The sequence below is a fragment of the Hippocampus guttulatus genome, chromosome 16, assembly GCF_054856545.1.
Source record: "Hippocampus guttulatus isolate MCC_2025c chromosome 16, RoL_Hgut_1.0, whole genome shotgun sequence".
Taxonomy (NCBI): domain Eukaryota; kingdom Metazoa; phylum Chordata; class Actinopteri; order Syngnathiformes; family Syngnathidae; genus Hippocampus; species Hippocampus guttulatus.
Window position 1 is genome coordinate 3,120,244 of NC_141276.1, and position 121,896 is coordinate 3,242,139.

The window sequence follows — 121,896 nt, forward strand, 5'->3', positions numbered from 1 at the left end:
TGTGAGAAGCAAAGGAGAGCTCGAGATGATATCGCTGCAATGTTTCAGCTTCTACCCCCATGCAACATAGAGCCCTTTCAATGACGCAAAGAGTATCCCTTTCTTTCTTTATGCGGCATAATAGTAAAAGTCAACATCAAACGAAAATAACACCCATGTTAGCCGGAAACTTGAGGGGGTCAACTTTGACCCTTTCGAAATCTTTCTTAAATGTGATTTATAATGATATGAAATAGAAGTGTCTTCCCTGAACCTTACACTGGGCGGCTCTATAAAAGCTTCTGCACGGGCGTCCGAGAGAGGCTTTTACAGAGTACCGATAATGCATCGAGCTGAATATTTAACCGTCTCTCCTGAGAGGTCTGAAAAACTGCAGCTTCTCTGCTACTCTTGCGCTCCGCAGCACGTGTCCCCGCTTTGTCTACAAAATCGGGCCGACCTGCGCGGGAGTGAGCGAGTGAGTGCGTGCGGGCGAGAGATGCAGTTTCGGGTTTGCCGATTTGTGCAAAATGGAGCAAAGAAGTACGACTCGGGGCATGACTGCAGAGTGGCTATCGGCGGTGAAGGAGCGTGTCAGGTGAATTTCAAAGCCAAATCACTCAAGTAACTTTGAACGCCGTTCGTGTGTGTGTGTGTGTGTGTGTGTGTGTGTGTGTGAGAGTGAGTGTGGGCGAGAGAGGTAGAGGGAGAACTCTCGGCCAGTTGCTTCATCCTGGCTCGGCAAAGATGCTGGACTGGAAAGTCGACCTGGTTTCTAGGCAACGGAATAGCACTGCTGCCCGCACGTTGCTCCAAAGTGGTGGTGGGAGCTTATCCAGAATGTGTGTCACCATGAGTAAACATATTTATTCTTTATCGCATCCTCAACCGCTGCAAGTGTGACTCAAGTGCGAACCAATAAAGTGTTCCCCTCGCGCGTGATCCATTGGAGTCCGGATCGAGCTTGTCATTGTTTATGTCGACACGATCGTGCTCGCGGACGAGTGAGTCGATGTGAATAGAGATTCTCTCCTGCAGTGCACAGAGACATACATTCGCTTTTGTCCATGACATCTGTTTCTTGGTTGTTGCAACATGTGTGTGTGTGTGTGTGTGTGTGTGTGTGTGTGTGTGTGTGTGTGTGTGTGTGTATCCAACTCCTGTTAAATGTCACTTAGGCTTTAATGAAGAAACGCTGCTCTCAGCGGCCCCCCGTCTGTTCTCTAATGGACCTCTATTATCACAGTTCAAAACACACACACACACACACAGATTGAGACACAGCGCTTTTCCCTGACACACAAATATTCGCTTGAGCGACATTAAAGAGTGTCACGAAGCAGCTGACCCAGCTCGAGTGTGTGTGTGTGTGGGGGGGGGGGGGTGCATGTGTTTGAAAAGCCTGACTTAAGCTGAAGTGGCTGCGTATTGCCATTCCTAAATTGTTTGTGTTGAGAGTCCGCTCCACAGAACAAAAAGCCTGCAAAAAACGCCGATCGAGCCAGCGGCGCAAGAACAATGCTGAAAATCGCATTATGCAATGAGCGTTTTTTGTGTTTTTGTTTTTCAAATACGGATTTTATTGAAGTGATGGCAACCTTCAATATCAATCATCATCAACGCAAATTGCTGGCAATGTCCATAAAAAGGCATTTGGCGTACTCATTTTTGCACTGTTCTCTGTTGAATTATTGTCTCTGACTCGGTGGTTCCCGACAGTTGATTTTGATTTGTTTGCTCATGGGCAGAAATGGAGCTGGCTCGTGAAACTTTTCCGTTAGGCGGATTGGACCTCTGTCGAGATTTATCTTGAATTTTAGGTGAAATAATCCCTTTAGCAACTTTCCTTCCTTAGAAGTCTCTCTTTATTCTGGACCCTCCATAAAAACAAGTCACCAAAATAAATTTATAACCTCGGCACAGTTTTACTGGGCGCCATATTTTCCAACAAGAAAAGAAGGCCTATTAATAAATACAGGAAATATATCTAAAGATGCCAGGTTCCCTCTTCAGGTGAAGGGATGAACCCGCAGCCGGCCGCTTTGTGATAAATTGCAGTATACAGGATGTGGGAGGGGTTTGGAGCTCATCCAATTTCGGAATGCGATGCCTTGATGAGCTTTGTGCTCCAGTGAGTGCCATTATTATTTGTATCGTCATCATTCTAGTATCGGCGTCCCAATCACCAGTTGAGCTAAATTTGCTCTTGATTCATGCCAGCACTTAAACTTGGTACTCCCTCCTACTTGAATTTATCGCCTACTTGAAGAGTTTATGCACGGATTATGGAACCATAACAACAATAGCAGTGTAATCTTTTTTTTTTTTTTTTTTTAATTCACTGTTTTGTGATGAATGAGCGTGGTCCAAAGTGGCGTGAAAATGTGCAATAGCGTCAGCAATAAAGCACTGCTGGGAGCCTACGGGAAATGAAGCTGTCAAAAAGCAGCGGCACAGCATGTTGGGCATTGTTTGAAGTTCTTTCTTCATACTACAGACAATGGTGTCAAACATGCGGCCTGCGAGCCGGAACAGGTTCAATCTGGCCCGCAGGATAATTTAAAAGTGAAAAATGCATTAAAGACACAGAATGAGTATTTTTAATAAAATGCAATTCATGGATTGCCGTTTTGATCAGAGAAGAAAGCGGCAGTCTCAATCTGTCACTGAGACAGATCCAACACAGCAGACGGTATCAATGCGCCAATCCTTCTTTATACCGAAACAAAGAAAAGACATGATATTTTGGTTATTTATAGCAGAGTATGGTATAATGTTACTGGTCCGGCCCACTTGACATCTACCGAGTCCGTATGTGGCCCAAAATGCGAAATGAGTTTGAATTTTCTATATTCACAATTTTCCTGTCCAGATTTGTGTGCGTGTTAAAAATATACGGTACACAGGAATTCCAGCGTTGTCGAAATGCTGAAATCGAAAACACATAATGTACCCAGTTGAGAGCTCACAAAGCACGTCATCCATTTTTTGGGTGGTGTTTTGTGCCAGAATTTAACCCTTTCAGGGACAGCGGTTACTACAGTGGGCAGCTTGTCATGTTATCCGGTTACAGGGTGCATGAAAGGGTTAACGTAGTCGTACTAATTGTGTTAGCGCGCGCATGTTGCAATCGCTCGAGACAGCACGTGGGCTCCTCAAAACAAGTCCAGTTGAAACGTAAAAGTATGTTCATCACATTTTCATTCTCCCAGACTTGTGTGTGTCTGCGAGTATGTGAGGTAGCTTCTCTGCCAGCAGGGGCGCGACAACACGCGTGTGAGTGACGGACCTCCTTCGCGCTAAACTCTGATCCGGTTTGCTTTGGTTCAAGGTCTCGAGTCGGAAATTGGACAGGCGTTCCTTTCGATGAGGCAGATCAGAACGCATTGGGCTAGCTTGCGCGTGCGCGCGCGCTCTCGAGTGTTAGCGGAGTCAAATGGGGTGGGAAAAAAATCAGCGCCTCCAGCCTCAGATGTGATGCAAAGAAAGCATGTAAAAGTGATGAAAAGATAAGATTTTCACGCTGATAATTTCACACATTTGGGCTCACGGCTTTAGCACATCACCCTACAGCCTGGGGAGTCAATTCGGGTCTCTAGCTTCATGCTATATTGGCACACGTGGTTTCCTCATCTTGAATAATTGCCAGACTCTGCGAGCTCACGCCATGACATTTTCACGCTACGTGTAGCATGGAAGCTTCAGTTCCCTTTTTAAAGGATACCTTTTGTGCATGGTCTGCCTTTCTTGACAGGATCTCATTTCAGTGGCCACTTGTTGCGAGGCAGAATGCCCCCCCCCACCCCAAAAAAACCCCTGGCAGTCACGCTCACAATCACATATAATGCAGAAAGTACTCCATAAAGATAATAGACAACTCTAATCACGAATCATTTTACAAGTCCTGTTAAATGTTTGGCATACTGGCGGATGAGTGATGAGCACGTTTGCCAGACAGTTCTGCGGCCTGGGGTTGGAATCTCAGATCCGAGCATCCTGCGTGCTCTTTGCCTGATTCGTGGGCGTATTTTAACCGTCTAGTTCAGCTTCCTCATCCGTTTCAAAAACATCGTACGTGTTCGCTTCCCAGAAGAGTCTGACTTTCTATAAAAATATGTATTTCACTTCAATGCATCATTTCTTGTGTGAGCAATTTGAAGTCTTGAGTTGGCTGGGCCTTCACTCGCTCGATCCTGGTTCGAGCAGACGAGCAGACCAGATGTGCAATATTTGTATTCTCGCCAGCTTTCCTGCACTGCATAGGAATATTGATTTTATTTGTATTTCTTTTGTATTACAAATGCGGCAATGCAGCACACCGCCTTGTCTGCTGTACTGGAAGCTCTTGTAGTTGTGTCAAAGTGTGTGTGTGTGTGTGAGCTTTTCTGAACTAAGCACATCTTGATGTTTGGGAGACCTTGCATATTATTTCCTAATTTGGTAACTGGCAAGCCAAGCGCGTGTGTGTGTGTGTGTGTGTGTGTGCGCGTGTGTGTTTCCCTGCTGCTGTGTGAAAAAGAATGTGTGTGTTTGCTTTATCGTATCTTGTATTGCTCTGAAAGATTCATATCAGGTGGAATGTGTGTGCGTGTGCGTGCGTGTGCATGTGCATGCTGAGGTATTTAAAATGATGCGAGGCTGGTTGTAGTCTTCCTGTTTTACAGCGGAGAAGAAGAGATATGAAGAGATATGGAAGAGTATAAAGCCGAGACACAGAAGAGTTTGTGAGTCGCGCAAGGAACAATGCAGAAATAAATAACGCGTAAGGCTGGCGAGAGCCGTCGCATTACTTTTCAAAGGCGGTTTGCCAGACGGAAATGAACTCGGCTCACTTTGATGATGACGGCTCGACCACAGTTGCACGTTCCAGCGGATCCTTCTCTTTTAAACAAACCGGCACTTAGTCAAGAATGCCGCGTCGGCCTGCACAATCGCTACCGTGGTCCACTGCATCTCGTAGAACAAAATCTACGGGGTGAGATTCCTCTCAAATGTCACTCGTGTTGCCTGAGACGAACATAGTGTGCTGCGATGCACCGTTTAAATTTCACTTTCAGAAAATGTTGATGATCCAAAAAATGGAAAGCATTTCGTTATTCATTCTAAAAACATGCGTGGCGGGTTAGTAGAAGACTCGAAATTGGCCTGAAGTGTTAGCGCGGATGGTTGTTGGTCTCTGCGTGCCCTGCGATTGGCTGGCAACCGGTTCAGGGTGTTCACCTCCGCTTGCACCCGCAACGGCATGTTTATACCACGAGAGACCAATTGACTGTATTTTTTTTTTTTCCAACTTTGGGACATTAAGTGCACGAGGCTGTCAAGTTTTCTGTTTGGTTTCCTCAAGCACGTGGCAGCCCCCAAGACATGAGGAAAGAGAAAAGGAGGAAGATGCGAAAAGGAATGCCAAGAGCAAGGCGATAGGGATGGAGACAAGCGAGGCGCGGGGGAGCCTGCCTCAGAGCCAAAGCGAAAGAGACGAGAGAGCGGACAAAGAGCTGAAAAGACTCAGGAGACGAGTTTGAAGAAGGCATCAGCGGAAGGGCAGGTTTTTTTTTTTTTTTTTTTTTTTACAAAACGACTTGGAAACAAAACAGTGTTCACGGGGATGATGAAAATGGTGGAGCTTTTTCTTATTCGGCCCAACCGCAACCACGGCTGTTGTCGTACGCTCATTTTTATTTTTATTTTTCTACAGTTAGGAAACTGAAACTTTGAGTTAAAAAAAAAAAAAAAACTCAAAGAGAGGCTACGTGTGAACACGATTGTCGCAATTTCCTGCGCTTCTGCCATGACGTGGTGTCACTACAGATGACTGATCCGACGAGCAGCCCGGTCGCGTCAGCTTGCGGCACGTCCAACTGGATCCGAGGCTGTTTGCTACGAACGGCGAGAGAGTGACTGCTGTATCTGTTTCTATGGAAACCTGACTTGAGACGCACTTGTGTATCAAATCATTTGACTCTCGGGCTTTAAAGCGCACAAGTCGACAAATGACAGACACATGCATATGTAAACGACGCATAAGGCTGGCGAAAGCCGTCTGATTACTTTTCAAAAGTAGACGTATACGTCACGAAATGATACCCACGCTTCTTCCGGTTCTGATTTTATCGGGTCGTCGAGGCAATAATGTCATGTTTCCCCAGCTAAATATTAACCCCTCGCCCTTCCCGTGCAGCTGCTCTCATTGCCACGCGAAGCCCTTTTGTTTACTGACCACTTATTGATCAGTGCGCAACGAGACTTGATCTGATGCGAAGCGTTTCCGTGTGATCGTTTTGAAATCAGAAGGCGATGTAAACGGCGGACAATGGTTGTAATGGTGACCAGCTTAAATATGTTGAAAATAATACGGAGCATAATAAAGAATTGAATGTTCTTTCAAATGCAAAAGAAAAATAATAATAAATCAGGAGGACAGACACGTGGTCACCCTTTCTCTGAAATGAAATATATACGATAAGTCGGAGTGAAAAAAGTCTCTCATCATGAAGATGGTTTATTTTATAAATGTTATAATGTTTGTTATAATTGAAAAAAATGCAATCCCAGAATCATAAAACAGGCTGAATTATTTTTTTTTCTTTTTCACGATATAAGTTGAGCTCTTTCTTGTCAGGGCATCTTCCCTCCAATTGTTGGAACTAAACAGACAGTTGAACCCTGGACGCCGTTGTCAATGTGTCTTTAATTGAGATATTTCCATGTGTCATAATTAATGACAATTACTACCCTAGTTGTAATATCCTCCTCGGATGCAGATTGTAATCAACACCTGCTGGTCTGAGAGGGAAACCAAAGGGGGGTGGGGGGGTGGGGGACGAGAGAGAGAATGCAGCGTAATGTTCTGCAAATGTGTGGTTTCTATGGTAACGCAACCTGAAAATATGTACAAATTCAATTATCCCCTTTTGTGGAGACATCGTGTGCCCTTGACTGTAGCAGATTGCAAATGCTTGCTTTTCATGCTGCTCTCCGTCACGTTTTCCCCGTGTGGAGCTGCGTTGTATGGAGGTGTTTGGCAAAACACAAAGTTGTGTCTTTGTACCGCACATTTGAGGCCTCCAGTGAAAGAAGGGGCAACATTTTCACTCGTCGTGTCAGATATCCGATTTTTGGCCACCCGTGTGTATGTCGGTGCATCGGCCGCCTGGGCGAGGGGAATGGGTGCGATGAAGAGGAGGTGTTTTACAGCTTGGAGGAAATAAGATGGACATTTTGTGGGGTGGGGGGGTGTTGTGATTGTGTGGCGCGGCATTGCAAGAGCCTGCAAGCGTCAAGCGCAGTTGTTAAAAAAAAAAAAAAACCTCTCTGGGTTTCCAGTCTTGCCGTCTCCTTTTGCAATCTTTTTCTTTGAGCACCTATCGATTTTTTTTTCTTCCCCTCCATCATTTTATTCAACCTGAGCACAACTTATATTAAAGTCAGATGTCCACGTGCAAATGTAAACTCCCATGCCACATCCTGTAATGGGATCAGTGTTTACATCTTGTTTAATGGTCTGACACGCCGGCGTGTTGCGCAAAGTGTGATATATTCCCTTTAATGGCAGCGCACTTAAAACAAAAAACAAAACACGGAACCGACAAATGATTTACAGTCATTAGCGTTTTACTCAGTGCCTTCGAAGTCCATGCGGCTATGTCAGTCAGGCGCTTTTCGCGAGCCTTTTATAGACCGCTTGTTTCCATCATGTACTTTGATTTTCATTTGATGTCATGAAATCTGAACACTTGCCAAAGTCATAAAAACTTCAGCTTTGGATATGAAGAACTAAATGGCTCATTTGGAATGTGTGGACTTCCAAACGATTGCCTTTCGGATTGATGACGGACGACGGTGACGTGTATTTATTGCGCAACTTGGATACCAAGACACAGCAAAGTGTCAACATGTAGCCGAGTCTCCATGCAAAAGCCCAATCGGTGCCGGGCGGGGCAGGGCGGGGCTTATGGCTGCAAGACGGTCTGATGTGGTTCTTGTCATACAAGATGTGGCGGCTGAAATGCTCTTAAGGTCTGACTGAAGTCCACATTTGGGTTTGTTCTTTTTCAATTCCTCCACCCTGTGGTCTGTCAGTTAACTCCGATATGTGTGCGCTTTCCATCGGAAAGCAAAGGTTTGAGGTTCAAACCGGGCCGAAGAGAAGTAGGCAAAAGCTTTAGTGTTGGGCTGACGTGCGACGGGAAACCTGAGATTCAATTAGATATGATCATGCAATGTCTAGACGGAAAATATAATAAAAGCCAGGAAGCATTTCAGATTAAACGCTGATGTCAAGTTTTTTTTTTCTTCTGCTTGCAGGATAGGAAATACCCACAAAGCTAAAAAAAAAAAAAAAAATCCTTCTGCTGCAATGATTCAATGAGATCAGTTGCATTGATTAGCGGTTGCCTGGTCGACAATAGGTAAACATTTTTCATTGTGTTTGTGTACGCCAGAGTTTTGAAGTTTGGAATATTTGGTTGAGTTTTTTTTTTAGGGCATTCGGAAAGAAAAGCAAGCGTGTTTATCATTGAAAAAGGCGCAAATTGAAATGCATATTTATGCACATTTATTCATCCCCTTTTCTGTTTTCCTTCTTTTCCGCCCCCAAACCTCATCACTCAGTGGGAATGTTTGGGATCTCACATTATGTGCTGATTAATCTCTCTTGTAATGAAGCCTGCGTGTGCGCGTGTGTGTGTGTGCGCGTGTGTTATTGTAGTCAGCGTGAGCCATCGTTTCCTCTTTTCCAAAGCAACTCTTCAACCGTTGTTGCTCAGCCTGCTTCCCCGGAATTCTGCTCAAAGTTTGTCGCAACGCAGCAACGCGCTACGATGATATCGGCATATAAAATATAGTCATCGTATACTTTTGTTTGCTGTGCTATGTTATTAATTATTGATTTGAAAATAAGATGCGCCAAACCCTCATCCCAAGGCAGGCAACGTGGCTTCTCGTCCCGCTCAGTAACGCTGTAAAAATTTGTCTTGTGCCCTGTAATTGACGGGTGACCGGTCCAGGGCGAAAACAGCCTTTCATCAAGTTAGATGGGATTGGCTCCAACTCCACATGACCCTGAACAGGATAAGTGCTATTTAAAAAAAAAAAAAGTGGCTGGCTGGATGATATTTCAGTGACAATAAGTTTAAAATAGTTGTCAATATTTTCTCTCATTTTCCTTTCGTCTTCAATCAGCCACGTGAGCGAATAGCCGAGCCAGCATGAAGGGGGGGGGGGGGGGGCGGTCAGTGTCATCAAATAAATATGAAACCCATAAAAGTGGTCAAAATATTTGGTGGTCAGCACTATCGTGCCGCAGCGTGGCTCCCGAGCGCCGGTGGAAATTCATTTGCCCAATTGCGCTGAAACAACCCACGGGGGTCACGTGAGATATGACCGTTTTACAGCATGAAAAGAAATATCGAGAAGCCATCTTGGTATTCACACGTGCACGCCGAGGGGAGGTTATCTTGCAAATGTCATGTTGAGAGCACATTGCAATTGTACGCACGGTGCGAATACGGCTCATAAAATCGAAGGGATGGACGGGATACAAATCGATGGGAAATGGGAGGGATGTGATCTTTTTTTTCCCCCCCACCCTCTCCCTTGACAATGGTGGGTGAGAAATTAGTTGAGAGAAAGGAAGAATAAGAATAAGGGCAGGGATGGCAACATTGGAGGAGAAGAAGAAAATGAAGCATAAAAAACGTATGACAGTATATGCAGCCGCTGCTATGCAGGAAAAAAAAAGCGCCACAAAACTCTTCAACAAGGCCGCAAAAACTCCCTGCGTTCCCGTCCTCGACTCTTTCTCTCTCTCTCCCCAAGTGTGGACAGTTTGGACTGCGGCTGGTTACTTAGCAACCGGAATCCTGTCGAAACTGTCAGACGCAGAGAGAACACATACCACAGTCAAAGTGGCCTTCCTCATCGCTACAATCACGCAGCGTGTTTATGTCTGACAGTCTCCTTTGGCCGTCACGTTGTCACCACGACACGGCATGATCGTCATTGTCGTCATTTGCACGTACGACCAGCAAATCCGTGCATGTGCGCCCGCTGATTATATAGTTGACAGAGAACGAGAGGCGCCGCTTCCATTGGCCGGGAAATAAATCGGCTGCGCTCACTCCCACAACGGCATTTCGCCCATACAAAAATAACCAAAAGAAAGAAAACTCCGCCCTTGTGCCCAGCTAGATCACGCTTTGCCACGAGACTTGCGATAGGTGTGACAATATGCCCCCCCCCCCCCGAGTCTTTTACTCATTCAGGACCAGCCAATTCTAGACCAAGTCTGAAAAGACGTTTAAAAACGTCTTTGGGAGTGAATGAGTTAATTGTACTCTTCCATCTTAAACCCAGATTGGTCCTCGGTCTAACATGCAGTTCAAGGTCACGCTGGACGTGTGTGTGAGGTGTGTTCTGTGTTGGCGTACGTGTGCGCGCGCCACAGGATGAGGCCAAGCCCCACCAGATGCATGGCTTCTATTTTGGGCTTCCTCTATCTGCCCCCCGTCTCACTCCCTTTTATCCTCTTTGACACCTGCAACACCCACGGATACGCACCCGCACATCCCCAATTTGCGCCTGATCCGACTTGTGCCACAGCGCACAGAATTCGCATTGAGATGTGTCATTTCGCGGTGAAAGCGACAGAGCGAGCGCGCGAGAGGAACAAGACACAGAAAGGGAATCCTGGCCTAAGTGCGTCACGCCTGCCTCGGCCTTCTCTCCGGGGTGTCGGAGGCGAGGCGGGGAGGTGTGGGGAGAGAGAGAGAGAGAGAGAGAGATGAAAAGAGCGAGGGAGGTGATGAGGGAGAGAGGAGCGAGTTCAGGGACAGGGCTGATTTATGAGCTTCTGTTTCTTGCCATCTTTGGGGACTTCTGCTCTGAGATGAGCCGATATGAAGCTCACGCGTTCCTACACATGCGGGCGACGCGCGAGCCGCACGCGGCGCTGCAAAACCGTCGGCGAAATCCTTCAAATAGGTCTGTTTTTGCGGTGTAGTCTTCTCTAATGCAGATTCGAAATAAACGATGATCCAATCAATCCGTCCGGACTGGAAAACAGTCGCATTATTCACGGACAGAGTGGAACAGAAGCAGAGAAAAAGAGCGCAGGACCTTGTTGATGTTAGTCAAGAAGGGAAATGAAACAATGGAGGGGGAGAAAAAGGATTCCCAAGAGAGGAGGAGAGCATGGGAGGGAAGTCAGGATAGCAGAAAGGGAACACGGCTCATTAGCGGGAGAAGGAGGACGCGCGGCCTCACGCGGTCCGATGCCAGCTGCTGCTTGTCGGATGAATCACCGATGTACTCTCCCCTGAGATGGAGCTCATCAACAAATTAGCGATGGGCTGCTCGAGTGCTGTGTTGAACGGACGACGGCGCAACACATTGCGCAACTGTTTTCAACTTTAAAAAAAATAAAAAATAATACAAAATGGTGTCGACAGCTCAAGGCAGCCCATTGTTAGCGGCTCGTGAAGAGCGCCCGGAACGGGTTGGGGTTCTTGCGCTCATGGATGTTTGGAATGTGTTTAGACGGGAGACATATTGGTACAGGAACTTTGTATTGTATTGTATTGAATGTATAATTGGTACTTATGTGCTGTGTTGGATTATTTTGTCATTTTATGTGAAGTGTTCTTTTGATGGCATCGCGGGCACCCGCAGCGGCTCCTCTCTTGTTGCCTTGTTGTCGGGTTGAGAGGGAAGAAATTTCATCGATGCTGTATGTTGCACATACAGCGAGCGCATTTGACAATCGAGTTGGACTTGACTTGAAATCCACGAGCACCCCGTCATGTTTACATGCTGGACCGAGCTTTAATTGTTTCAAACGTCCTTAAAAAGTACAGTTGTGCTCAGAAATTTGTTGAAATAGTCCCCTTTTTTTTTTTGGGACTGCTGACCGGATTAGAACAATCCATTTCAGGATTCATCGTATCATTTGAATCCCATTCGACTACCACGACAATGTTGGCTGTGAGCAATTTCCTCTCTTCTCTGCACCGGCGCTGACCGGACAGCTCAGCTGGAGCGGGCTTAGCATTTGCTTGCGCGTGCGCACTCGCGTGAACTCTTCGAGACCTTTCCGGTGTGTCATTCATGTTAGTTTGTTTGTATGCGCGAGATGCTTCGCAAAGGCATCGTTCCATAGTTCTCTCATCGCTTGCGTGTTGGCGATTTTTGGTCAATCTCTGACACTTCCGTCTTTGAAGGCGGGCATTGTTATGATTTGACGTTCGGCGAGCGTTTGCGTTTTCTACAGTGACTCATCCATTTCAGATATTTTTATCGATAAATAAACATCCAGTTGAAGGTTAAGAAGCACCTTTCCATACTCCTTCCGGAATATGAGTTGTCATAAAACAATATTTTAATTGCCCTCGACATAAGACTAAGTACTACTCGGTGCTCTTTGGCACAGAACTAATTTGTTGAGATTCTCCGAGACATAAATTGACTTTAACAAGCCAGAAAAGGAGCGCTTGACTGTCCATGTGAGGCTGGCCTTCGAGCTCCCACTCTGCCTTCACGCCAGCGGTGGTATCATTCTGTTCTATTAGTCGTGTATCGGACGCGGATGGCTAAAATGTTGATCTTTTGTCTCACGGCGGTGTTTTGATGTCACCCCCAAAACCTTTTCAGGTTCCAGCAGGAAGTAAAGGAACCGGCCTCCGTGTTCTAAAAATACAAATGAACCTTCACCTTAACGATCATTTAAAGGGGAGTGATGGCTCATTTTTGTGAACAAGCGGTCGGTCGACCTTCCATTGATGACATATTTTTTTTCTTTTCCCGGCTCACGCCTCAATCCTGACAAGCAACGCGTTGTTAACGAACACACCGCGATCAAGATTATATCGATTCTCCCCACGCCGCGTCTCACCTTGACATTCGTCGGTCCAATGGGTAAAACTAAAGTATCAATTACGACAGGGTGGCAATTTTTTGTTGATGTTGTTGTTATTTTTTGCAAGATTAAGTGGCAGCAAGAGTTGCACATTTGACTTCTAACTACGTCTGATCTCCCGCTCTGTATTAGTGAAGATTTTGAAATGGATGACCAAAGTTTGAACCTTAACCGTCTCCCGTACGTGGTTCGAGCACGTGTCCATGTTGGTGATCCTCCTCAACTGCGTCACCCTGGGGATGTTCCAGCCGTGTGAAGATGTCACCTGCCTGTCAGAGTGGTGTCGCATACTCCAGGTTAGTCATCTCGACGATTCCAACCCCCCTCCGTATCGTTTTCATGTTGCTTTTAACACGTCGGATACAATCTATAGAAAATCATGACAATCGAACAAGACCCGAGACCAAAATTGTTTCCACAAAGCCAGAAGCAAAAAAAATAAAAATAAATAATAATAATATTCGCCATAAAAAGAGAAGTAGTGCTAATATATTAAACAACCAGCGAAAAGGCAAGACAAAAAAAAAACGGTGTGCCTTTTCATGCGCTTTGAGCTGAGCATGGCTGATAGCTCCTTTTTTTTTTCCCCTGCAGCAGCAAGTTTCCATTTCATCAAAACACTGATAAGATGACAAAAATCAGCCCGTGATGTTCCAAACTGATAGATTCTTCACCTTATCTTTTATCAGTGTGGTTGGAAGTCAAGCAAGTTCCTCTTTGGGCGCTTAAAAAAAATGGTTTCTTCTCTGTCTGCATTCCCTTCAGGTTTTGGACGACTGTATATTTGCTTTCTTTGCGGTGGAAATGATCATCAAGATGGTGGCCCTGGGGATTTTTGGCAGCAACTGTTACCTTGGCGACAAGTGGAACCAGCTGGACTTTGTCATCGTGATGGCGGGGTGGGTGTCCCGCAATGCTCGTCTCTTCTGCCCGCACAAATTTTTTCGACTGTACGAGTGAATAACAAACACTCTGCGCTCCCTTCTTTGCCGTGTCCGTTTTATCCACACAAAAGATGACATTAGAAAAACAAACAACATTCGATGTGCTTATATCGAGTTTTCCAGCCCCGTGTGTCTAAATCTTACCTCCGCAACGACACGTCAGTTCTGTTTGAAATGTATGAACTCATTCCTGCGTCTGTGACCTTAGTGTGTTGGAGTACTCTCTGGATGGACAGAATGCCAGTTTCTCAGCCATTCGTACCGTACGGGTACTGAGACCTCTACGGGCCATCAACAGAGTACCAAGTAAGTCCATCCGGAACATTTGCCCAAAGCGCGTCACAAAAAACTTTGACCTACAACTACCCTGAGAGATGTCTTTGGTGCCGCAGCTGATGGACTTCAGAAATGCGAAATGGCGTCGTGAAGCATGACGGGTCATCTATTTCTTTCTGCTGTCATCTTTCTCATGCACAGGAACACACGCCTGCGTTTGCTTTTCCGTCTGTAGGGAGCGAACGTTCAACCCGCAAGCTTATCACGCAGCTTCGGGACAATCTTTAGAGCAACCAATGGTTTGTGCGAAGCAAAAATGGGATTGTGGCAGCACGGTTGGCTACGGTGGCTCCCTGAAGGGGGCGGGCTTGTTTCTGGTGGATGAGGGGTGACCGAAAGACCCAAATGCTCATTTCCCCAAAGGTCTTAACCTCCTGCCTGCTTCCTCTCTATTTTTTTCACAGTCTCCCCCATTTTTCATTCGTCTCCTTCAAACGTCATCAACGGATCGAGCATTTCCAGCCCTTAGCCATCCTCTCGCTTGCCCTCGCACACATTTAGCGTCTTTGTTTGCCACCAACCATTTTGCTTCCATTCTGTCTCTGTTTGCCTTTCTGCCGAAGGGCGTGACAACTGAGCATTGTTAGACCGATTTTTCAATGTGTTCCCTCTGTAGCTTAGTTACAGTGAGCAGTGCAGATCGCGTTTGTCAGGCTTCTGCTGATTCTCTGGCCGAATCTCATTTCTCCATTTGCGACCTCCTCGGCGCTCGCCGCCGCGTTTACACGTTAGCTCCTCTCACCTGAGATCTTATTGATCGCGTCCATGTTTTGCGTCTCGATGTCAGCTGATCAGTCCACGCTGATCAGCAATTCAAGAATGAGGATGGTGCCCACGGACTTGGGCCGCTTACATGGGAAGGGCGGTCGTTTTGACTGACGTTGACTTCGCGTGACAGATGAATGCTTGACAGATGCGCTTCGGTAACACCAGCCGCAGGGACTGTGGATTCAAATCCCCGAGGACGGAATGATGTCAGACTGTCACATTCCATCTTGTCATCGGTTGTAATTATTTTGGCCAAAGTAACGAAGTTGTGAAGTAAAAATCACACGATCGATATCTGTCGTCAAGGTAGAACACTCATGTCAAGATCAGGCTGATGTGTTGAAATGCAATTCATGCATATCGGTTGATAGGATTGATGTTTTGTTTCCCCGCCACGTAGGTATGCGGATCTTGGTGACGCTCCTGCTGGACACCCTTCCGATGTTGGGAAATGTCCTCCTCCTCTGCTTCTTTGTCTTTTTCATCTTCGGGATTGTTGGGGTCCAGCTGTGGGCGGGGCTTCTGCGAAACCGCTGCTTTCTGGGAGCCGACATCAGGACGTAAGTCGTGCAGTCTCGCGACAGGTCCTTGTCAAACGTCTCGCTCCTTCGAGGCCGAGAGTAACAGTAGGAATGGACACGGGACATTTTAGAACGAGCCTTTTTGTTCTGAAGATGGAGCAAATCGTCTGCACACGCCGTGACCCGCGCAAACAAACTGTTCCCGAGGAAGACAACCATCACATGTCAAGAGTCCCTTGCATGTTCCGCAAACTTGATCATCCTGTTCCTTTCTCTCGTACTCTTTCTTGATTCTCTCTCAGTCATCATGTTTAGTTTAGTTCAAGCGTTTTCTTTATTGAGCCAACAGTCGAAAAAGCTTTTCCAGTAGACCGCAGACGGGACGTTAACCCTGCGTCTCCACCTGTTGATGTCCGCTCAACAGACTAAGTCAGGACTTCCTGCGAGTACGTCAGCTTTGTGCTCCATTTATCAAGCCCGGATTTCCCAGCGAGAGTCAGTAAATTTACAAATAAATTGAGACAATAGCATCATTATATCGACGTTAATCATTTTGGTGACATTTTTGTTTGGGCTTTAAGAATTCGAAACGGGCACCGTGCCTCAATAAAGGTTGGGAAACAAAGGCTGCAATGAAGGATTAGAAGATAAACAAAATGATGAGCGCCTCAAATTTATTGTTACATCCTTGGCAATGGTTTTGGGCTATTAGAATTTTTCCCATTACTTTGTCACAATGATCTTCCTTCAGTTGTTTTTCTAAACCCGGAGAAGGAGACTGGATACTTTGTTTCGGAACGTTGATCACATTGCTATTGTTGTCAGCATTTTAAAAACCTCTCTGTTTTCTTGTCTAGAAAATACAACTTGTCAATCAGTCCTTACTACATGTCGGAGGATGGCGAAGACAGCCCGTTCATCTGCTCGGCGCCCCGTGAGAACGGTATGCTGCGCTGCCATGACATCCCGGCCTACGCCGAGGCCAAGACTGAGTGCCACTTAGCGGCGCCTCACCAAAGTTCAGATGTGATTGGAGCAGCCCCGACAGTGGGAGGCGCCAGTGTCAATGGATGTGTTAATTGGAACCTGTACTACAACGTGTGTCGCCCTGGGGAGCGCAACCCTCATAAGGGAGCTGTCAACTTTGACAACATCGGCTACGCGTGGATTGCTATTTTCCAGGTAAGACGCGATAGTTGTTTCATTTATATATACCGTATATACCCTTAAGTCCCGTAGCTTTGCTGCTGGAGGATGTTTATGAGTCATTGTTTTCTGTCACGTTAACAAGCAATGACAAGGCAGCACAGTTTAGCCGTTGTCAAGAGTTCCCATGCTGTGCCCAGCGGCCATTTGCGAATGGCTCACTCGTCTGATCCGCGCGCCACTTGCACATTTGTGGCAGGACCCAATGGACGAATGCTTTGCTGGCTTCGGTATTTATGACCTTTAAAGGAGTTCAAAAGTAGACACTGCGTGATCAGTGCCAACTTTCATCGTCTTTCCTTCTTACATGTACAATATCACGATATACTTCGGACCATTACCAAACACGCATGTGCGCTCAAGTAAGTGCAAGATTAAATCTTGGTTTCTGTAGCGTGGCATTTTGCAGCCCGTGGACCAAAAACAACATATATGTATATTGGGGGTCATTTACTTCAACGGATGCGCTCCAAATTAATTGGAATGTTTTACCGATTATATACAAATTTGAATCCCTCAAGGCTCTCTGTCAATGAACTGAAATGAATGAAGTATTTTTGGTGTGACTTTTGGGAGTGTCCAGCGGACACGTTCAAATTAAAAATGTACCAGCCCTCAAATTAGAAAATGTCACCTTTAACGAGACAATGTAATAGCAGCCAGGGCAGCTTTGACTGTCATGTGCTCTGCAAGCTGAGGTGCAAAGGATGAGCTGTGAGTTTATTAGTGGCTTGGCTGAGCTCAGCCGTTGGTTTCAGGTGTCAGCATCCCAAGTACTCATTAGTACGCCGACTCCACCCAGGAGCCGTGTCAGTCCTTTTGATGCATGCACACAAATGGACACACACACACACACACACACACACACATTTAAGTGAAGCGAATATAACTGTGAAGTTCTGAATATTCACTCGAGTGACGGCTCCTTCTCCACCTCTCCCTTTGTCAACCAGGTCATCACGCTGGAAGGATGGGTGGATATCATGTACTATGTCATGGATGCTCATTCATTCTACAATTTTATATATTTTATACTTCTAATTATTGTAAGTATCCGCTTTTTATTTTGTCATGATGCACACACCTACTTGTGAATGTTAGCAATCAGATAACAAATGCATGACCTGCTGGTGTGATTCAAGTTGCACTCAAAATTATTCAGCCCCCCATTTTTCCAGTTTCACTCGTTTCATCGCTCCACAGCAGAGCAGCCCAAAAAGCTTTTGTTTCGTCATAATGTTGCCATATTAGAGATGACTGAATTATTTTTGTGTATCAGTAATTCTGTATTTGTTGGTGTTATGCATCAGATTTACAGCAGATCATATTAACTTTAAGGGTGTCTTAATCTATGCAGGGGCAGGCTAGACTAGGTGTCGGTATTTTTGGCAAACCTTTGCCAGCGGTCGCAGCCTGGCCGATTTCTAAAAGTTTTACGCCGTTGTAGGCATGAGGACAGCCGACTTGAGTGGCTCCCATTCGAAGTGACCCCTCACATTGCCTCGAAATGTCGCGTGCGAGAGGCGCATTGATAGTCCTTGACACGGCAAAAGAAGACAACGCTTTGCTCGAGTCCTGCGGCAGATCGCGTTGCGCAAGTGCGTTTATGACGAACTGCAGGCGCGTGCTCGAACAAAGCAGACACAAACACTGAACTCAGCACTTAAAGAAGTACGCCCGCGTTTCTTTAATACCATTCATTTGACTTGACTCTGTATAGTCTGCACTATTGGGGTTTGATTTCTCATCCAATTTGCATCTGTTTAACATGTTGCTCCTGGAAGATGTGTTTGTGTACTTGCAGTTCACTTCTTCTCTCTGTAACCCAGAATAACCTTTCTAAGCTGGGCTTTGAGCGCAGCCCCCCTTCTGCTGTTCCGTGTCGTTTTCTATCCTGTCTAATTTCCCTTATCATGCTTTTGTGTAGGTTTTCAAAGATCCCAGCTGAAGCCATATTTTTGCGATGCTCGATGAGCTCGCCGTCTGTCTCTCGTTTGATGTAAAAATGCGTATTATGCATCTGGAGGACAGTTGAGAAAATATGAATTGTACAAAACAAAGACGATCAGAGAAAATAATAACACCTCAGTACATGCATCTCACATCTTTGTCAAATAAGCATGTTGATCGATGACTTCACTTCCTGTTCAAGACGTGGCTTCATATTTCCGAGGCTACGTTTGAGTGATTCGCCATCTGTTTTATTATCGTCGTCGTTTATCTAAGCTCTCTGAATCGTAATTAAATCGAGGCCATAATAATAAACCGGTATCAGTTCCTTCCTTGTAAAAGGTTAATAAGTTGATTTCATTATCCCGAGGTGGTGACAGATGTCTTTATCTGCTTTGTTATCAAGATGCGTCTTTTTTTTCTCCCCCCCTCCCCAACTAGGTGGGATCTTTCTTCATGATCAACTTGTGCCTCGTGGTCATCGCCACCCAATTCTCAGAGACAAAGCAACGGGAGAATGCGCTGATGCGGGAGCAGCGCGCTCGCTACATGTCCAATGATTCCACGCTTGCCAGTTACAGTGAACCTGGCTCATGCTATGAGGAGATGCTGCGCTACATCAGTCACCTTTATCGCAAGTTCACGCGCAGGCTGCAGAGGATATACTCTGCATGGCACAGGTCAGATATTAGACAGAGTGGATATTTTGAAAAAAAAAAAAAAAAGAGGGACATTAGTTTTGAGCTGACCTCATAACTGGAAGCTTTTTGCGGTAAACGGAATACATGCTAGCATAACCAGAAACAATGGAAGGTGCTCAGTTGGATGTCTTTTCTTTTCCTCGCCAGCAAACGGCGTAAAAAGGTGAATCCCAACGGCAGCGGTGCGGGCAGTAATGGCGGAGGGAACGGACATGGCCACGGCTCCAGCAGGGGCTCGGGCCCAGGTAGCGCTTTGTGGTTGAGGCCAATACACAGCCTGCTGCAGCACCATCAGCACCAGCACTGTCGGCTCCCCAACGGTGGGCAGCACGTGAGCGGCGCGGCGAGCACTGAACATTTGGCCGGAGAAGGCGGCGTCGCGGGAGCCGTGGAACTGGAGATGAAGTCACTTCCTGTTAGTAAAGGAAGTCGGAATGGAAATAGCAGCGGCGGCGGCAGTCAGTCGGTTGTCAGCCAAGGCATGGGGTCCTTGCTCAGGAGGCTCAACGGAGGGATGAACTACCCGACCATTCTGCCATCGTTTGTGTGCAGCTACAGCAGCAAGACGCCACCGCCTCACTCCCAGCAAGGCGCTTGCGCTCCGGATCAGCATCCGCCCAACCACTCCGCATCCGAACAGGCAGAAAAACTGAACAAGCTCTACCAGCTCGTGGGACAGCACAGTAAGAAGACACGCACGCAAACGTAGAAAGTCGCGCGGCACGTGTAGAATATCGGATGCGGTTCTCCATCTTCCGTCCATCGACTTTTGGCTAATGGGACACGCCAGCATGGAGACCTTCGACGGGCGGATAAACGGGAGCATTGGTGCAATCGGTTGTTGTTTGTAACCGAGATACATCACGCTAATAATGCGTCATAAGTCTGATAAGATCGTGAAGTGGGTTGGCGGGGATGGAAGGTTAACTGCAGAAAATGGCTGAGGAATCCGGATGACGTGACAAAGGCTGTTGGATGCGCTTTCGGTCATCTGCCTCACAGTTGAAAGCGTATTGCAGAGCCTCCTCTTATGGATCTGCTATTTGACGGAAGCTCTTTGTAACAGACTTGTACTTTGATGACCACCCCGAGAACCCCCCCCCCCCCTCACCCAAGAAAAAAAAAGCAACCCCAGACTTCTATCAGTGCACGTCTCCACGCGGTGATTCGACTCATTTTGGGGTCGACATATCATCCTTTTCTAAACTACATTTTCGAAGAAAGGAACAAACCTCTTAGCATCGCACCAATTACTCCTCGACGGAGACAGTTTAGACGCGACTAAATGCCATTCTTATCTTCCACCGCCCGCCGCGAGACCGGTCTGCGGCTCCAGACAGCAATTTCCTTTCCGGCGGGGTCAAGCGATCATTGTCGTGCGACACCTGCGTCTCCACGGCTGGCGCGCGCTGCATTTATTCAGACCCACATACTCGCCTTAATCTTTACCCTTTGGCACTTTTCGGCTCCCTGCCGGCATATTAATCAAAGCTCCTGTGCTTGGAAGTCGTTAAGACGCCGGCTTTGGCCATTACACTTAAGCTTTGAACGACAGATCAGATCTCACGGTGACCGCTCTGAAAATATTTGTCTTTTAAAAGTTCCATTTTTTTCCGCGTGTGTGTGTCGCGACGTCTGCAACCGAAGGAACTTATGCGAAAATGAAATCCGAACAGTGAATCATGACACCATGTCCCTCCCGCACGTGACCACCAATGGGCGCAACCCTTACGTAACGTGTGACCCTCTCCCATCATGCCTCTGGCAGGTCACCAGAGTGTGCTGTACCAGCTGGCGGGCGTGGTACCAAGTCCACTGCTCCTGGAACTACTGAGCTGCCCTCTGTGTGCCCGCAGCTTGGAGACCTTGGAGCTGGAGTTGGGCGACACGGAGTGTTGCAAGGGAGAAGGCGACGGACTGCATGACTTCCCCCAGGTCACTGCGGATGGCAAAAACACTCGTAGTGCCGAACAGAGCGGATGAAAGTGTCTTTGACAATTAGAGTTGACAATTGAATACGGCACGGATATTAAGTAACCAGATTCATACGTGACATGGAAACGTTGTCCCGCACTTGGTTCGGGTGTGTGATGGTTCCTCTGTTTGAACTTTTAGGGAGGAGATCTGAGGGGCGGGAGAGGTCGGGGCAGGCGACATGGGCCTCCGGAGTACAAGAACGGAGCGCTTCGGGCATGGATGAAGTTCAGGGAGAAACTGAAGAGAATCGTGGAGAGCAAATACTTTAACCGGGGGATCATGATCGCCATCCTCGTCAACACTCTCAGCATGGGGATCGAGTACCACGAGCAGGTAAGATTAAGAATGACGAGGACGCCGTCAACTTATTGCACACACGTAGACGGCCAAAGATGTTGCCTCAAGTGTCCTCCTCGTTCCGTATTCCTTTTATGAGCGCGGAGGTGTAGGTGACGAGACTATGTTTGCACGTGAGCGAGGACGAGAAGAGACCCGAGCAAAGATCGTGACGGGATGTTTATTCTCATGTTTGGTCACTTTAAAAGTACGTCGATCATGCGCGTGTTGAGCTCACAATTTCGTTTTCCTACAATCTTCTACACAGAAACGTTCTCTTACGAGTCGCTTGAGTTGATGACATCATCATAACCTACATTCTTCGGTTAGTCAGCCTCTTCACAACACGTCTCAGTGCCGTTGAATTCCTTTTCTGTACGTTGGACCGCTCCAATGTGTTCTTTCATGTTGTCGTTGTGGAGCGTAGGTAATCAACGCCCACACTCGAGCGAGCGCACCGTTTGTTCTTAACAAAACATGAAGATTGAAAGCCTCCTGTTACGGCAATTAAAGACCGCGTGTACGCGCGAGCCTGCGACGCGCCTTCGAAGCTCAACCTCGGTTTCAGCAATCTACCAATTGTCAATCCTTATTCATTTAACAGACCAAACTTTAATCATACGTGCGAGGGGGAATGTTAACTGTCGACAAATGTTTTGATTTTAGCATTGCATCATCAATAGAAAAAAAAAGAAGCACACCCAAAGTAGCTTTTTTTTTTTTCTTGTTTTACAAAAAACACTTAGGCAACTATAATGTTAAGATGGAAAGTAAACAATGTTTGGTTCTGTCATAAAGTGTCATCAAGACAGCGGGTGTCTAGTTCTAGCACGTTCCCCGAATGCTACCGGATCACCGACTCCGCGGTGGGATCAGTACTGATAAATGTGAACTTTTCTGCTCCGTTTGATGGATTGGGCCAGACCGCCGCCCGGGAACTCGAGTGATACTCGCTTGATTTAGGGCGCACACCCCAAAGGGCTTCCCGCCTTTCGCGTCCTAGAGTGGAAAGATGAAGCCACTTCTTCTTTTGCGGTCTCGGTGTTTTCGTCTCACCTTTTATCCTTAACCTACTTTTTTATTTTCTCAAGCCAGAGGAGTTGACGGATGTGCTCGAGATCAGCAACATCGTCTTCACGAGCATGTTTGTTTTGGAGATGGGATTCATGCTGCTGGCTTTCGGCCTGTTTGGTTACATCAGGAATCCGTACAACATATTCGACAGCATCATTGTTATCATCAGGTAATCCGCCTGCTTCTTGTCCTGGGTGCATAAATCCCCCCCCCCCCCCCCCCCCCCAGGTCACCGCCGAAAGCATTTCTTCTCCCGTCGCCCGTTGGCTGTCACGCGTTGCTCTATCCGTCTTTCTAATGTGCCGACCGACTCATAATGAAGCCATGAATCAGTCCGGAACTGTTGCATAATGCATGAAATCACCCACCATAATAACGTCATATAATAACGGCGATAGAACGTATTACGACGACGCATACGGATACGTACTCGACATCAAGCGAACGCGTGATCACGTTCATGGCTGTATTTCCCTGATTCTGGAATCGAATGGGGCCTTTAGCGACCCGTCACACGCGCCATTTGGACGAAAACATTGGAACTCGATTCCGAGGCGCAGTCATTCTGGAAAAGAAGTATAAAATTTGCCCCAAATCTCTTGATAAATGGCCCTGATCGAAATTTTTCCTCCTACATACTCTCTTGTCCATTCAGTGTTTGGCGTCATCACCGAATTTAAAAGACACCGACAACTTTTGAAGTCCAAACGTAACATTCAAACTATTTAAATGTCATCTCCTTCTCAGCGTGTGGGAGATAATTGGTCAGGCCGACGGCGGGTTGTCGGTCCTGCGTACGTTCCGCCTACTTCGAGTTCTCAAGTTGGTTCGCTTCCTTCCTGCGCTGAGGAGACAACTTGTAGTCCTGATGAAGACAATGGATAATGTGGCTACCTTCTGCATGCTTCTGATGCTCTTCATCTTCACCTTTAGGTGCGTATAAATTCTAAATGACCAAAAAAAAAAAAAAAAAACCTTCAGTGCTGATGATAGCGTGTTTTTTGATTGTGTCTCTGCAGCATCTTGGGTATGCATTTGTTTGGTTGCAAATTCAGCCTTCAGACGGATGACGGAGACACCATTCCCGACCGCAAGAACTTTGACACTCTATTGTGGGCAATCGTCACCGTATTTCAGGTAAGTTGCACTTAAGTGCGAATAAAAATAATCATTTCCTTTCTGTGTAAATTATAAGGAGGAAAATGACAAAATGCAGTGTATACTCGCCGCAGTTGCGCGGAAGATGCACACTCGCTACACAAACGCGCGCAAGGATGCCGCCAAACTAACAGCGCGGTGAAATACCTCCCTGCCACGGGCTTCGAGTGGGCCGAGAGCTTTCATGCTGCATCGTGAAACAGTGTCCTAGTTTTAAATGCTTTCATCTCCGGCATTGGTTTCAAAGCGAGCGCGCATAAAACCACACGCGCACATTTTCGCGCTGCACGCGCACACTCACGTGGACCTTGCGTGTCATTTTAATGTAATCCCTGGTGGAAAAAAGTTGAAGCGGCGCTCCATGATGGCGGTGAAAGTCGCTCCTCTCAGCATGAAGCATTCTTAAGTCCTGCAATGGTAGAAACGTTGCTAGTCTCCCCCCCCCCCCAAAAAAGTCACATTGTCATGATGGTCTTTTTATTTCCCAAGTTGCTGTTTTTTCGCGCCATACATAATCGGTGCGCTTTCTTGAATGTGCAGATTTTAACCCAGGAGGATTGGAACGTGGTGTTGTACAACGGGATGGCCTCCACCTCCCCCTGGGCGGCCCTCTACTTTGTTGCCCTGATGACATTTGGAAACTACGTGCTTTTCAACTTACTGGTGGCCATCTTGGTCGAGGGCTTTCAGGCTGAGGTGAGTAGCATCGTTTGAAGCGCGGGTACTTTCGCTCGGGTGCTATTTTGTGTTCTATACGTTTGAACGACATCTTCAATATCGACGAGGCTGACTTTTGGCTAACGCCGTCCCACAAATGTTGATGCATTTTTATGTTTAACGTGGCGGCTGTAATTCGCAGTGATGAATCGCACGGCATCATTGGGTGAGGTGGTTCTGGTATTTCGTCCAGCTTATATTGAAAGCGCGCTACATCGATTCTGACGGAACGGACAATTGTCCAGCCAAGGCGGGTTTATTGCGCTAATATTGCCAGGACAACAGAGAACAGATTTATATTTACTTGTGAACAACAACTCTCGTTCACCGCAGCGTGCAGCGTAATGGCCTTGTCTTGCCGTTAATAAACTCCCGGTTGAGCCATTCCGGGGCCACAGGTGCAGCCTTTCAATTCCGGAAATGTCACTTCAAGTTGAGGCATCACCGTTTTTAAAAGGGGGCAAAAGGATGAAGATTACGGTCAACCGCTACCGCAAACTCCAATCAATTGGATGATCAATCTTTCGTCTTCCAACCCGGTTACGGCGGGCCGCCCGTGGAGCGCAGCCCACTTCCAGGCATGCGACTGGCTACCGTGATTCATTCCCCGGCCTCAGACGTTTTGAATCCGACACACTTCATTTGGCCTTCTGACACGAAGGAGCAGTTTGGTGGTTTCAAAAAAAACAAGACAAAAAAGTCCTGGGCACCAAAAATGCATTTGTCCACACACAAACTGCCCTTCAGGTCTCCAAAAACTGAATTTGCTCCAGTATTTGCTGATTGCTGAACAACTCAAACGCTTTGGCCGACCTGACAATTTGTCCTTTGGAATATCAATGCAATGTGTGTGTGTCTTAGGGCGACGCAAATCGCTCCGAGTCAGACGACGAGAAAAAGTCTGATAACTTTGAGGAGGACGAAAAAGTAGAGCAGCTCAGAGACACGGGTAGGTGAATTGTTGCTTCATGCATTCGTGTCCCATCTCGGCGAATGCCTCATGACAAACAGCCGCGCTATTGCATCTGGAGGAAAAAAAAAGAAAGAAAAGTGTCACCTATCTCCTCCACAGAGCTAAAGATGTACACGCTGATGATGACAGCCAATGGTCACGTCGACCCTCGCGGTTCCGTGGCTCCTCCCATAATCATGCGAACAGCAGCCACACCCATGCCCACCCCAAAGAGCTCCTTAGGTCCAGAGTCCTACCTGGAGGATGATGTCATGGCCAGAGAGGGAGTTCTGCAGTACGGAGAGGTCGGCGCTCCCGAAGCCGGGACCGCCCGCCACGAGTCTCGCCGTGGAAGCTCCACCTCCATGGACGCCTTAACGTGTGATCAGAGATCTTTGGTAAGCTTTCAAAGTCAGTCTCGCGTTCCATCTTGCGGCACTGAGTCCATGTCGTTCCCGTTCCCTGGCAGAGCCACTCCAGTCCGGCACGCCGCTCCCCTCTCCTTCCTCGCGGGTCCAGCTCGTGGGGAAGCCGTCGTTCCAGCTGGAATAGCCTGGGAAGAGCGCCCAGCCTCAAAAGGCGAGACACCAGCGGCGAAAGAGAGAGTCTGTTGTCCGGAGAGAGAGCAGAGGACGAAGACGGCGTGGACGACGACGCCGACGCCGGCGGCTATGACAACCGAATCCAGCCGGAGCCCTTGGAGCTGCTGCAGGCCGCCGCTCTCTGCCCTGCCATGGCGGCCCAATACGGAGACTGCAACGGGGGGAGCATGACTTACGCTTCCAATGTGAACACTGACTCCAAAGACGACTCCTTGCCGGAAGATGACATTGATGATGATGTAAGTCTTCAATCTCATGTATGTCTTGGGGAAATCTACCAGTAGATGGGAAGGAATCTCCATGATGGGATTGGACAGAGGAAGTGGGCCTTGGGCCTCTTTGAGCGAAAAATCCACGAGTGAGTGAGGCCTCCCTCGAAAGAATTAGAATTGTTTCCGGATGCCGCAAAATGGCTGGTATCAATAAATTTTTTTTACACGGGGTGAAATCCGGATCTCTCTAATTGAACACAAAAGCTATTATTCTGCGCTATCAATTGCAACAGGTTCGCTTGTTCCATTGAGAGCAACAACATTTAATTGTTCCGCCGGTCACGAGCATAGATCAATGATGTAATCAATAAAATAATCATTTTGGGACCCATTTAGTGATATCGGATCGTTTTTCCGTGGCGCCCCCCGATGACTGTCCCGACACATTTTGGTTTTGCGTTAGCTCGGTTGGGAGGCACCGATTTAGATCATGAGCGAAGGTGTTCTCTCAGTTCATTTTTTTTGTTCAGCGACATGAAGAAAATGTATTGACAGAATGTCTGTCGTATCGTACGCTGACGCTGACGTGTATCGCGTGACTCATGCAGAGTTCTCTCTGCTACGTGATCAAGAAAGAGCTCGCCAACTTGAAACCTCGCTGGTGCAAAGAACACGAAGAATGGACGTTGTACTTGTTTTCCCCGGAGAACCCGTGAGTCTCTTTTGCTTTCCCTGCCGCTCCGTGTTTCCCAATTTTCCTCGCCCCGAAATGACGATGAAAATTGATGGATCGGATTGATTTTGTGTTTCCCCGTTTAGATTCCGTGCGTGGTGCCAAAGTGTGAGCTCTCACAAACTGTTTGACCACGTGGTTCTGGTTTTCATCTTCCTCAACTGCATCACGATCGCTCTGGAAAGACCCAACATCCAGCCTCACAGCACGGTAAGACGCGGCGATCGAAGCCGTTTCGAGTTCATCGGAAAAATCGCCCAATCTTAAATAGGAATGATGTCACTGTCTAATGAAAAGCATGTAGCTGTGCGTCTTTAAAATTGCTGAAGCTTTTTTGAATTTTCCAATACAAGACAAAATGATCGCTCATCTATTCCCCAATTCGTCACCTCTTGATGTCTTCGCCCGTAGGAACGAATATTCCTCGGCGTGTCCAACTACGTTTTCACTGTGATCTTTCTCGCAGAGATGGCCATCAAGGTAATTACCGCCGTTTGTCCCGGCGAAAAAGTAACTTTGTTGCTTTTACCGATTCATTGCCGAATTAACGAAATGCTCTGCAGTTACGAAATGCGACTTTTCAAAGTGGCTGTCGCCTGATTACTTCACCGAGAGAAGTAGATTGGTCATTACTGTAAAAAAAAAAAAAAAAAAAAAAAGAGATTTTTAAAGTAATGCATTACTTTCGTACGCGTTACCGGCATCGCTGTCGAAGAATACGGTTCATCGCATGAAGTGAGTTCCAGTTGTGTTGATGTCATCGTTTGTGTGCTTCCATGTCAGGTGGTAGCGCTCGGATTCTGTTTTGGGAAGCAGAGCTACCTTCAGTCCAGCTGGAACGTTCTGGATGGCGTCTTGGTGTTTGTGTCTCTGGTGGACATCCTGGTCTCGCTGGCATATTCCGGAGGGAACCGGATCCTGGGCATCCTCCGAGTTTTACGCTTGCTGCGCACATTGCGCCCGCTCAGGTACAGAGGGAGGTTGTACATTTGGAATATCTAATGCGCCCTTAAATAAAGGGAACACAAGCATGCGGCCATTATTACTGTTGCTCATAAAGTTTGAAATAGTGGTACAACTGAGTCCTCAATATTTAATACAGACACTGACCTCGTGAAGGTGCCATTACTTTCCATCGGCAATGTAATTCTATGACATATTGTACGTTCCTGAAATTAAATCGTATGAAACCGGCAAGGACATGGCGTATTGTTTTGTGTCCTCCAGGGTGATCAGTCGGGCGCCGGGATTAAAATTAGTGGTGGAGACACTCATCACTTCCCTTCGGCCTATCGGCAACATTGTCCTCATCTGCTGTGCTTTTTTCATCGTGTTTGGCATCTTGGGAGTGCAGGTAGTTCTCCATGAACACTTTCGATATGATCAGCAACAGAACCAATGTGTGGGACTTCCTCATGCTTTTCAAATGAATAGTTGGATGGGAAAATGAATGCCGTCTTGGTTCTTGTTTCTCTCTAGCTATTCAAAGGGAAATTCTACCACTGTGAAGGTCCTAACACCAAAAATATCACCAACAAGTCAGACTGTCTCCTCGCCAACTACAGCTGGATACGAAGGAAGTACAACTTTGACAACCTGATTCAGGTATGGGGAAAAAAAAAAAAAAAAAAAGTACAGGAATGTAAGAGGATGAATGTCTGCAAGTGGTTCCAAAGGGCAATCCACAGATGTGCTGACCTTCCATTTGTGTTTTTCCAATCCAGGCTCTCATGTCCTTGTTTGTCCTGTCATGTAAGGACGGCTGGGTCAATATCATGTACGACGGCCTGGACGCAGTGGGAGTGGACCAACAGGTAAAGTGCTTTTGCTCCATTTTGAATCATAATGAAGAGAATCGAATGGGACTGTCATCTACAAAGTCACTCACTGGTAGAAATTTCCTAAAATATTCTTTTGTCTTTTTTTTTTTTTTTGTAATGCAAGCACACCCGATTGGAATCAAACGATGACATTGCAGTGGCCTGACAGACCGAAAGGTGTCAGCTAACACAACTTGGTCTTCTCTTTTTCAGCCTGTGAGGAACCACAACCCGTGGATGCTGCTCTACTTCATTTCCTTTCTGCTCATCGTCAGCTTTTTTGTCCTCAACATGTTTGTCGGCGTTGTGGTGGAGAATTTCCACAAGTGCCGACAGGACCAGGAAGAGGAGGAGGCCCGTTTACGGGAAGAGAAGAGGCTCAAAATCATAGAAAAAAAGCGCAGGAGTAAGGAGAATGGAGGGGCTGGTCGGTAGTCTATTTTTCTGAGCACTGCCTGCTTTCAGAGCCTGAACAAAAAAAAAAAAAAATTCAGACGTCCAGTGAATAAAATAGGGAGAGATTCACAGACTGGCGAGCTCACACTGACAAGGCGTGGGCTACACCACTCTGTCGCATGAAATTGCATGACTGTTACCCAACCTTCCCTTAACACTGCATGCTAAATCACAAGAAATCAAATCTTGCATTCCAATCATCCATGATGGGAACACGTGTGCATGCTACACCTTTTTTCAACGATAAAACAAAAAAAAACAAACAACCCCCCCCCCCCCCCAAAAAAAGCCAGTACAAATTGTTTCTTGGAAACGTTAAAGAGCAAATGACCAAATTACCATTTTTCTTTCTTGCAAAACAAGAATAAAAAAAAAAAAACAGCTTTCAGTGCATGTTATAACGAATTAGGCTCTACTTTGCTCATGAGAGTGTTAGGAATTTCTGTTTGGTCAAAAGCCAATGTCCCCTCGTCCGTTGTGCGAGCCGGAGGCATGTCATCATCACACGGGTCGGACATTTCCTGGTAACACGCTTTGACTGGCAGACTCAGAAACATAGCAGATTCTCTTACTGCTAAATCGTCGCCTAGCCTGTATGTTGACTTCAGCAGACCGTATATGAATGTGCAAATGAAGAAAACGCTTCTTGCTGGCAGAAACACACCACCGAGCGCAAAAAAAAAAAAAAAAAAAGCACATTTGAAAATACACGTTCTGGACAATTTGAGTGTCAGCAATTCAGCTTCTGATTGAAAATTTCACGTGGCTGCTGGGTGTTCAACTTCACAGTGCGGATCCGAAACTTGATGACATTTACTCATGACACGATTGGAAGTGCAAATACTGCGTTCATGACCGAGAAAGAGAAAAAAAGGTGTGTTGTTGAACAAACCCTCTCAGTGAAATTTGTTTGAGCGCAAAAGGCATGCGAGCACGTTGGAGACCTGCCGTCATGCATACATCCCATCTCATTCGTATGGACACGGGAATCGTGCAAGTCAAAACAACGTCCATGTTACCTAGTTTGAACAGCCTAGAAGGCAATCGCCATTTGTATCGCCTAGAATAGCATCGTGATTGCCTTCAATCACAACTCTCTGAAGATTTAGAGTCAGAGATGATGTACCGGAATGGACTCTAGCCGTAAAGAGGAAAGTGAGGCATACCGCCCTCACTTACACATATGTTAGTATATTTAATCACCAAAATAAAATCACATTTGATGGTTTAGATTCATAGTTGAAGAGCACGTTATCATCCACGGTATGCTAATGAATCACATTTGGTCACAAATGATCCAAGCCATCATTACGTGTACTCCAGTCGCTTCATGCAGATGGCTCATGTCTCACTTTACGTGGGTGTCTTGCGAAAGCAGTGGTGTGCACTAACTGTTTTTAGGGGACGGGTGAAAATTAGTGGCACGCGCCTAAAAGAAAAAAAAAAAAAAGTACTTCATTGTACCTTTGTCACTGGGGCGTTCGCATCCCCTTTATTTTTACAGCTTTGCAACTCTTTCTGGCTTTGGAAGATGTTTGAAGTGGAAAAATGCGCCCCACGGGTCCCCATTAGTGTAGAATGGAACTTGAAGGACTGAAGTGGACTCCTGTATTGCAGAACTTCAGAAACACATAAGTGTGGTGCTTGCCGTCCTCTTTCCCTAAAGCGCTCAGTGCACACCACTGGGCCCTTTGACACACACATTTGATTCTCTCTCACACTCCTCTTTGTGTGTGTGTGTGTGTGTCACTTTTTGTGTCTTTCTCTCTTGGTTTTCACCTGCCTGTTCTCCAGAAGCTAAACAGAGGCCCTACTATGCTGATTACTCCACCCCGCGTTTGACCATCCACACGCTGTGCACCAGTCACTACCTGGACCTCTTTATCACCTTCATCATATGCATCAATGTGTTCACCATGAGCATCGAGCACTACAATCAACCCCTGGTAAGGCCTCCGCCCGTGCACAGAAGCATTACAGCCGATATGCGAAATGTCCTCAAATAGCCAATTTAAATTCATAGTTTCCTGTTCCGTTGCCTTCAGAGGGGAACATTTGCATTGAGTACTTGTGGCAACGTGACAGGGCTGCTCTGAGTTGAGATGATTGTTTGCCTTTGTGTGTGTGTGTGTGTCCAGTATTTGGAGGAGGTTTTGAAGTACTGTAACTACGTGTTTACCTTCATCTTCGTCATTGAGGCCCTCCTTAAACTTGTGGCATTTGGGATTCACCGTTTTTTCAAAGACAGGTAACAACCTTTCAGCGTATAGCAGCATTTTTGCTAAATTTGCCAATCCACGCCAAAGCCATTCAAAAAAAAAACTCGATCTGAGAGTCCTGATGTCTTTTTTGTTCTGTTGTTTTTTTCGCTTAGGTGGAACCAGCTGGATATAGCTATTGTGGCTTTGTCCATCATGGGCATCATCCTGGAGGAGCTGAAAATGAGTGCAGCTCTTCCGATAAATCCGACCATCATCCGAATTATGAGAGTACTCAGGATAGCACGAGGTAGACGCACACATGCCGCCACGCATGCGCACGTTCCCACGACCCCAATTGGGGTTATGTGCTCCCTATGACGAGCTCCAGTTAGGAGACGACCGGCAGCAATTTGGAGCAACTGGAGACGCTTGCGGGAGTATTGTCTGACTCCAAAATAAAGTGCATTCCAGCAATCGAGCCGAAATGTAAGCAAGTGCTGCTGAGGAAGGAAGGGCTTTGTCTTCGCCAGCTGCGCAAGATGAAAGAAGTTAATAATTGAATGTTATTAATTTCATTTCATGATAGCATTGTGTTGGGCTGTCCACTGTTGCGATGGCTGTCCCTGAAAGGGTTAATCTAAATCGGTCTTGCTTTTTCGGGGATGATGAAGTGCTCACAGTTTGACAGCCACTGAGAAGCAAATTGGCCAAAAGACATCAGAGACCTCATTGTGTGTAAAGTGCATCGCTGAAGGCATCGTCACTGTCTCTTCTGCAGTACTTAAACTCCTCAAGATGGCCACAGGCATGAGATCTCTGCTGGACACTGTCATGCAAGCGCTGCCACAGGTAGGAGATTTGTTTTTGTTTTTTTTGGATTCTATTTATGGAGCATTTCGTGCCATGGTTCACGTAGCAGCTCAACGTGTTTGTTAGCGACTCGATTGCTGAGCTATTTTCGAAATGTCACGTGCAGATGAGGGCAGAAAATGTCTCAAGCTCGAAAGAACATAAAATACCAGGACGCCTTGTGAGATTGCAATCAGGAAAGATCAATTTGCTTCACTTCAAAATTTGTGCGAGCAATTTTGGGGCTGGGCTGTAAAAGATGCAGGAAACAAACTATCATGTCGCTTCTTGTTCATTATGTGTGAAGCAAGGCCAATAAAAGCATGGCGGTATGTGTGAACAGCAGCAAATGCACAATCGACGGGCTGTATGACTGTGATCGTGCTAATGGTTTTCGGGTTTGCTGGGGAATATCTAAAAATAATAAGTGGGAAGGGTATTGGCATAGTCATAAAACAGGGAAGGTTCATTTGAATATATTTCATCATATTCTGGTTTCTCATTAGAACGGAGATAAAGAGCAAAAAATGGCGAGTACGTTAATTAAAGACAGATCGACTAAAACCCTTCCTTCTCCGTGACAGTCGATCCCAGTTCACACTGGCACGTTCCCATTGTTGGAAAGGGAACTAATATCTCTTTTTTTTTTACCTGCAGGTGGGGAATCTTGGTCTCCTGTTCATGCTGCTTTTCTTTATCTACGCCGCCCTGGGAGTGGAGCTCTTTGGCAAGCTCGGTACGTCAAAACACATCACTCGACTCCCATCTGCTTCTTTGCCACGAAAATATAAGGGAGCCCTTTCGCGCCGGAACAAAATGTAATTGGCATCGTCCCATTTATTTACAAATTGCTTCCTCGGTTAGACCATCTCCCCCAAACGCATTTGTTGTCAGACAAAAACGCACAACTGCGCATTGATTTTCATGTCCCAAAACATGATTTTCCTACACTTTGGGCCATTTGACCTTCGTGTGTCCACTGTTTTGTAACTGTGTCCATCTTCGTGGCCCCTCAATAAATGAGACTGTCCTTGTGTGTTTATTAGAGTGCAATGACAGCAATCCCTGCGAGGGTCTCAGCCGTCACGCTACCTTTGAAAATTTTGGGATGGCCTTCCTGACACTTTTTCGAGTGTCCACCGGAGACAACTGGAATGGCATTATGAAAGTATGAACACACACAGCTTTGCACACGCTTGCACACTCGCATGATAGAAATGACCTCCAAAAGCAATTATGGAATAATAAAGAACTGAGCAGTCTAAGTACTTTCACATCTTGACTTTTACTTCTCCCCAAAAAAAAAAAAAAAAAAGTGATTCATGATGTTATCCCAGACGATGTGAATCATATTAGGGAGACAATGTTATTCAAGACAAGGACAATCTGGCCAACTTCAAGATGGTGCTGAAATGCAATATAATCCAAGCGGCAGTAGATTAGGAAGCCGCCTTCAAGAACCAATGCCGAGATGACGCTCCCGCTTGAGTGAGGTTAGACGGTAAGATTCATGAAGGTGCACTTAAGTCTTAGTGCGTCATGAAAGTTTGAAGATATATATTTTTTGAATGTGGTGAATCAAGTCGGTAACAAACTCGTTGAGCTGCGACGTGAAACTTGGCGCGAAATGCTCCATAAATACAATCACACACAAAAAAACAAAACAAATTTCAGTTGTAAATGTAGGCCAGTGGTTGGGATTGTGCATGGGCCAGCAGCGAAGACGTTCCTGACCGGGAGATAACACTAAAAAACAGTCCTGTGAGAGTAGAAAATTGGAGAATTTTCTTGCCAACATTAAGCAAACGAAACTTGTCCTCAATCTGATTGAGCACCTGCCTGCAATGTCATTTTTGTCTTCCGTCTCGCTTTGGAATAAATAAAAATAAACACCATCTGTGCAGCGACTTAACATTACTTCGAGGCTCATATGCTACTCAATAGTATGACTTTTTTTTTTTTTTTTGCTTGTTTGTGTGAAAATGTGCCTTAGCTTCTTTTTCTTGTCTTGGCTTCCTATCGGAACTCGACTTTCCTCAGGACACGTTGCGAGAATGCCATCCAGAGGAGCGTCATTGTCTCGCCTACCTGCCGTGGGTCTCCCCCATCTACTTTGTCACCTTTGTGCTCATGGCCCAGTTCGTGCTGGTCAACGTGGTGGTGGCTGTGCTGATGAAGCACCTGGAAGAGAGCAACAAGGTACACCTTCCAACGTCCCTTTCCACTCACCTTGCGTCATGACGGCCCCTGTTTAGCAGTCTCATATTATTAAGGATGGACCTCCAAAATTTCCAAGCACATGGAGGTACCGTATGTTTATGCTCGTAGGAAGCGAAAGAGGATGCGGAAATGGATGCGGAGATCGCCATGGAAATGGCTATGGAGCAGCAACGCAGATTGAGCATGACTTCCAGCAACAGCTCAGGAGCAGGGACCTTTGTTGGGCCGTGTCCACAGTCGCCCGGCCAGGTAGCTGCCACCTTTCATCCGTCACACCCTGTCAAGCAATTAACAAAATCCATCCATCCATCCATTTTTGAATCCGCTAAACCTCAGGAGGGTCGCGGACGTGCTGGAGCCGATTCCAGCTGTCTTCGGGCAGTCGTCGGTGTACACCCTGAACCGGTTGCCGGCTAATTGCAGGGCACGCAGAAACGGAATAACCGTTTTGGGCTCACACTCACAAGTAGGGACAATTTAGAGTGTTCATTCAGCCTCCCATGCATGATTTTTGGAATGTGGGAGGGAACCGGAGCACCCGGAGAAAACCCACGCGGGCACGGGGAGAACATGCAAATTCGATGAACAAGTCATGACATTCAATTGAAGCTAAAGAGGCTCACTTCATGCCAACTCGTAAAAACTCTTGGGTTCCTTTTATGTCACGAGTGTGCAAAACAGGCGTGGGTCTGATGAGGTGGATCAGGACTTCAATCCTGTGAAAGTCAATCGAATGCGTTGATGAGTGTGCGGTTGCTTTTCGATTTTAGCGTGTGGTCTGTGTCTCCCCCTAAAGGAGGAAGAGGTGAAGTGCGGCGATGAGGATGCACAGCAAGTCTCCGAGAAGATGTCCGTATCCAGGATGCACTCGCTGCCCAATGACAGCTACATGTTCCGACCTGTGAGACCTGCGAGCGCTCCTTCCCCTCTGGAGGAGGTGGACGGCAGTGCTCAGGACCAGCATTCGGGTAACAGAATTATTCTGGGACTTCAGAAAATAATGTCTGGAGCAGTACCCGACTGATGCGCCTTTTCATATCATTGGGATGCCCCAAGCCAAAATGTAAAAAAAAAAAAATGCAATTTTGTGATAAAACTGCGCTCAGATGGACTTTTTTTTACGAGTTGGTGTACGGAATTCCAAACCTGCTTTTTGTCTCCTCCTTCAGGCTCGCTGACCTCGGTCCGTTCGCAGCCGTGCGAGAGTCGAACTCTGCTGCGGGTTCCCGATCTTTCCCCCGCTCATCCCCGGCTGCTCCAAGCCGTCAACCCGCCTCGCATCGCCCCGCCCGTGTCCCACCCGTCTCCTCGGGCCCTGCGCCGACAGGTGAGAGGTCACATCAAATGACTCCCCCCTTTTTGAGGAATCTGTCGTTTGGAGTTGTGATCACTGACAGCGCATCGACCCGGATTTGATTTTGCAGGCGGCAGTTAAAGTGGATTCTGCGCAAGTCCAAACTTGTGAGCAACAGGAGAGGTCGGACTCCATCCGTCTTCCTCTGCCGTCCCCTTCATCGCCTTCTCCCCTTAACCCCGCCCCTTCTCCCCTGCCCCCTCCCCCTCCTTCCTCCCCCTCGTCTCTTTCCCTCCCGCCCTGCTCCCCTTACCCATTTCCTCTCCCTTCCCCGTCTCCGTCCCCTCTCCCGCCTTTGCCGTCCTCGCCATCCTCCCTCCCTCCTCCACCGTCGTCCCCCTCGCTTCTTCTCCCTCCGCCTCGCTCGCCGCGCTTCCCGTCGCGCAGCGCCAGCCTCTACCGTCCCAGACCGCCTTCCGCCGCCTCCCTCTTCGACCCGGCCGACGAGGAGGTGCGTCACATCATCAGCTTGGCCCGCCACAGACAGATCGCTGAACTGGGAGGCGGGCGGGAGAGCGGATTGAAAGCGGGGCGAAGCCACTCCCTCTCCCCGTACACCGACTCGACCTCGTCGACTCCTCCCCCCTCATTGCCGCGGCCGTCGTCCAGGAGCCCGCTCGGAGCGGAATCGAAGGAGCCGGACTTCAGGAAGGGCTTCGGCGTCGATCCACAGGGGTTCCCGCACAAGTCGTCGTTATTATCCGCCGGTTACCTTGACGACCATCGGCGCCACTCCATCGAGGTGTGCCTCCCGCAAGACGGCATCGCCAGCGATGACCGACACTTGAAGGCGGCGCTCCACAAAGGGAAGGGCAATTTCCCCATGAGGGTGCAGTCAGTCGGGGGCGGACACCGGAAGAAGAAGACCAGCCCCCCGTGCATTTCCATCCACCCGCCTTCAGAGAGGGAGCACCCGCCCTCACCCCCGAAACTGGCCGACTGCAGCATGATGCTAAGACGAAGGACGCCGTCTTACGACTTGACTGCACACGGGCAGTCAAACAAACAAGACGCCTTTATGGACACGCAGGCGCACTCGCCGACGCGTCGGGCGCTCACGCCCGCCCACGTGCCGCTACAAACGCGCTCGCCGACGCGCACGCTCACGCCCTCGCCCGCCCCGACGCCCGCACACGCGTACACTCCGCCGCCCCCGCCCACCCCGACGCACCCGCCCATCCCGATCAGCCCCAACGTCTTCATCCAGCCTCACGCGGCTCTCGTCCCGAGGCCTTTCGCGCAGACACGCCCCCTTTCGCCCGCCGCCAGGCACGCCGCCCTCACGAGGGACTGCATCCCGTTGCCCCAATTCACCTTCGAGCGCCCGCAGTCGACGTGCTTGTCGGACGCGGATCCGGCACCGTGCGCTTCACCTTTCGACAACAAACTGGGAACCGGTGCGGGATTCGCCGCCAAGAACCAGAGGACCGCCCAATGAACATCAGGAAGAGGAAGTGAATTCGCCGGGCCCGAATCTCCCGAGCTGGAGAACATGCTGACCTCAGGAGTATTGGAAAGAGTTTTTCGAGAGATGGATTCTTTGGTTCTTGTGAATTTGGAAGATGGCGCGAGCCATCGGAGAATCACAGACAATGGATCTATCCAACTCCACTTCGGCGGCACCGAACAATTCAGGACGAAAGCCACCTAACTCTGTAGCCAAAGTTTTTGTTTTTGACGGTCTGTCTACTACACCCACGTGAGCCAATCAGGAAGCAGCGTCTGGCTGACAACCTCTGACCTTTTGCGGGAAGCGGTTTATGAAGTGCAAGCGTGGGGCGGGATTGTGGGATATGCAAGTTCAGGTTTTCTGCAGAAGTTCTGCTTGCCCCTCCTCTGCTCGTTGATCACATTGATCAGAGCAGGCGCGTGTGGTTTTTTTTTCTTTTGTACGTGTGTGTGTGTATCTGTGCGTTGTTCGAACGAGTGTTTGTATGTTTTCGTACGTCTCTTGTTGTCGTGTCGCCATGTTTTTTTTCTTGACGCTTCTTTCTTGACAAGAGAGGGGGAGCAGGACGCAGCTGTCGTGTACGTTTATCCGTGTCTCTGTGCGGTGTAAATAAAGAAAAGACTTTATTTGCTGAGATTAAAATAGCTCTATCCATATGCACATATTTTTATAGGGATCTAAAGTGTTTTTGCACACGAGTTTGAATTTCAAGTTGCTTCTTTTTCCTCGGTTATGCTCTCGTGAATGTACGTTTCCTTTCGAAAGGCGGAAGAGTGAAGGAGGCAAATTCTCCTCAACGGGATGAGGATTGGATTTTATTTTTCTATTTTGAAGAATAACAAGAAGAAAATATGCGTGCAATGATGTTTCGGTCGTCGTGTCTCAACTTGGTATGTGTTTGGTGTCTTTGTTCCGGCCTTCAGGGGTGGGCTCAGTGATACGGATATGACATTCGACATTGGACAGATTTTGATTGAAATGATCATTGATTTAAATTGTACGTTAGAATCAAGAGGTTAGTCGACACCTGTCGGAGATTTATTTTCTCTCCTAAAAGTTCTGATTTGTTCAGAGTATTTACGCTTTTACAATCAGATTTACCAGTGATTGAATAAAAACCTTCCCCTCTCCCCAAAAAAACCCCTTTACATGCTCACTCAGATGTTGAAAATCTTGCAAGATTTTACGAGGTCTGTCTTCAGAGGAATACTTTTCCCTGAAGATGGTCGAGGTTCCTTTCTATGATGTCATCCACTAATCGTTAATGAGCCTGAAACTTCACAAGCTTGGCGAGAATTTGCCCTCCGCTGGTTGCATAAACACATTTAATCGACAGTATTACCGTGCAGTGATGTAACAAAAAATGCAAATCATCAAATGAACCACTGTAAGTTCGTCCCGAGCCGTTCACCCTTTGCTGTCCCAAGTAGTCGATGTACCGACGCCGCCTAATCGGTTTCAACTTGTCCATTGCATCGCTGAGCCTTCCCGCTGAATCGGCCGCCGAGCCCATCAAGTGTTTCTGTACATCGAAGGACAACCAAACGAACTTACTTAGTAGATAAGTGTAGCCAGAGTGCAATAACCTCGAACAACCACAGTCTTACGTTCACACGATACGTCAGAACTATACGATCCGTTTTTACATGAGGATTAGCGTTCTGCGATACTTTTGTCCTTCTGCACGGGGGCTGGCAGCAGCTCCGACGTACTGTATATTTCTCCCAACGCTCAGGCTTAACCACCAATTGTTTTATTGTAAGCGGAGAGAGCGACGGAGAAATGTCACCTTTCGATTCAGCCTCAACACGAACGCGAATGATTTGATGGGAATGATGAGGAATGGAACTTGAATCCGTAGTTCATCGGATATCGTTTGCTTACTTGAAAATGCTTTATTTCTTGATGGAACTCAAATGGACTGTGAAATGTTTGGCTTTTTTTTTTTTTTTTTTGGGTGGTGGCAAAATACAGCATTTTCAATGCAGCACGTTTGTGGAGTGTGTTCGAGCGGAGCTCACGCAGCCGCCGTGATGCTCGTGTTGCGATGAAATGGTCCAACTTGAACATCCTCATCATCGTCGCTAACTGTTTTGTTCAGTGTTCTACTTAATTTCCTGTGGGAACACATTGCACCAAATTTTGGATGTAATGCCCCCCCCCCTACCCCCGCCCCCACCTCCCCAAAAAACTAAACTGGCAGTCAAAAGGTGTGGATGACAAAATATGACAAACACAATCCTAAGCCATACAGTACATGGCAAAGCACAATATGTACATACTGTATAATATTGCATTTTGTCCATAGTCACATAAGAATAGAATATTTATAAAGGTAATTTGTTGGGGTTTTTTTTTAAGTGAATTTGATTTTTAAAAAAAATAATAATTTAAAAAGCAAAGTTGTAACACAAGCTTTTGCAAACAATTAATTGTTAGGTTTATTTCTAATTGTGTTGGCAAGGATGACCAATACAAGCGTCATACAGTATGTCTGGATTTTGTCATTTGGACCCACACGGGTTCATTTCGAAAACAACAATTTCAAATACTGCCTTAAAATTTACAATTCAACTGGGCTCATCTTTGGGAAGGTTTTCAGTGTGCTGGATGATGATTAAATCTGCACACGCCTTCCGCTATTCCTTTGATGTTCTCCTGTCGTGTTGTGAACGTGAAACATGATGTGGGCTCAGACAAGAATAAGTCATATTTGTTGGTCTTGCAGGTCAATGGATGTAGCCGCGGCTTATTTGTTCTTGGAGGAACCGTTGTTTGTTGAGTTCATGTCAAAAAAAAACAAAACTGGCTCATGGACGATTGAAATACGATATCAAGAAGATATTGTAGCTAAATGAGGGATTCGGACGTGTTGCTCAAACACTTTCTGCCAAATGTTGTGTACTGTTTCCATGTCTTCTTGCACAGATTGCGTGGCTCATGCGAGGTCTTCAGTCTTTCGTTGGACCTAATGCAGTCCAGTCTAAGCTCCGTTTTTGCCATAAGCAAGTTCTTAGTTTGGTCGAGTGACTGCATCTTTTTTTTTTTAATATGTTATTTTTTAATTTTTTTTTTACAATTTACAGATCTTTGGATCTCGGTATTTAACTCCTGTTTTTGAGGAAGCAGTTTAGGACTATTGCATGTTCTAATTTAGATAAAAATAACCTTTGGGAAAGAATTACCTGGATGTTTTAGAGCTTTTAATATTTGCATTTTCAACTGTTTCCATTTGTAGACGGACTACCTACTAATCTAATTAATTGGTATCTGATACAGTGCTAATATATATATATATAAAAAAAAAGAGCCCGTTCATTATTGTTCAATGCAATACCGGGTGGTTGCTGTACGAGGACACCTCCTTGTCATTAGTTTTATATCCAGACATGTATGGATACCTGTTGGTCCCGTTGTTCCGAACCAACATTCTTTAATTGTTAAGGTGAGCCTTTTTTTTTTTTTTTCCACTTGAGCATTTCCTCATCATACTCTCACCATATTAGAACTTTGCAAAGTATTGACTTGATAAGATATATATTTGACGTAGGAATAGTCTCAGCCCTCACGCTCCGTAAAAGCCTCTCGATAGGTTCCGGCACATTGCTCTGGCTTGACAGTGACCCGGCCTCAAGGTGAAGCCGACAATCCTCAATCCAACCATGTTTCAGATGCTCAGAAGTTCTGGAAAGCCGAATAGGACAAACCAGAAGTCTTGTTGTCTCTCCCCTCCCCATTGAATGCCTCGAGTGGCTGACTCAGGCACCTCGAAACCCCTAGGCCTTATAATGAGGGGAGTCGGTGTCGTGAGGAACTCTGCAATAAAATTATTTCCACCCCTGAAAGAGTGAGAGAGGAAAGGAAAGGGGGAGGCACGTTGTATCCTTGATGATTATTGTGTGACGGCCTCATTGTCCTGGAGGATGTTCCCTGTCAATTAAAGAAGAAAAAAAAAACATGGGGTTTTTTTCCATTTAAATCAAGCGCTTTGTCTGCTTTATTTTTCTGCCTGAATTTATTTATGGACGATTCACTTCCGTTGGCGTATATCAGGGGTGTCAAACAAATTTTTGCCGTGGGTCACATTTTAGTTACAAACTCCTGTTTAAGTTCCTATCATGAGGAGTTTGGTGACAAGTAAATGCTTAGAATATCTCTCTTATTTCTAACATATGAGAGTTTGAATTTTTGGCTGACATTTTAGAAAGCATCACGGAAGTTGACATGCTTGATCTGCTTTTGCGGGCCACATAAGATTATGTGGCGGGCCAGATCTGGCCCCCGGGCCTTGAGTTGGACACCTGTAGCGTACAGTATATGCAGACCACGTCATAAGAAATTAGAGAATGCACAACCGCACTCATTTCCACGAAAAATGATGTGAAATGTAGCTGTGAAATATGAGAGCCTCAAATCGGTGGAGTGGAAACAAAGTATTATGACAAAAAATACATAAATTGGCTTTGAGGTCACCTGACACACGATGACATCACACAATCACTGCCAAGTAGAAAATGATGTTCGGTTAAAAGAAGACGCCTTTGAAACGTCATTTGCTATTTTGACGGACAGCCACAGCGAGTTTACAGTCAACCTAAAGTTTAAATTATACACGTTGGAATTGCGTCTCATTATGATGCTGTCTCGCTTTAACGAAATCATGACAATGAAAAGTGAAAATGTGGCTGGGACAACAGGACAAAAGGTAATAACGATGACTGGAACAATAAACTAACCATGATGGGACATATCAGAGAACCCCCGCCCCCGATAAAAATGTTGAAAATATTTGAAATTAAATTCAGTTATTACTAGCAGCCGTCGTAGTAGTGGTGGTGTGACAGCATTTGTGATGCTGGTTAATTTATTTTCTACTGCAGATAAGTTCTTGAACGCTAGGTGGCATAATCGTCAAATAAGGAAACCAACATGTCAGGATGGCACCGAATTCACTTTGAACAAGCTGGCGTGGATGATGACCTGTCGAAACGATGTGGCACTTTTCATCTTTGCTTCATACAAGGTGTGTGCGCGTGTGGCATTATGCCGTTAATCATTCCATTGAGACATCTTATTCCCGCGGGGGTCTAAAACCATAGTTGAATATTATGCTTTATTAAATTCTGACGACTCAATGGAGCCGTGTCAAATTTAGGTTAACAAAAGAGGTAATCAATTTGAAATTCATCATTCCTGTTCACAATGCAGTAAAGCCCTCAGAGCTCACTGAAAATGAAACATTGGAAGGTCTGTGGGATAAAAGGTGCTAGTGCATGGTCTAATTGAGGTTTGAAGTGCTTGCACACACCCGGGGGTGCACTGGCTCTGGAGGTATCCAGCAGCTCACCCAGTAACCAAAAAGTTGGCCGTTCCATTCCTGCTCTGTCATTTCACCCACATTGCCTCCAGCGTCACTCACACTGGTATAGTTCATGTTTTCAAAGTCCAAAATGCGGGCTCAGACAAAAATATTTATTTAAAAAAACTGCTGGTCACAAGATGCAAGGAGAAACAATGCATGAAACCAAAAGCGCTTGCAAAGGCAAGGTTCAATAGAACACCGCGAATACGCAAACGAAATGTCCAGAAGTTCAATAACACCCAAAACAAAGAGCAATACTAGAATAACAAAAGTAGTTAGAAACAAGGATCTCTGTGTAAAACGAGAGCGACTATGAATGGTATCGAGAGGTCTGGAAAAACTTTTGCACAACAGCAAGCAAGGCCAATAAGCCGACAAGGCGTAGCAGAAGTCTGAGTCCCGAAATGCAAAACCAGGCTTGAAGAGTAAATGAGGCACAGGTGCACCTGCTGGAGGGAAACTCCCTTCACTGCAACTGCAGCTGGGACGCAATCAAGCCACAACATGGCGTGTCCGACTGGGTTTGAATTTGTTTGGTACCGGTTTGAGGTTCCATAGGCACATGGCAGCCGCACTTCCATCAGCCTGCCTGTGAATGCGCCGCTGTGACTACAGAACGCGGTTTGCCACCTCCACAACAGGAATGTGTAAGTACATGAATAATGGATCCACTGCGAAGGGTCTTTGAGTGTCCAAAAAAAACCCAAAGATCTGTATAAATCTGGGGCGGCTCAGTGATTGACTGGTTTGCAGCGGCGCAGGGTTCGATTCTGTTGTTCGTCTCTGTGTGCCCTGCGATTGGCTGGCGACCGGTTCAGGGTGTATCCCGCTTAGTGACCAAAGACAGCTGGGTTAGGCTCCAGCATGCTCGCGACCCTTGTGAGTATAATGCGGATCAGAAAGTGGATGGATGGATAAATCTGATTCTTTTTTTTTTAATTTTCATTATTATTATTACTTAACATTGGTTCCCATGGCTGAGCAAACGCTGGAACAATAATTAGTGATATGGGGTGGAATGAATATTGAGGGATTCGGGAAGGAAAAAAAAAGGCAACTTCAAATGCTAACACAAAATAATATTCGCGTCTTGCCATTGTACTTAATTTATATTGCCCTCCATGCCCACTTCTCATGGCTCAAGATGGAGTAGATGCCTTTCATCCCGCATTGATCCCTTATATGCACCATTGCTTCTTTGCACCATTTATCAGCTCTGCTGCATGCGCTCCACTTTCCAGCTGAATTTTCTCTCGAAAAATTCCCCCAAAGACGCGGCGTCTATTCCCCCCCCCCCCCCCCACCCCTTACCGAAAAAGACAGAATCCCAAAAGTGGTTGTGCGCGGAACAGAGGATAAATGTTGTGAAATTTGCTCAACTCTCCTCGCCCTGAAAGGAGCTTCATCGAGGGTCCAGCTGCCCTCGGATCTGCAGTGAGAGCGCATGGAGGAATTGACTCACGCACCAGAGCACATTCAGTGCACACATCACATAAACACAAACGTGCACGGCGGGGTAGTGAGTGAGGGAGGGAGGGAGCGAGAGCGCGAGACGGCAAGAGAAAGCGGGTCCCGCGCATGCAACGCTTTGCGGGCTGCAGGAGCTCTCTTGCTGGTCCATGAATGCGCGCGTCCAGCCTGCCTCTTCCTTCACCTCAGCCCCGGGACGGCAATGACAGGATACCGAGAGCTGCATGATCTCATAGAGGCTGCTTGAGCCCCCCCCCCCCCCCCCCCCCACCATGCGCGGGGCCGGCAGAGATTGCAGTGGAGAATCAGCAGCCGCAGGCGCACGCACAATGAAAATTGGATTACTACAACATTGATGCTCTTTGCAGCGGCGCCGTCACAAAGTGACAAGAGCGTGGAATTTCACTCAATTCTTGTCATTTTGGGGGCACGCGCGGTGGAAATTATTGCTCTCCAGATATCGGGTGGTTTGTTCCCCCCACCCCCCTGCTGTGCAGTGTTTGAGAGTGAGCACCATCCGAGGCTGCAGGCTTTCGCGGAGGCAAGAGGGGACTGTTGCAATGTCATCTCGCGCTACTATTTTGGAGCTCTGTGGAAGGGAGATGTTGTAAGTAGTTGTCTTTTTTTGTCCCCCCCCCCCCCTTTCCCCCGAATGTTGCATGGTGGAGCTCCAACACCTTCTCCAGCCGTTGCTGATGCGCTCTGCGGGTAACCCCACAGGCGTCCCCAAGCCAAAGTGCGGCATCGACACCGCACCGCATAAACCCGATTTGAATCCTACCGAAAGGAAAACTAATCAACGATGCGAATGAAAATTAAAGTAAATCCCCGCATGGCGCAGATATAGACTCCTAATTGGCTCATATGTCATCCAGTTGCGCAGTGAGGGGAGCGCAGGCTGCTTTGAGGCGACATCAATGTAACAGCACTCCCCTTGTCGCCTATTTCGACACCTATCGTCTCCTAAAATCAACCTTTTACCTGACAGAAAAGGAGAAATCAAACGCGCAGATCTCTCGTACGATCGTGCAAATTCATCCTCGTGTATTCCTCATACGCGAGGCGTCCAATTTGGTAGAACGCGTTGTATATTCATGAACAAACGAGATAAACCATGACCAGGATGGAGTTCTCCAGTTTCCATCTAAATTAGTTGATTTCATCTTGCTGGGACAACTTTTACTTCGTGCACGTCCCATCCCAACAATCGTTGTCAGTGATGTCATTCGTAAGCCCTTCCTTTCGATTCTATAAGTACATCGTGAGTTGTGATATTTTGTCGAACTCTATCGGAACGTGATGTAATCCTAGTATGAGGCTGGGAAAAAAATTATATTTTAAGACCACAGACGAGTCTTCGTCGCGGATGCGGGAGGCAGTCCCTTTATTAACCAGTAGGGGTCGACATTGTATTGTGTTGGCTTCGTTGAACCGACTTGAACCTCCCTCCCTGTTCTCGGGCTCGAGTCACGTTGTTGGAGCGCAGTTCTCTCCTCCTCCCTCTCGGTAAAAGGCGTCAGCTGCAGCCCATGGAGGGCCAATCCATATTTCTTTGACAGAAAAAGGAAATAAAGTATTAAACCACACACCGCCCCTCCCCCCCCACGCAGACTGAGGCCAACGAGGAAGCATTTTTTTGCCTTCTGGTTTTGCTACCTACCTGAGAAAAAGTAGAGAAGTTTCTATGTGATGGGATTCTAACATTATTCAACGAGAAGCCCAGCGGAAGTCTTTGGGCACTAGGCGGGGACACCCTGAACCGGTCGCCAGCCAATCACAGAGACAAACAACCATCCGCGGTCACACACACGCCTAGGGACAATTTCGAGTGGTCAATCAGCCTGTCATGCATGTTTTTGGATTGTGGGAGGAAACCGGAGTACCCGGAAAAAAACCCACGCAAGCAGTCAGAATGAGCCTTTGAGGTGTCATTGCGGTTTGTCTTTCTGGAATACAAGTGGTAGATCCTGGAAGGAAAATACGCGATGATCTGTTTGAGTCCCTTCGTGCGATGCTTTTGATGTTTGTTTATTTCAAAGCAATATAATCTTTCTTCGGGATGTTAAAACTGTGTTCGAATGTGCGGTTAAGATGAGGACAGATGCTGCTCCGTCATGCTATGAGGTGTCAGCCGATGATTCAGGTGAAGCCCTCGGGCGCTTCTCGTTGGAGGTGTTCCAGGCGCGCAGAGCAAAGACGGACAAATTACAACTGATCTGACCTGGGAGCTTTTTGAGTCTCACCTCGGACAAAGTGTAGAACAAAAAAACGTGAAGAGAAGGAAGTTGTCAGAAGATGTGGGAAAAAAACCAAAAACATTCCAGGCAATCTTCTGCTACCTCCAACATATCTTCATAAATGCACACAACTAAGTCTTCTGGCCTCAGTAAAACATGCGCTGAGCATCATCTGTATCAAGCATCCTGGCCCAGACTTTGTAAATAAATCATACGCATTGATGTATAGAGTACATGAATGTAATTTTAATGCCAGTTAGAAGATACAAGGAAGAACGATCGCGGCGGTAAATGCAGTCCTATTAATCATCATGTAAAGAGATATTGCAAGCTGAATTATTGATGCAAATCTAAGATGGTTATGTGTGAACCAGAAAAGAGGATTTGTGGAGGTGAAGCCACACGGTTGCAATGGCAGCCTGCAGGAGGAGACGCTTGGCTTATTATTTTATTATCTTTTTTTTTTTTTTTTTTGGTACAGTTGTGTACAAGGGCAATCATACAGCGCCTTGCTTTTTGGTAGCCGTCGAGTGTGTGTGCGTGTGTGTGTGTGTGTGTGTGTGTGTATTGTGTTTGCGTGACTGGTATCCATGATTACGGCTGCGCTTGCCAAACATTGTTCACTGTTGTGGTGCCAAAAGCGGGGAGCCTTTGTGTGACGCCATACTGCTTCAATTGCATTTGGCTGGGGATGCTCGCATGCTCGGTTCACTCGACCACTTTCTTCCTTCTTCCTTGCATGTGAGCGATCCCCCCCGCCCCTTTTTTTTAAAAATTGCATTTACTCTAGTTTTACTAGTATGTGCCCGTTTTTTTTTCTTCAACTTTTTCCGTTCATCCCCTCCACCCCATAAATGTTTGGAAGTTGTCTGGATTGGAATTTGATCCACCCATATTTTTAATAGATCGCCAGCGCCTTCTTACAGTGTTTTGCCCACCTCAGCGGCCTGGCATGGCAGCGCTGTTCTCCTCGGCGGCCGCTTGGATTGCCGCATTTATTCCACCAGCCTGAAGGAACTCGCTTTTCAATGAAGATATCAGAAGCTAAAGAGGCCAATAAATATGCACGTTGCAATGTACTATAGCATCGTAAAGATAGATAAAGTATGAATAAATCAGGCATGAGAAAAATATGAACCTCGTCTTAAAATGTTGCTCATTACTGCGGTATGGCGGCGAGTGACGGGAAATTAGAGAACTGCCGGCGAGAGGATGGCACCAAACAAATAGATGAAAGGGAAGTGCAACTGGGAGGTGATAAACGAAGGCAAATTCAGCCACAATAAATGATCACATTTATTCTAAGTGTTGACATCTGTTTTATTTGCCCAATACAGCCCGATTTCTGCCAGCTTTCCTTTTTATCTTCAGTCCCGTGCATATGCTGGAATTGCTTTCCACCCCCCCCCCCCCCCTCTCCTTTTGAACGCACTCAAGCCTTTCCACGGCGAGGAGAACAGAGAGCTGAAATGGATTGGGTCGGATGAACAGCAATTATTATTCACGTGGCGTGGTTGACCTGCTGCTTTTATTCCACAGAGTGTTACATTTTTTTTTTTCAAATGCAGAAAAAGACGGGCCTCTTTCATTTTCCTGCGGTTCAGAGTCGAGTTCTTGTAGGCTAAAATGCTAATCGTTATAGGCAGACGCATGTGAAAGTGCATGACATGACAGTTTTTTTTTTTTTACATAGTTGAGCCATCGATTTCTGATACCGCTTATATTCACGTGAGTCGTCGATGTCAATTTCTGCCCTGTTTCATGTCAATGGGTCACTTTGAAAACTTTGTGCAGCGCCATGGACACTGTGTGTGTGTGTGGTCATGTGACTGCCCAGCTTTATTTGATTGGTGAAAAAGAGTCGCTCGTAGTTCATTGGATTGGTGAAACAGTCATGTGACGCAAACCTAAACGGATCACGCGCGTAAAAATAAATGCCCGTCGATGCAAACACTCGCACGTTTCTTTTGAAACGCTGCGACTAACACCACTGCTTTCATCGCATGAGGAAAAGTAATCTTGTCAATGACTGATTCACTTGTCACGGGGGCTTATGGTGGTCCTGAATATAATCACAGTATCATTTGAGCTAGACTGTGGGCATAGTAGTAAAATATATGATAATTCACAGGGGTCAAACTGATTCATTGACGAGAGCAAAACTAGATGGGAGCTCCCATGACTTTTCGGTAAGAGGAGATGAATGTCAGGAAGCCGTTTGGAATTGCCGCAGTCTCTCCTGTGAAGAGACCTAGATTTGGATGATTCATCCTCGGGTCTGCTTTAACGATATATAATGCTCAGCTAGGCACCGGGGACATGGATTCCGCTGCTTCTTTTACAAAACACCCAATGACCAAAAAAAAAAAAAAAAGCGCCCTTGTATTATTCAGCTCACAAAACGGCACGAAAATCCGAAGCGATGACGGCCCTTTTCGAAAAGAAAATAACCTTATGTGATGTGGAGAACGCAACCAGAATGCCATTGTACCTTCAAGGTTATTAAACTGAAATATGACTTGTTTCTTGATCCGTAAACTTCATTTAAAAATAGATTTTTGGGAATGGACCTTGCAAACCTGCTCTATACGCTTTCCTTCAGTTGGTATTAAATCTATCGAGGGACGCCTGCCTCCACAAAAAAAATCATAGCAACATAAATAGTGGTGGTTTTTTTTTCTCCAACCCATGATCCCCTCTTTAATCTGTTCAGATGTGAACAGAGAAAAAAGGACGACTAACTTCTCACCCAAGACGGCTCTGCAATGACACCAAAATATGTCGGGTTGTCATCTGTCACCGCATCCTGAAATTGTCAGCAGTGCACAACAATCTGGCCATATGTTTCATGTCCTTCTGTCATGCCCCCCCCCCCCCCCCCCTCATCTCTTTCTTTCATGCTCTTTGAGCATTGGGTGTCCAGCGAGTCTCTCTCTCGAGAGATGAGGGTGTAAATTGTAGAGCATGTGAGACAATGATGTCGATGTACTTTTTTTGCCCCGGTTGGTGCAGAGGGGCTGATGTCATCCTTCCATGTCTTACCTGGCTGGCACCGTCACGCTGATTCACGCACTGTCTCATCACACGATCATACAGCCATCTGTACCACCTCAGGAAGCGTTTTTCATGAGCGTTTAATTGGATTTGGTTGGGATAATTAATTAGTAGATGCTTTAATTGTAAAGGGGGAAAACCTTCAAACTGGATGTGTCGGAACCGTAAACGATAAATGAGATCTCAAAACGGAGCAAAAATGGCATCCTATTAATCTATTATTTTTTCTCATGCATGCTGTGTCATGACGTAATTTGATTTGGACTTCAGTAAAGATCGCAAATCAGTTTTGACAGCAATTTTTAGGCTAAACGGAGGATTCCCAAATGGAAGGAATGTTGGTTTTCTATTTGCAGTAAATGGCAACCTTGTCCTTTATTTTTGTAAACATTTTGGAAATGAAGCCTCATTTCTACTGCTCGGTACATACTTTCAATGCAACGCTACGATGCAATTGACTCTTTTTCCAATGGCAAACTCGAGTGCAAAGAGGTTGTGCTGGTCAACAATCGAAATAAATTTTCATTCGAGTGGCTGTGCCAAAGGCTAGCTGTGGGTTGAGAGTAAAGCCTTCCGGTTCTCGATGAGTAGGAGTTACACCGCTTGCTAATTTGTGTCGCGTAAAATAGCTAGCTGTAATAGCTGTTGTTGTTTTTGCCAAGCGGAGAGTAAACTGTTGACTCAGTTTCATCTTCGACTCAATCACAACAATTTCACAATGTCCCACTTCTACTCGTTGGTCAGCTGGGACTGGTGCCAATCCGATATCACATATGTGACCCTAAACCACTGCTGGTTGCTAACGTAGCGAGCGGATTCCTAATCACCATGCAACTGTAACACTGAGGACAGCGGAGGGCGTTTGAAATCAACTGTGTAAACGGCAGTTCACACACCTGTAGGTTAAATACCGTGTAAATAGCCTACCCAAGCCGCCTCTACGTGAATAATCCGAGCCGAGTAGTTATGACTGGAAATTTTACACTTGTGAGTCATCTCGTATGCCTCCCGACCATCTGCAACCTCCAGCGCATTCCCCCAGCTCGTATGCGTCTGACACAATTCCTCAAAGAATTGCACTCTGACAAAGCCTCTTTTCTCTTACGCAGGGGCTGAAGTGGTTCGGAAGTATGTCCCTCAGCAGCAGAAGCAAGAGGAGGAGCAGAAGGAGCAGCGGTTGGGGCCGTGGCGGTGGCAGCGGCAGTCATGCTGCGCTGCTTTCCTTCGCTCTGCTGGTGGTGGTGACCTACATCACCAACCCTGCGGTAGCTCAAAAGCAGCGAAGTGGAGGTGCCGCTGAGAAAGTGCCGGTCCTAAATATCGCGGTGATCCTGGGGCGCACGCGTTACATCTCCGACCGAGACATCCGGGCGCTGTGGAGCAAGGAGGAGCCCATTGACGTCAACGTGGTCAGTCTGCTCGTGAACGAGACCGACCCGAAAAGCATCATCACCCACATGTGTGACCTGATGTCCGGGACAAAGATCCACGGCGTGGTGTTTGGGGATGGCACGGACCAGGAGGCCATCGCCCAGATATTGGATTTTATTTCCTCGCAGACGCTCATACCCATCCTGGGCATTCACGGGGGCTCATCCATGATCATGGCGGATAAGGTATGGAGCAATGCTTGAATATTACATACGATTGATGGAAGTATGCTTGGTTTGTCGCTGTTGATGCATTTATGCTTGATACGTTTGTGCGCGGACTGCTGTGTTGTGAAGCGTCAATGGGGGCACCAATAGATTTTTGTTTCGCTATACCTTAGTCGCTAGCATTTCTGCTGCCAGAATTGGAGTGAAGTATTCTGCATCTTTTGTGAGTTGTTTCCTGACGGGAAGAATTGGCACTTGCATCTTTCAAGTGCCAGTCAAGCTTGTATCTGTGCACCGCCAAGAGTGTAGATAAACAGAGTAAAGTTGTGCAGCCCCCCCCCCCCCCCCCCAGAAAGATTTTTTTTAAGTGTATGAAGTGCACCCAAAGCCTGTTCAATAGGCGTGAATTTCACTTGAGAAAAAGGTATTACAGTTTCCTTTGAATGAATGCACACGGGTTCAGACAGAGTCGTGCATTCAAAAGCAGACGTGAAAGGGCGAGAAAACATGGCTGAAGCTTAGTGAAAATGTTATGCCAGAGTACACAAACACCTGCCTCTGCTGCAAAACCCAGCTGGTAGTTGGACCATTACTTTGTCATGTGCAGTCATGTGAAGGTTGTTTTTTTTTCTGGGGAGGGGGGGGGGGGGGGTTGGCGCACACCTCCTAATATATAAACCAGTCAATTAATTTCACCCTAACTCCATCAAACACCAGCTCACTCATTCCGCTCTTCTCATTCACCCAGTCGTTCACTCTAGACTGCATACTGTACATCACATCATTTACTATTGCGATGGTCGTACATTTTTGTTTCATAGAAGTTCGTCGTTTAGTTGGAAGCTCATCACATTCTGTTGATGAGCTTCCGATGAAAATTTCCTCTTCCATATGGCCAGCATATCCCGCACTCGCCCACATTCATCCCCCTTTTGCTTTTCAGGTTAAGCTTCTATTTGTGTTCCCGGTATGGTCATGTGAAACGCCCATGAGCCACAATGGCGTTTCTGACGATTTCATCAGATGTGCGAAATCAACTTTTCAGTGATCTCCTGAGACGCACTGTGAAAAGTATTGTGCGAAGTGCTTCTTGGTTTTGCAAACGTGTCTCTGGAGATTTTTAGTCATGTAAGCTGAACTCGAAATCATTCATAATGTTTGACAAGCGTGATGAAATCTCTTCAATATCATCAGTAAATAACTTGCGCAGGGGCGGCTGGGGATAGAGTGCGGGTGTTTCTTGGCCACATCAAGTACTCCATAAAAAAAATTTATAATAAATAATATACACTGAATCAAATCTTCTCAATGTTTATTAATAGTTCCGAAGACGAGCAGTTCTTCAGGACATGAACAAGATTGGTAACGGAGTCCCTGCTCTCATCTCCCTGGTACTTGAGTACTGACGGTTGATTTCTTGAGCGCCGCAACTTCCTACTATGCGTTCAGGACATGTTGTGCCCCAGGGTGTTCAGCAAAAAAAAAAAAAAAGTCTCCTCACCAACCTTTCACTTCATAGCAGATTTGGAAAAAAAAAAAAAAGACAGGACTGGGACTGCGTGACAGCATATCTTTAGCCTCCACTGGATGTCACTTCAGTTACGTTTTGCTGAAAGCTGTTACGAGCACGAGCTATGGTAGCCCAGAAGTGATTGAAAGAAGATAAAAACCCACAGAGGGCAATGAGACAGCAAAGAAAAAAAAACTAACATTAAGCTTTGGTGTCAAGGAGGGGGGCCGCAAAATATGGTCTTGAGGACCACAAATGGACCGAGGACCACGAGTTTGACAAGTTACGCTTTAGATTCGCCGCAACAGATTTGTACTATTTTGAATCCGCGCCTGCATGAATCTTTGCCTTTTCTGCTTTTCACCTGTCTCGTGGCCTTCGACTTTCAGTGCCAATACGTTGGGGGTGGGGTTGAATGTTGATGCGTTTTTCCCCTCTGAAGTGTAAGTATAGCGGAGTCTTTTCCCCGCCTTGTTCCATCCAGATTTTGCCTAATCCTCATGTGAAATATGAAGAGAGGCTCGCCTCCGCTGATTACGCCTTGTAAGAGCCTCACGATGTTTGTCTCGTCGTGATTACGCCTTCACACTGTGTGTGAAATGTCCCCGTGTGCGCTCCGTGTACGCATCTGAGAGTGGAGTGTTTCCTCTTCCCGTCACGTGGAGTTTAACTCGCTTTTGTACGGATGACTCCCGGTCAAAGCCGCGGGAAGGGCTTGAGAATTTGATTTGAAAGCACTTCCCTTCAAGAAAGCGAGACAAATGTTGCCACAACTTTGTGTTAGTCCCTTTCAACCGTCTAGTAAACTTTTTTTATTTTTTGGTCGAACAATGGATCATTTTCCTGTATTATTGATTACGGAGAAAAATGTTTTTCCCTTTCTGTGTTTGTAGTCACTGCGCTTCATTGTTAGGCGGGAGGGGGGGGGGAATCAATCAATCAATCGTACTCTCTTTTTCTTGCTTTCTTGCATCAACGCTTTCATTTTTGCACGCCCTCATTCCTTCAGCGCTTTAATTGTGTGGGTAGATGTCTGGCTCTGACTTGTTCATGGGCCTCGTGCAATTCTCGCACTCTCTCAGAAGGCTGTAATGCCGACTGGATCGCATTTTTCACGAACGCTCTTCATTCTGCATCTTATAAGACTTGGCGCGGCGTGACTCACATCTACTTACCTGACGTGCCTCCACCCTTCATTTGCCTGTTGTCTTCCGTCGCTACAGTTGCTTTCTCCCGATGTTTTGGTGAGATATGTCATGATGGCGAAGCATCGCGAGCCGCTGAATGAAGCGGTTGAGAGACATTTCCTTGCCAACAAAATTTCATGAGGTCATCATGCTGTATAAGTCATCCGTGTGCGGCCGCTTGCTTCTCGACTTCTCCCCGTGGTCACAAACGCTAGAATACGGCTAATCTTCACAATACAGCCGTCATCAAAATGTGCGATCCCGCCATTTCCAAGGTGTCGCTTCACGCCGTTAAGATTCGAGCACACGAGTGACACCATCCTTGCCGTCATACCTTTTGGCTACCTTGGCAAATGTGTCGAGGTGGAAAAAACTCCGAGAACACAGAAACGTGAGAATATTGTTTCATCACATAACCTCGTAACAAATGCATAACCTCAATCGAGGGCGGACGTCCGATTTTTTGACAAGTCAGTTGGTTGCTAATTTGCATAATCTGAGACGCATAGATGGACAAGCGTTTTATAGTAGCCAAAAATGACTCCGCCCAGGAAGGGCGGAGCCAGAATCGAACCCTGCATCTGTGCGCTGTGAGGCGAAATTGTGCTGCCCGACAATACAGTTCATTGAATATATTCCGACAGTAAAAGAAGTCAAATGCCTCTAAAACTGGTCACATTTCAAAAACATGAACCAAATTACCCAATTGTTAGAAAATATGCTTTTTTTTTTCCTGGCACATCATTGAATGATTTCATGAAGTGTGAATAAACTGACATTTTCCATACATTTTTTTCACTGCGTTTTTCCTTCCACAAAAGGATTACCTTCAATAAATAAAGAAATGGTGCAAGCCAAGGACAGTCTGAATACGTGCTAAGTGTATTCGATAAGAACGCCGTAAATATTATGAACACAATGTTTCATACGACCATGAAGCCTTGCCGTACATTTCATTTGTCGAGGCCGGCACGCACGCGTGCGCCTCGTCGTCGCCGTGATGAGACTCTTGAGGCTGAAAGGCAAGTTTTTGCGGCAGCGTCGACGCCGACCGTAATAAACGCGTGTGCGAGCGCGTGCGGCCTCGTGTGCCCGTTGTGTGTTGTACTGTGATCAAAGAACATTACTTACCCATTTCAGTTGCTGTCTCCCCTCAGGCGGTATAATTACACACGTGTGCACGAAAACAGATGCACGATGATGCCTGGCTGTTTTGTTGTGTGTCAAATAAATAGCAAAGAGACTGAGGAGAGAGTGAATGCAGCGTGATTTATGTCCAATTACTGTTTTGGGGACGTTTGTTTTCATTTGGCTCAACTCCCACTGTCATGCTGCTTGAACATCTTCCCGATGCTAAACCAGAGCTCCCCTTGCTCCCTCGCACAAAGACAAATACACACACACACACCTCTGCGGATGATCATCAGGAGTGCGCGTGCTGCGTTTGCGTCGACATACTCATCAATATTCGCGTCTATAATTGGCCGCGCGTGTTTGCGTCGAGGCTAATAACGGCGCCGCGGCGCTCTCGCGTCGCCCATTGCCTCGCTAAGACGTCTCTCACCGAACAATTACCATTGCTTCGCTCCAGGTTTTGAATTTACCATGAGTGTGTGTCACGAATAAACATCTTTGAGTGTGTGTGTGCGCATGCAACTACGGAATACGGGCATTGCCGGAAGAGGCTGTTAGAGTCGATCCAATTTCAGGAAATCGAACCGCTTGCTGCTTCGGCGAGCATGTTTGCGAAGCACCGCCCATTCGCGTACCTGAAAGTCGCCCTTTCATTTTGCCTTTCTGGGACATTCCTCCCTAATGGCAAAAGTTGACGTTTATGTCCCATTACTGCGTTGCGCTGTCCCTTTCATCTCTCTTTCGCTGCATTTGAGGCTGTTAGCGCAGTCGGGTCAGCAGCTGTAAAAGCTCCCTCTCCTGTCATGAAGTCAACGCAATGGCTTGACCCGACATGGTGAGAATTAAAAGTTACGACCGATTTCGATCAAATCCATCTTATCCAGTGTCGTTTTGTAATAATTGGCAACGGCTCAAGATGGAGGTGCCAACCGGGTTAGCCGGGACGGGCGACACGGAGGATATCGCTTTTCATGTTGTCCTTTCCATCGCGACAGGCTCGGTCTTATTTCACAGTTCTGAATTTTCCAATATGTGCACCGTGCCATTACAACCGTCTCTCCACTTTGTGGTCGTTTGGACTTTTTAACTCCAGTGTTCTTCGGGATACTTTCAAGTGTGCAATGAAAGTAGCACTTCCTAATGCCAGTGGTAGACCGTTTGGTTCACATTTGCTGGCAATCTGAATTTAGCCTAAGATGCAGTTTTAGCTCGTTCTTTCCCCCCTTTTCGTCTTTTAGTTAACAAAGAAGTTTTTTTTTTTTTCAGTTTTAGTTTTATGAGTTTTCTTGGGTGGGCCAGTGTTTAGCGAGTTGACCTCACATTGCATAGGTTCAATTCCAGCTAGGGCTTCCCCGTGTGGAGTTTGCATGTTCTCCGGTTTCCTCCCACGTTCCAAAAACATGCATGGCAGGCTGATTGAACACTCAATATTGTCCGTAGGTGTGAGTGTCGGCGCGGATGCTTGTTCGTCTGTGTGTGCCCTGCGATTGGCTGGCGACCGGTTCAGGGTGTCCCCCGCCTACTGCCCGAAGACGGCTGGGATAGGCTCCAGCAGGACCTGCGACTCTAGTTGAGGATAAAGCGCTTCAGAAAATAGATGGATGGATTAATTTTGTTTGTGTTCATGAAGTATTTCGACCTTGCGTGAGATGACCGACATCAATGGAAAGGGTTTGTCGAAAAAATTGGAGGCTTCAATGCTTTGCTCAGAGGCAAACCCGACTCTCTTCAACCACCATTTCGGTTGGTCTCAAACTTGAAAGCTGGCAGCCGGCACGGCTGCCAGCTTTGGAGCCAATCCTTCAGCGCAGATTAAACAATTTAACATTAACATCCCTCCAAAGCGTTTTTCCCCCCCGTCCTGAGTGCAAAGGTCGTATCAGCTTTCATGCGTCACAAGAATAAGCAAACTGGCAAACGTCACCATAATCCTCGTCTGTTTGTCGCGCATTTGAACGTCTGACAAATCGTTGTGTACGCGTGTAAATGTGCGTTTGCCCGTCTATCTGTTTCTTCCGCGGTTCTTGTCGATGATCCCAAGTTTTCCTCTGCGCGTAAATTGAATTCCTGATCTGCCTGACCGACCGCTCTCCTGTCAGCCGCTCGCAAAGCTTCCAGTAAATATAAAGTGAGCTCAGTCGCAGCGAGACGACGGAGACACCCAGGGGGCATTCTGGGAAAGAAGTTTGTGGTCTCACTTTAAGCCTGGCTAATATATTGAGAACATGTACGCGGCTGCCGCCTGTGAAAGGTCTCTTCTTTTCTCGTGTTTGTAGAATAAAGAAAAGACATCGGTTTGAGGATCAATTAAAAAAAGCTTGCCTCGCTCAAGACGTGTCTTCTCCTTTTTTTTTTTTCTTCGCTTCGGCATTTGAGATTCTATTATCCTCTTTAGCCACACACAGAATCCTGTGTCTTAATCCTTGTACGCACTACAAGTTGCATATTTGTTTTTCGATGAGCGACGTTAGCCGATTGATGCTACGCGCCTCTCGGCACGGCTCGTCAGTCACCGTTAAAGTCCAGGCAAGCGAGAGTCGCGCGAGTGATTGACAGGTATGGCGCCCAACCTCGACCCACCACTGTCACTCCACACCTTGCTCAATCTACTCCTACTATTAACCGTTTTCATACGACGACAAAAATTGCCCGCTGTTTTTACTTCTGTTGTTGCATCAACATTTTTTTGTGACTTTGAGGTGAGGCGAAAACATGCGTGAATGGGGGCCGTCGAGGGGCGGAGTCGAACAGCCTGCTGTAAACGCGCTTCTTTTTGGAACATGGTAGCGTAATGCCTTGCATGAAAAATTAATTTCCATTCTCACAAGCTTGAAAAATGGTTATGCGTGCAACAACGACAACAACAACGGGCCGATTGGTGTTCGGGAAGTGACGTTGAGTCGGCAGCTATCACGGTGGTTTATGCATGAGATTTTCAGCACTTGCAAGTGCATGTGTTCAAAGTAAAAAAAAAATAAAATAAAATAAAAAGGCCAGCTTGCGAACGAGAAAAGAGAAATTTAAAGTTGAATTCACATATTGACAAACATTCACAACTAAGAACAATTTACAGTTTTCCACCAATCTTGCATGCATGTTTTTGAAATGTGGACTGAAGTCCTCGGAGAAAACAAGCACGAGCATGGGCAGAACATGCAAAGTCCACACGAGTGATTCCACCTTCGACTTTGGAACTGTTTGGTGGAAGCGCGAAACAATCGTGCACCGTGCCGCCCTCCTTCAATTTAATCTCCCCCCCGAAGGGGAAATTTACTGTACTGTAACTCACCCGCTGCCGTATATTTGTGTTGGACACCACGCAGTTATTGCTTCTGACGCAGCTGATCAACAATCGCTTACATGATGAAATGACTGCATTTCGACAGACTCTTGCGTGCGTCGAGTCGAGACGCTCATCATCTCGCGCTGGCAGTTTACGAGGCTCGTCTTTGCAGCAGTCGAGGAAGAGCCTTCCAAAGTGATTATTATTATTTTTTTTTATAATCATCCCATGTGACGATCAAGTTGTATATTTTGTCATATCAAAAAAAAATTGTTCGGTTTCGATTTTTTTTTTTTTTGTAATTAAATGCAATTCAACGGATTGTATTGATGCGAACTGTCATGAGATCCACAACAGTAGGGAGGGCGTTCCCCATGAACGTATCCAGTTTGCGGGTAATTGAAAAATGAGGAGGGATCATGGGAATTTGATTTGCCTGTCAGCAAATCTGTGGAGGCAGACCGATCTTTATGACTTTTCGCCATTGATTACCAGAGATGACATCAGCGCGGCTTAATGATCATATTGAAGAGGCATTTTAAATGCCTTCAGGACCCTCTAAGTGCAGACGCGGGCATTTCCCTCGTCTTAATTTCCCATTTTGGTTGCTCTTTCCTCCAACTTTTCATCTGTCTTTCTGTTTCCGCGGCGGGTTTATGGATTCTTTCTCCTGCAAATATTGATGCAGTCAATTCTCCGGGCTTGTTAGTTACTTTTATAATGATGCAAGGTCTTCCCTCTCGGACGCTTTGGGATTTAAATACAAATCCGCTGCGCTCGGAGGTCAGTCAACACTCGCTTGCTCTGAGTTTGATCTAATTAGACAAGCTGCAAAGAAGGAAATGGACCTCCTGCCCCTTCGGACTGTACGCAAAGACGACGCTGATGAAAGGGTACCGAGACGTTTTGGATGTTCATAACAGGAACACAAAAGCTGCGCGTGGTAACGATAAATAGAGAAGACAATATAGTGGAGGATGCCCGCTCAAATATTTTGTTCTACGTTTTAGGATCTTATTGGCTGGCCCTCATCATCAAGATTACGTAACTTTTGAAGTATGGACGTGTGAGTTCGAAATGACGTCACTGCAGTTTTTAAAATTTATCGTGATAACGTGGACGGAACAAATTGGTGCCCACCTGCTTTGTTGAGTTGGGATGCAGCGCACCCGCATGTTGTCTGAAACTGGCTACCTTGCTTCTTTTATTTTTTTAATTTTTTGCGAAGGTTCCAAAAGTGCATTAGTGTTATCTCTGTGGAATTGTCCGTGGACTTTGGCTGTGCGTTATCATGGTCGAGCCCCCGCACCTCATGTGTGTGTGGGGGGGGGGGGGCTGTGCGAAAAGACAGCGAATGGAGCGACGCCCGCATGGAGAGTGACATGAATTAAATATTGCCGAGATGAGTCTTTTCCTCGTGTCCCCCGCCTCTGTGTTATGATGGAAAGCTCCGTGGGGCTTTTTTTTCTCCAGAAAAATGCCATTCTTCATGTTTTGTTGGGTACCGCATTTATTTGACTGCCCTTGCCTTTCTTTCTCCATTTCTCCACCCGGGCGACATACAGCACTTGGCTCCACTGAAAAAAAAAAAAAAAAAAAAAAAAAAATGGAAGCCGCGCTACATCCATTAACACGAAAGACAACTTAAGAGGTCCTGTCAGGCTGAACAAGAAACTTGAGCGTGCGTGTGTGCGTACAAAGATTGCCTTGCAACTTGGAGTCGAGAAATATGAAGAGTGCGCTCCTCCTTTCTCTTTTTTTTGGCTTGCGCTGGATACATTGACATTGACGTTTGAAATGGGAAGCTAAGCTTTGTTCCATGTTGCAAACTCGATGCCTGTTATCCATATTCTGTCTGACAGAGGCATGTTTATGGTGCTTCGGTCCTTACGGATGGCTTTCGACACTTTCGTCTTCCCCGTTGAGGAAACGCTGCGGAGAACCACTTTTCCTACGCGACTATTTTTAGTTATCGGGTCATTTGCAACTTGCCTCGGCACACACTCGTTCTTTCAACCGCAGACTCCTTATGATGTCGTCTTTTAAAGCGTCGCGCCACCTACACCCAAGGGGGGAGCTGTTTGGATGGCCCATTTGTGAAGTTCTCATGACTTCACGTCTCACAAACGGAGGACTTCATGGGTGAACCAAAAACTGTTCCGACCGAAAGAGGGAATGGAGAAGTTTGGAGGAGAAAGAGGGGCTTTCATCTATTCGGTTGATAGTGAGTTCGCTATTCGTGATGTTATTTCTTTATTTCTGTTTTCGGTCTCAAACCTCTTAACTCCGCCACTCTGCTTACAGTAATTACCGTAACGCAAACATCTCATGACATTAAAAATACCCAGCACGACTGCTGAATATAAATTGTGCATATGATTAAGACGGATGTGGGCTTAGTGCGTTTGGAACACGGAGGAGTAGAACTCAAGAAACGTCGAGCAGTTCAGGAGCACTTTACTGCTGACCGCAGCCTCTCCAAAACGGCCACGTCACCCCCTGAGTGCGGCGGAGTCCAGAGCACGCAAATGTAGTCACGTAGGTCCGAGTATGCTGCCCGACAGACACCAGTTTGAATTGACATGGATGACCTCACCAGCATATATATATATATATGTATGTGTGTATGTATGTGTATACACAGTATATATAATATAGTCCAAAGCTTTTAACTCATTCAGTACCAGCCAATTCTGGACCAAGTCTGAAAAGACGTTTAAAAACGTCTTTGGGAGTGAATGAGTTAAGATGCAAACTCCAGAATTGTAGCGATAACGAGAGGCAGTTATCGTAACTGAATGCGCGCCTGTTCCCTTTGAGTGCCCCCTCCATAGATTATCACCTATTCCTCCGCTCCATCCCCCCAACCCCCCCCCCCCCCCCCCCCCCCAAACCCCAGTCTCCTATGTCCATTTCCCCCTGATCTTCCTCCTTCGGCAATGTTATCAAAGTAAAGGATCACAAACACAGGAAAGATTTTTTTTTTTTTTTAAGAAGGCAAAAGTGCCGGGAGACAAGAGGGAAGATGGATGCATGGGGCCATGGAAAGTTGGGGTGTTTCGAGCTCAACGTTGACAAATGGGTCGGCGGAAGTTACATCGGTGTGGCTCCAGGCCGTGCAGACAGTTGTTTTGTTTTTTTTACCTGCTATATCAAAGAAAGCAATGTCGACGCAGAGACACTGTGATGTAAAAATGTAAGGAAAGGAGGTTGCAGCAATGGCAGTGGACAGGGGTGAGTCGTGTATTTTTCGCAGAAAAGTCTTCACTTTGTATACATCTTGACTTTGAAGTGTTTCAAGACATTCTGTTTGCCGTTTCCAACTATAGGCTGTGGAAAAAAACCCAAAAAAACAATAGCATCTCTTCCTTTCTTCTATGCGCCAACGATGGCACTCCTGACCAGCGAGTTATAATTTAGTATTGTATAACAGCACCACCGGGACCGAGATCAATTGCGCGGCATTGCAGGCAGAGAGGATAATGAAGCTTTTCCATTGATTAGAATTTAATTGAGAGGCAGTGATGGGCTGAGGGGTGGCGGAAACACGATTGAAGTCACCCTGCACTGTGAGGCTCATGCTCGCCTGTTCCACAACGGCACCAGTTCCTCGCAGAATGTCTCTCGCTCGCACATTATAGATTATGCGACAGTGGGGGTGGGGATAGTGACCAAGCAATCGGGTTATTCAGTTGTTCACGCAGATCCATGCCATTCAATCACCAGGCACATAAAGAAAAAAAATATATATATCAGCCACGTTGACATTCATACATGGACTTCAATCAAGCGGACGGGGCATGTTTTTGGAATTTCAAACAGCAGAATAATTTCGAAGCGAATAATCGGGTGCTGCAGATTCGAAGCCACTCATGTATGCTCTGTCGATCGAGCTATGCGATATAGCATGTTTTGTTTCTCCTGGGTATGGACGTCAGAAGATGGTGCGCTGTCATTATGGGATGCATATTGTCGCAAACGGCATGGAAGCAGATGGCGGTTTTTAATGGATATTACTCTGCGGTAATATCTTCTTCACCACTGCTGTATTTCAAAACTGTTGATATAAGACATGGCGGATCCATGCTATGATCCATTCTGACCCGACCGTTTTGAATATTTGAGCAGAAATCGACAGCAATTACACCGAGCGGCTTCTTTGCAATTGATCTGATCTCATTTTTGTTGAGCCAGTGTGACCCGACCGTTCTTCCCATCCTCAATCTCCCCGGTGCGCAGAAATCGTTGCGGATGAGTCGTCATTGCATTTGTAAGTCCTCGTTCTCCCAATCCGTCGCGCTGGATAACACGTATTTGTTTTCTATGTATAGTATGTGTGATAGCGGTGACAGGTAATTTGCCTGAAGTCGCCGCAAAGCCATGGAAATGTTTCCCAAGGACAGATGTAATTGCATTTCATGTCCTGTCGTGGCGGACACACACACACACGCGCACACACACAAAGACACGAAAAGACTCGCACCAATGCACGCGCGCACACGCACACACAGGGGTGGCCTCGCTGTGCATGCGTGTTTTCAGTCGCATGTTCACTAAAGGTCACTTTCACTTTAAATTAGGTAAAGGACAACTGAAGAGGCAATGACGAGAGAAGGTGGCTCTCGCCAGGAGAGGGGACGCCGGGAAGATGAGTTGCAGGGTGCTTGTGTGTGTGTGTGTGTGTGTGTGTGTGTGTGTGTGTGTGTGTGTGTGTTTGCAGGGGGAAGTTACATTTTCAGAGAAAGAAAAGTTCTTTCCGTTTATTTTTGTGGGCTTGCAGAAGAGGTTACGAATGATGATGGTGATGGTGATGATGATGATGATGGGAATACTGGAATGTCATTAGTGAGGACGGGACAGGTTTGGCCGAGATGGCGGCGTGTGTCCTTCAGCGAGTTTCTGTGGTTGTGTTAAAATGACTTTGGAACTTATTGGCTTCGCCGCCTTTCCTTAAAGAGGTAAATTTACGCTTTTTCAGTGTATCTCAATCTCTTGTTGAGGGCCCGACCAATCGGGATGTTTTTATTTTAGGGCCAATCCCGGATCTGGTATTTGGCCGGATAAAAATCTGATAATACATTAATACACTGACTACCGGTAATAAAAACGATATAATGAATAAAAGTACTTTTTTTAGTGGGTGGTGGGGGGGGGTGGGGGGGTCCCTTTACGCATCTGACGGTCAGGGCCTTAATCTTGTTTGTGTTTCTTATTTCCTCTCCATTTGTGATGCCCAAAGTTCCAATTAGAATGCAGCGTGTAACATGTCATCGAACACATCCAAATTTCAATTTTCATCACTCAAAATTGGAACAGACAGCTGCAAGATCCAAAAAAATTGCAGCCCCCTGATGAGATTGGCACAACTTCTGCCATGCCAGCCATTTTAGCAGAATTGAACTTTAGTTCTTCACGGAAAGAAATGCTTCTTGAAGTCCACAAACATATTTCCCTCAATTTCTTTGACCTATAAAGAAAGTGTGTCACCTTTTCACATCCAAGCGAAAAGCTCAATTTTCTTGACTCTTTCCGGCGTGGATCTGTGAAACACTTTGAGACGTGTGTCAATTTTTTTTTTGTTCGAGATAAACGGGGCCGCGTGTAAAAAGCACTTGACCATCCTGCTGTCAACCGCTGCATTTTTATTCATGCTCATCTATATATAGACGCATTAGTGGACTGATGTCAGAGGCGGCATTCAAACACACACAAACATTGAGTCATCAGGACGAGTCAGGATTTCCCGTTCAATAAGATCAAAAAGCGGGGGGTGGGTGGGGGGGGGGGGGGATCGAAAGCGCGAGCCAGGCCCATCACTTGACAAACCTGCGCTAGCTTCTCGAGCCAAAACATTCCAGCCCGAAAGTACCAAGTAATGAGCGGTTGTATGACATGAGGAGATGGAGGAAGATTAAACGGGGTGAAGTGTCGGCTGCCTCATTAATTTGTAATACTCATTTGCATCAGACTGGCCCCGCGCACGTGTGCCACTCGAGTCCACATCGAGCATTTTTTTTCTGTATCGGCGTCATTAACCCTCTTCGCCTCTTCTCGTTACCGCTCCCACCCGAGTCGCCTCTCCAAGTGAAGAGTCACACTGTGTGTGTGTGTGTGCGCGTGCGTGCCCATTTGTGATGAGCATCTTCGTAAATCAACACTCGGAGTCCATTTTTAAGAGATTGGTTGGAGACTTATTGCCGCCTCTAATGGAAATCAGCCAAGACCTTTAACTGCAAGGGTGCCACTTTGCACTGCTGTGGAAGGGGTCAAAATAACAAAATGCGGTGATGGAAGACCAAGAAGAAAAAAAAAAAAACATGATTAAAATGAGTTTCGATTGTATTGACTAAATGTCATCCCTCTGCGATTCAAGGCCATGTGTATAAACTGTCAAGATCGTTTCCAAAGCACCAAAGAAATGTTATTGATGAGGATCACTCGTCGCCTAAAGTGACCATCCACACACGAAGCCACAACACTAACGAGACAACAACCAACCCACAACCTTTATAAACTTACAAGCTTGCGTAATAAATGCCGAGCGGAGCACATTTTTGGATCAGTACTACACGTGGGACCGGTTGTATGACAAAATGCGACTTGACAAAATACATGCGTTCACACACACACACACACACACACACACAAATCCTTAATTTGATGCTTGACACTGAAGATGGCACTCGTATCGAGGGTCTTAAGCCTTGAGTAGGTTGCTGATGCGGCACTCAGTCTAGACAGAGGCTGTGTGCCTTCACCCCACAGAGACAATAAAAGAAAGGACGTGATGGCAAAAGATATATTAAGGAAGGCCTCGCGGGAAGATAACGTTTTTTTTTCCTTTGGTGGGCGGGAGAGACAAATGTTAAATACGGAACATTCTTGGGAAGGGAAAAGGGTAAGTGCTTCTTCTTCTTCTTCTCACTAATCCCCCCCCCCCCCCCCCCCCCCAGCCCCTTCCGTCGCTCACTTTCATCCCTCCTTAAAATTAGAGCAGAGAAAGTGAGGCCTCAGAGGCATGTCACGGCAGAGGAGCCTAATGGCTAATCATCACAGAATAAAACAATGATGGCCAAAGACCGTCGCGGGACCCGATTTAGCTCTCTGCCAGAATCTCTTCGGGGCAAGTGAATCAGCGACTTTTGACTCAAGAAACCGGAAACCAAATATTTCTTTTATGAAGGCAGTCGTCGGATTGGCTTTCGCAACACTGGAAAGTTACTTTTGCGCTAACCGCTGGCCCGCCGGGCCGCCTCCCGTCACTTAATGCGTCTTGTAAATCATGTCTGTTTTTAATTAATTTTAATGAACTTTCAAGTAGAACTGTCCTTGAAGGTCATTGGTTAATCTAATGAACGTGAGCAAATCCAATCTTGTTTTACATCAACTTTTTTATTTATTGGTTATGTCAAGGTGGCCTGCAGATTACGAGCAAACACTGCATATGGCACGTGATCGTACGCTACAGTTAGCTTGTTCTATTCAGGTCACCGCTTGCTCCAGGCAAGCGTTTAAAAGGTGCGATTTGGATGCCGTCTGCGTGCAGGTGTCGCGCTGGTTTTGGCTACGCAACTTTGTACACGCCGGTGTGTGCCGCGCCGGTGCTAATGGCGTCATTGAGAGAAACGCTGCCGGCCACGAAAGTCAGCAGGGGTGCGAAGGCTGTCGCAGGGCCGTGAATGGGAGCGCGCGCGTGTGAACCTCAGCGGGTCGAGGGGGGGGGGGGTGATAACAATGCGAAGGCTTCAATCGTCTCGAAACAGCGGGAGTGAGAAAGATACACGGGGAACAATGAAAGGAAAGACGTCTGCGCCGCGAAGACCATCTTTGACGCAGGGAGCAACGAACGAAGCGAAGGCAAAAGTCGGGATAAATTTGCCGAGAGGAGAGCAAAGTAAAATAGATTTTAGGTCGAGGGAGGGACGCGCCTGGGCTGTGGAGGTTGACAGCATGATGGATGGCGGTGTGCGCAGTCGCAGCTTGATACGCTCAAAAGTCTTGGTGGCGGAGTGACGACCCAAAGAGATGATTGGAGGTCCGCTGATGAATGAGATGAAGGTTTGGAGAATGATGATCAGATCAAATGCGTCCTGCTGTGATACCATTAAAGGCGACATTGGTTTCTTTGCATCGTTTTCACGTCCGACATAGCGCCACGGAGTGGAAGGTTTCACCGACTGCTGTGCATTTCACGACTGTATTGTAGCTGCTGATGTGTGTGAACTCCCACGCCGATAAAGTCTGCACGAGAAAGGGACCAGAGCTGAACTGGGGCGTTATACAGCTGAGGGATAAAATATGGCATAAGCACAATGGAATGTGCCAGAAATAAAGACATGTTTTAAGGCAGTAGCTTATTATCATAATTGTAATATTCATTATGTGGCACATACATAAAAGAATTTTCAGTCTGTCATTAGCAGAGAATATGCTGAAACGGGCTATCTTGCAAAGAAATCATTTGCGTAGGTAAAATACATTTGAGGTTGCGTACAAGCAATATTTTAGAGTTGTCATAGCAACCAGCAAATGTAGGCAGTAGGAATGAATTCGGGAATGGCTCATTGACCAATCGGAGCCTTTGGCTTCAACGACCCGCTGTATAATTCATTCTCATCGAGTATTTTTGACTCGTGCGGTGTCCGGTCGACTTGAGGCGGAATCGGATGCTGCTCCGCGTCTTAACTAGGACCATTTGGAAGCAGAGGCTCGCGATGTTTATTTTATGCGGCTTGAAATGTCGACTGCAGCTCTTTTATCCACCCGAGAGTTTTCCCGGTTCCGTTTGCTGTCGTGATTGTCAACCGTAGGAGAAAAGTTCCGCCGCACAATCGAATGACAACTCGCGTATCCTTCGTGCAATTTCAACACAATCCAATACAACTCCGACAGAATTCAAGTCAAACGTTGACCTTTTGCTGCATCTCCTGCATATTGTGCGGCATCAAGCATGCGCGTTCCGTTCCTGAACTGTCACCGTTTCACCCAGGAACGACTCCATGCTGTCTTTCATGCAAGGCCATGAAGGCATTTTTTTTTTTTTTTTTTTTAATAAACATGTGTTCTTCTAGCTGCTCAGCTGCTGCGGCATGATGTGTGCGGCGTACAACTCTGAGTGTATTATTCATAGACATATGCGCTCTTGCCTTTTGAAATCTTTCCATAATTGATTGTGCCAGTCCCACCCTATAGAAGCAGTTAGCAGGTTCTCCATCTGGATTGCTCTCAACTGAGCATGGGCGAATATCTGGGTGTGCTTCTTTCTGTATTTGAGGAAGAAGCTTGTGAAAGGTTGGGGGGGGGGGGGGTAGTGGTGCACAAGGAACATGGCGCAGTGCAGTGTAAAGTGCTCTCTCTCTCTCTCTCTCTCTCGTGTTTCTTTCTCTCGTGTTTCTCTTCCTGTTTTTGTCCAAATACCATCGCTCCCTGATGGGTTCCTGGGAGTAACAAGGGAGCGTCCCTCACCTCCCTGACTAGCCTCCCAGTTTACCAACTCCTGCTTTCACAGGCAGTTTTTCTTTTCCTTCTTTATCTATATTCTGTTTCTTTTCCCTTGCTACCTCTCTCCCTCTCCCTCTCTCTCTCTCTCTCTCTCTGTATATATATGTATGTATGTACTGTATGTGTGCATGTGTGAGGCCAAAATCGAATCTCTTTTTTAGCCTTGTCGCGTGTCTTGTGAGCCGAAAGCCTTTTGCGCTAGGAGGTGGGAGTCCCGCCTCTGCTTCCTTGACCATCCAGTCACAAACTAACAACGTTTATGTAATTTGAGTATTTTATTGACTGGTAAAAGCCCCAAAACAATTTTATGTGTATAGAAAATAAGCTGCAATATTGGTTATTAATTGAATTGTAAAGTATCTTTCATTGAAAATAGCTTTTAGTCCTCGGCGTAAGCTAAATCAACTTCAGCTAAATGGAAAGATGCCGCCAGCGGGCGGGCGTGTTGTTTGAACCGACATGGAAATGCAGGAGGTGAATTATTGACAGGCGCACTAAACTTTCGCTGAATGAGGAAACGACATATACTGCGGTCATACCGAACATGAGTTGAGCTGTTCTTGCGACGCCATTAGAGATAAAGTTAATCGATTTTTGCGTAGATGGAGCCAAACGGCTTCCAGAATGTGCTGACTACGTCCAACACACGGCAGGTAAAAAGTGGGCAAACAATGCAACGCGATACCGTCCACCTGAATGACCGGCGACGTTCCCGCATCTGGTCTAATATCTCTCAGTCCCGCTTCGGTGAAGTTGATGTGAGGCAAGGTCATTGAAGATGTTCTGCTGTGCTGAGTTTGGGCGTACGTCATCGGCGATGTACGGTTGAGTGAGAGACTGGGCCGGTGGCCCAGGAAACCAACGACTCCATCTGCTGCACTCACACTCTCATTAAAGCCACAGCTGGAGGCGCACCTCTGCATGTCTGTGGGGTATGTTTCTCTTCGAGGCCCTTGCAAGTTAAAAAAAGTGTTGGGTTGACTTTGCCGCAAATTGCAAAGCAAGCGGCTTTTGCGAGAATCCAAGAATCCAAAACCCTTCATTCATGCTGCAGTAAATTTCTGATTTTACCTTCATCAGTTGTTTATTTTTCACAAATTGAATTCCTTTTTTAATTCCCCGTAAAGTATGACTTCTCAAGAGTAAGAGTGTTGTTAACAGCTTTTTCAAATTTGAATGACCGAAAAGCAAGTCGCCAGGTATATAAAATGAGGCTTCAACATTGTGCGAAAGTCAAGCCGTTCTCTGCTTTCAGAAGCGTGTCCGCTGATGAGCTGAAACCACGCCCTGCTCAACTGTCAACTGGATTCCCTTTCATCTCACATCTTTTTTAAACTGCATTTTTGACCAATATATCGAGGCTCCAAATGAAATTGCTACAGCAGCAGCCGCTTAAAATATCTAGCGAGGTTCACAGACGCCGCGGTGGTAAAGAGGGCTTCTTATTAAATCACATTAGGTCCATCGATTGCAATGTTGGCTCACTCGACTTTTTGTCTCCTTCACCAAATGAGCGTTTAACTCTTGGCGTGCCACCGCATTGCTTAATGTATTGCGATAGCCGTACGTAGCCGACGTTATTGACCAGGAAAAAGATCAGCGCCCCAACATCATCAGTCTTTCGTCTCTATTCGTTTAGGTGATTTCTTTTTGGTCTGATCATCTAGAGTGTGTGAAAGCCCGGTGACAGTCACACTCTTCATAGCAACCATTTCACACGCACGCATGTAATAGCGGCGTGTTAGTTGAGAGGATTATCAATCTTGATATCTGTGCAAAATGACAGATTGCGGGAGTCGGTTCATTTCATTATTTGTCATTACCGCCGCCGCGACTTGCCGTTGGGTTCGCGAATGACGGATGTGCAATTCCTGTCGCATTGTCAAGTGCATCGCTGAGCAACCTGTCTGCACCGCTCCCAATGATGTCGAAATCGATGGGAGCGTAATCGATAGGTGCTCTATATTGACAAACCAGCCGGGCCAACAGCTCTCAGATGACCCTGTGAACCAAAGCCAGTGGCCGAGGGAAGACTGTCAATTACAAACAGGCGCTTTAGGATGTTGCTTGGGGGGGCGGGGGGGGGGGGGGGGGTTATTGCAAAAATGCAAATATGAAAAAAGATCATAAGCCATTAGCAAAGAAAAAAAACCCCACTGATTATGTGCGCTGCATTTTTGAATAACGTGACTCATTATTTCATTTCTACAATTCTGAACCACGGTGCCGATTTCACACTGTATCTTGTGGCTTGCAACAGGAAAAAAAAGAAACACCAATGTGGCATGAGCTGAGTGTTAAACTCTCACGCTGGCCTTTTGTTTCCTGTCCGAACAACCACCTACGATTGTAGACATCATTATATTTTGATATTGGAGAAAACTCAAACTTGGAGATGTATCACAAAAAAGTATTTGACATCATTCATTTGTTTTCGTCTTCTAAATGCACCGACTGGATGCATCCTTTGGGACCACGTGTCACATTGCAGATTTTTCCACTGGACCCTCTGACAGTCTGATAGACTTGGTCACATGGCTTTCCGAGCATTGGTGGGAAAAGTCATTGCATCTCAAACGTTCTGTTTTCTTGTAAGGAAAACAATTAGCTCTCATCGAGTAGTTTCATTGTGTGACGCAGGACATCGTCAAACAAACTTAAATCAAGAGGCAGGAGAAAGAGACGGCAGTGTGAACGCAGATCCCGTAAATAGTATGCATTCATGCAATCCTCATGCCAAGGCTTGTTTTGACGATCATTTGCAATGATTTCAAGGTTGGCCATGCGCCGGAGTATTTGCACGGGAAGGCATGAAGTTCGCAGGCCCATGAATGTCGAAGTAGAATGACAGCCCCGTGCACATGCATGAGTAGGTTGAGCCAGTGTCCGCATCAATCTGCATCCGTGTGTAGATTGCTGGATGGAGAGCAGGGGCTGCATCCAGTGCGCATTTTGTGTTGTATATATGTTGTAGCGTCTCCTCTGAAATGACGTTTGTGTGGCGCATCATATGCGTAGAACTGCAATAGACCTTCACAAGTGGTCATTGCGCTCCCCAATCTTTGGCGCCCCCCCCCCCCCCCCCCCACCCATTTCCACACTCATCCGCAATCATTAACTCTCTTGGTCTCACCTTAGCGGACCTGACCCGCCATCTGCCTCTCGCTCTTGGGGCCAGGGCGATAGCGATGGGGGGGATGGAGCAGGCTGGGAAGAACGTGGAGATGGACTGTAGCTGAGGTCGTGGCTACGGAAGGAAGGAGAGAAGAAAATGTGGGCCTCAGCATATGTCCTCATTAATTATGCTCTCATCATACAACATGTCAGGGGAGTGAACCAGAATAATTTTTTGCTGATGGTTAGAGGTTTGTTTCTTATTGTGTTCCTCTCCCAGGAAAGAGAAACGTCGACTTTGCAGCACTATTCAGCTATTCGTTCATATTGTTGATGTTGAGGGGGAAAAAAAAAACAAAAACGAAATAATGTATCATGTATATGACAGAATAGGGTCGAATTTTCCAAGAAGAGGCCCTTTTGTTAAGCTGCGTTTCCTGAAGAATGAGATTTAAAGCTTCAGCACAATGGGGGTTCCAGGTAGACCCAAAAATCCATTAAATTCAGTTCACCGACATCCGTTCTGAAAAGACGGCACAGCCCACATGACTCATGAGAGACTCGGTACAATAGCAGACGCGGGATCCAAAGTCATTTGGAAATTCTCAATTGCGCGTTCCGCAAATGCTGCAAATGGGCTGCTCACTGCGAAACGAAGCCGTTTTTAACGCGCTGCATTTAGCTTTTACACACACGACGGGAGGGCGACACAGTTTAACCCTTTGAGGGACAACGGTTACTACAGTGGACATCTTATCATGTGATCAGATTACAGGGCGCGTGAAAACATCATTTGGTCTCTTTAACATTTCAGGGTTGCCCAACGCACGAGGAAGGTCCACTGACTTCATCTATGTTCGCAACTAGATTGAACTCCCGCGCATCAGCTCAGAGCTTATTGTTTTCCGAAAGAGCCCACTTTGGGTGGCACGGCCATCAGTGTGAAAAATGGCCCGGTGCCGGCGAGGCTACAAGTTGGACAGAATAGAGCGATCGGGCGAATGTCTGCGGAGAATGTCGGTCTCTGTCATTGTCTGGAGAGAGAGTGGCCGGGAATGGGCTGACTGTGAATGTGTGAAACTCAACCCAAAGTGGGAAATTTGTGTTGAAAATAACAGATGATGAAGAGAATCAGACGATTTCAGCCTGGAAACTGAACTCTTGTGTTTCGTATGGACTTGAGATAAATGTGCTGTATTTGAAACAAGCTGTGTGCTTGCTATTTGTATTTCTTGTCTCGCTTGGGTTTCGTATTTGAAGACAAAGTGGAGCATTTTCGTGACCAATACAAGTCTGGCGTGGGTGTGGTGTAGGCTCTCGGGAGAACTGTGAATTGCCGGGGCAAGTCGAGTTTACCACGTTTGGCAATTTGACCGAGGGCAGTGTGCCTAGCTGGTCATTCTGGCTGACCGAAAGGAATTTTCTATTACACGGCCCCAGACGATTTGGTTACCGAGAGTAAACTATAGACCCGGTGAAACCAGGTCTAAGTTGTGGCGCAGGTGGTCTAATGCAAATATGGTGGCTTTGGTCCGGGCGCCGGCAGACAGATTCTGCGCTTCGCTGATATGTTTGGTGGATATCGTTTGACTTCATTCCTGTGTGTGTGTGTGTGTGTGTGTGTGTGTGTGTGTGTGCATGTGTATAAAATCCATTTCTTCGCACCACTGTGCCTTGTTTTGATTTTAAAAAGTTTACGGCACTTTGTAAACTGTTAAAAGCAGCAGAAATGTTTTAATAACCCGCAAGGACAGTCACTAGTAGAAACAACAATTTACTCTTAAAGATCACATTAATAATGGGTGGAGACATACAGTATTCTAACCGAATGCGTTGTGCAAACCGCAGGCACAAACATGAAGCTATCTATTTATCGGACCTACAGAAAGCTCTGTGGCAGCTTCCCGTCGAGTCAATCAAAAACGCGATCGATCAGTCAGACAACCAATATCAATCGAGCATCAAGTTAATGAATCCCGAGCAGCACAATACGCCGGCGAGGAGCTTTGCAGCCTCGAGCGGCACTCCTGTGTCGTATTTCTCCAACCGTGTGCACCAGTGCAGATAATGTACATCACACTTTATGGCCGGACACTTGAATTAGGTTGATGTTGTGCGTGTGTTTTACAAGAGAAAACATTTGGTGGTGTGCGTGTGCGCGTGTCCACGAGTCTGGGCGAGCGAGGGAAGAACGAGCGAGATTGCGGTTGTTGCGTTTGTTGCGCCACTTTCTGCAGTTGTGCTCAGAATGCTGATGTGTCACACTGCAGCACTGCTCCACTTCTCCACCTCTCTTGCTCCCTCCGTCTCCCTTTCTTGCTCTCGCCACATCCCTCATCCGTCGTCTTTTTGTTCTGCTCCTTTTTGCTCCTCCCCGCGCTCATCTGCTCTTCTTCTACCCGTCATCCATCCTGCGCCTCATTGATATGTTGCTCCTGATAAACTAAATCCATCCACGTTTTTCCCCTCATCTCCATGACCTTTTTTAACATTTTCCTTCCATGTCATGGGTGTTGAATCTCGTTAAACGCTATGGCTAAATACATGCCCTACATGTTTCTTTGTTTGTTTATTTGTTTGTTTACTGAAGCGGAAAAAAGCGAAGCACTCGGCGTAGTCTCCTTTTTATGTTCTGAGACGGTCAGATAGGCAGACTGGTCGGCACGGAGGCATACGGGCAAATACTGTCGATGGAGCGTTTCGAAAGACGGGTAGGAAGGAAGCGGAGATAAACAGACGGGCGCTCAAGCAGACCTGCGCGCATGGTACGCGTGCACGCAGACGAACCAAAGGCAAGGTAATCAAGCCGAGAGACTTTCAGGCAGGGGGGGAAACCCGAAAAGCAGGCCGAAAGACAGACGACTGACACGCAGGCGCGCACGCCCGTGCGCACACACACGCACGCACACACCAACCCGTTGTGTTCTTATCAACCAATCACATTGACCCCATCCGCTCGCATCAGCTAGCTCGGTGAAGAGCTACAGCCTGTGACAGCCGCAGCCCCCGGCAAGCCACATATGTCCATGCCAGAAAGTGGAGGCTAGCGCTGCAAATCTGTCTCTGCGTTGGCAGCAGCTGTCCCTCCGCTGAGCAGAAGCAGGTCCCGGATAATGCAATCTGACCGCAGTATCTCGTGATGTAAATCCAGAAAATAACACATTGATAGAGCGTTTGCCCCACGATAACAGATTGGTGACGAGATATTTTCAGCAAACGGCTGCCCGCGGTCACGCAGGAACGTGGCGGTCGGTGTTCTGATGGATTTGCTGATCAGAGCATGTCCGATGCGCGCTTCCGAGCCAGCTCGACTAATTAGAGAAATAAAATGATCAAACAAGAAATAAGGAAGACTCTCGAGCTTCATCCGTGCAAGACAAAAGCGCTGCTAGTGGGCCATTTGATTTCAGGAAGTGAGACGCTGTTGATGTCAATTTGGCTCACGCCTCTGAGATTAAAGTTTCAATACGGACACCGGCCAGGGTGTACCTGCCTCTCACCCTGTCACCCGAATGCGAAGAAGCAGGGTGGAAAACGAATCGAGGGATGAACATTTAAAAATGTGGTAGACGTGCCCTTTGAATACTTTTGTTGTACTTTGTTTGTTGGTTGATGTTGTCAGACTGCAATCAGTTGCTGAAATCCAGCGTGTCAACATCAGTGTGTCACTGGCTGAACAGACTGTGAAATAGGATTTTGGAGCACCTGGCATTTTTTCCCCCTCCTTGCTGGAGTATGCTTATCTATGTTTGGTGAAATTCTCTAATCGCCCATGTGACGTTACAACTCCAGGTGTGAGGGCATGATGGTTCTGCCACAGTGTGGGGGTTTTTTTTCTTCTTTTAATCCACCAAAAATGTGACATTGCAAATTTGGGATTTTTCATTTTGGGGCGGGTTCTAATTTATACCTAATGAACAACAGTCACACCCAACTGGCTCCACTTGGCATGCAAACTAAGCTGTTTTATTTCAAGAGGCATGCCATCAGGATTCCACCAAGAGGCAAAGCATCACCTGCGTGTGCCGCCAGGCTGCATTGCTATGAATCTTAGTGCTCGCGATAAGTGTGTTAGATACGCCTAGATATTACACGGTAGAGTATGTGTGTGTGTGTGCGCATGAGTGTGTGTGTGTGTGTGTGTGTGTTGTACTTGGAACATGGGGTGAATGTAGGAGCATGGCTTATTCCATACACAGTTCTTGCTTTATCAAGTTTTGTTCCTAGGGGCAAAAAGCTGAAGGATATGAGGCAAGTGCATCATCCGTGTGTGCGTGCATATACATGAGTGTGTGTGTGTATATGTATATATGTACTGTATGTATGTGTAATATATACAGTATATATATATATATATATATATATATATACACACACAGTATATGGTACACTTCCAATACTGGTTAATTGGTTTGTGGAGCTCCACAAAGGGTGGCAAAAACAGTTACCGTCGAATCATTCTACACATGGTTCGACTCCTTTGCATGTCACCTGAACAGCGCTCACACACTCACTCATTCAAAAAGTGTGTCTTAACGGCTGACCGGAACTCTACCTTTTCACTCTGCGTACATCACTGCGTTTCGACTTGCCTGACTTTTGGGCTTATTGTGAGATGTCGTGGTTATTCCAACGATGAAAGGGAATGGTTATTGCAAAAAAAAACAAAAAACAAAAACAAAAGTAGCAGGAGGTTTGTTAGGAACAATCACATCAACTATGCGACACGTCACTGTACTATGCGAGAACGCACGGGGAAGACCATGAACAGTTTCTATGTTGCGCTCGGTCGAGGCCAACTTTGTTGAAGTGCCCGCAGGCAACTTGACGTATAGATGCAAGGGAGCCAACGCACGTGCATTTAAGCCACATCGCACGCTCACAAGTCGTATATGCAGAAATTGTCGGAGCTCATCTCCCTCAAACGCTTTTCTTCAACCGTGTCTCCACGAGCCTCACTGACCTGGCTCGCCGTATCTGTAGCATTTCTGCCTCTTTCATCAGGGCAGGGGAGGACGTGACAGGCCACCAGGCCTTCATCACACTGACCTTTTTTTTTTTTTTTTTTACCCACCGTGTTCAGCCTTTTCATTCTCCTGGCCTCCTCACATCTATCCCTCTCATGCCCTGTCTCAGCCCAATTAGCCTTTTGCGGTTTCGCAAAGAATGAGTGTTGAGTTTCATTACAAACCGAGCATTGTCATTATTTGTTGTTGTTGTGCAATTGTATTGAATGATGATCACCCATCTGACAAGCGCTCCAAATCATCTTTCAGCTTAGTTGAATGACGCAGGGTCCCCCGCACAAAACATGTCCCGCTATGTAATTTTTCTCATGGCGATTAAATGAAAGTGAAATGCTGGAAATCACAGTGAATGAAGAAAACTGAATTCAGGCCAGAGGACGTGTTGGAATGAAGATAAAAGGGACAAGCTAAATGCTGTATGAATGAATGAAATGAAAAGAATCTCTCCGAGTTCACTTTATGAGGTTGCAAAGCGAAGCTCAAAGCTTCAAAGCCACTGCAAATAAGATCCCTTATAATAGTCGTGATGTTGCTGGGGGGGGGGGAGAACCCCCCCAAGGTTTCTCTGCTCCCTTGTTGACCTCGCGCCGACCGCCAAGCACCCCAACAGCCACGAGACTGCAAGCACAAAGGGAAATACACGGCGACCATTTCGACATAATTAATCACAGCCTTGTCTGCCGCAGTCAGTGTCCTCGATTTCCACCTCCCCGAGTTTCAATTTTCTTTGTCAGGACAGAACTGAAACAAACGGTGTCATGCGCGAGGAGGAGGAAGGCGAAGTAGTCGCAAGTAGGAGGAAGTCATTAGTGAAAGAGTTTATGTGGGATGATGACAAGAAGCTGGGGGGGGGGGGGGGAGGCCAGGATGTGATAAAACGGGATTTGGGATGGCTGAGAAAGGGCGAGTCGACGATGGAGGGATTTGAAAGATAGTCGATGGATCTCAACTGTATTTAAACTTTCATTTCCGGCGCTAGGAATATCTTCGGAAGCTTAAACCTGGGTTTGTACAGTCACTAAATGGTACTGCTGTGTCTTGTGTTGATGAAGTGGTATGGGTTTTTTTTTTTTGTTTAGTTTTGTTTTTAATATCTCTGGCTATTTGACAGATTTTCATTAACAAAATAAAAAATGATGCCATCCAATCGACACTCATTAGTCATACCATTAGGTACACCCCGCACAGCTAAATAAAACCCAACGAGTTTACTGTGTCCGGCTTGTATTTTGTTCATATGTTCCCTTTACAGGGACTTACAAGGACAACCACAAGTAGTGTACGATGTCCCACACACAAACATGATAAGGTGAGTCGCGACATGCCCTTTGATTGTCGTCCCATGAGGCTTTGCAAGTAGTGATGGGATTGTCGCAGTTTGCTGTCTGCTCCATTCAGGCACCAGCACCACCTCTTTTACGCCTGTTCTCTCCTTCACACACACACACACACACACACACACACACACACACACACAAATGCAGGTATGGATGAAATCGGCATTTCTCTTTTTGTCCGGCATGGATGTGTTTGAGTGGCTGCTCTTTCCTGAGACTTTAAGGCTGCGGGCCCTCCTCCTCAACTGTTACAATCGCCCGCGATTTGCGTTCCCGTTACATAATTGTGTCACACGCAATGTGCGCTGAACTACTCAATGCATCTCAAGTTTACCTGTGAAGCGAAGCTAAATGCAGTTCTTTTCGCATGTCTGACGCACCCTTCAGGCATAAGCTCGCCAACCGCAAGTGTATTTTGCATCAGCAGCGCTCGCACGGCGTCAGAAAACATCCTTTGAGATTTACAGCAGTCAAAGCCGAGCAAGGCGATGCCAATGGGGCGCGTATATCGAGGAGCGACGCCATCAAAACCCCATTTTCCTCAATGCTCAAACTTAACAGCGGAGGAGGAAATTTTGCTCTGGCAGCCGCGCCATAGAATCCCACCCAAGCCGCAAACTTGAATTCTCACATCCCCACAATTACAGTCATAGCTGCACCGATCCAAAGCTGCTTAATAGCAGAGTAATTAGGATGAATTGGCTTATGGAGAGGCGGGAGGAAGAGAAGACATAATGGTGTCAATCTGCCTCTATCATCCGCATGCACACGCTCGACACAAACACCGATTCCGATGCAGCTGTCTCTTTCTTGCTCGTGCTCGGTTTGTGTTGAAAACACACAAATTAGCTGAGGAGGTGATTGAATAGCTGATTATGTTGGGAAGTAGTCAACAAGCGTGTCTCGAATCGGCCCTGATTTCTATGAAACAAAAATGACAAGGCTCAGCCCTGTGCAGCTCTGTTGGTTTGTTTGTTTGTGTATTTGCACCTGGCTGCGCCAGTGGGATTGTTCTCCAGTGATCGGATGGTCCCACATTGATTCTTGGCATGCATTCGGGGCATCGGCAACTCCTCCTGTCACGCTCTCCTATTCTCAACTTGTGTTCGCCACATCGGTTGTTTTGTTTAGCCACTCCCGCCCAGAGCTATTGGAGCATAGCAAGTACTCTCCATTTGTTTTGCGTTGACTGCTCCTTTGTGTTTCACTAAATTTATAGAGGGGGGAGGGGGGGACATGGGTCAAGATCTGGGCAAAGTACGGCCCACATCCGGCCCGCCTCACAGTCTTTGACCGGCCCTCACAGTGAGTTGAAGTTAGCATGTCACCATTGTTCTCTATGAGCATTTGAGCTTCTCATCTGGTCCCTTTGCAAAATTCATTGCCCACCTATGGTCAAGACCTACGTGCAAGATGTTGTGAGTTGTACGGTTGATGGCTGATGGTATGAGGAGAAATGAGAGTCGAGAGATGGCAGGGGAGAGAAAGGACAAAAGGGAACGTGCGGCTTTGCATCAAAGCCGTTCTTTGAATGGCGCGTTTGATGGAAGGTGATTCTCTAATAGGATACAGAATGGACAGATTAAAAGATCAGATCACTTCCTGGGTATATTCCAGCAGGCCATCATGTGCCGATGAAGGGCTTGTCAAAAAAAAAAACAAAAAAAAAACTGCTTTACTCAGAGCCCTTTCCATCAGCAGGGCTTCTTTACTTCCTTCTCAAGCTCACGGGAGCGCCCGTGAGAGGCACAGAGCGTATGCGACTCGGTTGGGACGCCGATACAAAAGCGAGCAGTTTGTCTTCATATTGATAAAAACGTCATTTTTCAAATGAATACGCCCTTTTAATTATTGAGCAATCCGTCGTTCGTCTGATTAAGCCACGCCTCACTGCTCATATGATATGTTTGGCTTTATTGGCAATAAATAAAGGGATCGAGTGAGAACTAAGGAATCTTGGCTGAAATATTCACCAAATGCCTGGGATGAACCCAGATTGGGCTGGAGGGGTTCGTATTGCTAATCTGTGCCCCCTTTTTTTTTTTTCCGAGATACATGGAAAGGCTTTTGAGTTCTTTGCTTCTTGCGTGGAGCCATCGAACAGAAGCTTGGCAAAGCATTGTTCTTACAAGTGGTTCTGGCAAACAGATGTTGGATCACTGAGTAACAGACTGATGCGTTTAACAAAGCAACAACAAAAAAAACAACACCTGAAAGTGCAAGTAAACTTGCCGTGGAGCGGAACGCTGGAGAAAGGCAAAAGGGAAAAGACTCTGGAGTGAAGCGAGAAGGGGAAGGGAGGGTGGGAGGTAAAAACCAGGGAGGAGTGTGCCAAGTAATGTATCCTGCCAGTTTTCATTGTGTCGACAAGCAAAAGTGCTCCACGGAAGCAAGGAGGGAGGCTGTAATAGGATAAAGACTGTACTGCCGTGGGAGCGTGCGAAACGGAGGGGGGTGGGGCAAATGTAGGGGATGCGATAGGGGAAGAGCGAGAACAAGCAATAAAACAAGCAATCGGACAAACTGGGGCGGACACACATGAACAGGAACAATTGTGGCTGCGCAAGCAGTGTTTCACTCGCCATTGATCACTCATCCGACACTTATCCTCCGAGTTCCGCTGTCCACTTTTATATCTTTTTTTTTTTTTAAACGCTCCTAGGTTAGCTTTCCAAAATCTCCATTTAAAAGTGTAGGAAGTCAAGTAGCTCATCCACGGCGCACCGTGCAGTTGTTGTATTCCAAATGCGAAAACGTCATCGAACCGCTCACGACTTCGATGAGATGCCGCGGTAAGGGTCAAGTGTGCTACGGAACTTCTCGTCAACTTTGGAGCGATTCGATATCCTCCGAGTGGCAGGATAGATTCAAATAATGTCCATCTGGGAGTCATACAAAGTGTCCCGTCTCAAAGTTCTCCTCATAGATTGCTGGTACAATGAAACATGACTACGGAGATTGTAGAAGTTCTCGCCCGTCCAGCGCTAAGCGGGCTGCGCTAAGAAGCGGACACAAGGTGACATTTGCTCCGATGTCTAAAATAACACATTGCAAACAAAGTGAAATCAATGCATTCTAATGCAGGTCCTAAAACGTGGCAAGACTCTGAACGTTTTGAACAATCTGCCCTGCCTCAGGCATCTGTTTGACGCTCCTGCAGAATCAATGCAGGTAATTGCCGTCTCTGACATTTGTGACACACTCGAACCAAGTGGAATTTTCCAGCCTGAGACAGACGCTTTGTCTCAAAATGAGTTTGAACGCGACCTTGAAACAGCAGTGACAGCTGTGATTCATCAGTGGTTGAAAATCCAGATGCACTTGAACACACCTGAGCTTGCAGTTTTATCGGAATGCCCAAAGCGCTTCTTGGGAGGTTCTGATTCAGGACTCCCACAGACTGTCTTTGTAGAATCCATCATCACGACACACGGCGGTGCGGCTCCGCAGAGTTCACAAATGAATTTCCTTCGCCCAGACAAAAATTCTCGTTTCCTTCATTTACTGTCGGTTTGACTTGGTGCATAATGTGTGCAACAGCATTCGCAAAGTGAAAACTGCATCATCTTTTATTTTAGGCAGCTCCCTCCTGAGCGCGTGAGAATCATTTCTCATTGCATGCTGAGATGTGATTGCGTGTGTGTGGTGTTTTCAGCCCGCGGACTTTGAAAGGAGGGTGGGGGGAGGGGGGGGGGGGTTAAGAAGAATAGATGCTGCACTCTGTGAAGCAATGGTAAAATTGAAGCATTTCCTAATTTGCCCAAATATGCACGATTTAATGCAGGCGTCTGTGTGTGTGTGTGTGTGTGTGTTCTTGTTTTTGTTACACACACAGACACACACACACAAACTCTCAAATAGTTTAATCATACATGCAGTGTTATGTTTATTTATAAACATGACTGTATAATCCCTTGCATTCTAATGCTATAGTTTTTCTCCTTTAAAGTACTCGCTACGATACAAAATATGCAGGAAAAATAAATTAACTGATATTTACTCGGGGGGGGGGGGGGGAAACTTGTAAGAAATTCTACAAAAAAATTACAAGGAGAGTTTTTGAGTAAATTTAACTTGCATTGAATTATTACCAAAGAGTCACTCGGGGTTTAGTTTAAAAAAAAAAAAAAATCATACCTTTCTATTTTTTTCAAGTAAATATCACTCCTTGTTTTTTCAGTGTACCAAACTCGGAGGGAATATTTGATCCAACATACCGGAAATCATTTACATCCAGCTCACGTGTTCTTCATTCCATTTTGGGGCTGCAGAGTCTTTTCAGATGCTCCAAATTGAGCCTTTCATAAGGGATGTCATCCAAGCCATTTCCGCTAAAAGCAGGACAATTACTCATTTTCAGAACAAGGTACGTGATGCAGACGCGCACAGAAAGCAGGAAAAATTAAAAGTGGCGGAGAGAGTGAGAGATTTCCCCTCGGCTGAGGCGCCTCTAAATGTGTGACTCATAATGTCTTTGATTTGCAAATTAAGGCTTTTTCAATGCACTGTTCGCTTTCACTATTTCTCCCCCCCCCCCCCTTTGGTTTTCCCAAATGCGAGGCGCGTGTATCTACAGCGTATGCTCGTGTATGCAGATGTGCGCGTGTTCATTAATATTGCAGCAGTCCGCAGGGGTCCGGGGAGAAGGCTCCCAAACAAATCATTCGTATCTCATATCTGGCCCAGCCGATTATGCTGATCCTATCAACAAAGACTCCGAAAGCCAGCGAGCGAGCGAGAGAAGGGTTCAGATAGGGAATAAAAGCAGAGCGGCAGAGGGGGGGGGGGGGAACGGTGAAGAGAGAGATAAAGGAAGGAGGGTCGCAGGGAGCAATTGGCTTTTGCGTGGCTGAAATACATACGAAAGAAAATTAACAAAACCTGAATGACAGCAAGTGATTTTTTTTGTGTGTGTGTGTGTGTGTGCATTAGAATGGGTCAGTGGTGTCATTGCCCCCACCGCCACAATGTCAATAGTTTCCTTATTCGTCGATGTAAGCCGATGGGCGCTATATTTTTGGCCACCGCTTTCTCTCTGATGATTTGAAACTACAGAGGAGCTTGAAAGTGGGTCAGTTCCACTTCCCTTGCTGATAAAGCCACGCACAACTCAGGAAAATGTTGAATTCCGTGTTTTCTCAAAGCATTTCTGGCAAGATGTTCAACATAGCTGTGGTGTTTTGTAATATTTGCAACATGGCTGTTTTTTTTAATGAATATGAGTGAAAGCCGACCACAGATTGGAAGCTCTCGATCTGGAGTGTCCAACTCAATTTTTGTCGCAGGCCACATTTTAGTAACCGTTGCCCGTTATGACTGAAACCGTTTGATTCATCTCTTGTTTAAGTTCTTTTCATGTGGGGTTTGGTAACAAGAAAATGCTTTGAGTGTCTCTCTTATTTATTATATATGAGAATTAAAATTTTTGGTAGAGATTTTAGAAAGCATGTTTGATCTGCTTTCGCGTGCCACGTAAAATGATGTGGCGGGCCAGATCTGGCCCCCGGGCCTTGAGTTTGACACCTGTGCTCTACCCAACAAAAAATATATATAACTCACGGTGTATAAAATATGGGAAATATTTACTCTTCCAGTCATCTCTTCCGGTCTGTATGTTCAAGAACAAAATGGAGGAGACTTGCTGCGGTTTGTCAGCTCCATTGCACAAACGTTCTGGTCGGCGGCCCACCAAAGAGGCTGCGTTAATCAAAGCTGGCTGTCCAAATGTGTTTTTGACCCAGTTGAGTCGTTGCCTCTCTGTCGAAAGAGCAAAGAGCCACAGATGCTTGTGTCCGCTCACGACTCAAGTCAGATAATATTACCGTCCTCGGTCCTCCAGCGAGGCTCTGTGAGGACGACTCCGAGATGTTTGTTTGCCTGCGACCGGCGTCATCGCTGACTCATTTTTGTATTCCGTCACACTTGCTTGTTGACTCCGTGACCGTTTGCACTTTGACTACGTTCCCCGCGATTATGAACGTCCTTGCTGCGGCTGCAATAATTCTGCGGGCTTGTTTCATGACGCTTCCCTTCCTCCTCTTGATGCGACGAATAATGTTCCACGTTTAGAGGAATCGTACGGGGCAGGCGTCCAGTCAGGGCTAAACTTGTGTCCTCCACTTTGAGATCGGTAACGGAACAGAAATGCGCCCAGGTGAGACTTTACTTCTTAGGATCATTCCTTACACAGCTAAACTCCAAAATGGAGTGAAAGTCTCACACGCACCCCGATGGAACATTTACAATGAGGGGATGCGGATGTGGCCTTTTTAAAGCGATTAAACAAAACAAACAAACAAAAAAAAAAGCCCGATCCAAGAACAATTCAGATATTTCCTCCCGAGGAGCTGACGTACAGCAATTCACGATTTGCAATCGCACCCTGCGGGCGCGGCGTTTGTTCATGTTTAAAACTGTGCACTTTGTTAACAGATCTGGCCTGACGGACTCCTCCCGGGGGGGTGCTGTGCTCCTGTTGGGCCAAATGAAAGCAGCCAATTACTCTGCAGGCCCCGCTGGCAGCCAATCAAACAGGAAATGGGCAAAGTTTAGAGATGATGATGGGGTTCGGGGAAGGGCACTTACAGTGCGCTTTGTCAATGGAAGGGAGAATCATCGCGCTTACATTACTGCATGGATCTATACGGGAAAAATGGCAGACTTTCAACCTTTCTCTCTCTTTGGCTGCTTCCGATATCAGTGACGAAGAATCATAGATTGTTTCGGTTGTTCGTCTTACCCGTGTAAATAAAACAAATGATGCGAGTTCCAGCCATGCTCAACTATACTCTGTAACACAGCCGATTACCCCCACCCCCCTCCTCGGTCCCGCTTTCTTCTTCAATGCCGCCCGTCCTTTCTCGCTCGCTGAGCTCACTCTTTGCTCTTCTGCACATCGATCATCCTGCCACTTGTTTCCTCCATCCCAATCGCACCCAGCGCCACCCGGCTGTGCTTGCCTCCCCTCGAAAGTAGATCTCGCCGCGTCCGTCAGCGGCTGCACTGATGAATCGCTGATACTGTCAGCGGTCGTTAGTGATGGCCCTCGCCGCTGACCGATGCATCTTTGCGATCGGCAAATGATGCGTTATTGATTTAACCCCCGCATTGGTTGGATGTCAAAGCGGAAGCGGCGGGGTAATGGCAGATGGAATGTCTTTCATCACCTGCATTTCTATTCCGATGGAAGGGAACATATATGATTGCATCATCACCTGTCGTTTCACCAATATTCAAACTGTGCCATGCAGATTTGCATGACCCAACTTGCAAACTCACGTATTCCCGCATTTTAGCGGATGACTGGCTGGCGTTGGCCACTCATCCGATAGCTTGATAGCAAATCCCAGTGGAAGGCTGACAGAGGTGGATTTTCTGTATGTTTTAAAAACGAGAGAGTCCGTGCGACACTGAAAAACATGTCGTACAACGATAACTAGGGAAGTAGTCATCGGTAACGAACGACTTTGCATTTTGCTAATTTCAGTTATTTCGTCGCCGATTTATTCTGTTGAACGTGTAGCAAAAGATTAAATGGGAGAAAAATTCAGCAGAGAATGAGAGAGTCAGGAGCTGGGAATTGATAATTGGGTACAAAGCAAAAAGGAAAGTAGGACAAGAAGCCTTCAAATAAAAGCAGCAAAGAAAGAAGCGGCAAGGCAAAGGAGGCGATGCTGGAGGATGAGATTAGGCGAGCGAGAGCGCCAAGACATCCAAGATGAAGAGAATAATTATGACGGGTGGTGCCGCTGCTGGCAACTTGACAACTTTCGTAATGATGACCGGGGAATGACGATACTGTATCTAGTCATCCGTCCATCCATCCGTTCCTTTTTCTGCAGTTTATCCTGTTCGGGGTCATGGAGGGGCTGCGCCTTACGTCATCTGATTTTAGCACAAGAGGCCGGGTAGCCTGCGTTTGATGTCCGAACTGCATACACGCAGCCAGCTCACCTCGGCTTCTTTGTTGGAGGCGCGCGTCCAAAGAGCCATTATGTCAAATGACAAAACGGTGCGTGTTTTCCTCCAGGTTATGTGGGCTGCAGATTATTTGTGCATTGGTTGAATGAAATCATTTCTTATTCACTGAGCTGAATTTGGTGAATGTGTCTGAAATTGATCGATGGCTCCAAAACAGTTTCTGTTTTGGTAAACTCTTGTTTCATTTTGGCTCGATGGTGAGGTGTGCAGTCGCCGCCCCTTCTGTGGTTTCACAGCTCCGCCACACGGTTTTGTGTGTACGCGTGCTGAGAGCTGTGCTAAAATTCACACACATCATCGCGCGCAAGTCCATTATTGGCCCATAGTGTGTAGCGGATGACAACTTTTGATTAATAGCCACCATATACATAATTTAAGTAACAAACTTACTTCGGCTGAATGGGTGTATTGAAAGAAAATGTTTCTTTGCTAAATGTGAATTTTAGATAAACAAAAATATATATACTGTATCTTTCTGAATGCTCATAACTTGTGAAAGGCTGTCAGGTTGCTTTGCAGAGGACTGCAGAAAAGTATTGGCTGTATTGAAGAGATTGAATGCGGGTGGGAGTGCACGGTGGGAATCAGGGGAAGGGTGGGACAAAAAAAAAAAAAGGTCCTCCTGGACAGTGAGTTAACGAAACTAAAGGAAGACACTGGGAAGAAAATATTGGACTTATTAGAGTGGGAGAGCAAGGCAAGCGCAAAGACAAAGATAGAGGCAGGGAGGGGAGGAGAGGGATGATGTTATTTTGTCAGTGTTTCCCCGTGGGGGGTTTGGCTGCTTGTTAAAAAGTCCTGACAGAGAAACCACAGCAATAATCCAAACACACACACACACACACACACACACACACACACACACACACAAACGCACACAGCAATATACAGTGCTGCCCCTATGCTGTACACTTAAAGTGAGTTTCTTCCTATGCGAGTGTGATTCAGCCATGGAAATTCACCGCGAAAAATACTCGACTGTGACATCACATGCCGGGTTTTATAAGCATATGCGTGAGGCGGGTCAAGTTCGCGGAACAGTCAAAGGCCGCCGCGTTGTTTCATCTCCAAATTGAGTTCAAATTGAACGTGTTTTGAACAGGGTTGGAAACCTCAGCATGGGCCCAAAGTTTTTTCTTTCTTCAGTTCAGACGAAGTGATAACCTTTTTCTCAAAGAGCATCCCACATTCAAAGGACCATAACTGCTTAATTTGCGCCGGCCTTTTCTTGTGTCCTGCTGCGTTTTGTTGAACAACCTTGATGGCACACTTTGGTGTACATCAACAGTTTTGTATGATTCCAGGTGGAATATATTGTGGGTGTTTATGACCACGCAGTTACAATTATCGCTAATATGATTTTAGGTGACTGCAAATGTCTCGATATGGAAACTCAATAGTTTACATTCATTAGTTTTAATATTTTACGGTTTATAATATTTTACATTATTGCGTGTGAGATTTAATGTGTGTGTTGATTTGTTCGATCCAACCACGATATTGTTTTGTTGTAATCATTTCAACCTCATGTCGTTTTGTATTCTTTGGTCTGTGGTGACTGAGCATTGACCATGTGGTATTTTTGGTCCCACCCTCCACAGAAATTTCCATCTCTATTGTTTTGCTGCAGCTATTTCCAGCCCTGTCTGGTTATATTTAGCAAGGTGCCACAGTGGATTTATTTTTTTGGGGGGGAGGGGGGGGGTGACCTCACTGAGCCTCTCCTCCAGTGGGCACTCCCGGGCTTTTGGATTCAGCATGTGACACGCTGTTTGTGCCACTCGTGCAACTGTACTTTATATGACAAGTACGTACAGGGTCCTTTGGTCTTTAGCGGGTTGACTGTGTGGCATACAAACCTGCAAAAACTCATGTTCGTGTGTGTGTGTGTGTGTGTGCGTGCGTACATTTGTGTCCGCGCTTGACGCTTTTGGCAGCACGAGAACTACTATTTATAACTCCTATCTGTTTCAACTTCTCAAGGCGTGTGCCCATATCCCGAATGTATTACGACAGTGGGGAAAAAATACTACTTGTTGTTCACTCTTCTGTTCATATTATCATGACACTACGCCACAAATAACCAATTCACACAACAGCAGTATTTGCTTAGCCGCGAAGTGGAGATTTTGAAGAACTATTGAAAACAAAACCGTTTAGCAACATGAGAGGATCGAAATGTTGCAAATACAAGTATATACTGCCCAGCCAATCTGACTAAATCCCCCCCCCCCCCCCCCCCCCGTTAAGCCACAGTCAGCCTACGCGGCTGCAAAGTGTGAGAGTGTCGACTACCGCCGTGATGGAGACGGGAAGTGACACGTCTTACAGCATGACCTCCTTGCTGTGCCACCATGCTGCGGCATTACTTCACTTTCTATGCCAATGGAGCATATAAGCGCGCACGTAGGGCCAGAGAAAAACTCGTGTCTTGATGTAAGGGAGGCAAAAAAATAAATAAAAAGATGCACAATTAACACTAACACTGATGACGGAGTACACAGTTCAGAGGGCATCGTCGCACGAGGGAGGCAAATGCTTGGTCAAGCATGTACTGAGGCCAAGAAATGTCACATCGTTACAGAGTGCAATCGGCTCGACTGCACGTCGAAGTGTAAAGTCAAAGATGCTCTTGGGATGAGACGACGGTCCAGATAAGCAGACTCCCCAAAGTTTCTCCAATCCATCGCCCATATGACTTGTCCTTCAGCTGTTATTTATTTTTTTAGCGGTGGGGTAGTTTGATGATATCTTTGATATGGTGTGCATATAGGCACCATTCAAATTTATGCGAAACACACGTACAGACATACACGCCAAGTTTTTCCTGTTCCGAGAAAAATTACGACAATGGTCCACCAAATTTCTTTTTGAATAATACTTCAAAAAAATACCTTGGAAGAAGTCATGGAATATGGACCCAAACTTCGCACAAAAATGTCTCATTGCTCTTTTGGTTTTTTGTGTGGCTGTTTTCAGGACGTGAAGTCCACATTCTTCCAGTTTGGTGCTTCCATCCAGCAGGAGGCTCTGCTGATGCTGAACATCATGGAGGAGTACGACTGGCACATCTTTTCGATCGTTACGTCCAAGTTCCCCGGCTACCAGGAGTTCATCAGCATTCTAAAAACGACTGTCGACAACAGGTACACTTCTTTTTAGTTTGCCTCAATGGCGTATGTCACACAGATCATTTCCACATCATTCGCGTACGTCTAGTACCAACTCCAACATGCGGATGGGATGCATGTCACCCATACCTCCAATCCCTCATCGTCTTCCACGTCACTTGTACTCAAAATCATGGCCACGAGAAAATGTGACGTGTTGCCTAGCTACCATTAAATGGTGCCTGCTCATCAGTAAATTTGTTTCCCAGCTTGAAATTCAAATTCAGCGTCAGACACTCCCGAAGCCTCCCTGTTGAAAAATATATTTAGTGAAGACACAGTACGCGCAGGGAGCAGTAAACCGTTGAATTGAAATATGTTTGTCTAAAGCAGTGAATTCATTTTAAAAAAGAAATAAAAATAAAGCGCCAACAGTTGGGGACATTTTATGACAATTTAGAGCTGTGCGATATGGACATTTTGATTCTCAATATAAAAAATGTAAATAATATGAGATACAGATCCAGCTATGGTATTTTTGCTGAAAATTAAACGAATGGCATATTTTTCCCCATTCGGTTCGATAAAAAGTTTGGTTGAGCTGTGCTGTAATCTCATCCGTCATCACGGCAGATGCCCCTGCGGTGAACGAGGTTGTTTACCGTCTTGGCAACTTACTGCGGTCAGTGTTTGGCCTTGGATGTTTCATCCGCGCTTCTCATATTGGTTTCAAAGACAGCAGCCCACGAGTATTTAAGCAGCAATCTTGAAATGAATGCGGATGACAGTTTGGTTGAGTACTCCTGCAGCGTTGCCGTCTCCCATACCTCTGGGTCCTTTTGACTGATACCGTCGTCAAACGCTTAACAGCGCGGCGGCCCATAATATTGAGCCGCGAGCCACATAAAGGGTTCGAAAATTCTGAGATGACGGCGATAGGTTGTATTCTGTGAATTACGGTACTGAAATCTCGACTTGTATCGCTTGTGCCCTTTTGTGACGACGATCGGTCGGTATGAGGGAAGGAACAATTATGCGCTCAAAAGTTCAACTATTGTGCGCTGGGAGTACACATGCAATGTAATTGAGCGGGGGGATGGAAATATTTATTCCCTCCGATTATTGACCTTCATGGAATAATTTAAAAAAAAAAATCGTTCATGAAAGATGAAATCATTTGCGGCAGTCGCCGTAATTAACCGTCCATTTCCCGTGTCGCTGCTCGACCCGCTCACTGGAGGCTTGGTCATGGGCAGACAGCTTGAATAGCAAAGGACCTCGATCATCTCAAGTGAAAATAAAACGGGCCGGTCAGCTCAGTGAGTCAAGGCTGAGCCGGCAGATGTTGCGTTGCTCTCAGGAGCCGACATGAAATGCAGCCGAGATGCCGTCCAGCGCGAGGCTGCGGGATGCTATCGCTAAATATACACGATGCGTGAGTTGACTGAAATGATGAAGGTCAAGATATTTTGGTGTTATTGGTGTTCACTGTATTTACGTTTCTGCAGAGTTTTGAAGTGAAAGTTTTGTTTTTATGTTTTGGGGGGTTTTTGGTCACTGCAGGGCTTGGGCATACATCGGGTTTGTGAAAAATGGTCCAGTTTGATTTGAAAATCCACTCAACATATTGACCCCAATAACTTGACCGCGAATGCAGAAGATGCAAAACCTTAACCCAGTTCACAGCCTGTACGGACGTGTGTAGCTGTGCTCTCTTTGACTGCTATTTCGCCGCCGCAGGGTAAAATTCATCTCATCTCACAGCTTTCGCCCAATTTGTTCCACATTGTGTCTTTAATTACAGCAATAGCGCCCTTTTTCCGTCCAACGCTGACGCAATTCCCCTTTGCGGTATGGGATCTGCTGAATATTATCACTTTGGACATTTTGGGGAGGGGGGCGGGAGATCAGTCATTAGATAAGAAAGATAAATGATCTTATCGCGCTTATCTCGTGGGGCTTTTTATTGCGCACTTGTTACTTCTCACTTCAGATAACTTTCTAGAGAGATGGATTATAAAAGGGACGTTATCTGATCTATGTTCCCTCTTTTCAGCAAGATGGGTCGGAAGCCAAAAGTAATCTCAACCGAATCCGTTTAATCCAAATGCTGTCCCGGAAACGGCGCTAAAGACACTCGCGCAGACTGACCTTTGTTCTTCAAGGAAAGCTTTTTATTATTTGGCTTCTATGTGCAGTGATGAATATAATGAGGGTAACTAACTGCCCGGTTTAAAAAGACAATCATGAAACCATTTGACAGAACTAATCTCTCCACGCTTCCGTCCTGTGCAGTTTTGTTGGCTGGGACCTGCAAAATATCATCACTCTGGATGCAGTGGAGGAAGATAGCCGGTCTCAGATCATGCTGAAGAAGGTCCAGTCGCCGGTAGTTGTGCTCTACTGCTCCAAGGACGAGGCCGTCTACATCCTGGAGGAGGCTCGCTCCCTGGGCCTCACGGGATTCGGCTACATCTGGATCGTACCGTCTCTGACCACCGGCAACCCGGAAATAACGCCTGAGGAGTTCCCATCGGGAATGATTTCGGTCTCCTACGATGACTGGGATTATCCGTTGGAGGCGCGCGTGCGCGATGGCTTGGGGATCATCACGTCGGCGGCGGCAGCCATGTTGGATGAGTACGGCGACATCCCCGAAGCTCGGACGTCTTGCTACGGCCCGATGGAAAAGACCAGCAAGCTTCCGCCTAGCGCGCTGCACAAGTAAGTGCAAAACCCGTTCGTTTTTTAAAATGTATGCTTTGAATGTGAAAAATCCACAGCTGATTTTTACAAAGCATTCAAACATAATTGGTGGATGTGGTTTCCAAATTCAACACATATGTATGTGTGTTGGACTGTTTGAACTTGGGAAAGTACATCGGAGACGGTGGCGCTCATTTTTTTTTCCCACTCGTGTCTTCTAAATCACACAGTTGGGGGGGGGGGGGGGGGGGGGGATTGAAAGTTGTGAAGGAAACCATAATCACGGCTTTTTAGATTGCACTTTGTAGCCTTTGGTGTACGTGTGACAGGATCTAAAGGGCCCAGCACTTTATTTGGCACGCCGACCTGTCTTCCTATCCTACTTTGGAAATGCAAGTCGTGTCAGGATTTAAAGCGCCCAAGCGGATGGCGCGCCTCGGTTGGAAATGTTGCTCAGGTACATTGGGATTCGTTTGGGTCTTCCTCCCCACAGCGATGTTATTTTTCACCTTTGTCCTCCCTGCGAGTTGAAGAATCTTCTCCCCCGGTTTAAGTGGAGCAAAGCAAGATGCAATAAGAGGACACCGGCAAGCGCCAGAGCTTAAAGGAAGGAGGACGAGTGGGAGTGGGAAAGAGAAAAGAGGCTGATAAAGAGGTGAATGAGAGTTGAGGAGGAAGTTTTGCGATTTCGGCAGTGAAGACAAGGGCGGCTGGAATGGATACGAGGGCTGCAGTGGGATGCTGCGCTCCAAAACCGAAGAGCCCCCTTGATGAATCCTCCTGTTCCCCGTCTCTTCTCTTCCCCTTTTCATCCGCACGTGCCTGCTCTCCTTCTTCACCTTTTTATAGCTGCGAAGCCGCCATGGTGGTCTTGCCGGCTCTTTCACACGCCGTATTTTCAACAGTCCCTGCAATTATTTATCTGTTCAGCATCGGCTATCGTCTCAAAGAGGGCAAACGCAAGCAAATCCTCCTCAATCAGGACATCCGAGTGCCCGTAAATCCGAGCCGGCTGACTTGGTTCCCATCGTGCTCAGCTGCCTCAAGGTTGTTTCGCAGGTGATGAGGGGCCACAGATGGCTCTGTCCGCTTCAGAGAACTCAACCAATGAGCCCCCGTGGCCGGGACTTGAGAAGCATGATTGGTCAAGCCGAGGTCAGCCCCGCGGGCCATTAAAAGTTGTCAAAATGGCCAGCGGGAGAGATAAAGGGGAGAAGGTTAACAGGCGTACGCCGAGGCGGACATGCAGACGCGTAGTCTTGAAAATGGACCGGTACTTATTTGCAGCCGTTCAGTAGTGTTGTTGTGGCAGCGCATCGCTTAGCGTTCGGGCAAGCTCAGGACATTTTCGACCAGCAATTTGGTGAGAAAAATCACAATGAATAATTCAATATTTTTTAGCAGTTGCGTTTGTAATTTAAACGGCCATGACAAGATTCCATCGTAAAAAAAAAAAAAGCGAACTGGCCGCCGGTTGCAAACTGAACAGTTTTACCTCTGAAATAAATATCCCGTGTGCATGCGTGGCTTTGCGCCGTGTCTGGACTTGCACACGTGCGCATTAGAAAGACGCCAGGAAAATATGACCCCGAACCCCTGAAGAGAAAGCGCTGTCGTGACAGATTTACGGCGGACGGCTTCACCTCGCCGTGGCAAACAATGTGCTTTCAAACACTTACTTGTCAGCGTGTACACCCGATGTGTGCGGGGGGGGGGGGGGGGCGTTGTGTGTTCTGACAGGTAATTTCAGTCTGCAGCCGTCATCCATGAGGGGCGGAGCCTCACTGCACGCTCACGCACAATCAGCTGTTCTGTTAAGTGTTGTGGCATTATTTCATGAACAACGCGCACCTCTGGAGCAGCAGGAAAAAAAAAAAAGAGTTTGAAGCATAATAGCGAAACGTACTTTGATATGTAAGGTGGGGTTGGAGGCGAAGGCTAAAATCGATGACGATGACGAAGTTTGAATGTTAATTTCGGCTGAAGATGAACCCTCGAAGACATTGAGGAAAACAATGCCACTGCGGCGCTTGTAAACAACATTACTATCATGAAGATATTGCAAAATTAATAATAGCATCAATATCACCCTTCTGAATAAATGATGAGCATTCCTCATTAGGGCTTGGTGAGAGCGTACGTAATCGTAAATGTTCTCAGCACGAGTGATGTGTCGGATGATTCCTCAAAAGTAAATTGTTTTGATCTCAGGATGTGCGGCGGTGATTTTATTGTCACTTAGCCCTGCAGGTAACGACGTCAGAGACGATGAGAGGGAGGGAGCGAGTGCCTCTCAAATCAATAAATCATGCACAGCAGGCAGGCGCCTGCGTGAGACGATGAGCCGGTTCATTACAAAGGAAAAGAAGACGGTTCCACTTTTTTTTTGTTTCCATACTCGAGTTAATGGCAAATGATTGACACCTCACCGGTCACGTTATATGTCTGATTGGTTGTTTTTTTCCTGCAGGGGTTTCTCAGAAAAGAAAAGTAACCCCTGCGAAATCATCCTTTAAATTATTTGTCTCATGGCGTAACTTAAAGTATCCTTGCTGGTTATGCACGCGCATCCCGTGCGTAGCAGTTGAACTCTAAACTAAGCTTATTTATGAAATGCCAGGCAGTCCACAACGTCATTTTATGGGATTATGAATTACATGAAAACAGTTTCCGACTGGTGCATTTCAAATAAACGATCCCGAAAAGATCATCGCGTCCGAATGACGGTTATAAAACTTCCTGACGAGTGAAGTCTCCCATCGTGTGACATTTGAAAAGCTCAAAGACGGAAGACAAAATAAGATCCGATACGGTTCCAGAGAAGATAAGATAAGATAAGATATCCTTTATTTGTCCCACACTGGGGAAATTTACAGCCTCCAGCAGCAAGAATGTAGGCAGAAAGAAGAAGAAAAAACAAACAAACACCGTCCAATTAAGTGCAATATAAATACAAAATGGATAAATCGCAGTGCTATTTACAGTTGTTTTCCACATCATTCAATTATTATTAATATTATTAAATGATGTGGAAAACAACTGTAAATAGAAGGGCTCTAAAGGAAAGACAATGATTTAACCCTAGAGAACCCAAGAACCTTTTTCTTCTTTGGAAAATGATGAATTCTACATGAAATGACTGCTATATGTTCACTGAACACCAAAATGTATGTTTTTTTTGTTTTGTTTTTTTCAAATATTCAATGCTTTAATCCTAATTTAGGATTAGGGCCAAATCTTGACCCTTTGGGATTTAAGGGCAGCGTTTGAGTAGCAGAATTTATAGGGGCCAAATTTGACCCTGTGGGTTCTCCAGGGTTAAAAAAAATAATATATATATATTTTTTTTAATTTAAGGCTCAGCGGTTACCCCAGTGAACACTTATGGCGTTATCGGGTTACAAGTGTGCACGAAAAGGTCAAAAATCATGGCATTTCGGAAAAGGTGCTCCGGTGTCCTCCAAATCATCACCTGCGGTGGCGCATCTGTCAAACCACTTTCCATCCCTTAGGCTCCTCTTTGCAAAGATTGCGAGTATTTGATCTTTAACACACCAAATGACACAATATTCTATTCAAGAATAAGGTGGTTTTAAGAAAAACTACAAATAGATACTTTTTAAAAAGCAATAGCTCCACAATTGTAATACACGTATGTGCTCCCCTCTACCGCAGTGCGCACATAATGCTGGTTAACTCTGGTGCAGTGCTGCCCCCCCCCCCCATCGCCAACCCCTTTCACTCCAAAAGTGGAGAAAAGGAGGACACCGTAACGCTGAGGATATTTTTATCCCAACTCGGTTGAGGCTTCGCTCGTCGTACTTCCCCTTCTTCTCATTCCGTCCGCCATATTTCTGGGTGACCCTTTCTGCGCTGTGCGCTCACCTGCGCCCCCTCCGATTTGATTTTCAGATCTAATGAAGACAGAGAAAAAGACCTTCTCGTGGTTTGCGGCAGCGTGGTTGAAACTGGTTGAACCGGAATGAATAGGCATCGCGTTGCAAATTGATGAGGTGGGGCAAGTCATTTATGTCTGTGCGAGTGTGGAATCGAACCCGCTACCTCTGCGCTGTGAGGTCGACGCGCAAATCTCCTTTTCAAAGTGACCATTGAAAGTTCTGGATGCATTCGTTGTCGCGGATACTTGGCGATTGGAATTGTTTCTCTCCTTGCCCCCTTCCACCCTCTCCAAACGTTTTGGAGACTTTTGACTTCACGTCCCTGTGACCGCTGCTGGAACAGGGCCAGAAAGGGTGCGGAAGAGGGTCGGTGGGGGTCCCTCTGCTGTGCTACGCGACCACTGGCAGATGAAGTCAAGAAAGCGCGAGTGAGGAAGGGGAAGTCATGATTAATGTGGATGCTGTGCTCATCCAAGAATATCTCGCCATCGCCCTCCATCTTAGCTAACGTGACCTGCCATGTAGGTCACTCGTCGCAGCCTCTGCGAGTATGCGATGTACTATTAGAACATCACTCGCGGTCCAGTCCCTTTTGCGCGGAAAGCTGAATTTTCCCCAAGTTCATCTCGACACGGACGGATGAGTTGTCGATGCAAACCAGTTCGCATTTGGACCCGGAAGGATACTTGTAGATATTAACGATTGGTCCTTTTGCCCCCTTTCCTGTCTCAGGTACATGATGAATGTGACGTGGGAAGGCAGAGACTTGTCTTTCACGGACGATGGATATCAAGAGCATCCGAAGTTGGTGGTCATCGTTCTCAACAAAGAGAGAGAGTGGGAAAAGGTAGGAACGGCGCGTTTCCGCATTCGCCTTGACGTCGACGTTTTAGTTTTTTTTTTTGGTCCTTGTTTCGATTCTTCAGTTACCAGACGTGTTAACGTTCGATATTTTCGCTTTTCTTGCCGTAAATGATTTCAAAGACTGTTTTTGTAGTCATTTTTCGGCTTCTGCATGCGTCGGGCGCCACGTTTCACTTTTCATTGTTTCTCTTCATCATTACTGTTTGTTTCTTGTATAAGCAGATGCCATCAACTATCGCCACCTTGAGAAAACTGCAAGGGAAAAAGGCATCCCGGCATCCCCGTTCGATTGACAAGTGTATCTCAGAGAGTCCCTTTTGCAGGAGAACCGAAACGTAACAAACGCCAAGCACCACTTTTTGCAACGCTACGTTTGTGTTTCCGAGTCGCCCTTTTAGCTGAGCGATGAGCCCATTTTGCCGTCGAGCCTACGGATTGCCTTAACGAGCTCATACGAGCCGTCGTCCCTCAATGAATGGCCGCCGTAAATCGCAAAGTATTCCGGCCACTGTAATGGACTTTAAATGGCCGCCATGCATCTGAATACCGATGAGCGACTGCTTCTTGCCTGCCTTAAACGCCGCCTCCCGTTGAATCGCCGCTTTGGTCGTACTTCAGGCTGGCTGAGCACTCGAGATCGTAGATCAGCTGCCAGATGCGACGGCGGCGGCATTAACGACGAGACGTGACGAGCGCCATCGGTGGTCCTATGCTTGTGACTCTCTGAACTTGATTGGATTTAAATGCCCCCCCCCCTGTAATTTTCTTCCTCTATCGCTTCTGTTTTGATCTCATTGGTAGTTTTTCACTTTTTCCTCCAGCCGCCCCTCCTTGCATCCGCCCTGCCTTCATTTTGTCTTTCTTCTCCTTCCATGATTATTCCTTCCCAGCGAGTCTCCATCCTTCTTCTTTTTTTTTGTTCTTTCAAGGCCCAACCCCCCCCCCCCCCCCCCGTCCTCATTCCTTGCTGACTTCCTTCTTAGCCTAATGCCTGCGTTGATCTACCTGCTTTTTTTATTCACTCGTTTCCTTTCTTCGCTCCATTCATCATCCTGCCTGACTCCCCCCTTTGAGAGTTACTTAGGCGAGATTTACACCGCGGGTCCAAGTGCCCAGTTGCGAGGGAATGTCTTTTTTTTTTCCTTTTCCTTGTCTTCATTCTATTTCTATGCACGTCGATATGGAAATACAAATTCACGGCTACATTGAGTGACCGTTACAAACCACAATGCCCAAATTGCACGCAAAGAATTACAACAAATATGCAGATCTGAATTTCGTTCATTCTTTCTTTTGTTTTTTTCTTTCTTTCCTTAAATCATCTTTCAAAACGTTTTCTTCCATTCTCCGCTTTCTTGCTTTCCCCCCCCCTCCCCTCCCTTCCTTTCACTTCTGTCTCCTTCCGACTTCCTTCTCTCCCCTTTTTCTTTCTGCCGACATTCCTTCCTTCTTCCCTGACTGAATCCAAACTTCTTCACTCCCCCCCCCGCGACTCCTTACTTCCCGTCTTCCTTCTTTCGCACCATAATTCCTTCCTCTCTCCTCCACACCCTCACGCTTGATCCTCCCTCCCTCTTCAGTTTAAAGCTAGCTGTTGCGCCTCTTGAACCCTTTTCATGCACCCTGTAACCCGATAACATGATAAGCTGTCCGCTGTCGTAACCGCGGTGGCTCAAAGGGTTAATGGGGTCTGCGAGGGTCAACGGTTCACACATGCGCATCCCCTTTTGGAATTTTAAAGACAACGTGATGCCACCTGGGCATCACGTGTTAGCAATTTTGACTTGAATTTGCCGCAAAGTCTGCCTCTACCTTTTCCGTAGGTCATACCGGCATGCTCACAGTCACACACACGCGTGCACGTACACACATAGCATCCCGTGTTAATGTGCTGTGAGGAGATAGCACGTTGCCGGCCCGTGAAATGGTTCAGCGCCACTCCGCCGTGTTGCAGAAAAGAGGCAAAGCGAAACAAGGAGGCTCAAATTGGACGGCCGATGTCACTTTCTTTCTTGCTCTCTGCCCGGTGCAGCCATTTCACCCGATGCGCCAGGAGCCAGTGGCACGCAGAGGAAGGAATTTTTATGACGATCGAGAGATGGAAATTCAGAAAGGGCGCAAAAATATGGTTATTCCATAAAAAAAAAAATATGGCAGGAGTCCCCCTTGGGGGCGCAGGCGGAGCAAGCAGGAGGAGTTGAGTAATCGGGAGAGATGGGGGGGGGGGGGGGTGATGGAGGCCGATGGACAAGGAGAGGAAAGAAAACAAAGCGTAAAGGTGAGGTGTTTAGCTCCGATTCAAAGAATGGAAACGAGTCCAGCACAATTATTCTTGATTGAGATTATGAAGGTGTCAGTTTATATTTGTGGAGGGCGAATGTTAGGCTTGTCGCATGAATAAAATGTGTTTAGCGTTGTATACTAGTCGAGGTTATTTCCTTCGTGGTTTGCCGCACCGCTGCAATCGTTTCTCACTGAATATTTTCACGACAACATTATTATTGGCTACATTTTTCTTGTTATTATTTTATTATTAATCGATATGAAATTGTGATTTGAGTTTCAGAACATTTCATTAACCAAACTGTATTCACCGATTACAGCCGGCATTTTATGTTTCCTTCCTGCCGAGTCGATTGGAGTGTGTAAATTGCTTAAAGGAACTGCCGTTTGCAAAATAATTATTCCAGACAGCATGGGATTTGTGCTTGGAAAATCACAGAGGAGACAAATGCGCCAAAGCCTCTGCGCGTATGTACACACACACAAACACACGCACGCAAATGCAGATTTTCAGAGTCGGTGAAGACAGCGAAGGTTTATTCATCTTCATCAAACACATCCCCCCCCCCCCCCCCCAAAAAAAAAGAAAAGACAGATCATCACGGGTTCAAATTTCTCTCCCTGCTCCACTTTATCGGCTGCTTTCTTGTCGGCCTCGCTCGACGCATACACTGCAGGGGCATGCAAGTGCCTCCGTCATGCGGCTTTCTCTCCCTCCTTTTCGCTCTCGCGCATGTATGCGCACATGCATGCGCGCACATACACGAGTGTCGCAGAGGGAGCGCAAGCTCTATTTTCTCGACATAATTTTGTCTGACAGATATTATTTTATGACTGAATGCTCCCCCCCCCCCCACACACACACACACTATTAGGGACTCTTTCTCCCCATAAATGCAAATTGCCACAGCGATAGCTCTCTCCTGGTGAGACCTGGCGCACAGAAGGTGCGCCACGAAAAGCGCCCCGATCCCTTTTTTAGCTTTGGTGTTCTCGCTCTCATCTTCAGCAGGGACGTGCTTGATTGGGAATGTGTTTGCAAAGGTCAAGCTAAGCACCGAGAGCGGAGGGGGCGGGGTCCGAACTGAAATGAACCGACGGCTTTTCGGTCGTCGTTGCGAGGCGCATCGTCGACGCGTCACCAAGATCTTGGAAATCCGTCTGCGTGTGATGATCCGCTAAGATATCAGAACGCAGGAATCCACCGGCGTCCTGCCATCGTTACCTCAGTGCGGCCTCTGTGTCACACCGGTCTGCTCTCCAAGCACCGCGTGTGCGTCATATCGGGTCTGGAGATTCAGCATTTTGCTCCACGCCGCATGAGAGCATCTTTCTACTCTTCTACGGGCATTCGTTTATCACCGCCCCTTTCTTTAATTAGAGAGAAGCACAGGAAAAAAAGGGACCTGGGGGGGGGGGGGCAGGAAACCAGATGAGTTGCCGAAAAACAGCTGCATTCAAACTCAACCTTACCCCTTTCCAAGATTTAAATCCCTCCGAGATTTAAGATTATGGATTTATTCGCGCATGAGCGCATTATTTTTTTCTTTTGCTTATTGGTCATTGTTGTGGTCACATGTTTACATTACTTTTATTGTTAGTCTTTGTCGAAAAGAGATGTGCGCATTAACAAAGCTGGGTGCATATACTCCGAGTGCACACGAACTTTCAAAATGCAAAACACCATCCCGGAGAGGAAAAAGTGACACAAGAAACAGTACGCCGTCTCTAATTCCTATCAGAGGATAGAAAACCACTCAAAGCAAAACAATTAAAAATGCTAATTTCACTTGCTCCACATGACTTGTCGGGCAGGCTAAAAAGCAATGTTAAAGTGTGTCCTGTATGTCCATTAACCGACATGTGAGTGTGTGGTCAGAGGGGAATAATCACAATCCACCCGCCCCCTTACTCAACTTGAAGGGAAGCAAAAACGTTTATCTAATATTTGTTGTCTATTCAATTCGGCCAGAGAAGGCAAAAAAATAAAAATAAAACCCCGCTCCGATCTGAATAGTCACGTTTATGCAACCGTTTAAGGGTTTCGACCACCACCTGACGACAAGCGCATTGAGAAAAGAGCATGTAGAAGAAATGTATTTTCAATAGGAGTGAGTGAAAGCAAGGATTGCCTTTTTCTGCCGCCTGTCATATTAATAATTGAGAGTGGAGCAAACATTTTTTTTTTCTTTTGCTTTGTGCTGTTTTTTTTCTCGCTTGCTTGACACAGACATAAATAAACATGATGTGCACACGCACACACCACACACATACTTACTTATAAGAACAGATTCGGCGGGTGGGTAGTAAGAGCGCATCCACAAGGGAATCTATGACATTGTCGCTCTGAAAACATCATACATTATTGACCTATGAAGTGTGTGTCAAAACCAGATTCATTCAGGTACATTCAAATTTAGCAGTGCTTACATGCACAGTTGCTCAACAGGATTACGTAAAACATATTGTTAAATTCGGAAAAAAATCCGGGTAGGGGTGGATCCCACAAACATAGACAAGGATAAGACGGTGAGGCAAAAATTGAGACCTTGAGAAAATTGACGCACATGGAAACGGAGTTGTGAGCGAGGTTGAATAATCTGACAGCCACTTGTCGGCGTGGCAGAGTCTTCAAGGGCAGCTGGTAACGACACATGATTACAGACAAGTGCGGCTCATGAGAGGAAACCCTCTGCTGCCGCCTGCTGGAGACAAACAGACACAGGATCATGACATGTATCCCTTGATATGTCGTCAATTTTGGTGAGGACCGCCATAAAACCAAAGTTCCAGAAAATGAGAAAGGTGTTGCGCACTTGTCTTTCACTTGTAAGATTATTGTGAGAATTTTTTTTTTAATTTGTTCATATTGTCAGTAATGCGTGATTCTTAATACCGCATCGTAATTGTGGCAAATGCAGCAGTTGAGTTTTTATGCACAACGGAGTGTCATGTTAGCATTTCTATTGCATATAGTTTCATCAGCGTGCCCCTTTTGACCTCCCCCCTAAAATGTGTTGTCAGAATTCTTTTTATGACCTCACCTTTAACTTCAGTGAAATGGACCCGCGCTGACGACATCTTTCAACGCAGGTCATCCACGACTGCTAATGCCACTCACACTTGCACTCCTTCATCCCCTCAGATGGGGAAGCTGGACAACGGCAGCCTGACACTGAAGTATCCTGTGTGGCCGCGCTTCAACTCCTTTGGCGACGCCGAGCTTGACGACAACCACTTGTCCATCGTCACGTTGGAGGAGAAGCCGTTTGTCATCGTGGAGGATGTCGAGAGACTGACCGGTACCTGCATGAGGAACTCGGTGCCCTGCAGGAAACATATCAAAGAGTAAGTGTGACTTTTTTTTTTCTTCAACTCTTGTCAAACCTCTGTGTTTAATAGTCACAGCCAATCAAAAATAAAAAAAAATAAAAATAGATCCTACTTTGCCTTTTGCATTGTCATTACCTTGGGTCTGTATGCTTTCTTATGTTCTTTGCTTGGGATGAGAGGAGAATGATCAATGCAGCAACTTGTCTCACACACACACACACACACACACACACACACACACACACACACACGCAATGCTGAACTCAGCAATTGACTTCCTCTTTTCCAATTTTGTATCTTCCGAAACAATATGGCCTGGGCTCCATTCTTGGAGGCTACGCAATATCAGTGTGACAGTGATTGTGTGCAGCACGCAGTGGCTTGAATGATACGTAATCAAAGCTTTTATTTGTTGGCACCGCACTATTAGTTCTTGCCAGTGACGCACACACACACACACACATGCAGGCAGGCAGGCTCTCTGAAGATTGTTTGCACGCTACACACTTCAACCTATCTATGTGTACACAACATTAGCGACTAGAACTACACACATGAATGCACACACACACACACACACACAGAAATACTGCTGATTAAGTTGTAATGGAGTCCCAGGGAAGAGGCCGAGAGAGAGATTTTCATCCAGAATCACTGTGAAGTAGGGCGGAGGATAATGCATCTCCAAGGAGTGAGACACACACACACACACACACACACACACAATCTGACATAAACTCACTTTTGCCACATGCCCACTCACACAGTGCAGTGGATTTCTGCCTCCCATAGCGTAATTCCCACTGAGGCATCCGCGGTGCCCATTTGGAGGACGAAGGGATGGATGCGGGGAGGTAGACGGTCAGAGGGGTGTTGTTGGGATGGAATCAGCGGGGCAGAGGACCATTCATGCATGCAGAATCACAAATCTACTCGTCCAGGCTGGGCCGAAGAACAACTTACATCCACATCACTACGCTGCCCTCCCTGGAGACCCCTGAGGCCTTTAGTGGTTCTATATCAAGTTGGCCTGGCTACTTCACAAAGAGCCTCCATAACATCACATGCTCTCCACCGGCTGTCGAAATGTGCCAACTGCGATCACGAGTGCGGCTATCACACTTCAGGACTGTATGTTAGCTCTGTACCTGCGCCTGCCGACGTCCGTGTCCTCATTTCCGTTCCAACAGACTGCCCGGGCGCTTCAGTCACTAGCTAGCGCTGTATTCTTATGAACGATGCAATGGAGAAAAAAAAAATGGTGTGTTGGATTGACTCCATTTAATTTCGTCAAGTGGTTGCACAAAATGAAGTCATCTGGATCCAGGTTCATTTTTTAAATAGACAATATACATCTCCCCTCGCAAAAAAAAAGCAGCCAATCCATGCGCTGTACATACCAAGACCCATTTTGTGTAAGTTTAAAGATTCTCCTGGTTGTACTCCCAAATAGCCCTTCCATTCCTTTTATCACTTTCGAAACAAGTGCATCGTGACAAAAATAAGAACAGGCAAGAACCCCGTTTGCTTGAAATGATTTTTGACACATTGATAGCTAGTGATTGTAACAACTGAGTTTGCAGCGGAAGCAAGAGTTGGCGAGTGTCCCCCCCCCCCCCCCCCGTTTCTCTCCAACACAACATAAATCCTCCAAAGTGACATTGTTCCAATTCCGAAGGTAACTGCTGAGTCACGACTGAATGTAAAAGTTTGGGGCTGTTTTGTTTTTCCCTCTCATCCTTCTATAAGTTTTGATTCAGGGCGCAAAACTGAAAGACAAGGTTGTGTCGTCCTAATTAGCACACATCTGAAAGTTAAATGAGAGTCCCAGGTGGCCTAAAGTTGATGTGCAGGGTTTACGTGCGTAGGTGCGCACACAGATGGCGCAAGGTTTGAGGATGCCGTGCCATCATAAAGTCCGTATTTTGTCCGTTGAATTTAGAAGAAAGAAAACGGCCATCTCTTGATATGACAAGTTAAGCTGAAAATGTAGCAGTTAATAAATAGATATATAATGTTGTTATGATGTTCATGTTTAACGATTTGTTCATGTAATGCGTGTTTGTTTGTGTTTCCGCAGCAACACAACTGAGGCTGGAGGGACATACATTAAGAAGTGCTGTAAAGGCTTCTGCATTGACATTTTGAAGAAGATAGCCAAATACGTCAAGTTCACCTATGACCTGTACCTAGTAACCAATGGCAAACACGGAAAGAAGATTAACAACGTCTGGAATGGGATGGTGGGAGAGGTAAGAGGGCACTTTTGACTCTCGCGCACAGCTTAACAATGGTTAAGAATATGTTCTCAGATGAGGCAGACAACCGCGAGTCGACTTGTTGCAATATAATTATCTTGAAATAATTACTTTCGTCGCATGGTGAAGTCCCAGAGGTCAAATGAAGACAGCTCATTATGTTGGAGTTGAAACCTAATGGCAGGCATTGCTGACTTGAAGATCAGCAGACATTCTTCGTACTTTTATAGTGACTCACACTTGCATATTGATTTGGTCCAGTCTAACGCAGAGCACAATTTTTAATGCTTAATTTTAATTAAGATAGTATTGCCAGTGAGTCATCATCATTGTTTTACACGTTTTTTTTTTTTTTACGTCCTCCTCCACAATCCTTTACATTTTTATTTATACGTGACCCCGTTTCGATTCTTCACATTTCACTTGCCACCAACAAATATTGGATTTTTCATCATCGCTTTAACCTGGCTCGCCCGTTTGCCTTCGTCCTCATTTGTCCGCCACCCTGCCCCGCCCCTGCACACCCCAAGGTGGTCTATAAGAAAGCCGTCATGGCCGTCGGATCTCTGACGATCAATGAGGAGCGTTCTGAGGTCATCGATTTCTCCGTCCCATTCGTGGAAACTGGGATCAGCGTCATGGTGTCCCGTAGTAATGGAACCGTGTCCCCTTCAGCCTTTCTTGGTAAGCATCATTTCATGTTTTTATATCCTACACAGCATTCGATTCGGAAGCCATGTCTTGTTTTCGGCTTGTGTGAATGTGGAAATGTCATCATTTAGGAGGCGAGTGTGCCCTGTGATACAAAGCTGACAGCACGGCCCAGTTCTGTTACCCAGCAGTCGATACTGACCTCGACACTGACCTGTGTACACGGTTTCTGCTGGGAGGGATAATACAGTGTTTTCACTGCTGCAAATATTTATAAATATATATTTTTAACAAAGGCTTTTCTTGTCACCCAAAAATAGCAATTCGGGTCACTGAAAAACATTACCAGTTTCAGGCACGAGGACATTACCTCAAAGTCTGGTCTGAAGACACTCAGTCAGCTGATAGGCATAGAAGTACAAAAGCTCATGGCTCAGGCTTACGGGCTGCTCATAGCAGCATGAAGTCTCCCACACACACACACACACACACACACACTGAGCATGTATGTAGCACACTGCCGTGAAAGTGGCAATTAAAAGGGCTTAGCTGAAACGCCCCACGATGGCCGCTCGCCAATGCGTTCCTGCTCACAAGCGATGCAGCCCCTCCGCCATACGTTAGAGGCTCGCTTTAATCTCTGCAGTGGTCTAGTTGGCTCAGAGGGAGGACAGAACTGCTGACACCAGGGCTTCCGACGCCTCTTCACACTGTCAAAGCATAGATCTGCCCGTGTATATGCGCGTCTGCGTGCACACCCACACACATACGCACGCACACAGCTTTGGGGTTTAAAAGGGGTGCCCGCGAACTAGCTCACTGTGGCACTTTACTCAGCAGCTCATGTGCGTAATTGATTTCCGCATTCAGATCATGGAAAGGCAGAATGAGACCGAGCATGAATCACAAGAAGTGATGTGTATTATTTGAAAATGTGACTCGGCGTGTCTTATTAACACTAAATCCCTGTCATCTTATGTCACTCTTGCCCTCTCTTAGAGCCATTCAGTGCATCAGTGTGGGTGATGATGTTTGTGATGCTCCTACTGGTGACTGCGATGGCTGTTTTCATGTTTGAATACATCAGTCCTCTCGGCTTCAACCGAAACCTGGCACAGGGGAAAGGTAAGCATGCACACATCATTACACGCGGTAGTGTGGACAAAAAGGATTGAATTTGGGCACGTGAGCTAAAATTCTCTTTCAATTATACGGTTAGAATATTGCGGCAAATTTAGATCCGCTTCTGTCTCAATTTTTCCAGCAACCATGTTCGCATCGAAGTACGTACTTTGCAGTTAGGTCCCAACGCTCTGCTGCTGGAAGCCGCCAAGTAGTCAAATCAGGTTGTCTAAATTATGCCTCCGTTGCTTTAAGACGAGGCTTGCTCTATGCCAGATAACAACCTTGAGACAAGCGTCAGATTCATGACGCGACGGCACAGGCTGAAATTTCTCTGCACGACGCCGAATGCCGTACATTCATGCCCAGACAAGTATTGTGAAGTAAAAAGATGCCATATCGCTCTTATCAACTTTCTGTGTTCCCAATCAGACCCCCACGGTCCCTCCTTCACCATGGGCAAAGCGGTGTGGCTGCTCTGGGGTCTCGTCTTCAACAACTCCGTACCGGTGCAAAATCCAAAGGGAACAACCAGCAAGTTTATCGTGTCTGTGTGGGCCTTCTTCGCTGTCATCTTCTTGGCTTCCTACACTGCCAACTTGGCCGCTTTCATGATCCAGGAAGAGTTTGTCGACCAAGTCACGGGGCTTTCTGACAACAAGGTAAAAGACAGTGAGCTGGGTTATAATAGCCACCCATCTAGTTGCGACAAGGAACATTCTAATTCACAATCTATGATGTAGAGTCTTCCCTCGCTACTTTGCGGTTTGTTATTGCCGATTCAGTCAAAGTGTCATGATGACTCGTTTACTGTTTTCACGTGGATTTACAGGCCCGGTATTCTTTATTATGCAGGAAATGCGGAAATTAGTCGTACCAAATCAGGATAACGTGTTTTGTGTGTCTCGATTGTTTTTGCATTTTTTTTTTTTTAAATTCCCACACTTTGCCACTTATGAAAGGTTCAAAACATCTCTAAAAAGCCGACCTGTTGGCGTTGCTTGAAGTAGACCGAAGGTCAAGCCAAATCTATTTGATCAAACAAATGAAGAGCGAGTGAAAAGGGAAAAGTAGATGAGATTCGAGGAGTAGGACAGTGTTGTCGACTGACGCGGAAGCTTCTGACAACATTGAAGGGAGAGGTGCGGTGATGGCAGCAGCAAACTGGCAGGTGGGGGGCGGGGGGGGGGGGGCAACTGTGGAATTGTGAAAGGCCAAGACGCACATGAAACCAGACAACAGGCGGACAGATATGGGCCATGTTTTCATGGCTGAGGTAAGGAGAAAGGAAAGGCATGGGGGGGTGGGGGGGGCAAGAGCAAACAAGATGTAGACAGGATGGGAGGGTCAGCCAAAGAGGCTGTAAAACAAAAGCTAAAAGGCGATTTAACATACATTTGCTGTGCAGGACTCGACAACAAACTGCTTTTGACCTGCAATACGACAAGCGAAATTGACCTCCAAGCTCCTGGCCAGTGATTCCGCCCCTGAAAAAATATTTTAATGTTTAGCAATGGGGGATGAAAGGTCACAAATCTACTCACCAGAAAAGAAGCCTCATAGGGTTTTTTTTAAGACTTACAAACGTTCCATCTGAATGGATTTGTGATTCTTGTCACCACAGCGTTAAGTTTTTAACCTCCTTTAAACAGTTTGTCGTTCAAAATCGAGTCATCAACTTTTTTTTTTCTTTTTCAGACTACACACGAAATCACATTTCAGTGTCTTCCCCGTGGGCATTTAAATTTGTGACATTATTAGTCACGACATTCATCTAAAATTACAATTCGGTACGCTATGTGATTCTTCTGACTGGTGGAATCGAGTGCACGGCCGTAAACAATCTCAAACAACGGGTTTGAAATGTAATCACAGTTGTGGGTTTTTTTTCACCCTTATAAAAATTGCTGCAGGTGATATTTGTTTATCCGGTTTTGCCAAAAAATGAATTGATGTTTACGAGCCCGTAAGTATCCTCTGCAGGCTGTCTTCTGAATGCCCTCCAGCTTGGTGATGTTAGACTTCGCTCCGTGTTTCCTGCACCCCAGGGATTTGTGAAAAGAAAAGACAGCGCCGCATTGCGGTTAATGTAAATATTTCACTCTTTGAGGACCCTGCTTCCTGTAAACACTGCCGATTTGGGCAACGGGCTGATGTCAGGAGAACGGAGGGCTGATAGATCTCCGCTACCGATGTTCAAAGTACCTTCATGAAGATAACGATGCTCGGTTATGATTTTCAGTGTGCTGTTGATGCATTTCAATTCTACACCGCCGCAAACTACAACCACATCATACCACTTGAAGAGTCTTAAAATGCGTTTGTTGACTCAAGTCTTTCCAAACAGCCGTGCTATTTGAACTAAGTAGTTGAACCTTTTTGCAGATGTCGGTAGTTATTGTTTCACTGCAATCCCTTTAATTTTTTTTCTTACTTTTTTTTTTTTTTATTGGTACGGGAGACAACAGACAGTCTCAACATAGACAAAGGCACAGACAGACCAACGTTCACAGAGGGAGTCATTCGCTTGCATAACAGCCAAACTTGCATAAGCTTGAGGGGAGAAAGTAGACCAAGGCCAAATGAAAAATCCATTAAAGAAATGTTGTGTAAAATGAGAGCGACGCAGCGCTGGGAAGCAATATTCATTACAAAAGCAAAGTGGTCATGTCTGACTTCCTTAATTACGAGGGCAAAATCAGTTGTGGAAGACTTTGACAAAGAGAAAAAGGTTCACGTATGAAGTGCCTCTTAGTCCTCTTGCCCGAAAGATGAACCCATTTGGGCTTTCAGCCCTTTCCCATCGTGCCCTCGTACAAGTTTTATTAGCAGTGGATGAGACTCCAATCTGCTCCTCCCCATTTCGCCCATGACGCTCTAACCCCGAGCTCACGGGCCAACCGACGTGGGGCCGCGGGCCCCAGGGAGCCCACATGCAACACAAGAGTGGCCTGCCAGCCTCTTCTAAAAATAGAATAAAGCGACCAAATCCTGCCCCTGTTTTCAAACTACAAAAAGAAGATCAAAGTACAAAAACAAATCACACGCCCAAATCAATCTTTCATACTCTCTCCTTTGTACTCCATGTGGTTCTCTTCTACAGTTTCAGAACCCGTATGCATACTCGCCCCCGTTCCGCTTCGGCACGGTTCCGAACGGATCCACTGAGCGGAACATCAGGAAGAACTACCCATCCATGCACCAGTACATGGTCAAGTATCACCAAACAGGAGTGCAGGATGCTCTTGTCAGCCTAAAATCTGGGTAGGAAAACACTGTATGCGAGTGATTGTGAGTCTGCGAGGTGATCTCGAATGATTTTGTCCGTGGCAAGAGTGGAGAGGCGATGGTACTGATTACAGTCAAATTAATGGACGCATTTTGTGTCATAACTGCATATCCACGAGCACATATGCACACCCCATTTAATTGCAAGCATAAAAAGGCAAGTTCATTTGTTTTTGTACAAAACACAATTGAAATCGTCGTGGGATGGGGGGGACAGGCTCAAGTGTGAATGTCTGTGTGTGTGTGTGTGTGTCATGTGTGAGCGTGTGTTTGCCACTACGTATGTGACAGCTCCTGTGAGACTGGGGATGAATGAGACTCCTCAGTGGGAACAGCAGGATCTATTTTTAGTGCCTGATCTCTACAATGGGACTGGCTGCAGTTGGTGTGTGCGTGTTGCGTGTGCGTGAGTGTTTGGGCTGGGGGTGTTTAAGGGTTATAACACAGCAAACCAAGGACATTGCAAGAGCGGAGTGCTTGAATGGCCAGACGATGAGAGGTGAGGGGTGGGGGGGGGGGGGGGGGAATGGAAGTGTGAACTCATCCCATGATGGAAAAAAAATGAAGCAAGGGGGCGGGTGGGGCTATAGGGGGTGGGGTGCAAGAAGTCAAGGGCAAATTGTCTGATTGGAAATATTGAAGGAATTGAGGAGGCTGTCGGTTCAGGCAAAAAAGAAAGTGGTCATGGATTGGATAAGGACAACAAAAGAAGGAAAAGGGAAAATTCAAGATGAGAGCAAATTGGGAAGGAGGGGATTTTAGAATGAATGTTCCGCTTGTCCTCACTCGGGTCGCAGACGTGCTGGAGCCTATCCTAGCCATCTTCGGACACCCTGAACTGGTTGCCAGCCAATCGCAGGACACGCACACAGACGAACAACCATCCGCGCTCACACTCACACGTAGGGACAATTTAAAGTGTTCAATCAGCCTGCCATGCATGTTTTTGGAATGTGGGAGGAAACCCGAGTACCCGGAGAAAACCCACGCAGGAACGGGGAGAACAGGGGGCGTGCTAACCACCGTGCCGACTTGGAATGAAACAAAAAAATGAAACTGTGGCGGCCGCTTTCTATCATCGATCAGCATGCGCTATGGGGGCACGAACCGCCATTGTATCTGTGTCACACATATCGTATCGCATACATACAGCGAGTATACAAAAGCAAAGCTCCAAGCAAAAGCCATGACAAAGTAAACATGTATGCTCACGTGCATCTGCACTCCAACAGCGAACTGACGGGTCTGCGTCTGCAGTAATTCCCTCATTGATAATTCTATTTGGCGGCATTAGCAGATGAGCAATGCTGCGGCATTCAGCTGTTTAAGGCTCGATGGCCGGATTAGCGCTGATCACACATAATGCTGGCAGGCTTTACATGCGCAATCTGCTACAGCCCCGAGAACCAAAACGATGCGCAGGGGCGAGTTTTAAATCATCTGATTCGTACTTTGAAGTCGCTTGAGATTCGGGAAAGTTGGGAAACTTGGTGCGGTTGCCATATGATTGAGCACGACACAACCTACCGTGCGCATTATTTGGCACAATAACATGGGTAGACCATTCAAGGACCTGCAACCTGTTTATGTGCGCGTGTGTGCGTCTGTGTCTTAATCTACTATGCTCAGGTGTCCTTGGAGGAGGCGTCATCTTGATGGCAGCATCTGTTGCTTGAAAATGTCCTGCTTTTGAATTCATTGTTGAATCGTAGACAGGCCAGTTGCCTTTCCCGAGAAGACCCAATCTGACTTCTGGACATCATAATAACAGCCTGGATGGTCTATTTTCTCTGTGCTCCTGACCGGACGCAATGGATCTGACCGCAGTTCCACACAATTACACAGTGTGAAGCAGGTTCATTTCACACGGGCTTGTGCCCGAATATGTTTACCGAGCTTCTCTTTTTACAGTAATCCTCAACTGAAGTGTTGACGAATGTTCCATGGCTGTGGATCGACACGGGATCTTCATATCAAACTCGATTCTATTCTATTGCAACACCAATTGCCCTTCCGATTCATTCCATGAAATTTGCATGCCTCACCGCATTTCTTTCAACTTAAAATATTTACTGCCGGCCTGACACCTGCCCCGCATCAAGTGCTCCCCAAGGCTCTGTCCTCTGCCTTGTTGCGCTTCCTCTGTCAACTTTTCCCTGTAATTGTGTTAGGTGTTTTTTTTCCAAATATTTTTTCTTTTAGTTTTATATAAGGTGTCCTTCGGCTTAGGGGTTCTGAAAGTAGCAAATTATTATTATTATTAATAGTAGTAGTCGTAGTACTTTATGAAAACCACAAAATGACTTTTTACTTGTATGAAATAATGTGTATTCCAGGTTTTTTTTAATTTAATAGTCAAACAATCACACATTTATTCTCACACTTTAGACTGTCGACTCAGAGTCTTGATGTGGACGGAGCCATCACTGGCTTAAGCTAATTACAAAGCTTAACTGTTGCCTGTGAGCCTTTGTTAAAGGGCTGATCTGACAATCTGTAAATGCCACGCGGTCGCTACACTATTAGTAGGTCTGTGTGTGTTTGTGCGTGTGTGTGTGTGTGTGTGTCTGTTCGTGATGCGATCAGTTAGACTGAAAATGTCAGGGCTGAGGATGCATGTGTGGTTTTGGGTGTGAGGAGGAGGTCAAAGGCAGAGGCAGAGACGGGGGGGGGGGGGGGGGGGGTGATGTGAGTGTTTGTGTTTGTTTAAAGTTTGTTGGGCATGTGCCTCCAAGGCCCTATTATCAGTGAAGTGTGTGCATTGAACTGCCCCTCCTCTCTGTGACCTCCACGGGTTGGGTAACGCTTGGATTGAACTCCTATTGGAGATGATTTACTACCGAATTGATCCCCACAAACAAAACATTCTGGAGGGTGTCTCTCTCTCTCTCTCTCTCTCTCTCTCTCTCTCTCTCTCTCTCTCTCTCTCTCTCTCTCTCTCTCTCTCTCTCATGTCATTCACGCTCTAAAAGCTGTTTGGCTCCCCCACATGTTGTCTTTATCCCGTCCCTTTTGTCTGATATTCCTTCCTTGCAGTAAACTGGATGCCTTCATCTATGATGCCGCGGTGTTGAACTACATGGCTGGCAGAGATGAGGGATGTAAGCTGGTGACCATTGGCAGCGGGTAACTGAAACTTGATATCCGTTTTGTTTGACTCGGGCCAGGTGTGTTTTGTTTTTCGAAATATAGTCACATTCCAGGATCATTCTAGAGATTTGACATTTGTGGTCTTTACTACTGGTGACCCAGTCTCGACACCTCTCAACTCTTTCCTCAATGTACATTCACTGTTGTTAATTTGTACAACTGTAGGGGGAGACGTGGAGCAAAACAGTACAGTATGTAATTTGATCTCCGTGTTTATGTAATCACAATTCACCTGCATTGGTTCACTATTCTTTGAATACAGAGAGCGTCTGGTCTAATCGAGTCAAAGATGACTATTAAAGCAACGTGTCTGTGTTTGTGTGCGTGTGTTTGGACCTTGATGCGTTCAGGTACATCTTTGCCACCACCGGATACGGCATTGCTCTCCAAAAAGGATCCTACTGGAAACGACAGGTGGATCTGGCTATTCTGGCCATCATTGGAGATGGTGAGAAACATTGGCAGCACCATTGTCACGTTCAGTCAGTCGAGCATTAAGACTTCGGGGATTCATGGTACTCTTTCTTGCCAGCATTGTAAATTTCATTGACACATACACACGCTCACTCGCGCACATCTATCGCCTTGTCTGCTGACGACACCAAAAAGAAGCAGTGAAGTATAAATAGTCATTTGATGTTATTCCGGACACAAAAGGCTGCTCTAAAGAGAGAGCCGAGTGTGCAATGTTTCGAAGACTCCTTTCTGCAGTACAAAATCTCTTTTTGTTTAAGTGTCCATTAGCTGAATCTCATTTTACAACGCTGTTCCTCGTCAAATCAGGTTGCAGGTTTTATCCAAAAGTATCCATCAAATACCCTTTGTGTCATTTCATTCCATATGTGAGGTTTCCACTTCGACACATAGGAAGGCCAGAATCAACAAACCCCCAAACCTCCGATTCTGTGAGGCAGATGCGCTGAACATGAGCTCATTGTGCTCCCTCCCTTTAATTATTTGCCCAACAAAATAAAATAAGCGTGTACTTATTTCCTGGCAAGCAATGGTGACATCTTGTACTGTGTTTATGTTTAACTTGACGCTTAACACCTTTCGCAATTCATCAAATGCTACCGAGTGGAGAACTGAATGGCTATAAATTATCAGCGACTGCCTGTGCTACAAAAAAAAAGCTCCCGGGCAAGCATTAAAAGAATGTCCTAAACCTTTTTGTCATGTAAGCATGAAGGCACTTTCTTTGATTACGTGATATCCTGTTTTTTTGTTTGTTTTGTGTTTTGTTTTGTTTTTTGCAAGGCTGAAGTACTTCAAACATTTTAAGCGGTGTACTTCTGAGCACCCAGTTACAGCTTTCGTTTTTCAGCTTGCATTTGCCGGTAATTACAGCAGCGGTCTTCATATCACAAAGGAAAGGAAAGCAGTGGGAGAATGAAGGTCTTTTTAGCTTGAGAAGCTACGAAGTCGGAAAGGTGTGAGCAAAATAACGTCTCAAACAATTGTTGACGGACTCGGAGCTGACTCGTCTGAAGCATTTCAAAGAGGGATGAAGTTTGTTTTCTTTCGTCCTCTCAGGCGAAATGGAAGAATTAGAGGCTCAGTGGTTGACGGGCATCTGCCACAATGAGAAGAATGAGGTGATGTCCAGCCAACTGGACGTGGACAACATGGCGGGGGTCTTCTACATGCTGGCTACTGCCATGGGGCTCTCCCTCATCACTTTTGTCTCTGAGCATCTCTTCTACTGGAGGCTCAGATACTGCTTCACGGGGGTCTGCTCTGGCAGGCCGGGTCTTCTCTTCACCATCAGTCGGGTAAGCGCTTCCGAGGTGCCGGAGTTATGGGTTGGCTGAAACAATTACGTCTTTTTTTTTTTTCTTTAGAATTTGGGATGAACGGATGAAAATGAGTCGAGGGTTTGACACGTCCAAGTGGGCACACGGTTTGCAATGACTTGCAGTTACAATGGAAACCACATTCAACTTAAAGTAACAAAACTATTAGTAGTACAACGATGTGGCCATATTTTTCTATCAGTAGATTATACGAGGAAGACAGCGGAGGATAGTGGCCAACTTTGGAACTCCGAGAAGCCAAGCAAATGAGTGAGGGGCGCACTGAATGCCCGCTTGCTTTGCTTGTGCGCAATTTAGTTTGAGTTTGAACATGAGCGCAAAAAGAAAGAGATGAAGGAAAATATAAAACTCTTCCGGGGAAAACCTTTTCAAAACTATTACAGGCCGCAGAGAACCCTCAAAGTGATTTTGATAAGCCTCCCAAAAGCCAGTAAGGTGGTAAATGACTCTTTAATTAATGTAGGATTTTTGTGAATTGCGTTTTCGGTGTAAACAGACTTTCTCACCCTCAATTACGAGGATTTAATTATGGGATACCAAATGTCTTTTTGGAGCTCAACTTTTCCCCTTTCAACTGCCAATACAAAATGTCTTACTCGCCAAGGTTCTGATGCATTAAATCATTTTTGTATCAATATGTGCAAGGAAATAAACACTGGCTGGCTTTTTTGTCATAAAGGATGTTGTTGTGCTCCAGTGGAGCAGAGACTCGATTGATATTTAAGCCATAACCCCAATGAAACAGCATTCAGTTTTTTCACTATTTAAGATAGATTTTCTCCAAACTGAGAAAAAAAAATATCTCAGAGGGAAGATGAACGTGTTTTGTGAAAAAGTCTGCCCTGGTTCATTATACACGGTGACTCGCTGAGTCACCGCCACTGGAATGAACTGAACACATCATGTCTGGCTTGAGACGATATGTGACCATGTTTCTTCTCATCTCTCCTCATTTTGTCTGAATCCTTTTGTGTTCAATTCATACTTGTTTCTTTTCATTTCACATTATCTCTTCACCTACCTCGTCTTCATCTTCTTTTGTTGTGTTTTATGACTCACTCCTTCCAACTCTGTCCCCTTATACATGCCGCATGTTCGTCAATCTGTTGCCACGCAGGGTATCTGGAGTTGCATCCACGGAGTTCACATCGACATGAAGAAGAAGACAGATCTGGACTTTAGTCCGCAAGACAAGATGCTGAAGCTCATCCAGTCTGCCAAACACATGACCAACATGTCGAACCTGGCCGGCTCTCACATGAACTCACCCAAACGCGAGTTCATGCACTCCGCCGGCCCCATGATCATGGACATGATGGCCGAGAAGGGCAATTTCATTTACGCCGACAACCGAAGCTACGCTCCCAAAGATATGATGTACGGGGACGCGGGTGACTTGCCGTCGTACCTCGCGACCCGCCACAAAGACCACCTCAACAATTACATCTTCCAGGGAGGCCAGCATCCTCTCACTTTAAACGATGCCAATCCCAACTCGGTAGAGGTGGCAGTTACAGCTGACACGGTCCAGACCAACGCCAAACCGCCGCGGACCCTGTGGAAGAAGTCGGTTGACACGCTCCGCTCGGTGCCGCCGGGAACCTCGCCCATGCCCGACATGCTAATGCCGGACCCTCGAATGTCAATGAAGACACAGCGCTACCTCCCCGAGGATACGGCCCACTCCGACATCTCCGACTGCTCCAGCAGAGCGGCTTCCTACAAGGACCCGGAAAACAACAAGCACCTGAAACCCAAGGACAACTTGAAGAAGAGACCCGTGACTTCCAAGTACCCGAGGGACTGTAGTGAGGTGGAACTGTCTTACTTAAAAACGAAACAGGTCAGCGGCGGTACCAACCAACTTGGGAGAGGAGGCGGAGAGAAAATCTACACCATTGACTCTGACCGAGAGATGAGCTTGCACTCAGACCCCATGCACTACCGAGAGACTCGCGGCCTTGCCGCCGACGATTTGGAGTACCCGGAAATATACTCGGACCATAGCGATAACTTTAGAAAATGTGAACAGCCCATCATCCATCTGAACTCCTCACCGCTGCATCACACCGATGCGGATCTTCTGCCCGACCAAACTTACGCGAAACACTACAGCATGAAAGAGAAAAACCTTTCCCCGCATGAATCGATTGATCGTTACAAACAGACGCACTGCCGTTCCTGTTTGTCAAAGGTTACTGCTGGCTACCCTCCCGTAGGGACTTACACCCCTACGGGATCCGCCTTGGCTTCTTCTACCCGCTCGCCATATAATCGATGTGAAGCGTGTCTCCACACGGCGAACCTGTATGACATTAGCGAGGACCAGCTTCTGGCAGACCCCTTGGTGAGCCCCACCATGCACCACCAACAGCAGCAGCCCCCGCCGCAGCAGCAGCAACCCGATGAAATGTTTGGTCTGTACTGGCCGCAAACAGATGGACCGCACGTCCAGAAGAGAAACCGCTTGAGGCTTAACCGCCAGCACTCCTTTGACAACATATTGCTCGAAAAGCCCAAGGATTCAGACCTCGGCCGACCGGCGCGCAGTGTCAGCCTCAAGGAGAAAGATCGTTTTCTGGACTCCGCATCTGACTCGCACTACGCAAACCTCTTCGGCATGCGTCCCTACTCCGGCAGACTGTTTGGCACCGGCTCCAAATCGATGATGTTTAATCACAACCTCGAGGAGAGCAAAAGGAGCAAGTCCCTGTACCCGGCCCATGGCTCGGAAAACCCTTTCCTCAGCCACTCATTGAGGGACGACACCAGCAGCAGACTGTTCCATGGGCGGAGCTCCTCCGATATTTACAAACAGCTGGCGGTGGCTCCGCCAGCGGCGCTTCTTGGAGCGGCCCCCATCAAAACGCGCAATGATGCGAACAATCTCCGCTCCTCCGCTAAATCCACCACCTCATACTGCTCGCGGGATGGGCGGATAGCGAACGACATGTACAAGAAAGAGCATGTAATGCCTTACTCTGCCAATAAGACTTGTGCGTACCCAGCCTCACGTGGCGTCCTTAACTCAGCTCAATTCAGCAATAGACGGGTGTATAAAAAGATCCCCAGTCTGGAGTCGGATGTTTAAGTAAAAAATCATATATGTTCTCCTCCCTGAGTTTGTATTATAATTTCGTACACACTAAGGGATGTCATAGCCACGCATTTCTTTTCGTGACGTATTCTCCAAGAACCTTCACCCGTTTGGGTGTCAATGTACAGCTTTTGTCTTTTCAGGTGATATCATCGTTTCTGTTCGTTCTCTACCGTGTATTCATCACTTGGCTGCTTGCGAGAATACTTTGCCATGAGGTGTTGCGCAATACCTGGGAGAAAGAGTTATCGGCTCCATCGTTTTTTTTACTGGGAAGCACGATTTCAGAGAAGAATTTTGGGAAGGCTATTGGGAAAAGAGATGATTGGTTGTGATCGAACAAATGGAGAAACATCATCATGGAGGATGACGGGAATGTGCGACGGATAAAGCACAGGTTCGGATTTGTCTTTGAAACCATCCTCCTGATCCATATTTCTCCAACTTGCAGGTGTAGGATTATTTACAGGGAAACTATATTGGGCACATGAAATGTGTCGACCTGAAATAGGGCCATCTCAGGAGGGCAGGATGCCACAACGAGCCAGTCCGACAGTCTGCTACTTATCACATTGAACATAACAAGTGTGACATAATATGGACACGAATGGGCTCAATGGCACAGGGTGGAGAATCTACCGTTTCGAAGCGGCTGTTTCGACCAAGCTTGGGAACTGAGCGGAGTAGTGTAGGTGCTACCAATGAAATAATGTTTACAGACTGATAAAAAGACAAAACTGACACCGTGGTAGACAAGCGGGAAAGACTGATGCAAAGTACTGCTTTGTTTTTTGTTTTTTTTAAATTCTATTAAACTATAAGATTTTGGGATTCTGTCACTTGGAATCCACCTGTAGGCTTTGAGTGTTTGCTTAATTGTTAGCACCGTAACCGTTCGTTTTAAACCTCTTTCCTACAATCGTTTTTAAAAAGCAAGGCTTTCTGAAAAACACCAGTCCAAAGCAGTCGATTTGTTTTTGCATGGGCCCGTTTCTTTTTCGCCATTGCAGCTGAGAAGAAAAAAAAAACACACACACACATTCTAAAATATATGTTTCAAACAAAGGGGCCCCTTTGCAGCCAGATGTGACGTATGGACGTTTGTACAATCAAAACATTGACCTTAATCAATGTTTAGAGGCGACTGTTGCAACAGAGAGCAAGAAGAGCAAAAATGGGAAAACGAGAGCACGGCAAATTGGTGGAAAAAGATCAAATCTATTGAAATTGTGGACTGGATAAAGATGCTTGATTGTTCGATGACCTCCTTGCAGATGACATACAGGGTACTCGTTATTTTTGAAAAACAGGTGACTCCTCCCCCTCCCTTGCTTGATCACTCCACTAGGGTGTAGTTTATTTGATTATATATTTTTTCCTTCACACTGGATAGTGTAAATTGTACAGTAGTTACTCGGTCATCAATTGATTTTCATCCGGAGTCAAGCGGGGTTCCTTATTTATTTGTCACTTCATACGTTAGGATGTATGTATGATGTGAGTCGGGCAAGATGGGATGGTCCGAGTATTGTGTGTGTGCATGGTAGCCCTTGGGTAAGCTTGAAGACAAAATGAATCATAGTGCGTTTTTTTTTTCTTCATTTCTGTTCTTTTTTGACACATGCACACATTGTACAAATGACTGCACACTTTTTTTGTTTTGGGTAGCATTTTTTCCTCTGCACCATCTACAGTTGAAAAAGAGAAAATACAAGAAAAAAATAGGCTTATCTGATTTCTTGATTTGCCCGATTAGATTGACAGAGACAAATTGTATCAAATGAAATACCTCAGGATGATGATGAGCATTTTGAGGGAGCGTCAATCATAGCAACGCAAAAAGACACTGCCAAAAACATTTTTCTTTTTTCTTTTTAATGTTCATAGTGGCAGCACACAGAACCAAACTTGTTCTCCTTTTTGACATGTCAACCTCTTCCAATTGAGGAGGGAAACCCGGGGGGGGGGGGGGTGCTCATGGAGGAGGGCGTGACTGTGCCGTTTCTCCCTGTGCCAAAAAGTGCACTATAACAGAATGAAGGATGTTAATTAAATGTCCCAAAATCTTGCCACCCTTTGATGAAAATGCTTTTTATGTTGTTGTTGCTTTTTTTTTTTTTTTTTTTTTTATAAATGATGGCATTTGACTGCCTTTCAGTTGGAGCTCAACAACCACATCATATCACCCTTTCTTACTCTTGTACTGCTGCTTCCTTCCATTGCTTCAGCTGAACCCACTGACTGATGAGTAATACGTTGTCCTTCTTTTGCTTTTTTTTTTTTTTGCATCTTATCTGCATATTTATTAACATGTATTATATATCTCCACACGTTGCTTGTGTGAGCTGATGAGTGAATGAATGAACAATGTAAACAAAAAAAATTATGTTGGAAGACACAGGCACCCAAACGCACCCTTGTGATGACAACCCTGCTCTTTTTAATGGAAAAAGAACAAGTATTTTAATTACATTTAATGATAAATAATGAGGTGATGGCATGCAACCCCAAATGTAACAATGTTTTATGTTTCTGTTTTGTTTCATTTTGTCATGATTGTTATGATCACTAATGCTTTGTAACCAGGTGTGAGTATTTACATATTTGCGAGAGATTGAGGGGGGGGGGGGGATTATCTATGTTTAACATAATGAAGACGCTGCTGCTGTTTTGGGAGAAGTGTACTCACTCATTGGCGTGGGGTGGGGTCATTATCAGACCCTGTTTTGCTCAATGGGATTACAGGTCAGAGGTCAGGGCTTACTTTGGGATGGTGGGACATCCTTGCTCTTCCTCCATGGCAGGTGAGAATTTGAAAATGTACCACCAGCTCTCCTTTTCTCTTCCCACTCCTTCATGTATAGTCAGGACTTCCACCGAGAAGAAGACAAAAAAAAAAAAGAAAAGAAAAAAAACCCTTAACCTTTGAGTCTGCTCACCCTCCAAAGATATGAGACCTCTTTCTTTATGGTTTGCTGTAGAAAAGCTTTGTTTGTTTTTTTTGTTTTTAATTGTTAATTTGGGGTCAACTCAAAGACTTTTAAGGAACTATTTTGAATATACTTAGAAAATGACACCTGTAAACATCACTTGTAAATTCATACTGGAATACATCATCATGGAGAATTATAAATGATAAAGAGTAAAGACAATATTTTTGGTGTGAATTTCACAGGAGTTCTTCTGTGCACTCTCTCTTTATCTCTCGCTCTCTCTCTTGCTATCTCTCTCTTTATGTAGAGCAACTAGAATAAAACTTTCACCATTCACAAGATTCGCTGTCCTGTCACAATTGCAAATGCCAACCAGCAGATCGCCTCGCAGCATGACTCCGTGTCAATAGGCAAGAGCTGTGTCGTTTATACCGAAGAATTCTTTTACAGGGAACAAAGGATCTTGTTAGTACACGTACTACACGTGAGAACATATCCCAAGCATCCCTGGATTTTGATTCTGTAGTTTTGGGAAGGACAGACTGTAAGATTGACATGCAGATGCAATCAATGTGTACCTCACTGTGGAGCTGAGTCAGAAAGCAAAGCTTTCAATTTCCTGGTCGCTTTACGTTCCAGCCCCCGCAAAGTTTGGGTAATAACCAAAAGGACACGCGTTGCAGAGACTGAAATGAGATTTTCTCTTCGGGGTGTCCGGCCTCACCTTTAGAGATAAAGTGAGGAGTGCAGTCATCCGAGAGGGACTCGCAGATGAGTTGCTCTTCCTTCCTCATTGGGAGTTGCCATCTTATGTGCCTGAAGCATCGACTTATCTCCTTGCCTTACTGGTCTCCAGGGAAAAGTGGGAGGAGACCTTGAGGCACAAGCAGGACATGCTACGGGGATGCCGCTAGCTTGGAAAGACTTTGACTCTTGTAGGAATTAGTGGAGGTAGCCCCGGAATGGGGAGCTTTAGCTAACTGCTGCTCCTGTAATCTGAAGCCAGATGACTTTGGGCAAAAGGCCGAATAACCCCTGAACTGCTCGGCAGTCGGTCACAGGACACATCTAGAGACGAACAAGCCTACACACCCCCACGTTCACGCAGTCACCAAGTGGGAAACCGAATCCCTGGCTGCCCGCACGCAAGTTCGGCGAGTGTACCACGACGCCATCAGCGACTGCAAACAATATATCAAAACCGGAAAAATGACTACACAAGAGTCGTTCCGGTCCATCATGGTGTTTGGTGCCGTTACGTCATATCAAGCTTTTGCCCACATGTACATGTGTGTATTTATTGTGGCTTGTTTATTTATTTATTTGTCTTGTGTGTGTGTGTGTGTGTGTGTGTGTGTGTGTGTGTGTGTGTGTGTGTGTGTGTGTGTGTGTGTGTGTGTGTGTGTGTGTGTGTGTGTGTGTGTGTGTGTGTGTGTGTGTGTGTGTGTGTGTGTGTGCGTGTCAGTTTAACTGAGCATCATGTTGCCATTTGGGCTCAAGCGACATTTACCATCTGCCTGATTTGTTCCTTCCTTTTCCATGGGACGGAGATGCCTCTCTCCCGCTCCGTAAATTGTTAAATCCATCTGTTCTCCTTCTCCCATGAAACATTTTGCTCTTTAACAAACACAATTCCACTGTAATAATCTGCGTCGCCCTTATTGACTTTCCAATCACTGACTCCCTCCCCGCTCCAAACCTCACTCCGACCGCTTTTTTCCTAAAATAACAACAGAATAAAACATCGGAGATTTCTGCCCAATTCTTCGACGACTAACGCTGACCTAAACGTTGTTCTATAGCATTACTTTTTTATTGCGGTAAAAAATAAATAAATAAAAATTACAATCAGCTTCTGTATTCAAATCCCTGTATTTTTGAAAAATTCCATATAATCAAAATAATTGTTTTTCATTGGATTAGTTGTGTTAAATTTCAGCATATAAATTCAATTGAAACCATAATTATAAAACACGAAACTTTGTTTCCGTTAAAGGAGTTAAATGGGCCAGTAAACCTTGCACAGGCTCTGTAATTACTATGTTAATGGATGTCTGTGTTAGACCCATGGTTCATTTTGGCTCACCTGCCAAAGCAAAGTTATTTTGGGCTCAGGAGTTCTCGTACAATTATGAAGCTTTTAAGAGACTCTTGGCTGAAAAGAACGC

At 46.2% G+C, this 121,896-nt stretch overlaps 2 protein-coding genes across 4 annotated transcripts; both read left to right on the forward strand.

Annotated features, from left to right (window-relative positions):
- Nucleotides 1–12,856: 12,856 nt before the first annotated feature.
- Nucleotides 12,857–38,082, forward strand: cacna1ha (calcium channel, voltage-dependent, T type, alpha 1H subunit a). Of its 3 annotated transcripts, XM_086132461.1 has the most exons (37): nucleotides 12,857–13,185; nucleotides 13,655–13,788; nucleotides 14,042–14,139; nucleotides 15,338–15,497; nucleotides 16,316–16,640; nucleotides 17,618–17,710; nucleotides 19,056–19,294; nucleotides 19,463–19,998; nucleotides 21,084–21,250; nucleotides 21,431–21,625; nucleotides 22,720–22,871; nucleotides 23,450–23,635; nucleotides 23,722–23,839; nucleotides 24,401–24,556; nucleotides 25,439–25,526; nucleotides 25,650–25,927; nucleotides 25,999–26,370; nucleotides 26,952–27,055; nucleotides 27,163–27,286; nucleotides 27,488–27,556; nucleotides 27,860–28,044; nucleotides 28,304–28,430; nucleotides 28,556–28,681; nucleotides 28,801–28,890; nucleotides 29,110–29,323; nucleotides 31,147–31,298; nucleotides 31,491–31,600; nucleotides 31,727–31,860; nucleotides 32,332–32,402; nucleotides 33,060–33,138; nucleotides 33,449–33,570; nucleotides 34,443–34,601; nucleotides 34,731–34,871; nucleotides 35,419–35,590; nucleotides 35,792–35,949; nucleotides 36,047–36,099; nucleotides 36,364–38,082. In XM_086132461.1, the coding sequence occupies exons 1-37, from the start codon at nucleotides 13,093–13,095 to the stop codon at nucleotides 37,412–37,414; spliced, it is 6,831 nt and encodes a 2,276-aa protein (XP_085988587.1). In that variant the 5' UTR covers nucleotides 12,857–13,092; the 3' UTR covers nucleotides 37,415–38,082. The 3 variants fall into 3 exon arrangements, with proteins under 3 accessions (XP_085988587.1, XP_085988585.1, XP_085988586.1); XM_086132459.1 differs by having other exon boundaries at nucleotides 36,047–38,082; XM_086132460.1 differs by having other exon boundaries at nucleotides 29,110–29,302; nucleotides 36,047–38,082.
- Nucleotides 38,083–44,538: 6,456 nt separating this feature from the next.
- grin2aa (glutamate receptor, ionotropic, N-methyl D-aspartate 2A, a) lies at nucleotides 44,539–120,069 on the forward strand. The gene is made up of 15 exons (XM_086132411.1): nucleotides 44,539–44,865; nucleotides 50,659–51,165; nucleotides 88,200–88,366; nucleotides 90,626–91,054; nucleotides 95,668–95,782; nucleotides 101,228–101,430; nucleotides 103,496–103,667; nucleotides 104,204–104,357; nucleotides 105,324–105,449; nucleotides 105,879–106,108; nucleotides 108,550–108,710; nucleotides 111,771–111,860; nucleotides 112,235–112,332; nucleotides 113,418–113,656; nucleotides 114,816–120,069. The coding sequence occupies exons 1-15, from the start codon at nucleotides 44,614–44,616 to the stop codon at nucleotides 116,787–116,789; spliced, it is 4,917 nt and encodes a 1,638-aa protein (XP_085988537.1). The 5' UTR covers nucleotides 44,539–44,613; the 3' UTR covers nucleotides 116,790–120,069.
- Nucleotides 120,070–121,896: the final 1,827 nt, after the last annotated feature.

Coding starts and splice junctions, on each gene's coding strand:
- cacna1ha (XM_086132459.1), top strand. CDS start 13,093: ATGTTGGTGATCCTCCTCAACTGCGTCACCCTGGGGATGTTCCAGCCG. Junction 19,999..21,083: donor CCAGCTCGTGGGACAGCACA/GTAAGAAGACAC, acceptor TGCCTCTGGCAG/GTCACCAGAGTGTGCTGTAC. Junction 33,139..33,448: donor GGAGCTCTTTGGCAAGCTCG/GTACGTCAAAAC, acceptor TGTGTTTATTAG/AGTGCAATGACAGCAATCCC.
- grin2aa (XM_086132411.1), top strand. CDS start 44,614: ATGCTCTTTGCAGCGGCGCCGTCACAAAGTGACAAGAGCGTGGAATTT. Junction 106,109..108,549: donor CGGGGCTTTCTGACAACAAG/GTAAAAGACAGT, acceptor TCTCTTCTACAG/TTTCAGAACCCGTATGCATA. Junction 108,711..111,770: donor CTTGTCAGCCTAAAATCTGG/GTAGGAAAACAC, acceptor CCTTCCTTGCAG/TAAACTGGATGCCTTCATCT.